Source organism: Vidua chalybeata, chromosome Z (assembly GCF_026979565.1).
Source record: "Vidua chalybeata isolate OUT-0048 chromosome Z, bVidCha1 merged haplotype, whole genome shotgun sequence".
Classification (NCBI taxonomy): domain Eukaryota; kingdom Metazoa; phylum Chordata; class Aves; order Passeriformes; family Viduidae; genus Vidua; species Vidua chalybeata.
In genome coordinates, this window is record NC_071570.1 from 9,653,188 (window position 1) to 9,797,228 (window position 144,041).

At 39.9% G+C, this 144,041-nt stretch overlaps 2 protein-coding genes and 1 long non-coding RNA gene across 21 annotated transcripts; all 3 read right to left on the reverse strand.

Annotated features, from left to right (window-relative positions):
* Window positions 1-31,521: 31,521 nt before the first annotated feature.
* Window positions 31,522-37,830, reverse strand: NXNL2 (nucleoredoxin like 2). Its single transcript, XM_053932431.1, has 2 exons — window positions 37,522-37,830; window positions 31,522-31,966 (listed from the first exon to the last, which is right to left on the reverse strand). Exons 1-2 carry the CDS (start codon window positions 37,821-37,823, stop codon window positions 31,798-31,800), a joined length of 471 nt encoding a protein of 156 aa, XP_053788406.1. The 5' UTR covers window positions 37,824-37,830; the 3' UTR covers window positions 31,522-31,797.
* An 8,528-nt stretch (window positions 37,831-46,358) lies between these two features.
* Window positions 46,359-48,152, reverse strand: LOC128781991 (uncharacterized). The gene is made up of 2 exons (XR_008428605.1): window positions 48,094-48,152; window positions 46,359-47,226 (listed from the first exon to the last, which is right to left on the reverse strand). It is a non-coding gene; the product is annotated as an uncharacterized LOC128781991 (long non-coding RNA).
* An 11,177-nt stretch (window positions 48,153-59,329) lies between these two features.
* On the reverse strand, window positions 59,330-120,700 carry SPIN1 (spindlin 1). 19 transcript variants are annotated; one of them, XM_053968978.1, is made up of 10 exons: window positions 103,139-103,218; window positions 94,927-95,069; window positions 90,968-91,084; window positions 81,545-81,773; window positions 75,398-75,490; window positions 75,196-75,276; window positions 72,742-72,790; window positions 67,315-67,568; window positions 66,093-66,326; window positions 59,330-63,520 (listed from the first exon to the last, which is right to left on the reverse strand). In XM_053968978.1, exons 7-10 carry the CDS (start codon window positions 72,765-72,767, stop codon window positions 63,321-63,323), a joined length of 714 nt encoding a protein of 237 aa, XP_053824953.1. In that variant the 5' UTR covers window positions 72,768-72,790; window positions 75,196-75,276; window positions 75,398-75,490; window positions 81,545-81,773; window positions 90,968-91,084; window positions 94,927-95,069; window positions 103,139-103,218; the 3' UTR covers window positions 59,330-63,320. The 19 variants fall into 19 exon arrangements, with proteins under 19 accessions (XP_053824953.1, XP_053824955.1, XP_053824952.1 ...); XM_053968980.1 differs by lacking the exon at window positions 75,398-75,490 and adding an exon at window positions 76,465-76,579; XM_053968977.1 differs by lacking the exon at window positions 75,398-75,490.
* Between the last annotated feature and the right edge of the window lie 23,341 nt (window positions 120,701-144,041).

Below are 144,041 nucleotides of genomic sequence, written 5' to 3' on the forward strand. Positions count from 1 at the left end.
TTTTCATAGATTGCAACTTTTCTGTTGCTTGTCAATGAACTAAAGTGTCTAATAAAAATTGTAGGGTTATAATGATTTCAAGTGGATGAATCATATTCTAAGTTAGAAATAATGGCAGAAATTGTTCATGAAAATTATACTAAAATAGAGGAAAAAAAAAAAAACCTGTGTTCCCACGTTCAGATAGTTTTGTAGCTCAGTGACTATAGATCTGCCTCAATCACTTAAAAAATACCTGATTATATTTTCTGAATATATAGAGTTTATTCCTGTATTTTCAAAATTCACTTTTCTGCTGTCTCTTGGTTTTACCCTAAAGAAACAAATCACTTTCACGCATTTCTTAGGAAATGAAAAAGATTAATGAAAATCCCTGAGGCTGGGATGAGCATGCAGTGCAGCTTTCCTGATGCTGAATGTGCTCCCGCCACTACAGGAGTGAATGAATGGTATGAGTTTAAAGTACATTTAAAGTCCCACAAAGTACCTTTGTATTTCTCCCATATTTCTGACAAAGTTGTAATAGTTTATTGATAATGTTGAATGCTGTGACTATTTTCTTTTATTTTTTAATGTACTTTTTCTAGTGGAAAATATTCACATTTGTAATGGTCTCCAAAAGTGCACAGGTGACACAGATTTTTAAAATTATATCTGCTTGTGAATTTTAAGAAAGGCCATCTTTTCTCCCTAAACACTTCACTATACCCTTCAGAGACTTTAAATCATAAAGCTGTGGTGCTAAAAAGCATCGACTTTTTTTGAACTCGTATGATTTAACTTTGTCATAAATAATATCACATGGTTTACATAAGGCAAAGTGGTTTTGTATCTTTATTATACTGGTTTATTTTGTTCTTCAGGCCAGATTCTAAAGGACAGCATCATTGGGGAGAGTTACAGGAAGTGCAGAAAAAGACCTAATTGGCTGATTTTTTCGAAGTTAATACCACATCATAACAACTTCACCTCTTTCAGATGTGAAACTTGAAGTGCTAATTGAAAGATTTAGTCAATTTTTTTGCTCTTAAAATAGTCATAACAATTACCCTTTAAACAATCTCAACCCAAATCTTTTTCTTAGTTGCTTTTACAAATTAAGCATGCATTATAATAATCTCCCTGCCTACAGTGTTGACTTTTGTAGCACATATTATTTGGGAAATGCTTCATCTTTGACAGAGATATTTTAGGAACTGGTAGAAAACTCACAGGGGAAGCACTGAGAATTAAATTTTCTGATGGTATTCATCTGACTAAACTAAATGGAAATGTCTCAAGATTAGAGTTCTGCTTTATATAGAGGAATATAAGAACTCACTGAATATGATTCCTCTCATCTTCAAGCAGACTCTAAAGTACTACTGATAGTCATGTTCTGCTTTCCCCTGACTGGTGTGATTTGGTAGATGTTTATATTAAAAATGTTTATAATTAGGTGGGACAAAACCTAGCAACTGCCTTTACAGATAAATCCCACAGGACTGAGCCACAGTTCACCAAAGTCCATGCAAGGCTGTTTATTCAATTCTCTGGGTCAGAGATCATTCTTTTCTTAATGAAAGATATAATGAAATAAAGAAAAAGTGTTGTATTTCTTGAGCTCAGCTGCCAGAATTTTCTCAGAATTCTGGCACAGCTATGGAAATGCATTAGGGATATAAGAAAGTATTTTCTCACATTAGTCATTGGATGTACATTTGGGTATTTGCCAGTTTCATTTCAAAACTTGATTTAGCAAGAGAAAACCAACTAAATCAATTCTCTTTTATTTATTTAATAAGGGAAGGCACTGTTTTAACATATGGAAGCCTTGGAAACATTCCAGGAAAAGAAAAGGTCTGACTGAAGATAGGCATATACAGACTACACTTCCGAAGTATGGCCTGGGTAGGGATGTGCGACTCTGACTGCTCAAAAAAATGTGCCAATGCATGTGAAAAGGCAGTACTCACTTGTGTTATCAGCAGTGTTACAAATGATTCTGTGTAAACATTATACATACGGCTCTTGGGTCACACAGAGCACAGAAGGCCAAGGTTTCCACAGACAGAAACAGATGTTCTGTGTCACCAAGAAAGTTCTCAGAGCATGGCATGGCCAGGGCTCTATGAAGAGATCAGGAAAATACAAGCTAGTACCAGCCAAAAAAAAAAAATCCTCTGTTTCAAACCAGCCTGCATTTTGAATGGTTAAATGTTATTTCCACAAAGCAAATTGCTGCAGATTTCTGTACATTTCAACTGCAGGTAGTTGAAACCACCAACTGCAAGAAATATTACAAACCTGAAGACTCTTGAGGGATTACTATCCTCAAGTAGGCTAGGTCGCAATTCTAGCTGCTGTTTCAGCATTTAATTACCCAAGCATCTTGATCTGGATTGGAGAAGTGAGAGAAGGTTGTTCATACAGAACTTTTATTTCATCTTGGTATTGCTTTATCCTTCTGAGACCTCCAGGTCACGTGTCTTTGAAGAGGTTCTTTTCATGTTAGTTACAGATTTGTTTTGAGTTCCAGTCAGGGATGACATTGCACTAATACTGGTTGTAAGATATCTCTAGAGCCTTTAAATTGAGATACGATGGCTGATAGGAAAAAATAACAAAACCTGTCTTATTTTGTTAACAGAATATATACTTGATAGAATAGCTATCAGTTGTAAATAAATCTCTTTGTGCAATTTTCCATATCTGATGATAGCTCTCATCACTTTTGTTTCAAGATCACTATACCCCATATGTATCAATAGACTACTGTCTCTATATGAATAGTTATTTCTTATTAGTGAATGCCATAATTTTCAGCAACCTAACTAGAATTTGTAAGCATTTGGCACCAATTTTAGTAAAAATTCATGGAGACTGTACAGAAGTTCTGTTGCTCATGTTTTTATTAGATAATGTTGCTGCAGTGTTGAGAGAATATTTATGTGGAACGATATGACAAACGTCATCTATCAGCTACAAATATAGACTAATAAATCATGAGGTTTCTTAGCTGTGGGATCAGTAACACTGGAGAATCTCAACATGAAAATTAAGATCTCATAACTAAAAAATGTTAATAGTAGGAAAAAAGCAGTAGATGTATACTTTCCAGGAATAGCCTGGAATAGCCTAAAACAAGTTCAATAGAGTAGCAGAGTAGCCTGCTTTTCTTGCTTTCTTGCTTTTTGAGATCAACAGTGCATCCAAAACATGAGACATGAGGTGAACTGCTCTGCTGAAGCTCTTTTGACTTTCACCTAAAAATTCAAATGTCTGCATACAAAGTGAACATTTGAAAGACCCAACAACAATAATGAAAACCCAGGAAAAAAATGTGTGAATTTTAAAGAAATACTAATATTTGTATCTTTATAGCCTTAATTAAGTCTTTTTGTGTTTTCTATTCTTTATGAAGAGTAATGTACTGCAGTCACAATCAGGCAAACAATTTTACAGGTAAATTTCTATTTCTAGATCATTAAACAACAGAATAATTTGAAGCTTCCTAAATATCCAGTAATGCTATGGTCTTACAAAATCCAGTACAGTTTAACCATAACCACAAAAAATGCAGTATAGTTTACATTGTCAAAGAAACAATGTAAATTTTTCCTCAAAACTGACAGTGACTGAATTTTAACATAATTTTTACAAGTTCCTAAACCAGTACAAACTGAACGGAAGTAAGCTGCAAATAATAATGAGGGTTACCCCTTTTGATGTAGCTGAGTTAAAACCCTGAGTCTTGTGGATTATTCTGGTTAGGAGGAAACATAAATGATGAGTATCTTAGACAAAAATCTGTCTGTATGCAAGAATATTTACCTGAGGATGTGTTAAAAACCACAGTTCCTATTCTTGACTCTCCAGAGGTCTCTCAGTCATCAGGGAGCCCAAGAGGAGAAAATATCAGCTATATCAAGCCCTCTGCCAAAAACCAGAACTCACTTCAGCTGGGACTAAGATTTTGCTTGAAGAGGAGATCTGTAGAAGCGCTGATATATTAACCTCTTGATGATCTGAATGGCTCAAAGTAACACGTTTCCTTGTTCAAAAGACAAGTGAAATGTAGTTTGTAAAAAAATCAATTAAAATGACCTAACAGATGGTCATTATCTTCTTAATAATGTTCAATTATTCATGCAAATATACCATCAGCATTATGTGTTGGTCACAGGAACCAAGGCCATGATTTAAATAAGCAAGTAAGAGTTCGGAGTGTCTCTACTTCTGTGTACAGAGCCTGAGAAGCATCTCAGAACATTGCTGTCACAGGAAATGTGTTCAGACCTTTCTGAACATCATGCATTGTTGGGGAAGATGAAACAGCAAAGCCTTATAAATAGGATTTCCTGGCAAAAGATTTTGAGAATATAGAAACTGTAAGCGATATTGAAATGAAAGCAATCTTTGAGATACCAAACCTTAGTTACTGAACAACCGGAAAACAATGGTATGGCCGGCTGAAGGTAATCTCCTTTTGATTAAACAATACCTTCTGCTTGCAGACAGGTCCAAGGGCCAGAGCAGACCCTACTAGCTTGGCAGAAGGGGTCCAAAGAGTAGTTTTTAGGGTTTAAAATGTAACACAGTATGGTAATGTCATGATTCTTATCAGCTGTATGTAAATGCTACAGGATTTGTATCTTGTACTAGATTGGTTAGTGAAATTTAGAGTATTCAGCACAGAAGAAGATTTATTGTACTGTAACCGGAACTTCACTCTCTTACTCTTGCTCTTACTCTTACTCTTACTCCTGCCCTCTCTTACTCTTACTCTTACTTTTACTCTTACTCTTACTCTTGCCCTCTCTTGCTCTTGCCTCTCTCTCTCTCTTGCTCTTTCAGGCCTGCTCCGAGCTGCGGCTAGCAGCTCTAAGCAGGGCCCCTGCACCCATGCCCTTTGTAATAAACTTCACAGATCTCTCATCTCCATCTGTCCTGACTGTCCCACCAACCAACGCTCCGACAGTGCATGACCAGAGCTTGGCAGCTGTCTGTCCGAGCTCTGTTCCCTCTCTGTGATCAACAGTCTTGGCTATTTAGGTCAGTAGTTTCTTTTCCAGGGAATCTGACATGGAATTTTAGCTCCTCTGCTGGACAGAGTTACACTGTGAGTTATGTTGAGCAGTATTTGTTAGCTTATTATCTTTTCCAAGCTGGTCGCTTTATGTGGCAAAAAGAGAGAATGAAACTCATGTGAATTTATATTAGAAACACTGGAGAGCAGTGAGAGCCCACATATAACACTTCTCGACATCCTGTTTAAATTTCTGTATGGAACATGAAACTCCTTGGACAGTTAGGGCATTTCTGGTCTCAAACCAATAATACCTCCAGCTGAGGCACAGGAAATCCAAATTGCTCTTCAAATTAAATCACGGGAAACCTTGACTCCTTGCTTGTCTCAAGCAAACTTAATGGGAAACAGACACATTCCTGTCAAAACACAAAGTTGTATATTTATCTACTGCTGGCAAATCTTTCAGTGTACTGGGCTAAAATTATAATATTCACTTCCTCCTCCCTTAGTATTTCATTTGGTTAGTACGCTTTTGAAAAATACTAATGAAAATAAATTATCAATTTGTATTAATACAAAATAACTGATAACTGATCATTACTGGAAAATATGGAACATTAATTTCATCCAAAATGAAATTTGTGTGCTCTGGGAAACACAGTGGCAAAAGTACCATTCATAATCTAAATTGATGCAAAACTATGAAAATCATAATCATCTGATGTAACAAAGTATTCAATGTAGAGTCAAATAAAATATTTGGGTTTGACTCCAACTAACAACATTTTGGTAAAAGAAATCTCCTCCTGATACAAAAAGAAGACATATCTATGTTTTTAACAATGTGCCTGCTCTCCATTCCACCCCAACATGAAACTATGCTATGCATCCATTGAAACAGTCATTCCAGTTGCAATGAAAGAGGCTTCTGGGTATCCTTTATCAGAACTCTTAAGATATGTTTTAGGTTCAGCAGTTAGGTGATTATATGCTGTACATGTGAGCAGCTGCCAGTGGCAATATCAGGAAAAAGTGCTACTTTCAAGCTGGTCTGAGTCCATGTGCCCACTCCTTGTTTTTCTTCTTTGCATTTCACAGCACTATGGTGGACAAAATTAACATCTTTCTCTTCCCTCTGAAAAGGGGTAAAAAAAAATGTTTAAAAAATACTCTTGCGATGTTAAAAGCATTTTGTAAGTTTCATTGATTGTTCTCCTTAGTGTTTACTAGAGTCAGCAATCATCAGACACGTGCCATAGAGGAAATCTGGAATGGCAAAACCAGTGCTGTCTCAGTGCTGTCCTTATATGTGTTTTTAATGTGATACAAAAAGCCAGGTTTAAAATCTGTCACTTCTATAAACCTGACATTCAACAAGCTGTGTCAATCCACAGCATGTTGGCTTGTGCTTCTCCTCTCAGTACTCCCCCCACTGTGTCTCCCACATCCTCAGTGCACTTGGGGTTAGTGAGTTTACAGTTTACCTGTCAGCTGCCACTGAAGAAGTGCCTTGGCAAATGGTCAACCCTACCTTCCTGCTTTGAAAGGGATATGCTCATTCTCCAGTCCTTGCTACTTCCTAAAAATCTATGACATTTTAGAAGAACAGTGCTGGCCTGGAGCACATATGCTGGTCTCAGCAGAGTCCAGCTCATGGTCACACTTGTATTCTCCCATGCTTTGACTGAGGTTACTCTGAGTTTATACCCATTTCACTTCTTTGCATCTTAAAAACATTGGCTTAGTCATCCCTGGAGACCTCGGGCTTTGCTGGATGTGGAGGAGGAAATGGACTAGTAGAGCTAATAGCTCCCTTGGAAGGGTAGAAATTTCTCCATGATCTTGATGAGGAAGGAATGAAAACAAACAGCGAAACAAGGAATATTTTTGCAGTGCTGTCTGCCTCTCAACTACCAGCATGCACAGGCTCACTGTGAGCTCCCTGAGAAAACCTCCTCGCCCTTCCCAAGGGCTACCTAACTTGCCCTTGGCTGACTTCCTTCTTTGTGACTCTGTACCATGGACTTTGAGGCAGTGACAGCATTAAAAACTGAACATACTCTTTTACTATTGTTCATATATTATTCTTTCCCTATCTTCTTCCAGAATGTATTTTTATAATCTTCCGCTGTAATAGCCTGGCTTGCTAAATGAAGTTTTTTGCTTTCAGCTACAAAGTTACAAATTTTGCATTTAAGGAAATGAAATAGAAACTGCTAAGTTTCATATCTTCATTGCCTTACTGGCAGTAGGCCAAATGTAGCAAGTGAAACGCTTGTCATTAGGAAATGCCACGACAGAGGCTTAAGACAATCCTTTGCACATTGTGCCACTGAGGGTAAGGACAGAAGAGGACTGCAGTCACATCCTGTCATTAAATGCTTGTCCTCAGAGAGAAAAAGCATCACATCAGCACAGGCCTCCTGCCATTAGAAGCGCAGCGGTTCAAACCATGCTGGAAATGTAGGGAGACAAAGAGGCAGGCAGTGATCAAAGTGATATAAGTGCCAGCAGTCCTCATTTGGGAAGGAATAGAAGTGCCAGGGATGCACAGCATGGGCAGTCAGAAATGCTAGCAGGAAACTGGAGCAAGCTTGTTTGAGCAAAGGGGAGAGAAAGTGGGGCCAGTTTTGATTGTATTTGTATTCATGTCCTGTGCAGAGCACCTGCAAGCACTTTAGGCTGATGACAGATGAGGGCTATTTTTTAAGATGGATATATCTTGCCAAAGGAATGTTTCTGGTACAGCAAAGCATACATACCAGTCTTCGGACATTCCATGTGATATAAAACCATGCATAGAGTGACTTAAATTTTATTTAGACGCCTTTTCTTAAGTATTTGAGCATTGTCAGGGAGCAAACCTTTGGTGTTTTGTTGAGGTAAGGTAAGAACATATTATCCTATGAGGCACAGACAGGCTGTCATGACTAACTCCCAAGCAGGCATGCAAATTACCAGCCCATATTATCCCTGATTCCCTGTACCTTGATGTTGCTGGCCACTGAATAAAGCTATGATCTGGGCTAATAGCTGCTGAAAGCAGTAACCTCGTGGTTAATTTACATTAAACAAGTGCTTCTGGGTTAATTCAGCACCACTAAGTCTCAGCACGTTAAGCTGCATTTCTTACTGTGCAGTCTTGTCCTGTCCTTGCAAGCATCATTTTCTAGCTTGTGCCTGAGGGCCAGGTCCTGCTCCCAGATACTGCTGGGTAGATCTGCTACCACGGAATTACTCAGTCTGCCTTTTCCTCCCTTGACTAGGCCTTAATTACACATCTGGTTGTGTATTTTGTACACTGACATCCATTTTATCCTTTTTCTTTTACTTTCAGACTTTACAAAAAGATGTCTTTTGAAAATGCAAATGCAAAAACAATTCTTTTCCTTTCTGTAGACACACTGTTGGTCTGATATAACTCTAACATGATTTCTTCTTGACTAGTTCTTAATTAAATTAAGGTCAGAATAAAATCATTTCAAGTAGTGTGTGTGCTACAGCAACACACTGAGACAAGTTTATGTATTTTTTATGCCACAACAATCTCTTAACATCTTGTACAAATGGCTCATTGCACTTTCAGCAGGTTATTCCTTTCCTGAAATACTAGTAAATTCAGTCTCTCTTTCTCACTTGTTGCACACTACCCTAAATTTCTGTCTCTTTCCAATCAGTATAGAAAAATTAAAGGAGTAATGCTCATAGAAGCAGGAGTGCTTTCTCACATCTAATACCACCCTGCTCCCTCATTGTCCTTTTTTGGTAATGTTTGGGCTAGGTTCTGGATGTGAAACAAGTTGTCTGACAGAAAAGTGCCTTGATGTTTGCATTGGTGGAAAATTCCAATTCTTCATTAGTTTATTTACTGTGTTTTACTGGGGTCTAATTGTGCATTTAAATGTTGTGGTTATTTTTAATTATATTAGTAAGAAAAGGTCCAGCTGCTTGGAAATTATTGAATTTTTTTCAGAAATAAAAAGTACTTTGAAATATCCAAATGAAAGCCTTAACAGTAAACTAGTCATAAATTGACCGTCTGCTTTTCTCAGAAGTGCTTCAAGGAGTGATTTACTCCTGATGTCACAACATCTCTTGCAATTCTTGCTGGAGACCGAATTTTGCTGACACAGACTCACTATGGGAAACACAAAACACTGTCTTAATTTAAGTGTGTTTTGAACCAGGCCCAAAGGAAAGAGAAAAAATGACGCAGGGAAGAGGATTACCATTCCAGCTGTGCAATTGAAAACAATCTGACTATGCAGAGGAAGGGAAAGAACAGAAAAGAATAGCTTCCACTCTCCCAGGGTGCCCTGAGAGTGAAAAGGAGAGGGGTGGGAGTGTAAACTGAGGTTCTGCTTTACATATCAAATTGGTTTCCTTTTGCTTATGTTGAAATTTTATGTGATTCTCTTTTTTCACTTTAATTTTGAGAGCTGCTAGGAGTTTTTACCATTTTCCTTTCCAAATTTAAAAGGCCAGCCAGGCTGAGATAGGAGTGGGGTTATAAGATTGCTCAGTGCCTGTAAGAAATGTAGTCAAGATGAAGAGGACACTCAGGTGAGGCTGAGTTACTTGAAGAAACAAAGAGCAGTCAGGTAAAAGTGTTTTAAATCCCCTGTTAAAGCTCTTATGAAGAACAAAATAATAAGACAGAGAGCTATCTTTGCCTCTAGGTTTCTTATTGAGCATGAAAATGCAGGTTTCTATCCTTACAGCTAATTTAAAAAAAATTTTAAAAAAAATTTTGAATAAAAAGAGAACCCAGGGATTGTCTAATACACATTACACATAGCAGCAGTTGACACCCAGGGTGTTTTACAACATGTATCCCCCTGGACATGGGGGGCCACCCAAAACCCCACAGTCTGTGACACTGTGACAGGCTCTCCTTCTCTCCACAGTGACAAGGAGCAGGGACTATCATCCAGTGTGGTCCTTGCAGAGGAGTGTAGCAGGGTCCCCAGGCAGGTCTGCAGGAGGAGATGGCTGCCCATCTGCTCGGCTCCCCGCAGATGTGGGCAGGTCCAGACATGCCTGCAGAGATGCACAAGTGTCTGCAGGATGTCTTTTTCTGGTATGTGACTGCCATAGGACTGCAGGCACCTCTAGGAGTGAGCTGGTAACAAACAGCAGCAATCCTGCTCCAGGTGCTGCATTTGGCCAAGAAACCCTGGGTGCCTTAGCTTTTATAACAGCCGTTGACTGGCGCGACAACTTTCTGTGACTGTGATCAAAGGGCTTGAGTCTGCTGCATCCACACAGCTTGTATGAGCAGAGACCCTGCTTTAAACCGGGTTTGCCTTTTACTGTAGTTCTCCTGCTTTGGGCTTCATTGTGGGGAGCTAATTAGTGAGGATAGAAGGGGCTTGGGGCATCAGTGCAGGATGGATCCTTAACTGACAAGACAGCAGTTCTCAGAAGTAATATAGAATCAAGTAGGCTTCCTTTTCCAGCTGTTTACCGGTTTCTGTTGCCTATCAGACTGGGAGCTTGGTGGCAGAGACTAGTTCTTAATATAGATTTCTATTTTTTCTCTCTGAAATAAAGTACAATACACATCATAGGGGCAGAAATTAAGGCATTCAATTCTTACTTTTGCAACAAACTTATCTGGAGGTAGATTACACCTGGTGGAGCAAATGTGCACTGAAGTCAATGCCACCCTGCCTTAGCTGCTCTGAAGTCAAGCTGCATTGATTTGTAATGCTTGCACATGGTGCAGTTATTCCTTCCACTCAGAGCAGGGCATGACCTGTATCCCTTTATCTTATTACAGAATATTGCTTCATTATTATGCTATCATGACTGTTTCTTCATCGTTCTTAATAGCTGATTAAGTAGTTTTATTTTTACGTGCTCTGGCAAGTCCGGTTTAGCAGGGCTGGGTATTAGCTAATCCTGATGTAGCTGCTTGGGTATAAATTTTTTAATGAGAATGAAAGACATTTGTTATATGGAGATAGTAAATCACTTTAGAAGTTCCAGTAGAAGATAAGACCCACCTACACTGTTGGCCTGTATCTATCAGGCAGCCATAGCTTGCTGTGCAATCAGTTTTTGCCTCAGTACTGAACTGCTTGAAGATTTGTGGCTAAATACAAACTTGATCATAGAGTTTACATTCCACAAGTGGCTCAAGCAATTTAAAATGAACTCGACCTGACATTTTAACCTCCTTACCAAGTTATGCAGACTGTTTATACTGGCAGGGGGATCTAATAAATGGGGTAAAAAAAGGGAATGGGGAGTCAATTATCTTATCTCAGCTGAATCACTGATTCACAGTGTGACCTATGCAAAGCCCTGGGTATCTATTGCCTTACAGATTTTTTTAAACAAGAGTACTCTGGGACCCAAATATACCACTTGAGATGTGATTTTCTTGTTAAATTTGTGCCTGCTTTCAGAAAAATTGTCTAAGCATGGAACATTTTGTACAATGTTAAAAACAACACAGAAATATTAGACATAAGTTATTTGCCAACTGTGAGCCTTGCAAAACATAAAGCGGGCTATTAGTTCACAAACCTTACATTTAGAGCTGCCAACAATTCTTGAAAGTCACTACAGCTTGCATGGGTTTAGTCATGACTTTTATTTTTCTCAGAATTACTTGAATTTTCAAGGACTAAGACTTTCAGCCAGTTAATCGCAATTTAATATCTCTTCCTAAAAGCTGAACCATAAAAGTTTAGAAACTTGGGACACTTTGAGAGTACCATCATCTGGCCATTCAACACAGACATGTCCAGCCCAGTACCACTTGCCTTTCTGATACTAGTCTGTCTGTCTCGAGAGTCACAGTTTGAAGAAAATGATTGAATCATACTCTGTATGGTAGAGGCAGTGTCATGGAGATATAAACGATTTGTAAGTTCTTCAAACTCTTTCAAACAGCAGCTGCCATTATGTGTGCTGTTTCACACCCAGAACATAAGGGAAAAATTTACTACTCTAGTGTTCTTTACAATAGCTCGTTCTTATCCTTGAATTGACATTGAGGTCAAACACATTGCAAATGAAAAGACTGCCACCTAATCTCTTGGTCCTGATTATGCCACAAGCCTAGGGCATTCCCTTAGGCAGTTGTTCGATATATATGCCACATTTATTTTAGTCAGACTACATTCTTGAAAGTGTGGTCCACATCTTGCCATTGGGTTGGAAAAGAAAACACACCATGGATATTATCAATATATCATGATAAGGCACTTACAAGAAAATAATTGTTGCAATATCAAGCATCACAAATGAAATAATTCTTTCATTCTCCTTTAAAAATAGCAAGAAACAGTGTTTTACCCACTTTTTCTTCTAGAACAATGCCATATGGTGCGTAGAAAGGAGCAAGGAAGAAAAATTCTTTTGCTTTCTTCATGTCAGTAGCAGTTGGGTACCTGTGGAGATATGGAGATGGTCTGAAGTCATACCTTCCATTAAGGATGCTGGCTTTTCAGTTGTCTGAGGGTTTCTAGGGGAAGATTGTCTGTATGTGCAGCTCCACTCTACCTCACACAATACAGACCAGGTTGCCCTTACCAGGGAGGGACTGACTGTAGAAAATTGTAGCCTGGATAAGGGAAGGGGGAATACTACTGTGGAGCAAAATAGCTCCTCCCAACAGACTTCCCAACAAAGGAAGAAAGCTCTGCAACCTCTGGTCAGGTAGAAAGAAAAAACAGGAATGTGTTACTTCAGACTCTGTACTTTATTGAGCCACAGATTTCTCTTTTAGAGTGTATTCACTTTGCTGGAATTCAGAAAAGAACAAAATGAAGCAGCTTGGAAGTCAGGTAAGTAGAAGTGAAAAGGTTGGTCCCACGAGCATGGTACAAGCTTCTTTACAGCTGCTCAGAGGATACTTAAACCTGCTTGCACAGTATGAGCGGAGTTAATCTCTATTCATTCTGTATATGTAAGATCTGACAGACCTTAGGGCATCATGAGATCTCCTGAGAGCTTTTAACATGGGACACAACACAGATATTTACTGGCAGCTGTCATTGTTCAAATCAGCTGCAGGAGGGGGCCTGATCCGTTGTCACCTCTTCATGGAGCAGATAAATCATTGACTGGACAAGTCTGTTCTTGCTGTGGCTGGCAGTCCAGGAGGCTTCCACCAGCACCTAACTATCTAAATCAATGAAAGCAGAAGGGGAGGGGTGGTGTCAATGTCACACCAGCCATAAGCAGCAATCAGGACCATCTCCTTGCCATAGAGAATAACTTCTACAGGACCCAAGGAACAAGAGTAGAGCACAAAGCCCTCTCTCTACTTTGCTGCAAGAAAATAATATTTATAAGTGTTGGCATCACACAGTCTGGCTATGGCTGATGAAAGAATCCATCTCTAAGAAAATGTTAACTGTCCAGGCTCATCCTCATTAGTTTCCAGCTAGAGAGAAGGCAAAGGGGTCCAGATATTATTGCATGCATTTTGAAACTGGGGTGATTTTTTGTAGCTTTCTTGTTTTAAACTGTGGTACTATGCCACATCTATGCCAGAGGCTTCAAAATAGGTCTGGGGGAGTGAGAAGGATAAAAGGGGTTAAAATCTGAGAAATAAAAAGAAGGAAACTCCTCACAGCACTATTGTAGTCTTAGTCATCTTAAACTATGGGGAATGATAAGGCCTACATCTACAATAGTAGGTAGTGACCTGACCACAAACAGGTCACCTTTCTAAGATGATTTCCATGGATTTTGGTATCCTCTCATTACAAAGCATTTTTCAATTAAAAAAATATTGTCTGTGTTTAATTCATTGTAACCAGCAGCTGTAAGATTTGTTCAAGATCACAGAGCAAATGAATTTTGGAAACCGGAAAGAAAATAAAACTAGTATAACTGTGAGTATCTTTCCCTCCTCACTGGTTCATGCAGCTTTCCCTTAGGAGACAATGACTTTCACTGTCTCTTCAGTCATAGGACATATCATAGTCATATCATACATATAAAGGAATTTTATATGTATTTATTATGTGCACCTTATATCTATATCTATATCTATATCTATATCTATATCTATATCTATATCTATATCTATATCTATATCTATATCTATATCTATATCTAATGCATAATGGAAACAGTTTTCTGTTTCATCCCACTTCAGCCACAGCTTTTAAACCTGAGAGTGTAACCCACACTGCAGAACATACAGGATGATGACCTCACTACTTTCTGTAAAAACTCCCCAAGAAAGAACAACAACACAATATTGCTATAAGTAAGGGTCATGACACAGCTTTCTTATATTCACACTGTATTTTTTAAGTGCTTGCACAGCACAGATCACAAAAATAACAAATCTCCATAAGAATGTGAAGGCTTCATCTTGCAGGCCATTTATCTTGTTAAGGTACTCTAATTAGTCACAATAATCAGAATCAGCTGTTGATTTTAACTGTTAAGTGCAATCCATCTGATCCATATTCCATAGGCTAGCAAAGAAATTTGGATAGTTCATCATATTGCATTTGCTGCTGCAAGCTCTAAGCAGAGAAGTGATCCTTGGTGCACAAAACACAACAAAGAATTTTCCTCTCCCAAACTTTGATTTTTTTAAAGAATTCTCCTACACCTTGCATGACGAAGGGTTCTTGAGTGCACTCCTGGATGCTAACCCTACTGCATGGATGTCCTCATCAAAAAAGCACTAAAGGCCAGAGCTCCTTTACCATGATTAATGTTGCTGGGCTTTCTTTTCCCCGGGAACCTGATGCCTGCTCCCACCTTCATCCCTCAAGCTCTGATTTCTCTGTAGGGGAATTGCTCTGTTACGCTTCACCAGAAGAAGTATTCACCAAGTAGAGAACAGAAGCAGCCTATTCTCATGGTTCAAGTAATGCTCCAGCAAATGGTAGAAACTCATAGGGGCCAAGCCACTGAAATGAAACATCTGGCAGCACGTGACAGAAAACTATTCCTCTGATGACCAAGCACCTCCTTTTTTACTGTCAATACAACAAGTAATTGAAAATTGCTTTCTAATTTGAACTAATAGGCACTGTCTGTTGTGCTCTACCCATTTTTGCCCGGTGGTGCACTGTGGCTTACCATCTTGAGGATTACAGCTGTCACCTTCTTCATCTGAAAGCTGGTAGAAAGGGAATATGCTAACTCACACAATTCCAGCTCCCGGACACTGACATGTCTTCTGCATCGCTCCAGAGGTAACCACTTACCAGTTATGAATGGCAAAGAGCCTCACAAACCCATCCTGTAGCACAGCCAAACACACCAGCTGTAAGGAGAGGAAGAGGGTAGTGGGTAAAAAAATGGGAAGAAGCCATCAGTGATGCTTTAGGAGTGCACATGATAAACAAGAGACAGGCAGGACTGGGGTTTGGCGAGAAACAGACTTGTCTCCCGTGTCACCCAGTTTTCTCATAGGATAACAGTGAATTATGTCATTTATCATAAGGCTGTAATCTTTTGGTATGTTGCTTTTGAAGGATAATGACACCATTTTTAGGGATCATTGCACAAGTAACAATCAACAGCTAATCACTGCAGGCTGAATATCTGTTGTACAGATCTTTTGGGGTATTTTACTGCAAATGTGCTGAAAAAAACAAAACTTCTATCATGTTCTCTCATTCTGTGCATGGGTTTTCTCTTTTAAACCCTTAGAGAAATACTGATGTAATTAAAAGGAACAAAAATAAAATTCAGAGACTTCATAAACTTAGAACTATAACAATGTAAAGCATTTGCAGACTTATCCAGTGCATTTGTGTTTTTGATATATATACCTCTTTTTAAATCATAATTTTCAAGCTATTTCCCAAGTTCTCTGCTTAAAGAAAAGAACAAAGTGCACATTTTAATTCTTCTGCTGAAATCTGTGAAAGATAAAATGAAAACATGTCAGTTTCTATCAGCTAAATGCAAATAAGAGTGACTGACACTTTTACCTGGATTTCTTTCCCAGCAACCAAGAGGTTAATAATCACAGGCTCCAATTTAAAAAATAAATCACTTGATTCCAACTGCCAGAGTGCATTTAGGGTTCATTTCAAAAGGTTCTGTTTCAAAGCATACCCACATAGTCTAGAAAAATGACAGTGGCTTAAAAATCATTCAACTAAACCACACTGTCATTATTTGGAGTGTTCAGCTGCCTTGTTTAAATATTTTTACAGTAGTATGACTTGCCAAATCTAGCTGAGAGGCTCTCATAATCATATATGTCATGATCTATATTTTTATGACACAGGCAATGTAATCTAGTTTTATTAAAACAGAATCCCCCATGTGTAAAACAAAATCTATTTCCACTATATCACACATCCCAAATCTCTGAATTAGGGTCCCCAAACCTAGAATACATGCTTGTGGAAACAACATGCTTTAATCCCCAAACACACACTTTAAAGCTTCAAGACTGCAAGGGATGGAAAGTAAGTTAGCTAAGTTGTGTTAGAGACATGGTTTATTTCATGTGGACAGAGAAAGCTTTTAAATGTACCTCTTATTCCTTCCCATCAATCTTATTCCAAATCCAAGCTGTGAGGGTCAGTGAACACACGTGAACACACGCATTTGTGCCAAAGGTGCCCTGCTGCTGCACAGCTGTGTGCCATGCAGCACAGTTAAGCTCAGCCCAGTTGCCAGGGCACTGCCTGCCTCAATTTGGCAGTATTCCATAGGTGTAACTGCTGAGAGACTGTTCAGCTTGTTCAGTTAGAATTGCATTTAACTGCTACTTTTTTAAGTACCTAGACAAAACATGAAACTAACAAACAACTGAGGAGCTTCACTTAAGTAGCAAAAAATAACCTTTGCATTTTTTTAATACATGTAATGCCAAAACAAAACCCAAAAAACCAAAACCCCAGCAAAGAAAAAACCACCACAAAAAAAAAAAAAACAAAAAAACAAAAAAAAAAAAAAAAAACCCACTACACAAAGGGGAAAGAAGGAGAAAAAAATGTTTCTGTGATTGTGTTCAGTCTCTTTTACCATACTGGAGAAGATGAATGGCAATTGTAACATGAACTGTGTGGATGTTTATGATCCTCTTCTAATCCTTTTACACCATTCAGGTAGCAGAAGAGACTTTGGATGAGTCTGGAAGGATGTTCAGACAATGGAAACCACAAAGCTGCCAAGAGAGTCCACGGTGTATCTCTTGCTCATAGTAGGCAGCAGTGTTCCTTTTCCATCACACATCTCCATCAGCAACTGAAGGCTCCAGAGAGCATCACCACTGCAGCACACGAATAATGACACCAGCCAAGACTGCGCTGAATGAACATGATCTACAGTGGCGGGAGGAATGCAAAAAAGGCATCTGTGGGAACATTTTCAAAACATCAATGGTTTGAATTTTTTCATCCCTGAAATACCAAACTGAAAATGTATCTCAAAGAAAAATAAAATAGTCCAATTTTATTATTTTCTTTGCTTCGGACAGAAGGTTTTGGCTATTAAAAAAAGTCATTAATCAATTAGAATAATGAGAATGTTGCAACTCAAACTGGAATGGCTTCCCCCCCTTGATATTAGGGGCTTAAAATTTGCAGCATGCACGTTTTGAGTAAAGGAAAGTATTTATGTAAGCTACATCAGTTGCAATTCTGAAAACTTACAGGTTTCTACTGTTACCTTTTGAAAGAGTTGTGCCAAAACAGAAGGCCTGCAGCCAAGAACCTTTGATACCTAGCCCTGGACATGACACACACTCACTTGGGTAATTCATGTAGACTCAATCCAGAAAGATATTAAAGGCTTCCTGAGAGATGCAGAGATGTAGCACTGGCATGGATTTCTGCTGAGATGTTTCTTCTGGAATACCATTTATCTTTCCTGCTGCTGTGGTGAAGAGAGAATGATGGGAAGGAGTTGGATGTTGCAATATTGTGCTTGCACTGCTGACAGGCCAGATGGCAAAACAGCTGATATCACTGGGATGGACGGTTCTGCTAGTTTGTCCTGCCTGCCTGTAAAGGCAAAAAGAACAAAAACCAGATATAAAAACTGCACTTTTTAAACAGACAGGTGAAGTGGGAAGGGGTAGGGTATGATTGGCTCACCTTGGGTTTGAAACAACAAACACATAGTTTGCCCCTGATATATATGAAGAGCTCTTATAGCAGATTATTGACACATGAGGTTGACTTACAGGACAACTTTGGCGCTGATGATTTGCCAAATCACTGAACAGTAATTACCCTCTTCTTCCTCAGAACTTTTCTGCCCACAGCTCCCTTTCAGTAACAGTTACACAAAAACACAACTCCCATTCATCTGCTTGCTAATCGTATTGTTTAAGGATAGCCAGCCAGCACTAATGTCTGAAGCTGCTTTCCTCGTATAAATCTATAGAGAAAGTAAATTACAATATTTCAAAGGAGCACGCAAATTCAGGGCTCACACAAAGACAGATAACTTTGGAGCTAACAGTGACTTTGCCAGCAAACAGTCTCCCAGTTACTAGTATTTCCTTTGCCAGCAAATGGTAGACCAGTTATGGACGATTAATAGCTACAATCCTAAATAGATCCATTTATATAAGAACAACGTAGCAAACTGAGTGTGGATCGGTCAGCAGAGGGGGCAATGTGTAGGCTGGCAAAGCTCTGGAGTGTTCCGCTACTGAAGGGTGAAAAACAGGGATGACATTGCCCTCTCGTGGGAAAACGCTGAAGTGGAACGCGGCAAAGCTGCAGCCGGCTGATGCCGGCAAGGTTTGTTAATCCTGCGGGTCTCGTTACAGCAGGCGCTTAAACTTCCTGACATTTTCGTTCCGTATGCTCAGATCATTCAGAGTTGAGAATGTGTGGCATCTACAGGACCAGGATTAAATCTTTATTAAAAAATTCGGAGTGTTGGCTATGGCTCAGAAGCACCCCCTTGAAGGCCAGGTATTTTGAGGTCAGGATTCTCTTTTCAGAAAGAACAGAGTGAAAAGCTAAAAAAAAAAAAAAAAAAGAAAAAAGTGTTTTAGCCTAAGAGCCATGACACAGAGCTGTGCCACTGAGAGTCAAATCCTGCTAAGACTGCTTTGCTATAAAAATATTCCCTCTGTTCTGTCAACAAGCAGTTCAGTTCATATCTCCTAAAATATAATTCATACTGTACAGAGTGCTGGGGTGGAGGTGATTTAGGGTTAATTTCAGAGGATTTCTAAATTATTATGGACTTTATTGAAAAACATATTGTAGAGTGCGTTACTGTCCAGCCATGATAGTTGTGGACATTTAAAATGGGCTGTCCTGAGGAGTTACATTTTATAAAGAAAGTTGATTTTGATTTTTGCTCAGATCTCTTCAGAGAATCTTGTAAAAGATGAACTATTCAAATGGTAAACTCAAGATGAAGAAGAATGAGCAAAAGCAAGAAGGAGGAGACAGGTTGAGGACAGGAAGGCTGAGAACAACTTAGCTTGGTTTTACCTTAAAGAAAGCAGCATATTACTGGTGCCCAGGTATGTTTCTGACGTCCACATGGTTGCAATGACAAAAATGCAGGACAGTCTCAGGATATGTTTATGAAGGAGGCACACAGGCCTACAGGTGGGTCACTGTTAACAGCATATACAGGATTGTTGTAGTAAGCATGGCTGCCAGAATATTAGCCATTAATAAACATTTTATTCTCAACACAAGAAAAATATTCCCAGCATTTGTCATCCACTGTGGGGAGCAGCTGTTAAGAACCATGCCAAAACTACAGAGGAATAAATTAAACTAGATATGTTCTGAGTTTACAATGGCTGGGTTTTCTTCTATTCAACATATACATATATATATATATATGTATATGCATACATGTATGTATGTATGCATGTACAAATGTAGGTAGGAACTGCAGTGACTAAGTAAAATCTTAGTCTCTCAAAGTCTTTGTTTAAACTGTCTCAATTTCAAGTTATTTGGGATGGAGGACACATGATGAGAGAACAAGCCATACCTTGTTCATACACCAGGTAGTGTTTTGAGGATTGAACTGGCTGGTTGTGAAGGTGAGATGGGCAATAAGAGGACTCTAACTGACCTGTGCACACAGAAAGAAACTACTCAGACAGTTTTTGTCTTTCAGAATAACACAATAGAGAAGAAGGCAAGCACTTTTTTTTAAAAAAAAAAAAAAGCTAATTTACAGTGTTTCGCCAATAAAGTGTTTAAAGTGAGAAAAATGTTAGCAATAATGATAGACAGCCCAGCTAGATAACGCCAGCTGTGTTAAAGGTAGGAGCAAGAGGAAGTGTTTCATGTCCACTTCTATTCAATTGCCAGAACTCAGCTAGAGGAAAGACGTGGTGCTGCAGTGTGCAGAGCAGAGTGCTGCAGTGTGCCTGGGTTTGGTGTGGTGCTAACCGCAGCCCAAAGGCGCGGTTCTGTACCCCAGCCCCCGCCCACTCTCGCCCCACCGCCGCAGAGCGGTGGTCAGAGCAGATCGGCTCCAGCTGCCGAAACAGAGCGGCCCCGCAAACTCTCTAGTGACCGCCACAGTCTCTTCTGAGTCCTCAGGGTCCATTCACAACATGGCAAACAGCCAGAAAAATACCCTCTGTGTGCTCAGTGGCTGTTACCTGGTGCAGCAATTACCTTGTGGCTCCTTCTGATATATCTCCTGGAGATAGAACAAGGTTCCAGTTTCAAAAGAGAAAAGAAGGCAGTACCTTGCCTCCCAGCTTTAACGGGTGTTTTGTCAAGTCTCTAGCCCACAGACCTTAGAATGCCTAGTTATCTGAGCCAATGGAGTGGAGCAGCTGTTCCAGGGTGGCCCCATCCCTCCTAGACCCTCAGGTGACATGCAGTCCCCAGCCCCTTCTGCTCAAGTCTTGTCTTATCCTTAGACTCCCAGGGTATCCCAACTCAGAATTATATGGCTGCAAGAAAAAAATTCTATTCCTCCTGCTCTGGATGATCCATTCCTATCACATGTCTCACTAAATTCCTCACCATAAACTGGCCATTTTCCCTTGTCTTCTCACCCCAGCCTAAGGTCTCTGCCCAGAAGCCAGTTGGTGCCTGTTCAGCTTCTCCTGCTCTGCTGACACAGGTACTGCTGCTCTCCCTCCCACACAACTACTCTGGCTCCTTCTTTCACAGAGGTTAAAAACCACAGGCATGAGCTGCTTTTACCATAAATATGCCTGGGCAAGACATTGAGAGCAGGAGAGGAGAACATGTCCTGGAAAAATGGACACAGTAGCCACAGAACAAGAGGATTTAAGTAAGTCTTTAAGAAAACCAGCCAGTGTTCCTGTCTCTTTAAATGGGTTTAGAAGGTAACTCTAGTGACTATGCATCCTTCCTGGGTCCTACATTATGTCTGGTGTCATGTCTGCTCTGCAACTTCGCCGTATTTCTTGGAGTAAATGTTCTTTTCCTATACTGCAATTGCATAGCTTTTCTTGGAAGAAAGTATTTTCTCTTTTTTTCTTTTTTAGGATATACATACATTTGTTGGTGTAAGCATGTAACACAACTTGTTATGATGGCGTTTTTCATTCATACTTCTCTGAAGAGAAAAATACAGATGCATAAAGGCTCAAGCTTATTTAGCAATTAAAGCTACAGGCCTTTTGGCTATATTTTTCACAGTCACAGGAAAATGTGATTTTTTCCAAATATTTCAGACCAAGAGAGCATAACTTCTCACAGTTTCTTACAATCAAATTTTCTAACTGAAAAGGCAGTATGATTTTGTGAATTATCTGTAGACTCTTTACCACAATTGTGCAACAAGTCCCTAGCTGTAGTTTGGTAACTGTTGCATCCTGGGCTGGGTTTTAGTTAGGGGTTCTGATATATGTTAGTTAGCTGGTTCTGTGTACCCCTGTGTACCCCCACGTTCCCCCCGCGGTGGTCCGCTCTGGGTCACTTACCATTGGAGTATCCCCATGCCAGTCCTGTAACCACCCCGCTGTTCACTCCTGAGAGTTCTGTGTCAGTTACCCTATCCCTGTGTTCCTGTTCATCCCAGAACCCTGTACACACCCCTGTCGTGTCCCCATTGGCACCGCAGTCCACGTCACTCCCCGTTGCCTGTCCCCACTGGGTGGGGGGGCTTCCGCCCCCGTCGGCCCACCCCTTATAAAACCCCACACGCCCTTTGTTCACTGCCATTTTGTCCACGCGGTGCTAGGGAGCGGCCGCTGTTCTCCATCGCGGCTCCACGCGACAATAAACCCTCTCCAGCCGACCGCAAGGACAGGGTGCGCCTCCTTCGCCTCTTTGCCTCATCCCAGCGCCGGTTACAGAGCGCGGCCAGCCCCACGCCGGTGGCTGAACGCCAGAGCGCCCGGGCCATGCGGCAGCCCTGCCAAGAAGCAGCGCCTTAGCCGGGCTCTCCAGAGCTGCCAGGGACCGGGGAAAACAACGCAACGCGGCAGTAACCACTGGCTTAGGAATCAAATCACACCACAATTTGTGTTCAGGTCCTGGCATTGCTACAAAATTCACAGGAAACTTTTCCAGACACTTTCATTATGTCTTGTTTTCTCTCTCAGTAAAATGAATATAGATCACATCAGCTGCTTCCCAGGACTGTTAGGATGACTGGTGTTTTGATAATGGTGAAATCTGGGTGGATGTGACCAGAGAGGCACAGAGTGCCATTATTAGATTTTGCCATTAAATAAACCCTTCCAGAGTAAGATTTCAGCAGAATTTAAGGAAAGAAGATTAGGAAATATAAAAAAACCAACCAATAACGGAAGAACTAAGAATGCTCATCATCTTTCATTAAGCAAAGTGTTTTAAAAAAATTACCTAACAGTTGCAGAAAAACAGCAGATTTACCTACGTAAGAAGAAAGTCAAAGCAGTTATGCAGAAGAAAATAATTCTGCCTTTAGCTGCTGTCTTGTTTTCCATGAAGCTGGTTAATGACAGAGTCTGTCGAAATGTTTTAAAAAGCATAATGCTTTAACCACTTTTGCTTGTGAAATTTTAAGCATCTCCCTGCCTAGTTTAGAGCTTTTCAGACTCTAATATTTGGAAGGAAAGGCTTGTTTTACTAAGACTAAATTAAAACATTGATTGCTTCATTGTTTCTCATAAAAGATAATTTTTCCTAGTGGGCAAATCCTGTTGTTTATTTGGAAAATGAACCTTAACAATCTGACCTGCAGTCTGCTATTTTTCTTGTGCTTAATAGTTTCTATTTGTGAATCTATTTCCTGCTTTTGTACTAAAACCTTCCATTTATTTTTGCAGTTATGAGTCCTAAAAGAAAAAGCATTCTGCTTCTTATCATTGCTACTTCCATCAATTTGCCTTTTCTGTTATTTTTGTATATAGCAACACAGCTCATAATTTTCACTTGGTGCAAAATAATGCAAGAATATTGCTGTTCCACACTTGCAATATCCAGTTAAAAGAATCATAATTTCTGAACATGTAGATCAAAATGCTGATACTAGTACATTTTACATGGGAAATAATAGTTTCTTTGCAACACTATAAGACCTATTTTAAAATGTATTTTCTCCTAAAACTATGGTTAATGTTTATGTAAATTGTAGAAATGTTCTCAAAGAGAAACAGGGCATAGCTGAGAAAATGGTGTCCCTGGAGATCAGTGTAATGATTGTGGTCAGATCAGTGCCAGGGAGAAATATAAATTTCTGTGCTGTTGTGAAAATCTTTCTTCAATTATTTAAATCTCCCTTAAATCCTATTTTTAGAACTAAATTTAATTTAAATGGGGCAGTGGACCTTGTTCAAGCAAAAGGGAGAATTTTTCTTCAAGAATCTGTCTGGTCTCATTTGGACATTTGTGCATTGCGGAGATTTGTATGAATGTGATTTAGTTTTTCTCTGGAGACAATCACCTGCCTGTGACAGTGGTGATGAATGAACCTTCAGAATACTCTCTACAGTTTCAGATACACCTGTAACTAATAATGTGTTATCTCATCCTCTGAACTAGAAAGAAAAGGGGGAAGTGAATAAAAAACATTAAATGTTAAATTAATTTTAAATAGAAGCACTGTTTTACTGTTGTCTTGGTTTTACACACAGAAACATTTCCTGCTATGATAAACTAGAAGGATGAGAAACCTTAAGTATTCACACTGGGATCAGACAGTTATGTCATAGGGCATCATGTCAGTGACATATTGCTTAAATATTTTTCATCCAGAGACATAAATTAAAGACTGACAAGCAATTCTCAAGTTTATCATCAGTTTTAGGCAAGTCAAAGAAATTTGGAGCTGAATGCAACCTCATGGTGGTAGTACCATATTTCTTTAAAGAAGTGGTATTTTATCATGGGTGATCACTGTTAGGGAAAAAAGCCTTTGTGTTTCAAGGCTATTAAAAACCTAGCAACATGTTTTTTCTGCCTTTTTCAAATTTCAGAAAGCCACAATAAGGTGCAAGCTGTGTGAGTCCGTATTATCTTTTCAATAAAATAGATTATTAAGTAAGAGGTTAATTTTTCAAGACAAGCTCAAAGATAGAGGGATTCTTAGTGTGGTGTGTGTCAGGAATAAAACCAGTAAGAGTGGAACTTTGCTAAAAAAAACCTGATAAACCTAGTAATAAATGAGTCACGAAAGCAGCATGAGAGACAGATGACCAATTTTTAACTTTTTTAAGTCTTGTATTTGTTAGCTTCTATTCCATCCTGGGTAACTGATATGAACTAGAAATGCTTACCTGTCTGATCAACATGCCTCTTTGCTTTCTTAGTTCTCAATTATTTATGGCCAATCATCAATTGTTTCACATCTATTTCTGAGGTCCTATAAAAGCAATTTAAGTCTAAAAGTAGTATACTGTTGGATAATTTAGTTTTTGTTTGCTTTAAGATGATCTCCTTCTGGGGAGGTCACTTGGTATCAAGTGATATAAATCTTTCAGTTCTGCCTATTTAAATCAGATACTTACATAGGTATTGAATTTTTAACTTAATTTTCCATCCTGATTTCCCAATTGTAACTCGCTGGTCTAACTTTATATGTTAAGTTTTTATAAGGGAGTCCATTTTTTCTTTTAACATGCATTGTAACTTTGTGAATACAACTAAAAGTCTGCTAGATTTTCTCTTACTATGCACGAAACTTTAGGAGATAATGTACTTCAGTTTAAAAGGGTAAGTAGAATAGTGATAAATATGGATGACAAAAACTGGAGAAACAAGTGGAAAAATAAAGATTTTATGCTGAAAACTGGCAGGTTTCAGCATAGAACTACTAGGCCAGGAATAACCCCTGCATTAACTGACCCTGTGTTTAGCAAACTGGTGAGATTAAAAAAGCCTTTTCCTGAGTCTTCAGGAACAGACAATCTCTTCTCTAGATAAAGCATTTAGGTGTTCAGAGAGGAATCAGAGCATCTTAGAGAAGCTGAACAGGTAGGATTTCCTAAGTGGGCCTTAGCACAGAGTAAGGAGAAGGAGGGTGTAACAAATACAGTTTACAATCTTTTTGCTCCTTAGCCTTTCCCAGAAAAGGACTAACCCTATCTCTTAGTTACTATTTGACAAGGACTCAAGTTTGGATTCTGTTGCTGGATTTCGGCTTCTCTGTTCCATACAGAAAGCAGAGCCAATACAGAAGGGTAGACCTGGTCCCTCCATTCTTCACCCCTGCTTGTAGTTTGAGCTACTCTTGGTCTTTGGTCTGCAGCAACAGATAGCAGCCTGAAGGCCAGGTTAATGGCAACTCCAGGTTAATGCATGTTCCCCTCCTCTGCTCTCCCTCCTAGTCAGGAGCAGATGCAGATGGCTGTGCCTATTGCTAGCTTGCATAACTCTCAAACACCCACTCCCTTACTATTTTAAGTAGAAGAGACCCACCCATGTTCCACTTCAATAATCACCTGAGTTATATCCAGCATGATAATTACACCACCCTCCTGAAGACAGAAGAATGCTTCTGGAAGCCCAGCAATATTGGATTACCTTCATGAAATGCATCTGGACTGTAGCAACAAATTATTTGTCAATAAGTACAGTTTATCATCAAGTACAGCTGAAAATAAACTGTGGCATAACCAGACTGCACCTGAAGGTCCCATCAAGTTCTCTTCTTTAAGCTCTTACAGATGAAACAAATAATTTCTAACACAGCTTCAAGAGCCCTCTCTCCTATACTGCATATTGTGTTTTGGCATCTGACCACTAGACAAGAATGCTCTAGGTTGAGACTGAAAATAAATACCTCAAACTAATGTCTTCTTTCAAAGGTCAAGCGCATCATGACTTTTTAAAACACATCTGGTAAGCAGATTACAAACCAGAGCTCAATTTGTGAGTAAGAAACACTCTGCATGGACTCACAGAGTTGAACTCATGTGGTCAGAAATTTCCAAGCTTAAAGTGCAACAGAACATAAATCGCTAAGCGGTGGCCTATTAGAGCCTAAGAGACTACTGCACTTTTGTGCATTCTTACACAAAATACTTCAAACAGAGTCTACTTTACAGATTCTGGTCAGGCAGGAGGTTATTTCAACAGCTATAGGACAGAAAGGAGAAAGGCTCAGTCTTCTATCAGTACAAACCATGACATACCACAACTCTACTAGAGTTTACATACATTTACAGCAGATACAAACCACTCTGTGAAGGGGATTGATACATCAAAGCAACAGCATCTGTATAGAAGGGAACGGTGTTTCAGCAGATGTACCCATTTCTTCCTGTTAACCCAGAAACTGCATCCATGTGAGCTCACAGCCCTCTGTCCAGCTTCTCCATCTCTCACTTGTGCTGCTGCTATGTCCTTGATACAATTTTGACCACACCAAGGGCTGTTTCCACATACCAGCCAGAAAGTAGTTTAGTTTTGGACATTGATAGAAGATTCAGGCAAAGTTGGCACTTTGTCTCTCCATTTGAGCAGGAAGTCAAAGGTTTGAAGTTTTGAAATTTATTACCATCTAATTGTAGGGTTTGAAAGGGGGCTTCTTTTAGTCAATCTTGTTCATTTTTAAAGAAAGTCATGCCATCTTGAATGCAGGATGACTGAAACAAATATAGTAGTAGAATTTTACCATCACAACCCCACAATTGTTCCAGCCAAGTTTCACCAACTGCAAACTCCTTTCATGGTGTTAGAACTACTTCAGTCTGAAGCAGTTAGTTCTGTCTTTCTTCTTTTCACATGTTTGGACACTTCTGCCTTGGTCTCTGCAGCTGATCTCTCCCTCTGCAACACACACAATAAAATCCTCCACATACTCAAATTCTTGCATGGCCTTAAATGTGGAATTGTTTTAATTTCTCTTGGAGGAGGTGATAATGTGTCAAGTTCAAATATAAATGGAGATACATGTTAATGTGAATACTCTTGTAATGATAGGTGTTAATTAAGGTATCATTAAAAGCAGCACTCTTCATAAGCACAACTAGCTGCAGCATGTAGTGGATTGTGTAGTGTAGTGGATTGTGAATCCAGTGTAGTGGATTCAGGGAACAGAGTATGTACTGTTCAGTGTTGATAAGCAAAGCCAGGACTGGGACCCCAGGATTCAGTCAAGATCTTAACTCATCCCCCCTGCCTGCCCTTCATTCTCTGCTCTCTTCACCAGACAGGACTATATGTGATTGCAGCTTTGTGAAGTTGTAGAGAGGAGGTATCTAGATGTAGATCACAGAATTTTGCTTTGGTGATGCCAAAAAGATACAGCTGCATTCTAATTTATGTAGACTGTACTGAGTCACAACTGTGTATGCATTGGCATTGCATCAGCATACCTGGAGCTTCAGAGCACCCTTCAAACATCTCTGTCTTCAGAGATGTATTATACTGGGAGAAGCCAGGGGCAGAGAGGCAGAGTCATTTGCGCAATTAAATAGATATTATAAACCCCAATGTACCATTTGAGGCTAGCAATATTGCTATTAATTTCCAAGTAAGAAATAAGCATAATCAGTAGATGGCTACATTAATGAAAAATTATTAAAAACATCCTCTTCTATGCTTAAACAGGCTAGTTATCTGTTGAAGAGAACTTAAGATTTTGACAGTCCTGCTAGAAACCTGAATGCTTTTCAAAACCAAACTGAAGCTACTGCCAAAGAGAATCTCAGTAAATGGCCTTGTTCTGGGACAAAGTCCCACTTATTTACATCAAAAAGCTACCTTTGAAAATAATTTTGATCCAAGCATAACAGTATTAGTAAATTTTATGCTTGCATGGGAAATGTGCCCTCATGTTATACTTGGGAAAACAGTAACCTCTGAAAAATATGTCCTTTGATGTTCTGTGCATGCACTTAAGATTATTAGTACAAGAAGGATTGGGGAGGTTTGGCTACTGCCTGTGCAAAATGGTTGTTTATTATTCTAAGAATCTATTGATTTGTCAATGTCCTATAAATCCAAGTAGGTAGAGTTACTGGAACAGCCAGTACAAACACTTCCAGAACAGTGCTTGTATCTATTTACAACCTGCTTACAACTTTTGTTTATCTGTTTGATAAGGGCTTTATATGTTTGTTAGGGTTCCTATTTCAGTTCCTGCCCAGAGAGAAAACTACATAAGAACACTCCTGTGCCAAGTTTCTTCAACTTCTCTTTGAAGTATTTCTTTGGGACTGTACCACTATGCTTAAATGCAGGGGTTTTTTTTGTTAGAAATAGCACTTTCCATAGCAACTTCTTCACCTGACACTGACAGCATTAATTAATATCGGAGAGTCATGAGATTGATCATTAAACCTCATCTACTAGAGAAATTTAAATGACATTGAGGCAGTAGAAGGCTTAAAAGTGTTTCTATTCGGTATTGGTCATTTATCTGTCCATCTTCACAGAAACTGACAGAAAAAAATGTAGGGTTGCCCTTTTATAAATATTGCCTACAGAGAGAACACATAAGTGTTAAACTTTTTATCAGTGTCTGGTTTTAACAAAAAACTCAGCTGTAGAAAAGGCAAAACCAGGCTGTGCACAGGGTGGAAATGAAATGAAATGAAATGAAATGAAATGAAATGAAATGAAATGAAATGAAATGAAATGAAATGAAATGAAATGAAATGCAAAAAAACCCTGCCATGTATATACCAACTACTACTTGTGTTCCGCAGAACATGTGTTTGCAGTCTAGATTTAACTCATATTGCAGGAAGAGCTACTGATATTTTTTATGTACTCTCAGCTGAGAAGAAAAGTGAAAGATTAAGCTGGTATTAAAAATGCATATCAAGATATCATGACAGCATTTCAAGGAATTTTCAAATATCTACTTTAGGTTTTTTCCTTCAGCCCAAAATATCATAATTTGGGTGATAAGAGCTTAGGTGAATAAACAGAGATTAAACACCCCACCCCCTTTCTATGCACATATATATATTTAAACATATCATAATGGTATTAAAGTTTGACAACAGCAGCTCTGGAGGAGGAGAAAGAAACGTTTTTTCAGGAGCACAGTTAAGGAATAAAAGGGATAAAAGATTAACAAAGAGAGAGATGTTAATTGCCTTTTTGATGTTTATTTCATGTCTGAATCTGCCACCAGTCTGCTTTGCCTTTTCCTAAAGTAAGAGTCACAGGACAGCCTGCAGCATTCACCTTCGGCAAGGCTCTACAAGATTCAGGCTATTTGTAAATTCACAAAGTATCATCTTATGATCCTTGCCATTTTTCATAGTAAAGTAATTGTCCATAAAGTCTACAACAAATTTAGCATCATTGGATCTTATGCAATCTTAGCATATATTGATCCATAAATGATTTACTAATAATGGACAATGTCTTGTCCAGTGGAATTAGGAAGAATGATCCTCCTCTTAACTTTATGGGTTTTTTTAGTTGGCTCCTTTAAAAAGGTGCAGCATCAACCAGTGTCACTATGCTACTGTCTATTGTTGTATTTTAAAAATGAGGGTTTTTTCCCCATTCCACTGAAGATTCACTAATATTCAAGGTGATCATAACTAAAATAGAGTGTAAAAAGTCATCAATGATAGTCCATCTCTGTTATAAAATACTGAGTTCTTTCATATATGTGCATATAGACAAACAATGAATCAAGATATCTTGGATGAAGTCATGCCTGACACCTGATAATAGGGTGCAGTGGATACCTTTGCTATATAAATTATTCCACATTCAGGTAACCTATCTTAAAACTTTTGGGAAAATTTCAATTAATTTTTTCTCATTTTATATTCAAAATATATCTATTAGGTAGTTTCAGACCAGCAGGCAGAACTCACATCTCACTTGCCCAAAAAATTTACTAGGAGCTTAGCATTCATTAGGAAAGACCATGAATACTATTTATATGGTGAGATGGCAAAAATTAGAAATTGTCTGTGGTGTACCCAGATGTAATTTTAAAAACAGCTTAAAGGTGCTCAGAACTCACAGCTCTGCTGAACACTTTCTAGAGTTATTATTTTTCATTTAAAAATCAGTTTCTCTGGTGTACTTGCTTCTTACCTACTCACACACATTAAATTTCGGACCCTCTTTGTTAAGTTTTCTCATGGTAAGGCAAATGTAGCTCAACAAACAATAGAGACAGTCGTGGGTGGGGTCAGTAAGCCAATAACTGCAGATGGGACATCACAATCAACAAAACAAGGCTGAAGTGGCAACCCTTCAAGCACAGGCATGCAAAGAACTGTCTGCAGGACAACCACACTCTGAGGCATCAGCACTCTCGGGTGACTCACTGAAATGCCTCTACACTAATGCACATAGCCCAGGGGATGGACAGGAGATCAGAATCCTCAGGGCAGTTAGGGGACTATGCCCCCCTTCGGGTCACAGAGATTCGCTGGGACGCTACACACAACTGGAGGGCTACAATTGATGGATACAGGCTCTCTTGCTCCAAATTGAGTCAACCAGACTTCAAGCTTAGTAACTGAAGTGCTTGTAATGGAAACAATAACAACTGTGTTAAAGTCTTTAAATTCTAATCAACAAACACTTGTCTTGCATGGGGAAGTGGGTTTTTTTGGCTCATTAATTGCATGAATGTCTGGGTTGGGACCTCAACCATGAAGAGACAGCAAATCAAGCTGTCCTTTAGTTACAACACAAGCATGCATCAGAGAGACCTGGCATAATTTTTGATGTTTCCTTCTACATATTTTTGCAAAAGAAAACCTGACCTGATGTTAACTTGGGAGCTAACATCATATAACCATAGGCTTATGTTGGAAAGGACCTCAAAGATCATCTAATTTTAATCCTTTACTTAGCTTATAGGGCAACATTTTAAAATATAGGGGTAAGGAAAACTGAGCAGAATTATAAATAAATATAAATAAATATAATAAATATAAATAAATCCCATAAAAATAAAATAAAGTAGAAGAATATTTCTTCAGTACTGACAAATGTGTTCTATTTAAAATTCATGACATTTTCTGATTATTCTTGTTAAGATAGGTAAGGAAATACATGAGACATATTTCATAAACAATAATTTATTAAAGTTAATTAAACAGTTTAATTTTCTTAATAAAATGTGCTAATTGCCTGGAAAAAAAGCTCATCAATAAATAGGTTTTTTGCATTTATTTTTACTGTGCTGACTTTGCAAAGTAAGTGCTTGCATAGATTTCACAGGTTTCTATTATTACTGTCCAAACAGCCCATTCTTCTGAAATTCTTCAGTATTATCTGGAACACTCTGGTTCATATTAAATACCACAGATTTAACAATACAAAATAATTGCATTTTTTTTGATACTGGAATAACTGGTCCTCAAGTCAAACCCAATATTTGTTTACAAGCAAAGATAAATATATAAGTCTTAACCTTGTCATTCTGAACAAAGCAAGAGTCTTTTCAGAGCTCTACCAACTTTTCCACAATGCTTTTTCTTGTTTTTATTTGTCAACATTTTAGCCAGAAAAATTCTGAAAGATATCTGCAGCCTCAAGCCAGTTCCGGAAACAGGATAGCCCTTTGTCTCTGATCTGTTTTCTCCCCTTGTCAGTAATGACTTCTCCAGTTTGTTTCACAATCACCAGTTTAGGAATTGCTGTGATGTTGTATTTCTTCTTCAGATCCCTGTGGGAAAAAATTAAAAATAAAACACACCATTAGGAGCATTTTAAGAAAACTCCTAGTGTCTTTACAAATGCTACTCTGTCCAGGACACATGGAAGAGCAGAAGTGATAAGTGCCTGGGCTTCCTCAGAGTTTGAGGCAGAGCACTGGGTACTGTAAGGAGATGAACATGGCTATAGCTGGAAGCCTACACAGTCAAATATAGCTCTGAGAGTTCAGAGAGCTGCAGCATCCTTCCTGTAAATGCTCATCACTGCTGCCTGCAGTTTCCACAGGAGCAGAGGCTCTTGGAGGTGTAAAAGATGTCCATAGAAGCAAAGTTTGATATACTCTTCCACCTTTTTTTTACTGGCCCAAAACAGATGGGCCCTTTTTACAGGACAGGAGAAGGATCTCACTTAGATTAGCATTTGATATTCATTCCCCTACAAATACACTCGAGTGTCCCATAGTGCTACTTTCTGCAATCACCATTAAAGAAAGCATGATGCATAATCTTTTTGTGTAAATGGAAGAGACTGAAGATGTTCTTTAAATTCCCTCAGTGAAACGAGCCTTCTACATACAGAAAAGCGAGCAATCAAAATATTTGGAATAAGAGTCACCCATCTGTGTTGTCAAAGAAAAAAATTTCAACTTCTCCTCTGCACCTTTAGAAGAACCAGAGACAAACACATACAAGGCAATAACAGAATAGCCAAATTCCAAAACACTAACAACATCTCTCTCAAAACATACTTAAAATATTAAATTGAAGTATGCTGCCCAAGCGCCATCACCACAAGCAAGAACATTTGCTGTATGAGGTTCAAAAGCCAAAGAAATTTGAGTAGAAAAAAAATGTAGACATTGTTAAAAAATGCTTGACACAAATACATAGACATTCTCAATGATTTCCTGGGATGAAAAAAAAAAAACTAAAATATAAGACTTAAGTGAAATACTGAGCCAGATAAGGCATTCCTGAAACATGCCTTCCCTTCTGTATTTTTCCTTAAGAGAAGAAAATCAACAGGTGAAGGACACTGCTCTGCCCTTATGTTGGCTGAGCAATAATGCAGGAAATACTACAGAAGCAGCAGTAATGGGTATGGACCAGGTTTGCTTTCTCAGTGAATTGTGACATACAAGCAATCAACCAACAATCCCCATAGACCTTTCCAAAATCTGCTAAAACAGTTGAAAAAAACCACATTCCAAAGCAAGTATGCATAGAAACCATGTAAAACTACTACCACCTCATACCACCTGAATGACAAACAAGATGGTGGAAGACGTGTTTTATTGGTTCAGTGAATGATAAACACGACTGTAGTAATCAGAGACAGAGCACTAGGAGACTGAAGGTAATTTGGTATGGAGACTAGAATCTCACACTTTACTTTCCTAGGGGAATGCATATATCCAGCCCAGCATGGCACCCTGTTCACACAGCCTTAGGGCAGAAGGTTGCTTGCATCAAACCAGACTGAAGCATGCACAGATTTCCATTACATTTGTGTGGAGCTTTCAAGATCGATGGACCTGAACAAGGCTCAGAAAGAGTTCTGCAGACAATTCTTCTTAATCACTGTGTACATAGGTGTATGTGCTCACAAAAATGGCTTCTTAAAACTTATTAAGATCATTGTCTCCAACAAGGACCTAAAATCCCATGACTCACCTGCACAAATCACATATGTGCCATGGGACTAACTCCAATGGCAACTCATGGTATCATTAAACCATAAATAGAAATAAAAACCAGTGACATTAAGACTGAGGCAAACTGGAAGTCACAGCCATTAGTCAGATCTTTTTATTCTTATGAGAAGGCTGGATGAAAGTTTCTGAGAGCACAGATTTTTTATTTCTGATAAATTATTTCAGATAATACTGACATTGGCTGGGATCTAATTTTCTTCACAGCAGCTCACATACCAAAACAGCACTGATACCACACCAGTGTTTATAGCTATTGCTGAACATATGCTTATGCAGCATCAGGGACTTTTCTGTTTCTCCTGCTACCATGCCAGTGAGGAGGCACCACTGGGACAGCTGATCTCAAATGCTCAAAGAATGTTCCATACCACATAACACGATAATTAGCTGTAAAAGCTGAAGAAAGAAGGGGGAAGGGACCAACATTCAGAGCCAGGAGATGTATCTTCCCATGCAATCATTACAGGATGAGGCTCCCCTGTGCTGGAAACTGTTAAAAATCTGTCAATGAATGGGAATTAGTGAATGAATTTCATATCTTGCTTTCCTTGTGTATTTTGACTTTTGCTTTATCTATTAAACTGTCTTGATTTCAACCCCTAAGTGTTCTCATTTTCACCCTCCACATTCTCTCCCCTATTCCACGGGGGCAGGGAGTGACCCAGCAGCTGTCTGGGGCCTGACTGCCTACCCAGGCTGAGACACAACACAAGTATCTTTATATAAGGGTTGAACATCTGTGTGCAAGAGCATTCTTGAGATGAAGACAACACGGGGCAGATATAATATAATCTTGGGAAAATAAATGGTAAATTTTATACACATGTGTAATGTGATATCTGACAACATTTATATAACAGCTTCATTATAACAGCTTTATAATAATTATAACAGCTTTCACTTGGAAGTGCTGTCATGTAAAAATGATGGGCATCTTTCTCATCTGCTTCTAGCAGTATGCCCTACAATACACAGCTGTAAGTATTTTCTTTTAGCTGTGAAATTCCTGCATTGTTAAATCTTAGTCATAAGCATGCACATCATATGCTTGGGATTCAATTTTAAAGTGTCTGCTGAGATTTTGCAATAGCAGTCTAAAAAAGTCTAATAACTAAGCAATCACTCTTAACTGCTCAGATACTTAACATTATTCTACCTTTGCTTTTTAACACCCCATCCTCCCCAGTGTTTCTGCAGCTGCCAATCCACCCTCATACATAAAGCTTCCTAATATAAACTGTACATACAAACTTTTATTTTCCTTTTATGGGCATTTTCCATGATTCTAATTTTTACTGAGCTGTATAGGCCAACTCAGTAAATACCTGCCTACCTGGAAGCCTGCAAGAACTACTGTACACACCAGGCACCCTCACAAAAACTGATGCCTTTCACCACAGGGTTCAGTACAAACACAGCAGTATGTCTTTGTGGGCCATTATCAAAACATCAGTCCTTTCTAACAGTCTTTGTTGTTGACATGTTCTGTCCAACACCTGCTTTTCCTCTCTACTGCCCTCTTTCTCTTCCAAGACCTACCAGACTGTCTTCACACTCTGCTTCAAGAATCAAAATACTGTGCCTCAGGCAACAAAAAAAAAAAATACATTAACCTGCAGACAGTAAAAGGATCAGGAACAGTATTTCCTATTAGTCATGCCACAGACACCATGAAGTAGTAAAGGTGCAGTCACACCTCTGGAAAATAGTCATGACTGACATCATGGAAGAGTCTGGATATCCTGCTTTGAATTCAGTATTTTGCTTCTCTGAAGGTAGGCTTGCCACTGCAGTGTTAGGCTCTACACACTGTAAGTATGAATGCTGGCTATTTCTTAAGACAAAATTCACCACCAATGCTTCTACTGTTGAAAAGTATTTTGGATTGCATACTTAAAATTGACTCTGTTGTGTCTACAAGAGACATCAGTCTATGCTGCAATTATGTACCTTAAACACTGAAGCAAACAACCAGGATATTTTAACCTCACTGAATGCCTTCTTTACACAGTCAAAAAACAATAGCCAATTCAATTAATTGCTATGGAACTTTTTAAATATTAATAAATTTTAAAATATTAATAAAACAATTATCTTACCCATTTATAAAAAATTACATTTTTAATTAGAACTAGTATCTATCCAGAATTATAGTTTGGATTAGTGACTACACATCTGCTCTAAGTCTACAATGATTCACCAATACCCCTGATACCAAACTACTAGTTAATCCAACCCAAGCACCCTGAACAGCTCCACACAGTCCTTTATTGTTACACGCAAGAAACACAACTTCAAAAACATCACTTCATTACTTGTTCATATCCCTCTCCTCAGTAAGCCACTGCAATCTCACAGTCATCTGGCAGGAGAAGCCATGCTTCTCTACAGAACTGTGAAGGACATTACAGGATGCCACAGAAAAGCCAATTAAACTATCTGTTTGCCTCCACTCTGCATGACTTGAACAAGAGCAGTCAGAAATAGTCCTCTAATCCACAGAGGATGAAGCTGTAAGCACATTCCCATGGGCCATGCTGAACAGCATGCCGGGTGCGGGGACTTCAAGTGCTACATTTCCATCAGGAAATTTGCCTGCGTTCTATTATGATTAGTAGATATCAAATACAATTTCTGCCTGGAAAGACTGTAGAGAACTATGGAAAACAATATTTAAGCCAGTGGGGAAAAGGTCTAACATAAATTGGCAGTGGGCATCCAGAAATGACCCAGGTAGCACACTGGGATGGATCTAGAATTAAAAGGAAAGATAGAAGTTAGTAGAAGCACTAGAAAAGAGTTCTTTCTTAGAAGAATTAATTTGGCTGCAAGTTTTATTAACCAATCTACATTTAAAAGTCATATTACTTCCTGACTTTGGTACCACCTGGAAAAAAATTTCCACAATCGACTCATTTAAAGAGTGGGGAAAAAATCCCTTTATCAATAATTACATGTATTTCAAGTCTCCAGTTACAGCCATTTCAGTAACCCAGAACATCTTATTTGTCCTCCTATAATCCCAGTCTATACTTATAGGAGCTAAATCAGATTTCTGAAAGTCATCCAAATGAGTCTCCATCCTTGACTTAGGTCCTCAAAACACTTCTTGGTATCATCCTTTACCCCGTTACTTACACACAGTCATGCCCTTTCCTTTTGCTGTTTTCGTGAACAAGCTGCCTACAGGGACGTCATTTTGGAAACTGAACAGCACAGGAATTTTACACCCCAGTTACCAGGTGCAGTATGCCACAGCTAAACTCCAGCTGATACTGTATCTGTCTGAAACTCTTCACAGTTTGCTCTACTTCAAGTAGTTCAGTTACAAGTTTTGCTGCATCTTCATTTTCCTTTTCCCGGAGCACTAACATAGACAATGCAGACCAGCCTTAGTAACAATTACCGCCGTGATGAAAAGCAGTTACTTGATCCATTGATCACTTGCCATTAATTTGTCTTTACCTCACTCATCTCTTTAACACATGGGGTCTTTACTAACTCTTGTTCAAAGATCTTTTAGTTTCCAAACGAGGTGCACAAAGCCGCGCTCTTAACGTATGGAACGGGCTAAAACCAAGCGAGCAAGCAGTGTGACAGCCAGCGGCAGCCGCGGCTCGGGGCGGGGGCACGGCCGGAGGACGCTGCAACCTGGGTTCCAGGGACTTCAGCGGGAATGCAGGCGCGGGCTGACGGGGCAGAGGTAGAGGTTCCCGGGAGCTGCTGTATTACGGCTGTTCAAGTGCCCCCCGCCTGCCCCCTCCCAGCCCTCGGTCAGGGGCGCTGGCCGTGCGCTCCCGGCAGGGCCAGACCGCCCTGGGCGGCGGGCGGGGGTGGCCTCCGGTACTCACTGCTTGTAGGGGTCATGGAAGGGCAGGGCCAGCCAGTCTCCGTGCATGGCGCGCATGTAGCCCGCCATCTCCTCGGCGCTGTGGTCGGAGGAGATGAAGACGACCTCGAAGGGGGCGGGAGGTTCGGTCTCCTCCAGCAGCTCCGTGTAGAAGTCACAGAGGACGGGGGTGAAGTCGCGGCACGGCGAGCACCAGCCGGCGGAGAAGTACAATCCCACGACTTTGTTCTGCAGAGCCTCTTCGGGGTCCACGCTGCGGCCATCCTTGCTGACCAGGAGCCTCCCGCTGAACACATCCACCATGCTGGCACCGCCGGACCCGCGACGGGCACCGCGGCGGCCGCGAGCCCGAGCGCTGCCGGGGCGCGCTCCCCGGGACGCACCCTCCTTCCCCAGCGCCACACCGCCCGGACACGCCGCGACACCGCCACCCTCCCGTGGCACCGCCGCCGCTGCTTTATAGCGCCCGCCACCGCCCGCGCCCGCCCACCGCCCGGCGCAGCCAAGGAGACGCGGCCCCTTCCCCCTGCTCCTCTGGGCGCCGAGGCGGCTTTCAGAGGAGCTAAGTACGGCTCAAGGCTTGCTGCAGATGCCGAACTTGCAATAAATTTAAACAATAATCGCGCGCGCCGGGCCCCTTCAGCTTGCCATGGAGCTCACTGCCTCTCTCCTGGAGGTCTCATCACAAGGCTGAGTCAGTTTTGGCAATAAAAAAAAACTTTCCTTTTTATTATCAGACGTCCAGCACTTTTTTTTTGTTTTTATTCCCCAGCATGAAGAATTATCTGAATTCTGGATGTAAAAGGGGCTGTTTATTCTCTGTCCCGGTAGATAAGAGGAATTCTCATTTTATTCCATTGAAACTTATCATGTGTTCAGGTTGAATTATGTTTTTTTCCTCCAGCTGACATTGAGTTAGAAATTAATAAAAATTGTATTACAAATATGCATTTTTTTTCTGCCTAAAGCAACCTGCAAAAATGGAAATGAAAGATGATTTGGTCGTAGAGGTATTAAATTACTGTTTAATTAAAGGATCATGATAAGGTGATAATCAAACCTCGTACATTCTGTCCTTTCCATTAACTGTGCAAAACCCAATTAAAGAGAATTTATCTTAAAAAAAAAAAAAATCAGTATTCCCCAAAATAAACTCTAATCTTTATAGTGGATACTTCAAGTATTTAATGAAGCTAGCTTAAAAATATTCCACATTAAAAGTGTGTGTACAAGTGCATTCTAGGATTTTACTCTTCAGTTTTCCTCGTTTTAATCTGCAGTCTCTCAAAAATCTGTCCATTTTACTTACAGAAAAGACAAAATTGTAACAAGTATATATTATGATTCAAATACTGAACACTAGAATGGAATGAATGTTAATTATGACGAGTGCTAGGTTGGGTAAGTCGCAACCAAGTTTATAGTGAAATTAAAGTCCAATTTCTACATCTGATCATCTTCTGACCATATAGTATGAACATTGAGAACAGCAATACTTCAAGTCAGAATTCCAGTTTAAATTTGTATTGGAATACACTGAGCACAAGTATTCTCCCCTACATTTATTTCCTTTTGAGGTCTTTTTGAAATGTGCTTTTCTTCCATTGACTTGCCAGAAAATTTTGTTTGTCTATGTTCTGTCCCAGGTGAAAAAGAACATGGTATGATTTAAAATAGTTGAACATGTGAGAGAAAGCACAAAGATGAACCTCAGAAGTAGCACAGCAATCTTGGGTTTTTTTAAGTAGGCTCATCAAAACTGGTTGTAGGGTCAGTTTGAATTGGGAGCTGCATTCCTGCCATTTCTCTTACCCCATTTGCCCTTTATTATGAAGATATACTGCTAATTAAAAGACTGTTTCTTTTGCAAAAATTCACACATTTAAAAAAAAAATAGTTCTTTCATCCTTTTCTAAGAGATTCTTTTACATTAATCTTTACAAAGCAGGCCTTTTTATTTATTTCCAAGTATATCTGGACTAATATGTTACTTCAATTCTGATATTCTACTGGAAAACCAAAAAGAATTGCTTAGATTTTTAAAAAGTAGCTTTTATTCAAATACTGTATTTCTCCATTTTTCATGGAGAGTTAAACTACATTGTTTTCAAACCCAGATACTCATCTGCTTCCAATACAGAAGTGCCATTTAAAACAATGTAGTCCTCCCATCTGTCACATCTCCTATCAGTCCTTTCTCCAACTTTTGAGTGCTGTTTCATGCAGTTCCCCAGTTCAGAATCTGGAGGCAGATATCAAAAGTAGAAGACAAAAGAAGCTATGAAGGTTACCTGTTCTTAAAATAGCACAGGTGAGAAATTAGGTTTACTTGAGTTTTTGATTTGCCATATTGTCTGCCTTTGTGAGACCATTGTGAAACAGGATGGAGTCAAAGCATACGGAGCCTGTAGAATCACCAAAAAATGGAAAGAAGTTTCCATACAAGTTCAGGCTACCATGGGTACATTCTTGATATTCCTACCAATTTCTCCTTCCATTGGTGGCGAAAGTGTATGTATTTTCTCAGGTATTATGAGTGGAAGCAATGACCCAAGGAAACGCCAGCTGTTCCATCTGTACAGATTAGAAGCTGGTTAGCCAGAAAAAGGGCTGTGCCATGAGAAAAGAACATACTGAGATTGTCTTTGAGACCTGTAGGCATGGAGAAAAAAGTTGATAACTACATACATCTCCTTGGAGAGAAGAGCTGGACGTACATGACCTTGATATTAAACTTCTTGAAGCTCTTTGAGGAGCAGCTGCTAGGCATGAGGAACCAGATACTTTCCCTCAGGAAGCTTAAGGTGGTCAACTCTCTAAACATATCAAAGATTAACTGAAAATGCTGCATAACATGGAAAATCTTGTCTTGCGCCTGCCTTTGATTTTGAATGCAGAGACATTTCTCCATGACACTAACATGGACCAATAAGAAATGCCTCACTTTATGATTCATACCAGAGAGACATAAAACCTGTTTCAGTCAGAAATGTCTTCTAGGATTGTTTTGTTAGAGGTGTTAACACTATGGTGATTTAGTCAATCCCCTATCTCCACTTGGACTGAAAATAATGGAGCTTCTTTACACAGAACCTGTGGTCCTGTCTCAAGGTACTGTGTTAGCTGTGATGTGACACTATCAGAAAATCTGCACACAATACTCATTCAGTGGAAGCCTCTGGAGAATTCCAGGATAAAATTAAATGAAAACTCCCTACCACAAAAAAATTGCATTTATGATTTTGCTAGAAAAGAGCTTTTTATTATTGAAATTACTTTACTATTTCAAGGTAACAGTATTTAGTCCTGTCTTTAATCTAAGTCCAAGACTTTTTGTTTATTTGTGCTTGCATTGCAAAGATTATTCTACTTTCCTTGTGAATTTTGCTTCAATTAACACTGAAGTTAATTACATATCCAGATTTTGACACACAATTGAGAATTTAAAAAAGAAAACATGAAAAGCCTGAATCATAATCCCTTGCTTTTAATTATCTAGGGCAGCATGCTGAGAAAGAGCTGTAGAAGAAATGAACTGGAAGTAAAAAATGTTCAGACTTGATGACTCCTAAATAATACAAGAAAATACAATATGTGCTGAAAGCAAAGTAATTCCACATACCTATTGTGGCAGAGTTAATGTCTCTATAAGCTATATATGAGATAAAGTGTGAGAAGGTTCTGAAAGCCTGTCTAGGTCTCCATGGAGCATACCCATTGCTGTCTCCTTCATGTACCTTCTTCATAGCTGGCATGGGTCTGAGTAGTAAAGAATTTGTTCCAATAACATTTGCAATAAAGAGTCTCTTAAAACTTGTGTTATATGCATGATGCTGGATTTTTAAGTGAAAATGTATAGAACACCAAGTTTCAATCTGCTTATAAGCATTCTGTAGGAAATGCATACCATCATGGCACAGTTGATGTTGGCAGGCTGTATATCCATCCAGTGAGAAGCTGTAAGGCAAAGGCTGACTAAATTCACTCAAAGGAGAGTGTGACCTGCATGAGGGCTTGTTAGCTCTGTGTTCAATCATTAGCACACCATCTACTTAATTATACCCTGATGAAAACATGTAAGTGACAAAACAAATGAAGATAAACTCTGGTTGGGCAGTACTGTATGTAGTGCAATCCCTGAAGAAGTCATATTAGCAACCGGCCTTGGTGACTCCCGTTATGTGTCAATACTAGCCAGACAGAAAATCAGACCCTAAAGGAGATCAGAACACACAGAATAAAGGAAACACATCAGTGGATTGAAGAGTTAAATTTGTAGCAACCATCGATAAAATTTTGTAAAATAGCTGGTTATTAATTTTCATAATACATAAAAATGTGCTTTGCAAGAGAGAGTTATAATCTGAGTTATTGGTGAGAAAGCAGGCAAAGTTACTCACCACAGTGTATACAGTAAAAAAAAGGAATAGCAAATTTCTTGATCTCAACCCAACACATTAACCCGCCTCTACCCTCAATGTCAATCTCCCTGAAACTGCTTAGTCATTCCCCTGTTCCCCCCTTGGTGCCTTGTCCATCACTCCGCTCCCCATCCCTCTCTTCCAGATTCTTCTACCTTGGGTTCGAATGATTGGACGAGGGCCAGGAGCCCCTCCTTTAAGCTTCCCCCATTGGTTTTGTACCCGTCTATCCCCTTATCCTCCGCTCCCTCAAATCCCCCCATTGGTTAGTGGGCGTTCCCCTCCCCCTGTTACCACCCCCATATTTAAACTGTTTGCCGGCATGCAGAGAGCGCTCTTGGATCATCTGGTGTTTGGAGCTCCTCGGAGCCTGAATTTAACCAAGTTTGCTTCCCCAGCCTTGAGTCGGCTCCTTTCTTCTCTCCTTGGATGCTGTGTCTCCTCCATACCGGACTGACAGCGAAGCACTCAGTCCAAGCCGCTCCCCGACTCTCCCAGAGATACAGGGGAGTGTCCCCTGCAGCTGTCTGTGCCACAGCTGGGCAGGTGAAGACAGGGGGCTTCAGGTGGGCACGGCAGCAGCAATCTCCTTTTCTTTTGTTTTCCTTTTTTGGGGCAACAGATTGTTAGCAATAAGAGGCAATAATTATCAGAGAGCTCTGTGGTGGTGAGGCCTCACTTTGGGTCCTGTGTGCAGTTTTGGGTGCCACAATATAAATAAGACATTAAGCTATTAGAAAGCATCCAAAAGAGGGTAACAAGGATGGTGAAGGGCCTTGAGGGGAAGCTGTATGATGAGTGGCTGACATCACTTGGTCTGTTCAGCCTGGAAGAGACTGAGAGGAGACCTCATTGCAGGAATGGCTTGAAATTGTGTCAGGGAAGATTTAGGTTGGGTATTACGAAAAGGTTCTTATCTCAGGGGTTGCTGGGCACTGGAACAGGCTCCACAGGGAAGTGGTCACAGCACCAGTCTTACAGAGTTCATGAAGCCTTTGGACAATGCTCTCAGGCACAGGACGGGGTGTCCTGTGCAGGGCCAGGAGATAGACTCAATTATCCTTGTGGGTCCCTTCCAAATTAGGATATTCTGTGGTTCTACAATAACTATTTTTTAAGTAAAAATTTGCAACATTAAATCAGGGTCCCAGTTTAATAAGCATTATTGGTGTAAATAAATAGCACATATGGAAAGGGTGAAAGAACACTCTTACAAATATTTAAAAATTAGCTGGATTTGAGAGTTTGCAAGGAATATTTTTTTCTTTTAATCAGGAAATACTGCAGCCTATTAACAGATTCCTACTATGCAAAAAGTCTGTTATGGGAAGTACAGCAGTTATGGGTATATTCTTTCCATTTTACAGATTTCGAATTTAGCAAAGGTGTATGAACTTCTCCTTGCACTACAAAAAGTCTGATTCAATGATCCTGTGCATCTAACTTTATCCTGAGTAGTGTATCTCAAATTACCAAGTGCTAGATAGCCTAAATATCAGTGCTGTAACTTTTCTGACTTCCAAACAGGTATGCCAAGGAAACAATGCAGTGTCATCTAATATAGCAGCAGCTGCATGGCAAAAAAGAACAACATTTGCACCTGCAGAAATGGAAAAATACTGTGGTAAAATTCTGCTCTGGTTCATTTGAGTTCAGACACACTTTTCACTTCACTCTAGCCTTTCGGCAGTTTCATGTAGCAAAGCAGACATTTAGGGTTTTAGGTTGGGTTTTTCTTTTGCCTGAAGAGACTTCTGACTAGGTGCATTCCTTTCAGGGTCAGAGTCATTCAGTATTAGATCCTGCATTTATGTGCCTTATGAGAATTATAGAGCTGCTTTTGAGTCTTTCTGCAGAATCTAGCTCAGTCCTCCACAGCTGAAGCAACTATGGTCTTTCTACTTTTTTCGTCAGAGTTTTTGATGGAAAGTTCAGATTGTCAGAAGTGTTGCGAACAGGCTTAGAAAGAAACTTTAAAGTAACAAAAAGGAGGAAGGTTAATTAAAAAAACTAAGCCTGTTTATTACAAAACAAACAACTGGAAGCAAAAGCCTCGGCTAATGCGGAGACTGTTTCAACAACTTAGTAATTGTAACCTAGGGGTGTTTCCAGAGAAACCGGCTGGAGGAAAGACCCGGGTGTCAGACACCCCAGGCTTTTTAAAGTCTCTCTCTCGTCTCCTGACCGGGGCTATGACAGGTCTATTTCTCCGTGGCTGATTGCCTTATAAATTGGTGCAGTCTTGGCCAATCATTTTGGAATTCTCACCTCCCATTGGCTGGTCTCTTCCAATCTTGATTTAAGTTGTGGTTGTGTTCTATGATGCAATACTCCTGGAAGTTTCTCTGCCCCTCCACAAAGATTGGCACCCCATCTCCTCCCCGGTTCCACTCCCCCTTTATGCATGAACAACAGTACTGAGTTTTAATATAACTAATCACAATTTGTTACTTGTATTAACAACATTTAACTTGTATTAACAACATTTAACTTTGTAACAACATTTAACCATTGTTAACTACGTTTCCCAAAGGTTTAAATTTTATTTTTTGTTCATAACAAGAAGCATTCTGCTACAAGGAGGGACTCCAGAATTTTAATAGGAGTTTCAGTTGCTTTGAGTAATTTGATAGCTGTATACAAAAGTAATTGGCATCTGCACAGCCTCTTCTGACAATACTTGAATAGTCTTCAGTTGTGAAAGTGACAGCCTGCATCTACTCCTGCCCACCTTGTTAGCAGTCTCTCTTCTAGCTAGATTGACTGAATGATTTCATTAAACCATGTATTTCAGGTGATCATTTATTAGCAAAAAAAGGACCGGGTCCTAGAGAAGCCGGTTTAAGTTTAAGTTTTATAGTGCTGAAGCTAGAATATTTCTGCCAATAATGAAGCTGCCAATGCATCTATGCTGCAGCTGATAGCAGGAGTAAAACTGCTAATAAGAGTTTTGGCAGAGCACATTGACCTGTGAAAAATGCCAATCACTTGGTTTTTAAAATTTTTAAAGTTTAATAATAATAAAATTGTTATAAAAATAGTAATACAATTAGAGTAATAAAAATTTAGAGTTAGGACAATTACAAGACAATAAAAAGCAAAGAATTACGGACGTCTGGATGCTCTCGGGCACTTAAGCCGTGACAAGCATGTCTTGTGAACAAAGAAATAACCTTAAAAGCAATAGCCTGTTGCATATACAAAACACTTCATGATTATGCATATATTTTATTTAAAACAAGAAATTCATCTGGTACTTGTCAAAAAGTTTCTGTTAATTCCCAGGCACCTTCGAGTCTAAGTCAGGCTTGAAGAAGTTCATTTCTGTTGATAAGGAAAGCCATAAATTCCTCTCCTCTGGAAAATTTAGGGATTTCTGTAATTGTTATCTTTGTGCGAAGAATTGCTTGATTATTTCATCTCTTTCTTGAGCTAGTTAAAAAGTATCTTACATAGTATAGTTTCTATTTTAACATTATGTTATAACCTAAAAATACATTCAACACACTACTTGAGAGAATTAATACAGCATAACTTTCCAACATTACACATATAATACTCATTGTAACTATTGCAAAAAGCCAATCATAAAATATGCATTTTTCACAGACCTCACTGCAGTCACCTGTCTCACAGGTTTGCAGATAGCTTCTTAAGAGTTTTCTGTCTCCTTTTCATCAGAAATGCTGAAAAGCATGGTCCTTTTCATAAGAAATCTCTGGTTTTGCTGTTTGTATTAAGGGAATATTCTTTTAAGGCTGGGATTCACTGCCATTCATATTGTACATGTTTTATCTAGCCACTATAAAATCCCAAAGACCTTCCCCTTGCACAGACATACTTAGAGTATATAACATTCTGTAGCCTGTAGTATCATGTGCTCTGATTTTAAAATCATTAGAAACACAGAAATAATTGAGAAAGCAATGTCATTAAATAGGCTGAAGACTCCACTACAAAATCCCCCCAAAAGTAGCCTAAGAAGGTAAGACCTATTTCTTTTGTTGACCACAAGTTAAAAAAAAAACAGTGATTGTACTTTAGAGCTCTGAAATGACGACTTCAAAGAATGACAGATGTCAAAGACTCAGGTTTCATATGCTAGCTTCTGTGCTTCATGAACACTGACTTACATATAATTTTCATGGGCATCCCTGCCCAAGGTGGGGATTTGGAATTAGGTGAACTTACAGGCTCTTCCAGTCCAAGACATTTTATGATTCTATCATTTTCAGTTACATAGAAAATCATCTTGGGCAAGGAAAAGAGAAATCATATATAATGTTTTGAGTAAAATAAATCCTTATACTATTGTGGTGAGTTAACCTTGCATGACTGTCAGAAGCCCACCCAGTTGCTCTCTCAGTCCCCCTCCTCAACAGAGCTGTGTGAGAAAAATATTGAAAAAGTTCATCAGTCAAGATGAAAACACAAACAGTGTTTACTAAGTGCCATTGAAGGTAGGACAGACTTAACCAAGGGAAAATATTTTTTTTTGCTAATTAAAAATAGGAGTAGGATGGTAACAAAGAAAGGCCAAACCAAAAATATCTTCCTCCTTCCTCTTTTTCCCTAGCTCAACTTCACTCCTGAATTTTCTACCTGCTCCTCCTGCTCAGCTGATGCAAGGAACTGGAAAATAGGGGTTGTGATCTGTTCATAATACTCCATCTCTGCTGCTCCTTCATGTAATCACAAAACTGTTAGAGTTGGAAGAGACCTCTGGAGATCATCCAGTCCAAAGCCCCTGCCAAGGCCAGTCAGCTAGAGCAGGTGAGGCAGGAATGCATCCATGTGGGTTCAGAATGTCTCCAGAGAGGGAGACTCCATGATGTTCCTGGGCAGCCTGTGCCAATGCTCTGCCATCCTCAACATAAAGTTAGTCCTCTTGTTGAAGTGGAGCTTCTTGTGTTTTAGTTGATGGCCATTGCTCCTCATTCCTCCTCACGCTTTTTCACTTTTCCCTGCCTCTCCAGTGTAAGTCCATTCCATGGGCTGCAGTCCTTCAGGAACAGATTGCACCAGTATTGGGTCCTTATTGGGCTGCAGTTACTGCCAGAAAAACTGCCCCAGTCTGGGCTCCTTTCCACAGTGCCATGTGTACTGCCTGGAGTCAGCTTCAGGATGGACTTTCCACAGACCACAGCTTCCTTCAGGGCATTCCCATCTGCTGCGGTACCAGGTCTCGAGTGACTACAGTGTGGATATCTGTTCTTCAGTGGTACTCCATGGGCTGTGGGGGCACAGCTGCCTCACCATGGACTGGACCACAGGCTTGTCAGAAACTGAAATATTATAGTTTATGACTTAAACATCTTCATGAAGGACTTTTGCCTGTTATAGCATAATATGGATATTCTCAGTTCAGTCAGAGAGAAAGAGAGAGGTTTTTCTAACCAGGTGAGAGCCTGGGAAACAGTTGGGAAAGAATGTAAATAATTCTCTAATCTCTCTTGCTGTTCACATTGTTTATAGATATGTTCTGCCACCGTGTGTCATTCACTGTGCACCAATGGTGTGAAATATTTTTACTTTAAGACCAATGAAATTAGTCTGCACGATGTTCTCTATATATAGAGCGGTGCATTTGAAATAAATCAGAGTTCATTCTCTTTGCCTTCTAACTTGGAGTCATTCTGTTCCCATCCTGCTCAACAGCAACAGCATAACTGTATTACAAAAGTTGCAGAGAATACCACCACACCCTGAGTGGGGCCCTGACTGAGGCCCTACACCACTCACTGATGAAGACAAGTAAAGTAACAACTCAGGGCTGGGGGAGAAGAATAAATTCACAGAGCACAAGCTCAACACCTTGGGAGCGAGGCCGCAGCCCCGGGGCTTCCAGCTGCCGGGCCTGCACAGGCCTCACACACAGGTGGGGGCAGAGGCTCTGGGGTGTGGGGAAAAGGCCTCTGGTGAGAGGCAGTGACCGCCCATCCTGCGCTGTGCACAGGGCTCAGCTGAGCGGGCCCTTGGCCCGGAGGAGCTGAAACACACGGAGACACAGGGGGGCCATGGCCTGCCACAGGATCCCCCAAGGGGCCCTGACCCCGCAGCAGGGCACGGCGGCACAGCGCAACAGACCCGCAGTGCTGCGAGGGACAGCGTCAAACTGGGTCCCTGCAAGGGAGGCACCTGGGCGTTCCCACCTGCCCGAAGGTATCTTCATCCACGGGATGCGATACATTTCCGTGTGGTGTGGTGGCACAGTGTGGCATTTATCTGCTATGACCTCAGGCAGCTGGGAAGCCCAGCTAGTGCTGCCTTTTGTGAGACCACAGCTGCCACGTGAACAGGTGCTCCAGGGCTGTGGTGTTTGCCTCCCTGCTAGTGCTGAGCGCTCTGGCATGGGTACGCAGCTTTGGTACCTTCAAGCTGAGAGGAAGCAAAGGGATGAGAGAGGCACACTGCAGCTTTTGTTCTTCTCTCCAGTTTCGGGCAGCTGGGAAGCCCAGCTAGCGCTGCCCTTTGTGAGACCATGGCTGCTGCGTGCCCAGGCGCTCTAGAGCCGAGCGCTCCGGCGTGGGTAATGCAGCTTTCGCAGCCGTACGCTGAGAGGAAGCAAAGGGACGAGAGAAGGCACACCTTGCCTGCGTGGCTGAGAATGTTTATTTCCTGCGTGGCCGCTGCGGTGGCTGGAGTGGCTGTTCCCAGGTAGCACGCAAGGACAAAATGGTGATTGAACAATGAAGGCATCAGGTTAAATAGTGGGTGGAAATCCCCCTCGCCTAACGGGGAGAGACAACAGGGGAGTGACGCGGATTACAGCAACCTACGGGAACATAACAGAGGTGGGTACAGGGTTCCAGGACAAATAGGAATACAAGGTTGGGGTGACTGACACAGAACTTTCAGGAATAAACAGGGGGTGGCTATAAGATGGACATGTAAAAACTCCTATGGTAAGTGACTTGGAGCAGACCATTGTGAGGGAAAAATGGGGGTACAGAGAACCGACTAACTGACATTTATTAAAACCCCTAACTGAACCAACCCCGCATGCAACATCTCCCTGTTTTTTATTATATAAAAAAGACAGCTGTTTAAACTTCGTGTTGCTTGTGCAGTCACCTCCTCACTCAGTCTTCTGCTGTGACTGCAATGACTGCCTTTGCAGATGGAGAGGGCTTGAAGATGGTGCTGAAATTGCTTCTTCTCTGAGTGTTTGGGGATAAGGAAACTAGGAAAACAACTTTTTTGCTAACAAATGGATTGGGAACACAAACGGACTGAGGTAGCTGAGAGGATTTTTTCTTTGGCTTTGGGAAAATTTTTAAAAGAGATGTAGACTCCCCCTCTTCCTTGCAGCGCCTGCGGTTGGATGCAACTCCCTGGTTAGTGGGATCATTTGTTGCACCCCCAGGCACCTTATCATCCCGACTCACTAGTTGTCCTGGGGTGTATGGTTTAACATGTCTCCTGGGGATCCACTTGACTCCTGAAGGCGTGGATACGCAGGCATATCCCTGTCCCCAAGTCAAAAGTGGGAATGGACCCTGGATTTCTTTAGAATCCGGATCCCTCACTAGCACTGGTGGTCACCCTTCTGGCCGAAGCTCTTGATTCTGCTTGAAATGCCTCAGGGCTGGCGGTTCTGGCCTGTCAAAAGAACACTTTAGGAAATGGATGGTAAACAATGCCTTGCAGAGCCTCTCGTGTGGTGACAGCACTCGCACATCTCCCCGCTGCTTCTGGAGGACCTGTTTTAACGTCTGATGAGTCCTTTCTATTATGGCCTGACTGGTGGGGGAGTGAGGAATCCTGGTCTTATGTTGGACCCCCCATTCCTGCAGGAAGTTACTGAACACTCTGGAAGTATAGGCTGGACCACTGTCAGTTTTAATTGTGGCTGGGACCCCCAAGGTTGCAAACCTATGTATGAGGAGTTTTCTCATGTCTGCAGCCCTCTCACCTATGTGGGCTGAGGCAAAAACTGCCCCCGAGAAGGTATCCATGGATATATGGAGATTTCTGAGTTTCCCAAATTCGGGGACCTTTGTGACATCCATTTGCCATACCTCACAACTGCGGAGGCCTCTGGGATTCACACCTGCTCCCAGTGTTGATAAAGCCGTCTCCTGACAGCTGGGGCATGAGGCCGCAATTTCCCTGGCTTGGTCACGCTGCAGATGGAACTGGTGTACCAGACCCAGGGCATTTTGATAGAACTGCTGATGGCTGAGCTTGGCCTGCTCGACTGTGTTTGGCTGGCCTCCCAGCTGTACTGGAGCTGCCAAGGTGTCTGCTCTGCGGTTCCCCTCAGCAATGAAGCCTGGGAGATTGGTGTGTGATCTCATGTGCATCACGTAAAAGGGAAGCTCGCAGTGGGAAATTACGTGTATTAGCTTTGCGAGCAAGCCAAAGATGACCTGGTTTGAGACCTCCTTTAAGACAGCATGTTCAGCTCTTGGCACTGCTCCTGCGACATATGCTGAGTCTGTTACCAGATTAAAAGGTTGGCTAAATCTCTCAAAAGCCCTCACCACGGCATCTGACTCAGCCACTTGTGAAGAACCTTCCACTATTTTAACATCTGTTTCCCACAGCTGAGTCTCTGGGTCCTTCCAAGTCACACAGGAAGTGTGGGACTTCCCTGTGTCGGTAAACACTGTCTGGGCTCTGAGTGGTCTTTTATTCTGTACTTCTTTTTGGTAACAATTTGAACTCGGTGTTGAACAAATGATGACCAGGATGTCCAATCTGAATTTGGCCTGAGTAGCTATCTAGAGCGAACTGCAAATTTTCATTTTGTCTTAAAAGGTGCTCAAAAGTCTCTTTGGTCATCTTCCTTGTAGATGTTTTGATGGGAAGGTGGATACATGTGAAATCACAGCCTGCTAACACTTGCAGATGAGCCCAGACCCGCATGATGAGCTGCACCATCAGCTCCTGAGGCCTGGTGATACTTTTGGACTGTCTGTGGCCAAGGAACACCCACTCTGTTATTAAGAGAGGATCCCATTGACCCTTGTCCCACTGAAATATCATTCCGTATAGATGGGGTAACTCACCTAGAACAATGAAGCGGAAGGGGGGATAACAAGTCAAAAAGGGGGGATAGATCCCTCATGGTGAGCCCCAGCCAAGGCCTGATCCAATTTAAGGATCCACACAGGCGCTGGAGGTCATTTAGTGTCTTTGGGTTGTTATCTATTTGAATCTGTTGAGGCCTAACTGTCCTGTTGTTGATTTCAAGGCCCAGATACTTCCAGGGTGGCAGTAACTGTACCTTTTCCTTTTGTAGCTCAAATCCTGCCACCAACAAAGCCTTAATAGTGTCCTCTAATGCTTCTTGTAGGACTTCACTGTCAGGGGCACAGATCAACACATCATCCATGTAGTGATAGAAAATACAGGATGCCCACTTGGCACGCATCAGGGACAGAACCCTGGCGACATACCACTGGCATATAGTGGGAGAACATTTGAGACCCTGTGGTAATACCGTCCAGTGTTTCACTGGGGCTTCTCTGTTGATGGAGGGCACAGAGAAGTCAAAGTGAGGAGCGTTGTCCGGATGGAGAGGAATTTGGAAAAAACAGTCCTTGATATCAATCACAGACAGACTGTAATTTTGGGGTAGCATAGATGGAGATGGCATACCCGGTTGGAGGGAGCCTATGTCCTCAATAACATCATTGATTTTTCTCAAGTTGTGGAGGAGTCGCCACCTGTCCTTTCCAGGTTTTTTAATTACAAACACCGGAGAGTTCCAGGGGCTATTTGTCTCTACAATGTGGCCTTTTGCCAATTCCTCCTCTACAAGCTTTGTGAGCGCCTGCAGTTTCTGCTTACTCAGTGGCCACTGCTCCACCCAGATTGGCCTATCTGTAAGCCATGTCAGTTTCTGTGTGGGGCGCTCCTCAGTGGCCGCACCTAAAAATTCCAGGGGGCCAGAAATTCCAATTTGGCTTCCCACTGGGACATGGCGTCTCTCCCCCACAAGGTAATTTTGCTGTCGATCACGAACGGACGTACTGAGGCTATCAGCCCATTCAGACCTTTAATTTGGATGAAGTTTTTGGATTGTCTTGCAGCCTGAGGCCCACCTAGTCCTAAGACTGGTGTGGCCACGCTTTGCAACCCCCATTGTGACAGCCACTTGTATGGTGGGATGACCATCACGTCTGCTCCTGTATCCATCATCCCCTGAAGATGTATTGAATGCCCCTTGCACTTAAGTTCGCACCATACAAGGGGTTTTTCCTCCCCCAGCTTCCCAGCATAAAAGACTGAGAGTTCCAGATCATTACACAGAGCATGAGGAATAGGAATTGCCTGTGCAATAACCTGGCCCTTCGGTAGGAAGAGGCGGGGGTGGACACAGTGTGCCGCGAAATAGAAGAGCCTCGGGTTAAGGGTGGAAATGACCGGAGGAACCTCTATCTCCAGTGGTGTGTGTTCGTGTTTTGTGTCCCCAAAACGAGGTACCTGCAGTTCAAGAGGTCTTCTTTCCATCTGGTTTCACAGTGGCAGATGTGCAACAGAAGCTCTGCATCTGCTATGAAGAACTGCCAGTCCTGAGAACAGAAATGGACAGGGTTAGTGAGTCAGAGCCGATAAGGCTCCCTTTTGTCTGTCATCGAGAGACAGGCGCTCACTGATGGAACTATATGGTGAATCGCAGCTCCTCTTGTGGCACTGCGACTTGCCTCATTTTTGTCTGCATGCGAGGCAAGTCCGTGCTCCCCCTTTAGTTTTTTGGAAAGGTGGGGTTCCCCTCCCCCCACCCCACTCCTGCTGCCCCTGGTGGTGCACTCCCTAAAAATGGACATTGAGCAAGAAAATGTCCCCCGATGGCAGTGGAAGCACTGGCGCTTGGATGGAAACTGCTTTGGAGCAGAGTGTTTTGGAGGCACAGCAGCTGAGGCGACCACTTTCTCTTGAGGCTTTTTCAGGATCTCTTCTATCTCAAGCTGTGTTTTGGCGTTCATGGGTACTACTTCTAGGACAAACTTGTCCTGGAGTTCTGATCCCTCTACATGCCTCTCAACTGCCCCTTGGACCCGATCCACAAAATCTGAGAAAGGCTCAGTAACAGATAAAAACGGCTGCCCGATTTCGCAGCCCTGTTCCTGCCCCCCCTCCCCCCGCCCCTGGATCCCCAGGGACTGGGAGAACGCGGAGGCGGGGTGCAGGGAACCAGACGGGAGCTATTCCTGAGACAGCGGGGCGGAGACGACAGAGCTCTCCCTAGAGGGAGAATATGCAAAGGGAGGAACAAGGAGGAACAGGGGGAGGGGGAGCAACCCAATCTCTCTAGGGGGTGGCACCCACGCCCACAGGGAAGCAGGAGGGGTTTGGGTCAATGGCGGGAACAAAGGGAACAATGGGGACAAAGGGATTGTGGGAAGAAGAAGCACATGCAGGCACCTGCCATCCATTTTGTGAAGACAAAGGCGCTGCAGTTTCCCGCCATGTGGTCGGCGGGACTTCCTCAGGGGAACAAAGAAAAGGTTTTAGGGAGACAGAACTGCGCGGGGTCGCACTAAAACTGGGATTTTCAACTGGGAAAAAGGGATTAGAATGAGGGTTTGGGGTCAGGTCCTCAGTGGCATGGCCAATGCCGCTAAGGCGGGGATGCTGGGGGGGCTTGGGGGAGCCAGGAACATGGTCCATGTTTTGGGAGCTGTCCTGCGCCTCTGACTGGCAGTGTACTCCCCACTTCCCACCCGGTTTAGGGGAAGGAGGGGAAGGAAAGGAGGGTAGGAGAAGGGGTTCAGGGCTAACTGGGGTTTTGTTCGGCGGCTTTTCCCCCCTCTCCAGTTCACGTCTCGCGCCCTTTCCATTCTTATAACTTCCCAAATTAGCAAATGCATCTTAGTAAAGCTATTTTTGATGGAGGAATCCCTGTGTTCGATTCTCTCCACTAATTTTATGCCCACACGTTCCCAAAATTCCTTTTTTCTAACATCTTCCACAGAGACACTGGGGAAAGCATGGGACAACCACCGAACAAAATTTTTAACAGAACTTTTGGAAAAACCACCACCCTTTACCTTTAGAAGTTGTTTAATTTGGATATAAAATTCCCTCTGGTGGGAGGTTAGCATGGCCCCAATGCTTCCTGCCCACGTGATCACACCCTCAGCTGCAGGAAAAGTGGAAAAAAAAATAAAAAAAGGCAAAGTCTGCCAGCAGCTGCCCCTTGTGCCATGCATCACGTATCCCTGCCCTTGGGATTGTGGCTAACCCACCCCAGTGAAGGTGGTTTTCAGCCGGGTCCATTCCTGCCACTGAATACTCACCAAACCGGCATCTTCAGAAACAAAAACTGCAGCCGAGGTCCTCGCTCTCAGAAGCAGCTCCCCTTCGTTGCTCTTGACTGTGGGAAGTTCCACTTCCCTCCCTCGCAGGGACAGCAGGACAGAATTCTGCATGCTCTCCTTCGAGGGTGATGCAGTTTTCACTGACTTAATTCGTGGAGCCATGCTTCAGTTTTCAGTCTGGCGTTAAGTGCTCTCCCGCACGGAGATGGCGCTCGGCTCAGGGCTCAGTGGCAGTGCAGCTCCCGCGTGGCTCCGGAGCGCCCAGCGGTGAGCTTCACCTGTGTCGGATATATTGCTGGTCACCCCATGGCGGGTGCCAATTGCGGCTTTTGTTCTTCTTGTCCCAGTCTCGGGCAGCTGGGGCGCCCGGCTAGGCACTGCCTTTTGGTGAGACCGGAGCTGCCGTGTGCCCGGGCACTCTAGGGCTGAGTGCTCTGGCGTGGGTAATGCAGCTTTCGCAGCCGTACGCTGAGAGGAAGCAAAGGGATGAGAGAAGGCACACCTTGCCTGCATGGCTGAGAATGTTTATTTCCTGTGTGGCCGCTGCAGTGGCTGGAGCGGCTGTTCCCAGGTGCGCACATGGACAAAATGGAAATTGAACAAAGGAACCATTGGGTTAAATGGGGGGTGGGCAGACAGGGGTGGAAATCCCCCTCGCCCAATGGGGACAGACAACAGGGGAGTGACGCGGATCACGGCAACCTATGGGAACACAACAGAGGTGGGTGCAGTGTTCTGGGACAAATGGGATTGCAAAGGTGGGGTGATTGATACAGAACTTTCAAGAAAAATCAGGGAGTGGCTACAAGATTGACGTGTAAGAGCTCCTGTGGTAAACAACTTGGAGCAAACCATTGTGAGGGAAAATAGGGGTACAGAGAACCAACCTAACTAACATTAATAAAATCCTAACTGAACCAACCCAACATACAATAGCACAGAAGCCGCAGGGGACTCTCACCACCAAGAAGTCCAGATGGAGGGGAGCAACAAGATGTCTCTTTTCTAGTAGGGTGATATGCGTCCACCTAACCCCTGTCACTCTCTCCCTGTCGCCCCACATATGCTCCCCTCCCCTCCCCTTAACTATTAAATAATTTTTTTTACACCAACATCTAACCTCATTTGGTTTTAATCACGTTTTTGGGTGTATTTCCAATTTTCAAAGTTCTTTCCACTTTATACACAGAGACTTAATTTTCTTTGCTCTTCTGGATTTAAACCGATTGCAACAGGGCTCCAGGAGAACTTCTGCTCCAATGACTGGAGCACCTTCTTCCCCTTCTTTTGCCCTGACCTTGGTGTCAGCAGGGCTGTTGCTCTCACATAATCTCACTTTTCTCTCACAGCTGTCTTGCAGTATTTTGTACCCTTTCTCTAATATGCTTTTCAGAGGCAGCACTAATAGCTTGGTTAATGTGATCCGCAGTGTCCTGCAGTGGGACTGTTCAGGCTGGCTGTGTCCTACACAAGGGCAGCACCAGCTGTTTTCTCACAAAGGCCACCCCTACAAGTTCTCTACTGCCCACACTTGATATGTACACCCAATACTCCTATATTACACTCTTGCATCCCAGTAAATTCAACCCAAAACTTCTATAGTTGAAACAATTCAGAAGATTGAACACAATCATCTTAATATTCAAGAAATTGTTAAGGCTGATAACTCTGAAAAATTCTGGGGATCACAGGAACAGATCACAGCAAACAGGACATGGTGAAGATGCAGAAAGTTGGGTCCAGGATGCAAGGACCTCAATGCTGTTTATGTCATCTGCCACTAGAAGGCTAGATTTGTTGTCTAAATAAACAGAAAGTATTAAAGCTTCAAAGCAGATATCTTCCATGTTCACAGTAAAACCACATTTAATCCTGCACCTCCAAGTGGTTCTGACAGAAATTCGTCCTGTGAGATGGCTCTGGATCTTGAATAGAAGTAACAGACTTAGAGTCAGATAGGACTTCCCCAGTACCAGATCATCAAGACAGAACCTTCCTTATGTTGTTAATCCCATTGCAAAGAGAGCACTAGAGCATGGGTCAGGACCAACCTTAAGCTGGTCCAGTCAAGAAAGGATTATTGCTTCAGAACTAAGTATTTAGACCCTTACAGCTCTAGTCCAAAGGTCAGTAAAAAGCAGGTTAATTTGCTGCCGTACCTTGCAGGAGCCTCCTACTCCAGTGCCATCCCAAAGGCAGTTCAGGATTTCTGTCAGTTGGACAGGCCATTTTTCACTCCATAGCACGATTTTCTCTGGTGCTTACTCTGCACCTTTACTCTGCCGCTCAAGAGTATTGACTAATCCCAGTAAAAAAACAAAAACAAACATTGAAATTGCATTCATTATTTCCAAAATGTTTTTAGTGATATAATCAGGTAGTTTACACAAAAGCAGATGTCTGAAGAACTCAAATTTCTGCCTCTGGCAGCACAGTGCATACTTCATTTTTTAATTAATTGACTCAAAAGGATACAGTTATCAGCAACTCTTATCTTTGCAATCCTGAACCTATATTGAGTGTAAAAAAATGTTTATACTCCACAGAAGAGCATCTCAAAACAAAGCATGAAATGCATCACAGGCTTTTTGCAGTAAGGATTTTAGCACTCTTCAGATATTTTCTTCCTTCTACACACAAGTGGAAAATTTGAAGCAATTCAGATCTCTGTTTCATGTTTTTGTATTATCTGGAGGAGTACGATTAGAGAGTATAAATTAGTAGTAATTTTAGGTAGCTGTAGTTTTGTTATCTGCTAGTGGTATTTGTTGAACAAAAAATTCAGAATTTGGAGAAATATAGTGTTACTTTGGGCCATTTACCTGCATAATTTGATTATATTTTAAATATGTCAATGGACATCTAAGTTAGACATCTGCCTCTGTAAGCTAAAAATATTGAGGAGATAGTGAACACTGTTGTAAAATCAAATAAATTAGTGACTGCTTTTATCCCGTGGTAAAGGTCTTTATGAAGATAATTTAATCAGTCATTCCCCAGTCCATTTCAAAGCTGAATATATCATGTGTAGCTAGTTAGTGCCACAGGACTAAAATTAATCAGCCCAAAACTAAGATGAGTGCTGCCCTAACCACTGAGCAATCTTCCCTAGAAGGGAAAAATAAGACCAATCTCTCCTCAGTGGCTGTTTACAAGGATTCACTTTGATCAACAAGAATGTGTGTTTAAAGTAGTCTAAAGTTGGGTTTTTGTTTTTAATTTAAAAAAATTGCCTCTCATCTGTTGGATCTGTGTGGAACATCCTTAGGAAGTAACAAGATTATCCAAATCAAAGTAAATGTGAAGATGTCCATGTTCATTACTAAAGTCAGCTTTGAACAGATCAGTCCATAGACCTGAGAAACAATGGCATCAAAATACTAAAAAAAGAACCTGTAGAAATAATAAAATGGGCCTGTTTATATTCAATATCCATTGAATATAAACAAATTTAAGAATTAACTGCAGGGGGGTGGGTGGAACCAGTGTCAAAACATAGAGGTATTTAAACTGTGAGGTTGCAAAACCATTCACCCAAGTTGCATACAAATGAAGTTAAGCAAATCATAACTGATTTCAGAAGAAAAATGTACAGAGATCTGTAATGAACACCTATGTAGAATAGGGAAGTGTTGACACCACCTCACTTACACTGCTGAGATCTTAGCTGCTTCCTGTTATATATACACAGGTGTACATTGTGCATATGCAGCTCTGCACCCTGTTTGAAATCAAGAAACTCACAAGGCAGTGGGAAGAACAGAGCTTAAGAAAAATGCTAAGTAGCTTGATAACTTCCCCAGGCTGTAAACCCTGAAATGAATTAAACTGATAAAATACTGATACTGGTAAAGAGGTTAAGTAACGTAACATGGTATGGCAGGAACTTACTGAAAGAAAAACGAGTCAGATTGAAAATAATGCTTTAAAGTTTGTAAAACAGTAAAAATCTTTTATTACATAGTGCTTGAGGATGAAAGAACATACCTATAATTTCCTTGACCTATTTTTACTTCTCCTTTTGTACCCTAATGATCTTAAATTGCAGCAGCCCAACCTCCTCCAAAATATCCTTACTGAACTTTATCTTTTCCAAAAAGCAGTAGAGTCCACTGAAGTCATCAATGGCTCCACTGCTTACAGCATGAATATAAAAAAAATTGTGTCAAAATAAGTAACTCACTGAGCAAAGAGCAGCTTTGTTTTCTTTCCCTGAAAATATAACCTGTTCGTATTGACAAGGAGGAACCTGACAGATGTGAAAATACAGAACAGTAGCATTAAAACAATAGCTCTGAGTAGGACCCCTTTGACCCTCTTAAATCTGAGGGACATTACTATCTACACAGCACTGACATTTAAGATACTTGTAAGTAACCAACTCTCAGCAGCGAGTTCACTACTGCAGTAATAGACAACAAAAATATCTTTGCTTTTATAAGCATTCTCTTTTTCTCTATACAGGGGAAGATGTCACCAAACTGAGGGTGGTTTATTAGTGGTAATACAGAACAGGTTCAGGCATTAGTCACAACGTGTTAGTGTCTCTATTTTTAACTACAATTTAACAGACTGGTCACAGAGATAAACACCTACTTTTTGCAGGTGGCACTCCTGCTACAGCAAAGGCTTAGATTTTCCTTAATCACAGACGTATACAATATAAATCTTCACTGGGAGCAGTGTCAGGGGCAACAGGATACAACAAACTGCATGATGAACTAAGGGAAAAGGCTTGAGTACGCATGCTGGCAGACTCCATATTCTTCAGTATATGACAAAATAAGCTTGGTGCCAAAAACATGTTTTAGAATCACAGAATCATTTAGGTTGGAAGAGATCCTTCAGATTATTGAGTCCAACTGTTAACCTAACACTAGAAAGTCCACCACTATACCACATCCTTTAAGTGCCATGCACTCTTTATTATCAGAAAAGAGGTAGTAATAAAAAAAATCTGTTCAACATGGAAAGCCTGCCTTAGTAATTTAACCACATAAAGTCTTCAAAACAACTTAGAAGACTTTAGAAAATCCACATGGTGATGTTATCTTCTTTCCTCATCACCCCCAATTTGCATCAACTTTGTTTTTTATCACCAGTCAAACACACTTCATTAAATTTTAAATTGTTTTAATTCAAAACAAATTAACGTATCGCCAAAACACTGCCAAATGTTTCTGCAGTTCCCCACTACCAAGATATTTTGTATGCTCTGGAAATAGAGACTGCTTCACAGACCTGCACAGCCCCTGGGGGGAGGGAAGTTTTCTGTGTTTAGTTAAATACAATTTAACAGTATGCTGTTCTTTAGGCAAGTTCCATCTTACTAACACACTTACTTGGAAAAAAGAATAAAGATTTGGCTCTGCAAGCAAACATATTTCATAGAGCAAGTATTATACCAGCGTACATGGGTCAATATTAAAGTAATAAATCCTATCAATCAGAAAAATGAAGAAACTGCTTCTTCATAATCTGAAATCACATCTCTGTGTTTTGCTCATGAGAACAAAGTTTACAGGCATAAGTTGCACATAAAGGGTTTATTTTAAATGTTTTAAGGATAGAGTTACATCATAATTATAAAAATTACTTACAGAATTAAGTAACAATTTAAAGTGTTTATACTTCTAAATGCAGAGAACAGGGAACTGTCTACATTGTTCAAAATAAAATAAAAATAAAGAAACCAAGCTCTAAAGATGAATTCAATATCTAATTTAAAAATGTGAACACGAAGACCTCTGAACTATACACATACCAAGAACCATCCAAATTGCACTAATGATGTAAAATACAAAAAGCACAGCATTTTCAAGGAACCAGAAACTGTTTTTACCATAATTCTTTTTCCTGATGCAACTAGACAATTCTCTCTGAAGACAAAGCCCCTATGTTTAAACAATCCATTTAAAGAATGCTTCTACCTATTCCAACAAAAAGGGTTTTCCCCATCTCTACTCCAACATAGTTTAGGGTTTGGCACTCAAAGGAAAGAAGAAGAATGTAGTGTTCTGCTATTCAACTGAAATTTTATTTTTTTCTTCAACAGAATACATGGTCCCTTCAAATGCTGTATGACACATACAACTGGAAAATTACCTTCCGTTGGCACTATGCTCGTCTCACCGGTGCATTTAATCCTACTAACAACCATTAAAACAGCACAATAAGCAAATTCACAAAAAACTGAACACAAAATAAAAACAGAACAAAACAAAAACCTAAACATTTTAACATGCAACTTTAATTTGTTACATTGAATGTTCTAACCCTCTAAGCATGCAAAAAAGGATGGTCTGCATTTAAGTTTGTTTTTTTTTTTCCCTTTTAAGTTTTACATGGCAGCCTGACATCACACACACGCACACACACAATATACAACAATACTACAGCAGGTAAATGTGAAAGGTGAATAACTTTTATACAAAGATCCATGGCTTGTGCCATCACAAGCCCTATGTGATTTTGGAAAGTAATGTTGAACCCCTATAACAAGGAACCAACATTTAGTTACCGGGGTAACGCAAGCACTGCATGCAGATCTGAAACATGAGCCTAAAACAAAGCCCAAAGCAGATGGGCAGGGAGTGGAATTAGTCTCAAGCCTCAAAACTGTGGTTTAAGCTATCAAAAAAACCAAACCCAAAAAACCAAAACAAAACAAAAAACAAAACAAAACAAAAATCCCCAAAAAACCCCCAAGTGAAAATATCCACGCAATACACAAATGGGGACATCCAAAAACAAGAGTGAAATTTACAGTTTGTAGATGATATTCTAATTGTCAGAATACATAGTGTATTGTATTCAATAGGCTTGCAGAAAACCCACAAATGCAAGCCTAATGCTAAAAGTGTTCCAGTAGACCTAAACCTCAGATGTTTCAAGACAAACCTCTTATTCTTCAGATATATAGCCCCAAGCTCAGTGTACTAGGTAATCCATGTATCTTATGTGTAATTAATACACTCACTCATTCCTGTGCCACAAATATTGACTTGGGCTCATGGAGCCAGGCTCAGCTTTGAGATTTACATGCAGGACTCTTAAGAGTCAATAGAAAACACAACAGATCTGCAGGATGAAAACACTGTGTTGCAAATCTGCTCACTTTGTTCAAACACAAGAAACATTTACGACTCAGGTACTTACTGCATAAGGACTGCATGGAGAAGCTATTCACTGAAAGACAATAGCCTGCCTTTGGTTGCCCATGATGAAATACTGGACATAATGCAATATAGTAGCAATGGACAAAGAATTAAGGTATCATATTTATACGGAGAGTATTTATTACCATTCAACAGCATAATAATGAGGCACAAGCCTTAAGGCTAAAATATGAAATCAGGCAAAAAAATGGACAGAAAGGGGCTTAAACCACTGAGTCTTCAATATCAAGAATACCCACAACAGAGGTCATCTGCACCTCTGTCCTCTGATTAACAGCTCCTGCATTCTTCAACTAATGGCACACAGTTGGATATCAGGGTATTTGTTCCTTCCATCAACAGTGTTAACTGTCTTCACGTTCTGTACTTCTGTGAAGCAGTTCTTTGAAACTTGCAGAGCTCTGCCTTATTGTAACATGACAACCTTGTTGCTGTGCTGCATTGTTGTTCCAATTCCATATTTTAAAAGCTGCCACACTTAAGGAAACCCTAATTTTCATTTACAACTATCTTGCAAGATTATAACCATGAAAAGATTTTGCAGTTGTGGGCTGCTATTTACATCCACAATCTAATGCAGATGACTGAACCACTGAGACTGCCTTATAGCTTCCATTAGATAGTACACCACTGGCATGCAGAACTCTAGTGTTCATAGAATGAAATTCATGTTAACAGCATACCTCAAAGCAAGTACAATGTACACCACAAAAGGCAACAACAGGTTTAAACTGTAGATTTGTCCAGACACTCCTTAAGTGGAAAAGTCAGAAAAAGAATAAACTGGGAAGATGCCTTCTTGAACCAAAATTATTAAAAGCAAACCAAAACAAAGGAATGCAACAGACTGAGCAGAAGGCAACAAATGCTTCTCCTTCTCTAAAGTTATATCTTCACTGTAAAAGGATACCCCCTCCCACTCCCCTGGTGTGAGACTGTATTTACCATGTAAAATATTAACTACTGTTAGGCTTCTAAGTCCACACACAAACATTCAGGTTGCTAGGTTTTGATTTTAAATGAGAGACTACTGATGCCAATGCGTAGTCTAAAGTCTTCTGAAGTAGCATATATACTGTTAAAGAGTTGTGGCACCAAGCACTTGGGTTTTGCTAAGAAGTGTGTATAACAAACAAAGAAAGAAATACAACATTTAGGATTGAAGGCAGCCTTGTTGCATCTATTTTACTGGTTCCTACAACTTGTAAATATGGGCCATTAACCTGCATATTCTAATTAAGTGGTTATACAGATTAAATTTAATTTTATAGTGTAAAGCCTTTTCACTGATAGGTGAGTAATCCAAACACTTGATATCTTACTGCCCTGTGACTAGTAAAAAATGCACAAGCATTTCCACGCACTGCAAGTTCTTAAAAAGCTAAATTTGAAATAAAGTGTAGAAACACAGCAGATTGATGTTACTTGGGTTAGGCACTCCTTGATACTGCACAAACTGTTTAAACCTTTCAGAAAAGTCACCTCTGTCCCAACCCTGAAAACAAGGACTGCCAGTATCCAAGAAATTAAATTTAATGTTACAAAAGAAGGCATATCAAAATATCAAACTACACTTGCATGTGGCAGTTGAACAAGTGAGTGCAAGATTGAAGAAATAGTCAAAATCTATGAAAAAATTTAGATTAATGATTACAATACTAGATCAACTTTACACAGCTTGAATTTGCAGCTGTTCTTTGCTTTTAACTCCCTCCTGCCCAAACATACTGACTTCCTTCAAGAAAAGGAGTTCTCTTACACAAAATGTGTCATGTTTGTATTACTCAGAACAAAACAGTTTTGCTGGCAGAGATTGTGGGTTCGCAGGGACATTTAAGCTTTCATTAAACTGGAAAGCAGTCAAGTCTTTGTGTCTACAAATTTTACATTTAATAGTTCCACAAATTTGGCAGAAGTTCATGACGATGTCTAGGATGTCTTCACCAAATCGTAGACATAAATATGGAAATCATCATCAAACTTGATGAAATAGACAGATGGTTTGGCTTCAACTTGATGAATGACCATGCCAGTCCTTTTCGAGCCATCTTCTTTGGCATATTCCACTTGTTTGCCTACCAGGCTGTCCACAACTTCACCTGGTTCCCGTTCTGCAGGAGGCGAATCATCTGTAACATAAACCCAGTATGCTTTAGTAGATATTAATAAAATTTTGCACTATGGAAGACAACTGCACAGTTGTCTTTAAAACTCATACGAAACAATTAAAAGTTGTAAACAGATTAATTAATTTCATTTAGACAACCTAACAATTGCCATGCTTGTAGAAAGTAGTTGCAGAAAAAAATTTTAAGCAATACTGTCTTCAGTTGTATTAAGACAAGAATAGCACTTTGGTAAGAGAAGTAAAACTTTGACAGGAAGGTGTATACACAAGTTGCAGCAAATGGCTGTAGACAGCTGAATTTAAGCCATGAGCAGAAAAAGGCATTGGTCCTAGTTACCAGAAAGGTACCCAAACTTCCCTCTTCCCACATACATTATTCAAAGGTTCAATGCGTGCATTTGACTACAAAAGAAGCATCTCTTCTGAAATGGCAGTAGGTGTCAACTCCTTATTAAAAGGGACTTTTGACTCCATATTTGAGTAATTTTGGTAAAGTTTGACTGCATTATTTTCCTCTCTGGCAAAACCTAACCAGACAATCCCTATGCTAAATCTGGATTATGAAAGGTGTGATTTGTAACATGCCAAGTGATTGGCTACAAGCCAACCACAGAACATGATAAAGGGTAAAAAGTACTGTATGGAGAATTGGAAGCTAACCACATCTTCCTTCGCAGCTCCTCTTTGATTCCTAGTTCAGATACACTTGTAGTTTGTATTCCACTGGAAAACTTTCTAAAGCAATTGTATTATCTGATGTGGCTTTTATTCTGGAAATCATAAGCTTTTAAATTAATAACTTAGTTACAAGTTTGTATTAAGAATCCTTTAATTCTAAAAAAGATTCTACCCCTTTTATTTTGAGTTTTGAGAGCTGTGAAAGAACTCTCAAAGGAGAAAAAAAAACAACAGGGAATGAATAGACTGGCTTGCATTTGCACTTAGAAATTCTTGCAAACAGAAGTTTCTTTTTTGTGTTTCAGTTCCTCTATAAATGCATTGTCACACATAGTTATTATCCTCTTAGTATGAATTTTATAGGAAGAGTCTTTCTTGGCAAAGATGCAAGTTCAACTCCTACATTTTCACTTAGAAGTGTAGGCCAAGTTTTAGTATCAGATCCAGCAATATATTTTCCCTTTACAAAAAGAAAAAAGGTTAAAACAAATTATCTATTATTTGGTCTCCTCCTATGTGCAGAACCAATAAGGGACAGTACCCTAGAAATTTTGTTTATAATATTATGGCAAGTTCCACCGCATTTACAGAACTATTTGCAGATATTCTAAAATCTGATTTTGAATAATACTATTCCAAAATACTAACATCCAATTGTTGACTCAAGGACATGATTCAAAATATCTGGAAAACATTCACATTCAGGAAAAGAAACAAATACTTAGAAGTGTTTAGAAAATCAGTAAGCAATAATCTTTTGGCAAGCACAGAGTGTAAAGTGCACTAAAAGCAAGTAAGATTTAAATGGAAAGAAAGCATATAAACTTTCCCTACTCTCAAGGTGGAAGAAAGCAAAGTAGACTTAAAATACATTCCTAGTCCATTTTGATGGTTAATACATATAAGTTATTTTAACATTTAAGTCTGAAAGAGCTTGCTTTATTTCTTTAAGAAGAACAGATTGTTAGCAGAGAGATTATGCAAATAAGTGCCCCTTTTTTATTCTGCCAGTAGATCATTACCAGTGGTGCATCTGAAACAAGATGATCTCAAACTCAACAAATTACGAATTAGGTAACTGTAGTGGTTGACTACATAGCTCTTTGCATATGTATTAGTTACAATTAATTTTCTTTAAATCCCAGATGGCTTCTATCAGAAAGGGTTTTGTTACACAGGAGAAGTAAACCCATAGTATTCTTTATAACCTCTTTCTTTGAACTGACTATCTAAATCTCTAGAATAATACTGATTCTGTGAAAATCCTCCTAAACTAATAGAAGTCCTGAAGAAGACTACTTCATCCAAAATGAGAGGAAAAATACTAAGAGGAAATATTTTTCTTACTGGTGTTAGAAAATGTGAGAGAAAAATTAATTTTCAAAAAACAAGTACTTTCCCACATGCAACTACTCAAGAAGTTTTCAACACTGAAGACACATAGCTCAGTGAAACTGTTCTTACTATATCAGTTTGACCCAAAATATTCATTCCCACAAGAACTGCTTCAGAGATACAAATCAAGAGCCAACTGCACACAACATGATACTTCTGTAAGAAAACAGCAGTGGAAGACTTTTGGCTTGTCAATTTCCACTAAAAAACCAAAACGTAAAATCTTTCATGGTAGTACACCCATATTTTCAGCAGAATTAAGATTAATTATGAAAAGTATTACCCTTATATGTCACTGCTAAGAAAAGTTTAATATTTCAGCAGTTAACACAGATGTTCTTTGTTGTATTACCACATTTGTTAGCTGTGATACTTTAAAAAAAATTAAATGGAATATCAAATATGATGCTTGTTTGTCAGTTCTCTTGACCATAAATAAATCATAGCTAAACGTTTAATACAAAAAGCTGCCAGAAGAAATCAGTAACTGGCCTACTTACTTGAATCTGGCATAATGCGAAGGTCACCTTCTTTATAATCATCTAAGAGCTGGTACATGTACAAGACGGGATCTTTCTCATATGTAATATAAAACCACGTGTTCATAATAGGAGCTCGAGCCAAAACCATCCCCCTCCATTCATCTTTTGAGCCATCCTCTGTCTCAAACATATGTTCCACAGCTTTACCAATCATTGTGTCTGCCAGGTGGGCATCACTAATTCGAGACGAAGCTGAAATGAGACAGTATTTCAGAAATTCATTCAACATCACAGATATGTATCTTTGTAAAAATAATCTTTATGCTGATTAATGCACAAATCTGATAGACAGTAAATTCATACACAAAACAAATAGTGTCCATTCCAGAGAGTTTAGTGCTGCAGAACGAAGAACTTCAGAATGTTGTTAAAATAACAATAAATTCTTGTACTCCCTGTGATTAAACAATCACAATGGAAGCTAATAAGAGATCAATCGAGCAACAAAGACTCTGAACTTTAGACACTGGACAGGGAGAGGTAGAAACAAAAGGCCTATCTCACGGCAGTTCTACAATGTTATTAATTCAACTTTGGGGTTTGGTTCCTCATAATGCAACCCTACAGACTGTAACCAATTCCTTTGCAGTTAAAAGAAGCTTTTTCAATTTACAAACTAGTGTTTACTTGAGTAGATATCAAACTTGGTGAATTGAAAAACCTACAGTTTAACAATTCAAATGCATTATAATTCTGAAGAACAAAAAGCATTATTACTAATCAGGTTAATTCATTTAGAAAATGTCTTCCAGCCATTATTATAAGTACACAGTGGTAGTACAAGAAAAAATGCAACCTTATTACTGTTAGACACACAAAACAGACAACATAGTCTAGATGGCTTAAGAGTTGAAATTTTAACAGAAATATCAGTGTTAATCTGATACTACAGAAATGTACAGAAACTACATGTTAATCTGAAACTACAGAATGTACTATATACTACTTAAAAGACAGAAGACGGCAACTGCACTCACTAGCATCATCAAAATTTTGTGGAATACAAAAAAACTCAAAGCATTTAGATTACCTGCCATGAGACAAAAATTAAATTGACCAGTAACATTTAAGTGGTCATGGGTTATTCTGGGGGAAGTCTGGAGGGATTAGTGGATAACATTTAGTGATAAATGTCGGCCAATATGTATATTTATTTAGGAGAAAAACCCCAAACACTTACCAACTCTGTCTGGAAGAACTTCAAGTGCTGAAACTCTTTCATCTTTGTGAAGTTCTAGTCCGTACACACAATCAAATCCATCATACTTTATGAGATAGAGCGAGGGATTTACAGGAACTTGATCAAGAACTGTGCCCTTCCATTGTGTTACAGGTCCACTTCCTTCTTTCCATCCGTGCTGTATCCTGCAGCCTACAATATTTCTTCGTGGCTGAGAAATAGGTTTGCTTGGTCCCACATTGTTTCTATGCTTTCTGTACACAGATACAAACATTAATATTAAACAAGTACATACATATTCTACTTCAGAAAATAGCTGTATGCTTTTACATGAAAATATAAATATAAAATATAAAATATATTTTATAGCTTAGCACACCTTATTCAAATTAGGTCATAAAGCTTATCACACTTTATTGGAAAAAAGAAAAACATAGAAGTAGTGACACATTTTTGACATGCTGTATAAGGTCAGTTTCCTAGCAATAAATTATAAATGTAGTTTGCTCAAGCCAAAATAACTATTCTATCCCTTGCTACATTGATTGTCAAAAGTGAAACTCACCTCAACAAATCTCAAAGCACAAGGTTAGATGGCAGTATTACAACTTTACTACCTTATTACCCTCTGCAGAACAGTAAACAACTTCCCAGAAGGAAGAAGTCAGTGCAAGCATTATGTGGCTGACTGAAATTCTTTCAAAATGTTTGTTTTCCCTAAAACAGATCTGTTTTCACCTAAAGAAAAAATTGGCTCTTTCATTTGCAAGTAATTTTGACTCCAAGTAGCTTCAAAGACACATGACAGCAACAACACTTCCGTATTTAGTATGGAAAATGAAGAACTGCATGTAATGTAAATGGCCATAGATGGGACACTCCTTTATGTGGAAAACAGATCAAGTAACTTTTTTGTCCTTCTGATATTTTCATGGAATTGGCATGAAAATTCCCTCTGTTACTATCAGTTACTATTCTGATGAACTGTAAGGTAAGCTATTTGACAGCTCCAAATCACTGAAAAGTGTCACACAAGTTTTATCCAGCTATTAAAAACACAGTTTTGAACACAAATGGAAGAAACTAAGGGGCATTATGACAATATACAAAATTGTCCTGGATATCAACTAGTTGTAAAAAAAAATTTTTTTGGGCTATTACTTGTAGCACACATCATTTCAATGGCAGTAATATATGCACACAACTAGCTTAAAAGTAACATCTAAAAGACAATCAGTTGCAGAAGGCAGTATTTTTCCTTAAGAGTAGAGACAGTGATCAAAGAAAAAGGTCTCCAGATATGATTAATGCTCTCATAGAAGTCCCTTTATGATCAAAAAAATAAAGATAACAATCATACCACTGAAATCCTCAAAGCAGGATTTCCGAATAATACACTCACAATATGATATTGGAATGTTTAACGCTGTACCATAACTGTAATCATAACTATTAAAAACAAGATACACAATTAACTTCAGTACTTGTCCCACCTCCAGACTTTATTTCACCATGAAGATCTTAGCATGGGTGTTCTCAAATTTCACTTTTGTTATCATTTGAGGTTTTCAAAGATCAGATTGCAGTTTTGCATTCCTAACCTTGACAGCACAGATAACTGGAACAGGTTGGAGTTCCTGTAAAGAGAAACTCTCCCACAAAGCTGGTTCTAATTTTTATGCAAAAACTAGAATGTATTTTTAAATTCTAGCTCTGCTCAAGTATATATATGTGTTTCTAACTGTAGTAAGTATCAGTAATAGCTCACTATTACAAAGTAAGTTCAGAGATCTAGTTCTCAGCACAAAATTGAGTTTGTTTTGTATACAATTCATTTAATTAGTGCTAATGGAACACTGCTTCATTCTGAAGGGAATAAAAACTACTAGAAATAAAAGAAGTTTAAACTGACATTGCTTTGTCTAGTTTAAGCAGTTTATGTAGCTCATCATTTCATCTTTGAAAAATATTATAATGCTATTGGATATTCAACCTCAACTTTAAAGTCAAATTTACTTTACAACTTTACAAAGCATAATCCACTTTAATATTTAATTTGGAACAATAAAGTAAAAAGCTTTACACTCATTCTAAAAAAGATGGAAGAAGACAACATAATTGAGTACAAACAGGTTTAAAGAGCAAAGAGCATTAGGAATTTAATTACAAATCAAGTACCCGCTAGGTGTACTTGCAGTTCAAATTTTTGTTTGAAGGTTGCATTACTGAACAGCTGCTCATTTCTCATTTGAAGTTGTTTATACTATAAGAAATTAGATATTCAAACTAGTATATTACCAAGGAAAACCTACTTCTTGCATCTGAACATGGTAAGAAAGCAAGCAAGTTTCTAACTATTAATAAGTAAGTTATGAATGTATTTCCAAGTAAGACAACCAAGTAACCAAACTCTCCTTTCCTCAACAGTGTGCCATTTTTGTAATAAATCAAGTTCCACAGATAACCTTCTATGATGTTCTATCCAGAAGGTCCAAAAAATTTTTCTTTGTCTTTAAAATTTCCACAGACATTTGCTCTTCAATATTTGAAAACAATTAGACATGTAAGAAATGAAGTCAGGATAAACAGAAAATAGCAAGTCCTGGAAGTAGTTCTTGACACATCAGACACATCCTCATTGTAAATGGCCCTTCGATTCCCAAAAGTTTCTGATCCTCTTCTTTATCTTGCAGGCTGTAAGCTGTTAAGTAAAACCTAATGCGAAAAAGTTTTATTATCAGAACCAGATACTTTGGAAACATTCTAAAGACTACACAGCCAGAAGGAAATCTGCCTGATGTTAAAGCTGTGTTCATATGGTCCTTACACAAACTTTAATTTGGCTACTGCTACCTGGGAAACCAACATATTTCAGAACTGCAGAGGACTGGTAGCAGAAAAATCAGCCATTACCAGAGGGTTGTGTTTAAAACACAAACTAGCATTTATAAAAACAGGAATGGCAATGCCCAGTAACCTATAAAGTTACCCATTTAGGTTCAGTTGTTGATTGTTTTTTACCCTGATCATGTCATCTCAGAAAAACACCACAAGGAGAAAAAAAAACCCCAGAAGGATGAAAGAAAACCACATCTCTCAGATATGCAAAACATGGAAAGCTGTGAAAAACTGGAATGAAAATTATAAAACATTATAGAAGCAGTACAGTAGCAGTAGTCAGTATGCTTTCAAATCTCTCATGGTACAAAACAGAAAAGTTTTTGAAAATAGGATACAAAACTTCATACAACTGATCTTATTAACGTCTACGACTAATAACATAATGGAATTATGAGAATTGTTATTAACTACTTTTCACAATATTCAGGTTATGAGGCACATTAAGACAGAACTTTTAAAGTACATTCTATACTCCATACTCCCTCAAATGCAAAAAAAAGTCGTTCAGTTGTGAATTTCAGCTCTAGATGCTGCAGAAGCCAAGAGCATGTTACCTTAAAGTCGTATCAAAGTTTCAAAATGTTTAATTTGTAGTTAAATTGAAATTATAAGCTACACCTCCAAGTCTCTGAATTGCTGACTACAAGAAATCTGGAGAGCCTATGAAGAAAGGATTGTTTCATATCTGTGCTAGATCTTGCACCTTATACACTAAGGGTGGAAAGAATGACATCTGTGACTTTATTGATTGATCTGATGCCAGTGAGGTCAGCTTCATATTGGCAGAGATCACCACTACACACTGACAGAGCACTTGGAAGAACTGTCTTATATAACCACTGGAACCATCTCCAAAAGGCTCAACAGTTAATTACCATTTAAAGAGCTCAGAAGGCTCATCCACACTGCTCATTCTATCACAACCTCACTTACTGAGTCATGCTTTGCTCTTTCCTCTGCCACAAACCTTCTGAAACAAACCTTTAAAATCTCAATGGCCTTTGAGTACCAGTAGGCTTCTTCTTCTTTTTCCTTAAATGAGGACGTAACTAAATAAATAGCTAAATCAGCGACAAAGTATACATTACTAACTCACAGTCTATCATGTTGGCTCAGAGTAGTATCAGCATATAATATTACATCATATTCATATCCTACTAATTTATGGTAAACTATAAACAATGTTCTACTACTCTACCTCATTCTCAGACAAGTCAGTAAGCAGCAAACAAGAAGTCACCTTGGCTTGGTACAAAAAAACCTAAACTAAATAATAAAAAATTGCACTAGGCTAAATGAGCATAAAACTAAGCTGGATGCTTAAGTTAAATATCTCAAAATTATGTCACTTAGGATCAAAACTTCTTATATCCCACAAAAGCTTTGATGCTAACAAATTTACAGCCTATTTAGTTATTTAAATAAGTGTATATTAACACAGCAATAAAGACAAATCTAGCCACCCTCAAGTACAAAAGGCAACCCACCTCTGATAGTCTTCCCATCATACACTCCTTTCTCTGAGCGGTTGAAAGAGAACAAGAGAAATTAAAGTTTAACCAACTCTACCTGCCCCTAGACAAAAAAATGTTTCTCTTTGCCTTCTATGAAGATAGACAAGAATGGATAATGATGAGCTGGTGGAAGGCATCAGAGTAGTTTAACACAAGGTGTTGTCTCTGGGAAATAGTTAACACTGTTAATAGTGATTAACTAGATTAATTGTGGAAAATACACCTGCCAAACAAATTGCTTATGATTGATACACACTATATGACTTTACACTTACAAACAGCTAGTAACATTTTAAGTTTCCCACTTACCCAGCTTAGATTTCTCTCACCAGATACAGCCAGATATGGTATCTTGCTGCATGACACTAAGACCAATTATATCCAGAACGTTAACTCTACTTTCACACAGCTACTCACCAGTGTTCAGCTGCCACTATTTAAAATGTTGAAGATGGAAAAATACATGCCATGTAAGTGTAGCAAAAGCAGGTATCCTTCCTTAACATACTAATAGCAGCTTCCTTACAAATGTATTTCAGTACGTTCTTTATTTTTAAAAAATGAAAAATATTTTCCAACACTACAGTTATAGTGCATACATGATTAGATATATCTGAGATTCCTTCCCAACTGGGTTCTTTGTAAGCATGATTTGCAGGTTTTTTTTGACCTGGTGACTGCACAAACTCTGTGCCAGACAACAGATGTCCTACAGTAGATGTGGCTAAGCTTAGGCTTGAAAATCCTTCTCTACAGATTCCAGAAAGAATTTCAAAATTATATTAAAAAAAAATATTATGTTAACAGTCAAAACAAAGTTTAAAACTTCATCTGTGGGGCTTTCTTTCCTACTACTCTCCTGAAAGGACTAGAAGTCTGACTCTACACACATATACAGACTGAATATTATTCCACAATTTTCAAGAACAGAGTGGAACAATACAGATATATTTCTTGAACAGTACTTCCAGTTACTGAGAGCTATTCTTTAGTAAATATATTAACAACTTACTTGTGGGATGTTCTTTTCTTCATCATGCTGGCAGACACTCCTGCATGACCTACAATATAAAAGATGTTGGAATTACTGAGAACTAAGTTCAAAACTTACATAAAAGCCATCATATTAAATGTCAAATCCAAACACTTCATGTTATGACTGATCAGTGACCTGCTAAAATGGGAAAAGGCTCTAGAGAGGTAGACATTGGCTATCTATACATGAAGCTGTGGTATGCTGACCTTGGCTAGATGCCTGGTAAACACCAAAGCTGCTCTACCTCTTCTCTCAGGTGGACAAGTGAGAGAAAATACAACCAAACATTCCTTGGTCAAGAGAGGGACAGAGAGGCATCATTCACCAATTAGCATCACAGGCAAACCAGGCTTTACTCAGGGAATATTCATTTATTACCAAGTAAGCCAGAGTAAGATAATGAGAAATAAAGCCAAATCTTAAAAATACCTTCCTCGGAGCTCTCCCTTCTTCCTGGGCCTAACTTCACTCCCATTTTTTTTCTACCTCCTGTCTTCCAGGTAGCACAAGTGGACAGGGAATGAAGGTGCACTCAGTGAATCACTTTTTGTCTCTGCTGCTTCTTTCTTTCTCCTCAGGGTTAGGGTTAGTTCTCCCTCGTCAGGGGAAGGACTCATCTTACTTTTTCCCCACTGCAGTGTGGGGACCCTCTCACAGGAGCTACAGGCTGCTCTGCAGTGAGCCCCACATGGGCTCACATGTCCTGCCAACAGACCTGCTCCTCTCTCCTCTCATGGGGCCACACAGTCCTGCCAGGAAACTTGCTCCAGTGCAGACTTCCTGCAGGCTCATAGACTCCTTCAATCACATCCACCTGCCCCAGTGTAGGGTCCTCTATGCACTGCAGGGGCACAGCTGCTTCACCATAATCTTCACCAGAGTTTGCACTGGACCCTCTGCTCCAGTGCCTGAAGCACCTCCTCCCTCTCCTTCTGCAGTGACCTTGCACATAGTTTCACTCCTCTCCTACTACAATTGCAATTGCTGTAGGGCAGGATCTTTCCCCTGTTCTTAAATACAATATCCCAGTGGCACTACCACCATCACTGACAGGCTCAGCTTTGGCCAGTGGCAGGTCCATCTTGGAGCCAGCTGGCATTGGCTCTCTTGGACACAAGAGAAACTTCTAGCTGTTCTCAAAGAAGTCACCCTTGCACCCTCCTGGTATCTTGCCATGCAAACCCAACACAGAAACTCAGTGATGAATATAACGAGTGACAGCAACTATTAAAATGGAAGCTGAACTAAACACAACAGAGACAGTAGTTGCAATGGTCAATCAACAACAACAGTGAAAATATGCAAGAACAAAATGACAGAAAAACACTTTCAGAAGAATGCTGTACATAAAAGGTAATGTGCACAGGTAGAAAAATCAAGATTAATTATCAGAATGAAAACTGCAGCCTCAGATCACAGTCAAAGGCCACCTGCATATGGATCATTTACTGGAGTTGACTGAAATAGCCCCTGGTAAAGTGATGGCTGATGGTGACTACATGGCCAGAAGATATCTGGCTTCATCCTGATTCTCCTTGTCTTCCTCACTATACTGCTTTTTAATAGTATGGAGTTAAAATTTCTTCACAGTAGCTTGTTTTGGACTGCTTTGGATTTTTTGCTTCTTGGTTGCCATATCTAAAACAACTTGGTCACAGTGACGGACTGAACCATGTATAACTCTAACGCCTCATGTTTATGTATAAACATGCCTACAATTATAACTAGGAATGCTTGAATTAACACTTGCAGAAAAGTGCTTTAATTTCTCTATAGGCCTAAACAAACCAATTCTTTTAAATTTACACTATGTGCATGTTCCAAGCATATCTAGAATTATATACATATTGAAGAGAATCACACAGGAGTTAAACATTGACAGTACCAGTAATCTTCAAAGTCTTCATAAGTATCTTAATTTTTGTATGCAAAATTTAGGAGGGCATACACAAAGTTACAGAAATGGCAAAATTAATATAATTAATTAGTAATTAAAATAATCTTATGTTTAGTATATTCTAACTTGCATCAGATCTTCAGGAATCTGCATTTCCAACAGTAATTTTTCTGAAATGTTCCTAATTTTTAAAAATTAGGCCTTGTCTGTCAATTACTACAGTAAAGATCCTACTTGCAATTTTTGACTGTTACAAACCCAAATAATTACATTGAGTATTTGTAAGAACTTAGCTGAAAAAACAAAAACCACATCACAAAAAGTTTGATTAGAAACCCAAAGACTTTAGGACTTTATTACAACCTGTAAAAAAAAAACTTTCTAAGCATAATTTCAGTTACCTCTCTGTATATAAGGCTGTGTTCTACTAATATATAATATAATACAACACATTATATTAAAAATATGGTGATGCTTTATTTAAAAAAAAAAAATCAGCTAATCAGAGAAAAGTAAGATTTTGGCTAAAGTACCTCAAGTAAAAACACAGCAAAACAACAGAATAGTGCAGCACAAAAATTTGCTTTCTGTCCACCTCTCAAGGACTCTGTAACCTGTAAGAAGGGAGGTATAAATGATTTATCTTTCAAAGTCAAGAACAGAAACACTAGATTGACAGAGAAGGAAGATTTACTACAACACTTGCAATAAATACAGAAGAGAAGTTATGCCGACCTCTGGGAATGGGATTTTGCTGTTTGCTAAGTTCTCACTTTGGGATCTTCAAATTTTTCATAAGATACAACTTGTTCACTGATGTAATGAGCTCTATACCAAAGACAACACAGAGAACTAAGTACTACTCATCATCTTATGTCAGTCTCTTAAGAGAACTCCCAGTTTAATACATGAAGTAATGGCATTTGGATGTTTAATAAATATATCAATAGCAAGTATTTGAAGATCCTCAGTTACACACGCTCTTGTACTAACCAGATGCTGATTTGCCACAATTTGCCATCCTAATTTGCACATTCTGAATTCAGATAGGTCTCATAGAGATGTAAACTCCTTTTAAGGATATATCAGGTTACACTATTGAACTGCTTGGCTACTGTAGTGGGCCTAATGCTGGCCAAACACTAGTGCACCCACTAGAATTACTTACTCATTTTCTGCTGTGAGATAAGGATTAGGAGGAGAGCAAAGCAGGCTCAAACTTTTAAAGGGTATAAAGAAAACTTTATTAACAGAATTAAAATAAAACTAAGAAGAAATCAGAAAAATCCTTCAGAACACTTCTCCTCCCACCACACCCTATTTTCTTTTCCACTAACAACATAAAGAGACAAAGCCTGGGACTTTCAGTCAGTTTATCACCTCTAAAATAGTCTTTCTTCAGTTCTCTTAGGGAGAGGAGCCTCTCTTGCCATGCCATGGAGACTTCTTCATAAGAAGCCGCTCCCTCCCTCATGGCTTTAATTTTCACAAATAGCAGCTGCCTGGAAATCTGCAATCATGAAGTCCCTCCACGTTTTGGTATATATATATATATATATATATACTGGTGAGAAACATTCTTATAAAATATTTTTAGTGCACAAGTCAGTGTCGGGGATTGCATCACAGTGTCGAAACCACCTGGACAGGAGGAAGGAGAACCTCATTTGCAATCGAATGAAAGTAGCCAGCCTAGAGATGGATCGTTCCTCCAGGTGATCCAAGGAACGTCTGGATGATGATACATGATAAATATCTAAGATTGAGATAGCTGGAGCCATTAGAGAGATACATCTCAATACCTGATTCCAGGAACACAATCATGGATGTACATCACTCCTGTTCAGTTCGTTCAGTTCATTGCAGAGAAAGAACTCCACATGAATATGTGCAGTCCTGAAAGGAAGAAAAGGCACTCTGCCTCGGGCAGAATAAACTGAATAAAAATCACTTGGACAGCACAGCTGGTATGAAACATAGAGGACCCTCTGTGGTAGCGGTCAGACCTGTGTCTCACCCAGCACTGATACCCGGGCTTGGCACTGACCATTTTTGATTGGATTGTGGCTATCTCAGACCGAATTTCAGTCACGTAATAAAAATCTATTTTTATTAAATATTAAATTTGGCTCAATTAATTTTTACTTATAACAAGAAGAACAGAGCAGCTGGACAAAATGACCCAGCCATGGGCGCTCCCAGCCCAGAAAGCCAAATGTGTGCTGGGCTGCATCCAAAGCAGCGTGGGCAGCAGGGGAGGGAGGGGATTCTGCCTCTCTGCTCTGCTCTGGTGAGAGCACACCTGGAACCCTGCATCCAGGGCTCCTAGCAATGAAGAGACCTGCTGGAATCAGGTCATAGGAAGGCCACGCAGATGACTGGAGGGCTGGAGCACCTCCTGTATGAAGAAAGGTGAGAGTTGGAATTGTTTGGCCTGGAAAAGAGAAGGCTCTGAAGAGACCTTATTGAACCTTCCAGTATGTGAAGGAGGCCTGTAAGAAATATGGAGACAGACTTTTTAGTAGGACCTGTTGCGACAGGACACAGGGTAATAATTTTAAAATGGGGAAGATTAGATATAAGAAGTCTTTTTACATTGAGTGTGGTGAAATACTAGCACAGGTTGGTGGTTGCCCCATCCCTGAAAGTATCCAAGTCTTCAGTACAACTTCAGTATCCTTGTGTCTGGACCTCCAGACTGTTTTTTGCTACCCATTGGTTCAGAGAGCATAGTGAATCACTTTATTAAGTGCTAGCAAATGAATTGTGACTTTAAAAGGATTATGAATAAATTTTCTGTCTCCAAAGCATGATTTCAAATTTGGGGCATAGTAATGATTGGAGATATTCTATTTAAAAAAAATCTGATTTAGTTGAAGATGTCCCTGCTAATTGCAGGAGTTGGACAAGACGACCTTTAAAAGGTCCCTTTCATATCAAACTATTTCCTTTTTTTATGACTAAAGGCACAGAAACATTTTTTGTAATAGAAAGTGACCACAACCTCCAGCTTCCAGACAAGAGCAACAGATTTAGGAATTCAACTGCCATATGGTGTTTTGTCATACTTATGTTTGCTGAGGCTCATTAATTCTACCCCTTACATTAAACTCTTAAAATTCAACAGCAAAACTAGAAATCATGTTTCTGAACTTTACTCCAGACAAAGATAAAGAAACAGGGTATGACAAGACTAAAAAAAATAACTGTTCAGGATGCTGGCTTCAAGGGAAATATACATGTCATTTCAGCTGGGGCTATAAGAGAATAGGAAGAAGGATGGGACAAAGCTACTGGCAATTTTCTGCTATTGTGACATGAGCTGGTAATCTCCATGCAACCCATGAAAATCAGACAGGCTCTTCAGAAAACAGCAACCATATTTTATTTATCTAAGTATCTCCTATATTAACAACAGGCAGCAAAACCTAGATGTTTTAAAGTTGTATTCCAGAATCATCTGTGTGAACAGCAGTAATTCCACTCTGTATCTGGAGACTATTTCAGAATTACTTTCAGGGACCTAAGAAACACTTCAGTGTGCTGATTCACACCTAGTATTGCTCAACCTCAACTCAAAAGAGTTTGAAGAAAGGAGGTCTTTTAACTGAAATAGGTCAGAAGTACAGACATAAACCAAATTCTAACTCTACACAAAAGATTTCACTGCAATTCTAAGCAATTCACATCCATGATCTCTTTTCTTAGTTAATAAAGACAATACTAAAACAATTTAACAACTAAAACTTGCTTTTATGAGTGAAAAAACTTCAAATTCTCATATATGACTCAATCGTTATATGCTCATAAATGTGTTAAAAGTTTTCTTTACTAAGAGAGTACTTTTATGTTTTCAAACCATCCAGTAAAGTCTTTACAACTGCTCCTGACCATCATGCAGTTCAGTAGGATTCTGTATCTCTAGGAGAACTCTGTTAAGAAAGACTCCAAAGGACCATGCCTTTCAATTAGACAGCATTATACAAGTGATCATTAGATTTAGAAGGATCAATTGTGTTAACGCAAGGTAATCACATCTTACTTTACAATCAAATATACTGCATATTAATTTTTTAAACGGCTGTATTTCTCCTATATTTGGGACAGCATTGCACTAATTAGAGAGACAGGCAGGCACACTGCCAAGAGCACCTGTCTGATTCATGAAAACGATATCATGGAAAGCAACTCTATACTTTGACAAACTCATAGTCTGTAGCCGTGTAATCTACTGTTGTGTAAAAATTAAACGTCGACCTTGCCTACTTTTCTCCACCTTCAATCCTACCCTTTGCTTCTCAAAAAGGAACTATATACAAAGTATGTTTCCCAGAGAGATTTTAAAAGTCTAGATAATATAAATCACATACACCTCTTCCTTTACACCTACTTTACAACATATATAAAAGCATTTCCTTCCTAAGCACCTACTTTACAACATAAAAAAGCATTTCCTTCCTAAGCAGACAGACAGGACAGCTGAAAACTGGCTTTGTCAAAGATACTACCAACCTGTAGTGCTAGATCGATAAGTCTCTACAACAGGATGAAATTAAAGTCAGTTGAAAAATGTTTTGTTAATGCATCAAATTTTGCCCTATATGAATACCTGACACTAACACTGGACCTCCAGACTGTTTTTTTGCTACCCATACATGATCCAGAAGTCTCCTAGAATCCAACAATTTTGTTATTTTATATTATTAACATATCAAATATAAAATACATAGACTATTTCCACTCTTTTACTGTATCTTTTTCTTTTATTAATTTTTCCTCCTGATAAAGATCATATTACTGCTTTATTATTCAATCCCAGATGACAGCAATTTTATAGGCAAGACTTAAAATCCTAATTTCTACTTAAAATGTAGCTATTCTGGAACCCTACGTGCTGTTTGTAAACTTTCTTGGCAAGTGGCAACTACCATTAAAAATGGAAGGCAGTAAATAAGATATTTGTATCCATAATGCTGTAAAGCTCAACAGATCTGATTTAAAAGTTACTTCTTTAAGTACAACTTTTTTCTTTTTTTACAGCTGTTCTAGGTAATCTCACAGATTCTCTTAAGGTTACCTCATTTAGCCCTATGATGGGGGAAGGCACTTTTCACTAGATCAAGTTGCTTAATATCCCTTTGAACATAACCGTAAACATTTTCAATGAGGAGTCACTCACATTTGGGTAACCTGTTCCTGTATTTCACCATACATACTCATAGTAAAAAAATTCTTCTGTATACTCAAACCTAACTGTACTCTCTGTTTAAAACAATTACCCCATGCACTGTCACTGAAGGCTTTGGCAAATAGCTTTTCTCTGTCTTCCTCGTAAGTCTCACTTAAAAATGAAAAGGCTGCACTCCCTGGAGCCTCCTCTTTTCCTGGCTGAACAACTGCAACTCTCAGCCTTTTCTCATGAGAGGAGCTCCAGCCTTTTAGTCACTCATGGCCATCCTTTGGATCTACCATCTTTCAGTTTGAAGCCATTTCCTCTTTTCCTGTCATTACAAGAGCTTCTAAATAGCTTCTCTTCAGCTTTCTTTTAAGTCCCCTTCAGATACCGGCGGACCATAATTAGGTCACCTTGGAGCCTTCTCTCCCCAGGCTGAACAACTACAGCTCCTGAAATCTGTCCTTGTGGGAGAGGTGTTCCAGGTCTCAGATTATCTTCATGGCTCTCCTCTGTACTCACTCCAACTGATCCACATCATTCTTACTTTAGGGGCCCCGGAGCTGGATGCAGTACTCCAGGTGGTGTCTCATTGGAGTGGACTAGAAAGGCAGTAACACCTCCCTCAACCTGCTGGTCATGCTGCTTTTGATGCAGCCCAGGATGTGAGAGGCCACTGGGGCTGTGAGTATACCCTGACGGGTCATGTTGAGCTTCGTATTTGCCAACACCCCCAAGTCCTTCTTGTCAAGGCTGCCCTCAGTCCATTCTCTGTCCAGGATCTATTTGTGCTTGGAATTGCCCCAACGCAGATGCAGCACCTGGCACTTGGCTTTGTTGAATATCACAAAGCATAGAGGGCCCACTTCTCAATCCTGTCCAGGTTCTTCCAGATAGCATTCCTTCCCTCCAGCATGCTGACTGTAACACACAGCTTGGAGTCATCAGCAAACCTGCTGAGACTGCATCCAATCCCACCATCCCTACCACTGAGTAAGATGTTAAACAATGCTGCTCACAATACTGACACCTGAGGAGCTCCACTCATCACTGTCTCCATTTGGTCACTGAACCAAGCATTTAAGACTGTGCACTGGATCTCTCCTTTGAAACCTCTACCTCTCACTTGAAAGGTAATTGTATTACTTTTGGAATCAGTACATGTTTCAAATAAGTGACAGCAAATTTTAACACAGTCTCAGGTAAAATACAAGTTTGAAAGTCTCCAAAGGGTTACTGGGAAATCCTCCAGTACCAGTTCCAGTATTCAATGAATCAAACGTGTATTTGGAAGCACCCAAATGGTCTGTTGCTTATGAATTTTAAAAGTTAACTGAGTTTTCCCAATTACACTTGCCAGTTGGTTCTTGAGAGTTTCATAAAAGCTACAATTCACAAAGTTTGGTAATAAAAAATATGTTGCTTTCCCCACACAGGTCACTGATTAATAACTTTTGACACAACACAAAATAGAAAGGTCAGATCTATACTGCTAAATTTACATTTAAATTTACTACATAATTTTTTAGCTTGTCTTTTCAAGCCATGATCTTCTAGAATAAAAGCAAAATTTCTTTTAAAACAGGAATTATGACATCTGTAATTATTAACCTCTGCAGAAAATCATTCATACATTTAAAAAGTCAGTAAAGTAAGAATGCTTTTCATCCATTAAAAGCAAAGAAAACCATCCAAAAAGAACACCTCACCTGCATCAGCTCTGGACCGCTGACCTGGTGATTTTCCAAATGGGGTCTTCATTCATCTGTGTTTAAGTGAGCAGCAAAGCTGCTTGACTAGGGTGAAAATCCAGTTCTTTCCAACTTCCAGGATATTTTCTTTTTAGTCTTAGGATGAGACCACCACTTATTAATCCACCATTCAATCAACGACTTGTCCTTCTTCAAATGTAGAAGATGCTCTTTCAATTACAGTACTCTGAAAAACAAAACAGGTGAAGTTTGTAAGTGGCTTGATTTTGAAACAAAAATATTCTATCCTAACCAATGCTTCACTTTAATGCTTGTTTTCATATGTAATAGGATATTCCTTCACCTTCTGTTATTCTGAAAATATTCAGCAACACAGGACACATATGGCCAAAAAAAATACAAGGGCTGCTACTTTTATCTCTTCATCACAGTAAATTTCCAGTTACAAAGAGAAATGAAAGCTTCTTAAAAACCATTGAGCTTAACACAGGGAAGTATGACTACTAACTTAGAGAAACTGTACTACCTTTACCGGGTTAAAGCACCAATCAAACAATCTAATCAATCTATTTGGTTAGAAATATCATGCTCTCACATAGTAGAATAACTTTGCTTCACAGAAGTTAAAATAAGACTGTTGAAAAAAATGCAACACAAAAGCATTTAAAAACATTGATTTCACTGCAACGACTGCTCATACCAGCAATTTGTGGAGTACGTCAACAGTTCATAGATCTGATGATTCATAGATCTCTTTAAGTTTCTGGCACTTCTTTCTACCTAAGATCATTGAATTCCTAAAGCATTTAGTCATCACATTCCTCTAGATAAGGGAGGTAACTGAGGACAACTTTTTGATATCCTTTTCAGGATTTAATAACAGAAAATTTTGACCATGTGAAAAAAAATCAAAGCATTACAGGTTAATTTATTTCAGAGTAACATTTCTGGGCTAGAAACATTTACGTATAAGAATTCACTACTTCAGTGTTGCTCACAAAAGAGGCAAGTGAAATCAGATCACTTCCTTAAGAAATGTCACTGTTAATCTGTGAGAGACAGGGCCTGGCTAATCTGTGAGTCAGCACTGTATTCCTTCTTTTACTTCGGTTTTGGAAACTGTTGTCAATTTTCATACAGGATGCCCCTAACTAGTGATCCAGACAAGGGAAAAAACATAGCTTAAGCTAGTGCCTTACTGAATAAGGGAACATAAAGGTGATATACCTTGAGGTATGGTAAAACTGTAACACAGAAAAATGCATTTACATCTAACACTTGACAATTCTTTCATGAATTTTACCCATTAACTTCTTGGAACAATACAGCAACAAAGAGCAATATACCTAGGAAAAATTGGTAAGGAGTAATCTGCAGTAATCTTTCTTTTTAGAAAGAACTAAAGCAATTTACAGTCAGGAATTCATAAGAATTTGTGAAATTAAAAAAAATATTTACAGAAACTTATTAGTTTCCCATATTTCATCTCATCCTGAAATCTACCAGTGTATAGCCAACAATGCTAAATTATACCATGGCAACAATATTCCAATAGGAAGTAAGTCGTTTGCTTAACTATTTTACTAGAAATACAGCATAAGGATTATTTTTTTTACTGAACTCAGTTTTATTCTCCTATGGACCAAAACACATTAACATAGAAGCATCACAGATTATGAAAAACCAACTCTAAGTTTGTAGCACTGCTGTGATATACTGCCATACTCAGTCTCATAGGTATGACATAAAAATAAAGACTGTTCTCCTCCAGAGAATATTATTATTAGTTGAGAAGTAACTGTAATCTTGTATTATATCTTCTGATCTACAAATCCCCACAAAACTAGAAGAACAATCCCTCCAAAACATAAACCAAATCACCATCACCACCTCCACAAATCCACAAAACATGAAAGTTCTTCGGATTTAGAAAATAATACACCCCTTTACAGTAAGCTGTTGAACTGTTGTCCTAGGGAAGTATTTTGTAACACCTGTAATATACACTTTTCCCTCACAATATTTCCAATTCATAGTAAAAATATAACGTACTAGATATTTTGATTGCACTGCTTATGCAGTTATGTATAGAAAAATAACTAAACCACCATGAAAGATATGGTTTTCTACTAGTTAAGTATTTTTTTTAATAGAGTATCCCCAATCATTACTATGCCCCAAATTTGAAATCATGCTTTAGAGACAGAAAATTTATTCCTAATCCTTTTAGGAACAATAAAATTTGCTAGCACTTAATAAAGTGCTTCACTATGCTCTCTAAACCAATGTATGGACACAAGGTTAAGTTAAAACCAGATCCAGCTGTTTAAACTGATTTTCTAGAAACTAAGCCAGTAATTGTTACCAGTTCAAAGCCTTACTGAAGATGACACTAATATTCTGAATTCAATTTACATTTTAGTTGCATAATGACAGTTCTGAAGTTACTAGCAAGGAGGCATAAAACCTCATTTTCTGAAAACAAACTGGTGCACTTTAAGAACACCTTGAATTTTATGAATATATAAGTTAAGTCTTACTTATTTGATTACAAATACACAAAACCCTGTACAACTTAAGGTTCTTAAAAGTGATAAATGACAAAATATCACTTAATGCCAACATGCAAATATCTTGATCTCCTAATATGGAAAATCAAGAAGAGAAGATTATTAACTCACAAAATGAAAAATATTTTACTGCAAGTCTCAAGAAATGTCCTACTTCACATAAAGGTGGGAAAAACAAAACCAAAACACACTTCTGATGCACTCAGTCACAATAATCTGTTCTGTGTAGAAAGAGCAGATATTCCTTGTTTGGCAATGTGTATGACCTATGAAACAGCCAACTTTTTAAAGTCATTCTGTTGATAGTGGCAGATACACTAAAGCAAATCCAACATAAGTAGGGATTTTTTGGATACAAAGTGACATACCCAAAGCGACTTTACAGACTGCCAGTAACTTTTGGAAGAGAAGTGCCACTGCCTACTTGTCAGACACCCATTTCCCCAACATCCAACAGCACAGGTCATGATCAGTGCAGCTGCAGGTTTCACTTAAAAGACAGACATTGTTTTGACTTGTGAGCTGCTTCTCACCAGCCTAGGTGTGTTGTTCATCTGTTTTTACAAGCCTTTCTACACAAAAGCATACTTTAGAAAAAAGTGTGGAAATTAGATGACTATTTAATCTGATAGTAGTCTAATTACTGCACAGTGTTTCAGAGGCTATTAAGTGTTAGATTAAAAACACTAGCATTACAGATTGTCCATCATACCAGTTCTATTTGAGAATAGTGGAATCATACTATCAAAATAGGCAGAAAGACATAACATAAAGACAGAAAAAATAAAACTCATGAAAAATTTTTTTTGCAGTATAAAGGGAAATTGTGGAAAAAACAACATGCACAGACTTCAGTTCTTACTGTGAAATATCTCATCCCTTTTCTATAAACTTAATTGTTTACAAACATTAAAATGTTTATATGAGCATTTAACTCCATGAAAATAAGTGTAACCACCTAAAATAATTCTCTAGCTTAGATTTTACTTAACATTCATGTCTGTATTTCCATAAAATTGCATACATTTCACTGCAACACATGGCACAATGCTGTTTACAGCATTTTTGTGAAAGCTTCATGGCTCTGCTATCCAGTGAAGAGAGATGTTAGCAGACAAAACCAGTGATAATTAATGCTGAAACCAAGCTCACAATTTTAAGTGCCTCACTCCTAACCACCATAGTTAAATTTTACCATCATGAACACATAAGGAAGTATTTGGTGAAGTATTTGCTTTAGGGGTAGAGAAGTTTGAAAGGTGAGGAAGGGTAATAGCATGCGTTGCTTGCATTTAGATGATACAATTTCAGCCAAAAGTGGCAGGCTTGCACCTTCTCAGGTCTGTTCCAGCTGTCAGAGCCACCACTAATCAGGCCTTCTGGCACCACCTGGTGGGCTTCAATATTTTTACTTCGCTGTCTAAAAGACTTCTGTATACAACTCGCCGGGAACTTCCACTGCTAGCTGCTCAGGAGCTACATTTTTGTGCTACTTCACAAAAATGTTCTGGGGAAGGAGTCATTCTAAACTGAAATGCATCAACTAAATTCCTTGGTAAGCAATTGTGACTTCCATAAATTAGCTCAGAGATACTGCTACATGTTTCAGATGAAGAAGTAGTATAGTTTATTCCAGCAATAACAAGTTGGATGAAGTATGTTATTCAAACTCCCTAATCATTATTATATGAGCAGAAAGGATCATTCTATGCAAGGCTTCTGCACCTGCCTTCCAAAAGGCAATCTTACTGTTAAGATATCTCCTAAATAATGGTTGCAATAAAAATATGCTGGTTTTAGTTTGTTACTGTTGGGTTTCTTTCTTCGTTACCTAATAAAAAAATCCCAAACACTTTCCTGTGGTACAAGAATTCAGCAACTCAAATGACAAATTTTTGAAATATCCTACCAGCTGAATCAGTATATTAGTTATTAGGAACTTCTTTTATTCTATACTAGGAATTTGTGTAGGTAGTAAGATCTGATGTCTGAGAAGAAAGTACTGTTACAGTACATGAAGTCTGAAGATAAACGTGATTTACAGCTGACAACTATGGAAATAATACTTTTCAGAAACATGTTTATGAACTGAAAGAAAAATCAAGTCAAATCAAGTATGACTGCCTCTCCACTATCATGGCCTCTGCAGTTTGACCTCTACCCAGAGAGGTGCTGTCCACAATTGTACAAGAAAAAAGCAGCACTGGTGTGGAACTGTGTGTGCATATACACAAACACACCCACACCACTGCACTGGGACTGGCTGTATGGGGCTTTGACCTGGTCTAGGGAAGAAGTTCCTGCCAATGGCAGGGCAATTAGACTAGATGTTCTTTAAATGTCCCTTCCAGCACAAACTACTCTCATGACACAAAATTCAAAGTTAACTCCACATTGCAATGCCATAGTGATGAAACTGCAGATTACTCAGCAGAAGACTAGAAGAATCTGAAATTCATGCACACTGTCTTTTGTTAACAAGGTGTCTTTAAAATTCGAGAGCACACTGCAATTTCTAATTATTTACTAAAAAATTTAGCATAAACAAATGGGAAAGTTATTTACCATAATGAAAAACAATATAAAAAGGCTAGCTAATAAGTTCTTGCGGTTGTAGGGAGGGGGTGGAGCTCAGAACTGCATGGGCGTGGCTTATATTGCTATTCTCTACCATCTACATGAGCACTACAGGGCACAGCTGCTGGGGAAAGAAAAAGGGAGTACCCTGCAGAAATGATGCAACTTTGTTTACCTCTTCCTCTGAGAGGTTGCTGGAATCAGCTGAGTGGACCATGCCCTCTCTCGCCACTCCTCATCCATTCCTGTCCCTCAGGAGAGTGCAGCTCTAGGTGGCGAACAAAGCTGAGCCCAGCAGAACAGTTAAAAGCCCTGGTGATGCTGGGAACCGAGCCCTAGCAGAGTGAAAAGGGCAAAAGTAGAGGCGCTGGGGTGGGAATCAGCCATGGGGAACAAAGCAGTGGCACAGCACAATATGAGTGATCTTGCTTTCAGGGGTTTGTCATTGTTTTTTCCATTGTCTCAGGCCTGCAGGACAGGGAGTGTCTGCCATCTTGTCTTTGTCCCAGCTGCCACAGACAACTACATGGAGGTGGTGAACACCCATTTTTGTCTACAATGCACCTTCTCTTCTTGTATACTTTTGTTATTAATACTGCTGCTATTACTGTGCATTTCTTATTCCACTGCTACTCGCTTTCACTAAATTGTGATCTCAACCCATAGTCTCTGCCTTTGTCGGAAGAAGGAGAGAGGCTTATTTGGAGTTTAATTTGTGGATGGGGTCAAATCACTACATTCATTGGTGCCCACTGTGAGCCACAAAAGGGTAGGGATAACTTTGATCTAAGAATCTGTGTATTAGGTACAGAACTCCCTAGTTACAGCTGCTCTATTTGTTCATGGAGGTGTGATATTTAACCCTGCATATATTCCTATACATGCTCCCCATGATGCTATTTTTTCAGAGTAGGGAGAAGGATCAGGATTGCTTTGTTGCTGTACTGTGTGGTATCAGTTTATGACGGGATAACATCAATGGCAATAAAGGTCATCTGGGATATGTGTTCAGTGCTGTTCACCTGTCCTGGCCTTGGCTTCTACCTCTGAGGATTCATTAATAATAGGACCCAGCCTGTAGAGGGGTCAGAGGACAATGATTTTTCTCAACCTTTCACCTCTTTTTCCTCCTTTGGACCTGCTACAACAGTTTTTGAGAATCTTAAATTCCATTTGGATGCTAAAGAAAGCATATTCTAATTGCAATGTCTGCCAAGTTTCTTCAGTGCAGTCTAGAATAAATGAAATTTAGAATAAGTTAAGTCTACACAATGTTTTGAGTAAGCATAGACACATCTAGGGAAGTTGTTCAGTTAACTGCCCTGGAGCTGAACAGTCATGAGTAGCATGGAATAGCAGAGAAAATAAGCCAGCTTTTAAACGAGTATGCTGCTCCAGTTGTTTTGAAGTTCACCCCTGAAAAATATAGGACCGTGATAAAAAGTGGCAAAATATTTGAAAGAAAAATGCTGTGACAACTCCAGAGAGGCGCAAAGTTATGCAACTTGCTGACACTTGTCAGACACTGCTTGTGTGTCTGACAGCACTCTCAGGGGAAGGAAAGGAAAGCAGAGCAACAGGCAGCGAGGTGACTCAAACTGCAGCTGAACCAGAGGAACAACCCATGTCAGCTGCAGCTGACCCTGTTCAGAAGAAAAAATTCAAGACCAAATCAATTCGCATTGTGAGGATGAGGACCCTCAAAACCAGAGGGAGAGACAGGGCTGATCACCTGATCCCTATCCATGGGTGAGCTCTGACATACACAAAAAGATAACAGCCACCAGCCTGGTGAGCCCTACTGACCTGGCTGCTTGATGCTGGGATACCGTGGCAAATGGTGCAACACTAGACGGCAACGAAGGCAAGCAGTTAGGATCCCTGTCCTGGAATGCAGGCATTGACCAGGGGATTTTGAAAAGATCAGAAACTCTCAGTCTCTGGAAGTACCTCCTGTCAAGTCTAATGCAGAGATGCACAGATGACCTTTTAGTGCACCAACACAAGTGGAAATATGATGGAGGTAACGGATCCAGTACCTGAGAGAATTAGTTGTAATGGAGGTAATCTATAAAGATTCAATTCAAATAACAAGCAGTCCCCTATAAATACAGATGGCATCCAATGTACATATACAAAACATGTGGTGAAGCTCCTACAGAGTCTGCCAGTGTCACGTGCCAACTCACTGGCAGAGAAGTCATAGAGGGAAGGAGAAAGAAAAGTGAACAATTTGGCTACCAAAGTCCAGCTATATAAAGAAACTATCTCCATCCCAATACAGGACTGCATCTCATCTGTGAAATGACTGACCAAGGACTTACAACAATTCAATGGGGAAATTAAAGAGGACCGACAACAATTTTAAAAAGACTACCAAAAATTTAGGGAGGAAATGTCCCATGCCCTGCCAGTACAGATCAGAGTTCCTGCTATTAGGCAGCAGGTGCTCTGCAGCTATAGAGAGAGGGTACACACCACAAGGTAATCTGTGGTTCTACATACATGACCACCGAGAATACTTGAGGAAGTGGGACAGAAAACCCACCTCTGCTCTAGCAGCACCTCTGTTGAGACGAAGGATAAATATACCACATTAAACTCTTTGATAATAAATGCAGCTCCTGTTTTCCTTGGGCAAGACCGTAGAGAGATTAAAAAGGCTGATGTTATTTCTGATCGCCCTGAAGGTCATATTTACAAGAAGTAACAAGTACTATGACCAGACCAAGAGATGCCCTGCCTCTAAAACAGAAGGGGGAAAGGAATAATCAGGTCTACTGGAATGTGGATCTGATACCCTGGCACATTAGACCTGTAAGGAGGCTTTAGTTGGCACCAACACACCATGTTCCCTGCCATCAAGGTATGTAGGGATAGAATCCATCTATATTTCTGGGCTGACGGGGGGATCCCAACAGCTGACTCTACTGAAAGCTGAAGTAAGCATGACTGGAAACGAATGACAAGAACATTCCCTCAGGAAACTGTGTGTCTGGGTGCCAAGCACAGCAGAGTCCAGAGGAGTTGAATGGAGATGTCCAAAGTAGTGTCACTGGTTCAAGAAGCCACCAGGAATGATACAGTGGTGCAGTGTGATGGATGGTCTTGATTTTGGGGGTTTGTCTGTTACTGTTTTCTGTTGTCTTGGGCTTGGGGACAGGGAGAGCTGGTTGTGAAGAGTACCTGCCATCTTGTCTTTGTCTGGGGAAACCACATGGTACTGAGTGCAGGAACAGCCACCATCTTGTCTTTACCTTGGTCACCAGGCAAAGCTAAGTCATGGTGGTGAATACCTGTTTTTGTGTGTAAAGCCTTCTCATTTTCTATAGTTTTGTTATGAGCATTGCTACTATTACTGTGTGTTTCTTATTCCACTCCTCTTTGCTTTCAGTAATTGTTATGTCAACCCATAGTGTCTGCCTTTCCCTCATCTCTTACTAGAAGGGCAGGGAGAAGAGATGTGGCTTATTTGGAATATCGTTTCCAGCTGGTGTTAAACCACCACACTTAAGAAGACAAGAGTGAAACCAGGGAAGTTGACATAACTTAGGAATCCTAACAACATTTGGTAAAACTATAGTAGAACAATAACTATCAATGGTAATTATGCTGAAGAACTATCCCAAAGGTTTAGAATTAGATGGGTAGCTTTAAAAAGGATACTATTCTTTCAGAAGGTTGCTATCTCAGGCAACGGTTTTAACAAGTTTCATTAAACCTATAATCTTTTAACACATGTCCTTACCATCGCTCTCTTAAAGTTAGGAACAGTGATCAAGGTGAAAGGTGGATTTATTTTGTTTTAGTTTGTTAACTTGAAACATTAGTATAGTCTTACAAGATCCCATGTAGATAGGAACCAGTGAATACTGCATTCAAAAGTTCTTACACACATGAAAAATAAAGATGAATGGAAAGAACAGCCAGAGAGAAATCCTAAAACTGCAATTTCCATTGTTATCTATCCAGGCTTGTTTTTTATTTTCTGAATTAGCAAAATGTAGCTATTAGAGAACCCAGTATAGTTTGTGCTTTACTTCCATTTCATTTCCTTCATGTTATATATCATTAAATCAGCCTATCTCACTTAATCCAATTCAGCATTACAACAGATGAAATGAACTCTGACAGTGTATATTTGGGTTAATTTGTAAGGGCAGCAGTAAAAACTTCACTAGAGCTGTTACTATAAAACAATACTTTACACAAACTTACTTATCTTACTTAATTTCAGAGACTTAATAACATCTTTACAGGATCAGAGTATTACCTTGCAAGACTAATTTTCAGCACTCCCTCACTACACTTCTAAATTGCAATAAAAGCACCAGTGAAGAGGTCAGGAGGGCACAGGATTCGCAGTCCACACGTTAGAATGCAGCTAGTTCTGATTTAAGAAAAAAGTGTTATTGGCTGAATGATAAAAAGGTGTTGTTTTCTCCAAGCTTATAAGTAATTTTTAGTGGCTACATTTACATGTATTTTAGCATACCCTTATGTTTACATATATTTGTATGCACATGTATTTGTAATATCCTTTATCATTGTCGGAGATTCAAGACACTAAAAATAAAGAGCCTTCTTATCTGCATTAGAGCACCCATCTATCAATAGCATCAAAAACCAAAAAAAACCAAGGAAATAGGACCTTTCACTGTCTACTGAGAAACACCAAACAAACATTCAAAACAGAGAGCAATCATGTTAGCTTCTACCATGCAGGAGAACTGCTGAAAATTACAGGAAGAACACATTGTGTCACATTTGATGGCAGGAGTGGGTGTTCCTTGAAAATTCCTGGATTCTTGGGAGAAAAATCAATTTCAGAATTCTAAGCACTATGTAAAGAAGGATATGGTGTTTGTCTTAAAATATTCACATATAAATATGTTTTGTAGTTTAAAATGTGTAAAATCCATAGGTGAAAAAGTATCTGTGAAATGTGAAATTTCCCAAATGTTTTCTAGCCCAAGCTAAGAGTCAACAGACCTAACTAGTGCCACATCACTGACATTGATTATTGAAGTTCAACTTTACGAGTCAAGGTCTTCCAGACAGCAAGAAGTACTTTCCTGAAAGTTTAGGTATCTAGAATCCAATGCCTACTCTTCTGAAATATACCAAGGGGTGACTTTCTAAAGAGTGTATAAATCCTACTGCATACAAAGAATTATTTCAGACTTTCTGGGCAACTACAAATCAAGATTATGTCATCTTGATTCTCCTCTGACTGGCTTGATATTTTATGCCACCCCTCAGGATATAGTAGAACATGAGTGTGGAATTCTGGCCTCTGGCTACCATTTTCACTTGCCATTTGGGTACTCCTTAAAAAGATCATAGGGCTTGCTTCCTTTGTGGGTCCTTCTGTGTGGAAGGTAACATTTTCAACATACTTGAACACAAACCAAAATAATAAGTATGTATGACCACGAAAGAACTACTTTTTAGCTTCAGGGTTACAAAGGCCCAGGCTGTACCACCTAGGGTTTTGGGGTTCTTTCCTTTTGTTTGTTTTTTGTTCTTTTATAATGGGGAAGGAAAGAAAAAACCTTACTAGAAATTGCCTAAAGAATATCAGCAAACAAAACCAGAGGTTGAAGCCTGATCCATTAGAGATCTGGAATTATCAGTTCCTTGCACATGGGTAAGGATCTCAACATAACCTGTGAAAAACTCTATTATTAACTTGCCACTATCTGTCCATGTACTTGAAGAAATCACTACGTAGGAAACTTTAATATGCAGTTATTGTAAGGAAACTCTACTCTGGAGGTTCACAGAACTGTGAGCTCCATGCACAGAAATTCTTCTCATAAAAAGATTCCTTTTTAAGGGCTCTTGTAACTCAAACCCAGATGGAAATTAAGCTCCAAACTGCCACTTCCTTTCTTCCAACTGCTCCACTGAGAAAGGGACAAAAAGGCAGAGATTATGGATTGAGACAACAATGCACTAGAAAAACAGCAATGACCTAAGGAGCACAAACAGTAGTAGCAACAATACTAATAACAACAGCGAATAAAAGAGGGTGATCACATGCAAAAAATGCTTATAGAAGTCCAACTGACCCAGAGTTACTTGTGTCCAGTGATACACAGATTCCTGAGACAAAGGAGAATATTGCAGACAATTACAACAGCCACCATCTTCTTCCCTGAGCCCGAGACAATGAAAAATAATGGCAGACAAATTGTCTTGGGAAGTTTAGGAAGGACACTTAGAAACTTGAATGCACCAGAGGAGAGCAACAAGGCTGGTGAAGAGCTTGGAACACAAGCCCTATGAAAAACAGCTGAAGGAGCTGTGGGTATTTGGCCTGGAGAAAAGGAGGCTCAGTGGTGACCTTATCACTCCCCACAACTTCCTAAAAGGTGGTTGGAGCTAGATGGGGGGTCGGTCTCTTCTCTCACAAGAACATGAAGACACAGTCTTAAGCTGCACAAGGGGAAGTTTAGGTTAGACATTAGAAAAAAATTCTTCCCTGAAAGAGTGATTGGGCACTGGAATCATCTGCCCAGAGAAGTGGTGGAGTCACCATCCATGGACATATTTTAAAAAAGACTGATGTGGCACTCTGTGCCATGGTTTAGTTGATGAGGAGGTGTTAGGTCATAGGTTGGACTTGATTTCAAAAGGTCTTTTCTAGCCCAGTTCATTCTGTGATTCTGTCTCCATCCATGCTCCTTCCCCAGGCCTGAGGCAAAAAACACATGTACAAATTCTCCAGCTGGACTGCACACACACTACTCTATTGGCTGCTTTGCTGTCCTGGAAAAACAGAACAAAATAATGGCTGTTCTGCATAATTCCCTTTTTCTCCAATTTAAAGCCATGCCCTCTAATAATGATGGAGCTATAAAGTAACCTGGCCCTGCCCACACAGCTACAGGCTCCATCTCCCTCCTGGCAACTGTGATGAAATTAACTGTCCTAGCCAAAATTAGGACAAGTGTGAAATTAAGATCATAGAATAAGGATGAAGAATTACAGATCAGAAGTTTAACTGTTAACAAGGGAGGGAAGTGAGGGAGAATACAGATAATTCTGTATTGGCATGCTGTAGAGAAATTTCTCGTGGAACAAGGACATGCTATCCTTGATGCTATTCCTTTGCAGGAACTGGACAACCCTGGCCTGCAGATTATAGAGTTACTTTAGTTACTTTAAAGTATTTAGGACATCCTTGAAAAGACAATAAGTGTTGGGGAAGATGAAACAAGAAAGCCTTATAGGTACGATTGCCTAGTGGGGGATTGGGAAAGTGCAGAGAATGCGAGCCAGATTGAGATGAAAACGAGCTTTGAGATGACAGACCTTGGTTGCTAAGTAGCTAGTGGGCAGTGGTGTAGCCGGTGGAAGATAACTCCCTTTTTTGACCCACAGACAAAGCAAAGGGTCAGATAAAGTGTTCTGTCTCATTCCTCAAAAATGTAGAGTATCTTGCATTTATAACCCTCCCCTGAAGTATGATGTATCTGTAATCCCATTGGTCCAAAGTCCTTTTCCGCACCCACCTTCAAGCCCCCTTGATAAGGTGTAGCCGAGAAGCTGGGGCCATCTTCTTTTTCTTCTTCTTCTCTTCTATTTCTTTTTCTTCTTGCTCTTTTGCCTCCCTCTTGGACCCTCTCGCTATCTTGCCCTGCCTCCACTCCTTGGGGCCTGCTTTGAGCTGCACCTGGCAGGTCCAAGCAGGGCCCCCACAATAAACCGTATATCCTAAGACCGGGCTCTAGAGATCTCTCGTCTCCATCTGTCCTGACTGTCCTGGACCAGCGCTCACCACAAATAAGCTTTGTACAAACACAATAGTCAATGCTGGATGCTGAGTAGTATATGAAACCTGTCACGTACTATAACCTGATCAGACTCTTATAGTATAACAGCCAATAAGTAAGTGACTTCTATGTGTAATTATATCACGTTAACCAAATGAATGTTATGTAAGGTGATAAAGTTATAAAACATGAAAAAATTAGACTTTAAGAGGATGACATCTAGCCATATTGGTTTGAGTGTCATTATTCCAGCTGGCTCTCCGTGGGACCCTCTTCAGCATGCTCTTTCTTTTACTGATGATATGTATATGAGCAGCTGCTTCCCATACACTTTACTACAGTAGGAATTTTCATCCTGATGTATTAACCAGGATGTGCTAACCGAGTTTTGCCTCTGACGGGCACAGAATTAGCACTTTCCTGTTGCAAATTCTTCCCTTCTGTCACTGACCTCAGGTTTCCATTGTGATGCCTTATCTTACAGGCAAGTACCTTCTGTGTGGCCTTGACAGTCTGAGACAGGAAACTCTGCTCTTTAAGTCCTTACACCACCCCGTGGCTCAAATACTGCCCTCCAGGGACTTTGTTCTTCAGCTCATGGGTTGGCCACAAGGGTGATGTATATGAAGCAACAGAAGGAGAAAAGACAGAAGCAGTAACATGAGCAACTGTACAATATAAAATAGCTAACCAAATCATTAAAAATGCAAATCCAATGGCAGTCATCAACCCAAGTCTCATTAACCATTTCCCCTACCCTCTGAGTCCCAAGGATCAAAGTACTGACATAATCCAGGAATTGGGGCTAAGTCCTAGAAAACTGTCTTGGGCTTGGAGTGATGGGTAGCAATTTCTTCAATTCTGCCTTGGGCTTCTTCCATCAGTGCCACAGCATTGTGAACAGTGATACAGTTTTATTCAGTTTTATTATGATTTAACATTCCACATACCCCTTGCTCCCTTAATAATAACATATCTACAGCGCTTTTTGACACTTTTTTTGGACTTGCAAGGTAAGGTCTCTGAACTCATACCTGATCCAGTCACTGAGAGTATGTATCTTGAACATAAAAAGTTCTCATGCAAAATAGAAACCAGCTATCATACAAAAGGTTCTCATGCAAACACATCAGTCCATTGGGCCCATACTCTATTTCTCCAGGGACAGAGTACAGCTCTGGAGAGGGTGGGAGGAAGACAGGGAAAAGGATTCACTGGTGTCCCCTGGGTCCTTCCTCACTCTGGGCTTCTTGATGGTGGGCATCCCCAAGTCATTCTTCCACAGCTACTAGCTATACAGTCCAAATTCACACACAGAATCAGACAGAATCACTAGGTTGAAAAAGACCTTTAAGATCACAGGGTCCAACCCATGTCCTAACACCTCAACTAGACCAGGGCACTGAGCGCCACATCCAGTCATTTTTTAAACACATCCAGGGATGGTGACTCCATCATCTCCCCAGCCAGATGATTCCAGTACTTTATCAGACTTTCTGTAAACTTTTTCCTAATTCCCAACCTATATTTCCCTTGGCCTAGCTTGAGACTGTGTCCTCTGGTTCTGTCAGTTCCTGCCTGGAGAAAGAGGCCAACCCCCACCTGACTACAACCACCTTACAAGGAAGTTGTAGAGAGTGATAAGGTCACCTCTGGGTCTCCTTTTCTCCAGGCTAAACACTCCCAGCTCCCTCAGTCATTCCTCATAGCGCTCATGTTCCAAGCCCCTCACCAACCTTGTTGCCCTCCTCTGGACATGCTCAAGCATCTCAACATCCTTCCCAAACTGAGGGCCCAGAACTGGACACAGCACTCAAGGTGCAGCCTCACCAGTGCCAAGTACAGGGGGAGAATGACCTCCCTGGGCCTGCTGGCCACACCATTCCTGATACAGGACAGGATGCCCTTGGCCTTCTTGGCCACCAGGGCACACTGCTGGCTCACGTTCAGCCGGCTGTCAGCCACGACCCCCAGGTCCCTTTCTGCCTGGGCACTGTCCAGCCACACTGTCCCCAGCCTATAGCACAGCAGGGGTGATTGTGGCCAAAATGCAGGACTCGGCACTTGGACTTCCTAAATGCCATCTTATTGGACTCTGCCCATCCATCCAACTGTTCCAGGTCTCTCTGCAGAGCCCTCCTACCCTCCAACAGATCAACACATGCTCCCAGCTTTGTTTGCATATTTACTAGTGTTTGCATATTTACTATGAAAGACTCAACACCCTCATCCATGTTGTCAATAAAAATATTGAACAGAACTGGCACAGAGCCCTGAGGGACACCATTGGTGACTGGCCACCAGCTGGATGCAGCACTGCTCACCACCACTCTCTGGGCCCAGCCATCCAGCCAGTTCCTAACCCAGCAAAGAGTGCTCCTGTCCAAGCCGTGGGCTGCCAGCTTGTCCAGCAGTGTGCTGCGGGAGACAGCGTCAAAGGCCTTGCTGAAGTCCAGGCACACAACATCCACAGCCCTTCCTGCATCCACCAGGGAGGTCACCTGGTCATAAAAGGAGACCAGGTTGGTCAGGCAGGACCTGCCCCTCCTAAACCCCTGCTGGCTGGGTCTGATACCCTGGCCATCCTGTAAGGGCTGCGTGATGACACCCAATATAAACTGCTCCACTACCTTACCACTGAGGTCAGGCTAACTGGCTTAAAATTACCAGGATCCTCCTTCCCACCCTGTTGCATCCCGGGTTGCATTCAGATTAGAGTTTTATAATGTTAGTTAGCCGGTTCTGTGTACCCCCGTGTTTCTGCCATTGGAGCTTCCCCATGTCACTCCAGTAACCACGCCCTGTTCATTCCTGAAACTTCCGTGTCAGTTACCCCATCCCCACGTCCCCGTTTGTCCCAGAGCCCTGTATCTGCCCCCATCACGTTCCCGTTGGTCACCGTGGTCCACGTCACCGCCATGTTGCCTGTCCCCATTGGGCGGGAGGGCTTCCGCCCTCGTCTGCCCGCCCCCTATAAAACCCCACGCGCCCTCGGGTCTCAGCGACATTTTGTCCACGTGGCGCTGGGAGCGAGCCGCGGTTCTCCATCGCAGCTCCACGCGACAACAAAAGCTCTCCAGCCGACCGCACGGACAGACTGGACATTCCTTCGCCTCTTTGTCTTGCCCTAGCGCCGGCCACAGAGCGCGGCCAGCCCCACGCCGGTGCGCTGAACGCCAGAGCGCCCGGGCCGCGCAGCAGCCCTGGTCCTGCCGAGAAGCAGCGGCCTAGCTGGGCTCTCCAGAGCTGCCCGGGTCCAGGGAAAACAACGCAAAGCCGCACCACCTTTTTTGTGAATGGGCGTCACATTGGTCAGGTTCCAGCCATCTGGAACCTCCCCAGTGAGCCAGGGCAGTTGGTAAATTATGGAGAGAGACTTTGCAAGCTCGTCTGCCAGCTCCCTCTTCACCCTGGGATTGATCCTATCTGGTCCCATGGATTTATGAACATCGAAGCAGCTCAGCAGCTCTCTGACTGCCTCCTCTTGGATAACAGGGGGACCATTCTGCTTCCTGACACCATCTCCCAACCCAGGAGGACAGCTGTCCTGAGGGCAAGCTGTCTTCCCACTAAAGAAAAGAGGCAAAGAAGGCGTTAAGTACCTCTGCCTTCTCCTCATCTCAAGTTATTAAGCTCCCTCCTGCATCCAATAGAGAACAAAGGTTGGTCTTACCCTTCCCTTTTATCATTAATATATTTGTAAAAACATTTTTTATTATCTTTTACAAAAATTGCCAAATTAAGTTCACACTGAGCTTTGGCCTCCCTAATTTTCTTCCTACATGCACTAGCAAGCCCCTTAAATACTTCCTGAGAAACCTGACCCTCCTTCCAAAGATGATACATCCTCTTTTTATTCCAGAGTTCCTTCAAAACGTCATTGCCCATGCAGGCTGGACATCTGCCTCATCAACTCACCTTTTGGCACACAGGGACAGTCTGTTCCTGTGCCCTCAAGATCTCTGTTTGAAGCACTCCCACCTTTCCTGGACTCCTTTGTTTTTAAGGGCTCCTTCCCAAGGAACTCTCTGAATAAGTCTCCTAAATAGGCCAAAGTCTGCCCTCCTCTGAAGTCCAGTGTAAAAGTTGCATGTATGCATGGCAGCATACCCCCTTGAGATCTGTGTTTCACCAATGATAACTGTATGAGCAGTTGCCTCCTTTCATACACTTTGCTACAGTAGGAATCTTTGGATGCATTAACCAGGATGTACTAAAAAGGTTTTGCCTCCTCCAGGCCTCGAATTAGCATCTTCCTGTTCCAACTTCCTCTGTTTCCTGCTATCTAAAGTAGCTGCTGTGCAAGCTTATCTTATGGCAAGTTCTTTCTGAGGCCTGGACAGGCAACTGTGCTCTTTGAGTCCTTACCTCTGGGTTATATCAGAATCATTTTTTACATTAAAAATTACCTAAAGTTGTGACTTTGGAGTCTCTTAAGAAAGTAAGGGCTGTTAAATGGAAGTAGAAACCCAATAGTATGTTTTTCATCAAGTAACACATAAAGAATCTCATTTCGTGACATGTATGTTAAAACTATGAGACAGTTTTCCCTGATCTTATTTCAGCTCACTCTGTGCTAAGAACACTGTAAATAAAACACAGCCCACGATCAAACATCAGATCTGAAACAGGAACTGCTGCTGCCCAAGCTGTTGAAACTCCAAGACAGCAATGTTTTGATTTTAGATTTCCTATTTCAGAGCAATACATAAAATTGCTCAAAGAATACAAAAACTAAACACAAAAAGCAGCAGTGTACAATACAGCATATCCTAAAAACAATCTGAAATACCTGAACCTGATCTAAAGATTACATTTGAGAAAAATACAATTCCAAGATGAAATCCCTATAAACAGTAAAACTCAAGCTTTTGCCTACTGACCCCTGATTGATAAGTTAAAGAAGGCTTCTAAGTTACTTTTACATTTTAAAAGACTTTTTCGATAGAACTCAAGGAAATCTTTCTGCTTCTCCAAAACATGTAAGTCAGCATCAGCACTTTCCTAAAAGAATCTTTTAAACTTGCTGTGATGAATCGCCATTTAATAAGAGTTCAACAACTATTAAAGGCAAAGTTGAGCAACTCTTACACTTGCTTCATTGTAATTGCATAGCTTTCTTTATAAAAGCACAGTTCATTATTTCCATGTTCATTTCAGCTCTGCTCCTCTCACATTCACAACATTTTAAGTACACACATAATGACCATTTAAGAGATGAGGTAGCCTTAATAAGCACACAACAGCAGTTGCTAGTGATACCAGATATGCGCATTCAAATGTTTCTACTGAGTGTATCAAGTTAACAAGTCTGTGGTACTAGCAGCACTTAGGCTTGCCTGGCTGCCCACATTATACATTGGTTACCCTTCCAGACTGGCAGGGTCTCTTTACCTCTCAAAATCACTTGTCACTCTACAGTTTCTAAAGCTATCTGCCACTATGAAATATTGAACTAAAATAAGCCACGAATTCTCTCACTTCTTTTAAAACACCTTACTCCTCAACCACTGCCTAACACTCTTTCTTTATCCCTCTCCCTGACTTCAGCCTTTGGTCATTCTTGCATTTAAGTCATTCTACCATTGCTTCATAGAAAAAGCATGGTCATTTGACCATGACCAATTTAATCAGTCGCTCAACTTTTTTTACATAGTTCCTCATACCAATAATCTTGGGATTCCTGCAGTATTTTTTTCTATCCTAGGCTAACACAATACACACTTCTCTGTGGCTTCTGGTTTCTCACTGAGGGCTACTTGTCACAAATAAAACTCATAGCCATCACCTCTGAAAAACTATATTTCAGTCAACATCAAAACCATTAAAAAAGCATAAGCAGATCACAGAACACAACCAAAACAGTCTCAGTGGTTGTCTTCAACAGTGCAAGAAGTAATAGTACAAATTACAGATGCAATCCTATCCAGCCCACACAATGCTGCATAGAAAACATGGATTTACCAAGTTCTGTTGCAGAGGGTCTTTGGTTAAGTACACATAAACAAGAATTGTTCAGTGCTCATTTCTTTGAGTTGAAGTGATCCATTAGCAGTTCACTGATTTTTTTCCACTTATAAAAACCCATGCCCTTAAAGATATATTATTTATACTCATCAATTTCACATCTTTGATACAAAGTTTGACATACTTAATCAAGGACAACAGTTTATTTCTGAAGAAAAAGTTTTTCCTAACTATATAATCACGAAGAAACTTAAGAAATTTTGACTGAAGTTTCATTATAAATTTTCTTTAAAGATTTTGAAGCATACATCCAGACTAAGAAGTACTAATGACAACCACAAGCAGTCAAGAGGAACTTCAAATAAGCAGTACTACAAAATTCTTAAATGTCTGCTTACAAGCACTCCCCAGATACACTCATCTTACTAGTTCAAAATGCAATAAAAGGAAGCCATTTTAATCCCTCTATTTACACCATGTTCTGACCAGCTACACACTGCTCTTTTCACCATTTTGCTAGTAGAGTGATGTTTCACTATACAGTCTTAGAACCAATGAACCCTTTCTGCCTTTCACCCAAGGATGTTAGATTTATAATTAATTAGGCCATCCAAATTAATAAAAGGGCTATAGCAAATATTCACTTCATCAGCTAATAATGAAAAAACCCCACAGAATCATTAAGGTCAGAAAAGATCTCCAAAATTAATTGTCCTTTGACAGAACACTATCTTGTTTGTCAACAAGACCGCAGCACTAAGTGCTACGGTCATTTCCTTCATAATTCCCTGGGCAACCTGTAACTATACTTCCAAAAATATTTGTAGCTTAGTTCACAAACGCACATCATAGTGAAGTACTGAATCAAACGTGTTTGCCAGAAAATTGGTGTCTGACAGGTCATGTCATACATCATTTTCACTTATGTATTCAGAAGTTTTAGCCAGTCAACAGCAACATGCAGGGCACACATAAGCCTGCACACTGCAATTTCTTGAAATCTAAAAGAGAAAATGTGTTTTAGATATTATTTGAAGTAAGTATTACTTAAGCTGTTTTATTGCTTTTGTACTTTATATGAAAACAGTATTTTCCACTACTGTACATTAAACTCAACTGATTACACACTTGCTCTTATATTACTATGCACAACTTTTAGAACAAAAGAGGCAGTAGAGGACTTAGAAGCCTTTTTTAAATTTCCTTGCAGTCATCATCCATCAGGAATACAGCTAATTAAAACTAATACTGGTCAGAATGTAATGCAAGGACATGCATCCATGCAAGAAAAAGAAATGCACACTGATTAATTCAAGTGATCTCTTCATTTGATGGCTTTCAAAGGCAGAACAACTCTAAGCCCAGAGAAACTTGTCTACTATAGCATACCCCAACATGCAATTATCACATGTCAAAAATTATACACTTTGCATACATTAAGCAAAAGACAGTCTGAAGGTACACAGAATTAGTAAGATAACAAATATTTCTAGATAAAGAGCATTAAGTTATTTTGCCAGCAGAATAATTAAAGAGGATTATGAGCTTTAGATATACAGGAGATCCATTTCTTTCCTATGTAAACAGAGAACAGTTTCCCTTTTACAGGAAGCAATAATGTAAAATTCTTCTTTCTGACTTGCTTACTGTGGTGGTGCGTAGTTATGCAAAGGGCAAAAAGCTTTGTGAATCTGAAGTTAGAGTTTCGTTTCTGTATTTTTCTGTATATTCATCCCTCCCCCTGAAGCTATTCCCATTGGATTTGACTTGTGATGTATTTAGACTGGACACTGTCTCTATTGGTTTTACCTTATCACCTATGTTCCCCTATAAAAGCTGTAACCAAACCCCTGCCCAGCGTCACTTGTCCCTGCGGCGTTCGAGCAATACAACTTTCTTTGAACTGCACACGGGTGTCCTCTCTGGGTCTCTTTACCTCGGTCCTAGTAGCGCTCTCAGAACAGTGCAGCCCGTATGGCAGCGACCCAACTGCTACCTGGGAATCTCGGCGTAGACCCGGGAGCAGCGGCGTGTGTTGCCTAGCAACCCCCCCCCCCCACCACGGCGAACCCCCGGCCAGCGCCGGGTGGGAACAAAAGGAGACAGCTTACTACTCATTGCTTTACTGAAATATAGTCACGTATCTATACTACAGCTACTAACTACACAGGAGTTTCTTTGCTGCTTTTTTGCAGGTAAAGTTTTCAGAGCAGAAAGAGAATATTTTATCACAGTTAAACCAAGAGTTTTTCTACTCTGTAGAGCATGTGATCTGTGACAATAAAATCTACTGATATTAGAAATGCTTCAGGCATTTTCAGTATCATTTGAGAGGCAAATATTCCAGCTCTGAATAATGCATTGCACATTTAGCCCAGTTTTCCAGCAACTTCAGCATCTTCCTGCTATTTTTCTGTATTCTTAAGAGCTGAAGATTTAGCAGATGTCTCTGCTCTAAGAGAAAGACGAGGTTGAAAAGAAACCTGAATTCTCTTCCTCTAATTTCCCAGGACACTGGCTATTAAATTACAGCTTCCCTGACAAGCTGGTGAATTTTACTTCCTCTATTACATTCTGTGCTAGGTTTGGCTGGGGTAGAGTTAATTTTCTGGCTGGTATGGGGCTGTATTTTGGATTTCTGCTGAACACAAGGTTGATAACACAGCTATGGTTTTGTTATTATTGAGCAGACTTACACAGGGCCAGCACCTTTTATGCTTTCTGTACTGCCATGTTGCTGAGGAAATTGGGGGTGCATGGGAGGTTGGGATGGGACACAGCCAGGAGAGGTGACCCCAACTGACCGAAAGGATGTTCCGTACCCTGTGACATCATGCTCAGGATGTAAAGGTGGGGGGAAGAAGGAAGGGTTGGGGGATACTGGAGCCATGTCATTTATCTTCCCAAGTAACCATTATGTGTCATGTGACCCTACTCTCCTGGGGAAGGCTGAGAACCAACCTCCCCATCGGAAACAGTAATTCCTTGTGCTTGTTTGCATGGCTTTTGCTTTCCCTATAAAACTGCTTTTCTCTCAACCCATGAGTTTTCTGGTTTTTACCCTTCCAGTTCTCTCCCTGACCCTGCTGGTGTGGGAGTGAGCAAGTGGCTGCATGGGGTTTGGTTGCCAGCTAGATTTAACCATAACACAAGCCTTAACACTTAGTTCTACTGAAGTGCAAGGTAGTCCAGTGACCCAACACAGGAAAATAATCCTGGTCCTCAAAGCAAGATGAATTTATCACACCATAATGAGTTTATCACTTCATAATGTCCAATTCTCTTCAACATTTTTATTGATGGCTGAAGAAAAATATTATACTGGCTTTTCTGAGTAATAGTAGAGGAACATCTTCAGTTCAACAGTGGACAATAACCAAGGGCAAAATCACGACTGACAAATCGTGGCCTTCTATAGTGGTGCATGAAGAAAGAGTGACTAACATCATCTACCTGGATTTCTGCAAAATATTAGATACTGTCCTGCACAATATTCTTGTCTCTAAACTCAAGAGACATGATTTGACAGATTAGACAGCTTAATGAGTAAGAAATTGGCTGGAAGGCTGCACTCAAAAATGTTGTGGCAAACAGCTGAATATCCAAGAGGAGAGCAGCGACGAGTGGTGTCCTCAGGGGTCAGTACTGGGATCTGAATTGTTTGTCATCTTTGTCATCAACACAGGCAGTGGGATCAAATGCACCCTCATCAAATTTTCTGAAGACACCAAACTGTGTGTGGCAGACCACATGCTGGAGGGAAGTGCTGCCATCCAGAGGGACCTGGACAGGCATAAGAGCTGGGTCCGTGGGAAACTTATGAAGCTCAAGAGGGCCAAGTACAAGGTGCTGTACTTGGATTGAGGCAATCCCAAGCATGAATATAGACATTGGGCAGACAATCAGTTGAAGAGCAGACACAGAGAGAAAGATTTGGGATGAGCCACAGAGAGAAAGACTTGTTGGGGGCATGTTGGGGGCGTGTTGGTCAGATAAACATGCCTTGGTAATGTGTGTCTGCAGTCAAGAAAACCAATCACATCCTGGGCTGCATCAAAAGTAGCATGACCAGCAAGTCTGGGAAGGTGGTATTACCTCTTTAGCCCACTCTCAAAAGACCACACCTGGAATACTACATCAGATCTCTGCCTCCCAGCAGAGACAAAAAGACAGACATGAACCTATTGGAAGAAGTCCCAAGGAGGGCTACTAAGCTGCAAGATAAGGCTGAGAGAGTTGGGGCTGTCCTGCCTGGAAAAAGAAGGCTTTGGAGTAACTTTACAGCAGCCTTTCAGTACCTGAAGAGGACCAACAAGTAGCCCAGAGAAAGACTCTTTATCAAGGCAAGTAGCAACAGGACATGAGGGAGTGGCTTCAAAGTAAGAGAGAAAAGTTTTAGATTAGGTATCAGGAAGAAATTCTTTACTGTGCAGGTGATGAGGCACTGGAACAAGCTGCTCAGAAAAGTTGTGGAGGCTCTTATTTTTGAAAGTGTTCAAGGCCAGGCTGTATGATGCTTTGAGCATCCTGGTCTAGTGGAAGGTATCTCTGCCCAAGGCAGGGGGGTTGGAACAAGATGATCTTTAGGATCCCTTCAAATCCTGCGATTTTTAAGGTCCATACAGCCTTATACCATAAAAAACCTGCTACGCCAAAAACTCCTAATCAAACCCCTCTAAACTAACTAAACTCAATTCTCAGCTTAGTTCTCTTCAATATCTTCATTAAAAACCTGAATGCATGACTCAAATGGATACTAAAGAAGTTTGACAAGGACACTAAATTAGGGGATGTTGATTCCCTCAAGGACTGAGAGATATCTTGACAATTAGAGAGGTAGGTGTTCACCAATCCCATTAAGTTTAACAAGGGCAAGTGCTGACTTCTGCACCTGGGACAACCATGGACATGACTACAGACTGAGGAACAAGAGTTTGGAGAGCAGCACTGTGGAAAGGGACCTGGGGGCACTGGTCAAAAGAAGTTGAATATAAGTCAGCAGTGCCCTAGCAGCCAGGAGGGCCAACCTGGGGTGCATCAGGCCCAGCACTGCCAACAGAGGAAGAGGATTGCCCCACTCCGCTCTGCACTGCACTGTGTCAGCCTCACCTTGAGTGCTGTGTGTAGTTTTGGGTGCCACAATATTAGAAAAAGACATTAAGCTATTAGAGAGCATCCAGACGAGCGCCACAAAGATGGTGAAGGGTCTGAAGGGGAAGCCTTATGATGAGTGGCTGATGTCACTTCGTCTGTTCAGCCTGGAGGAGATTTCACTGTGGTCTACAACTTCAGCATGAGGTGAAGTGGAGGGGAAGGTACCAACCTCTTCACTCTCATGACCAGTGACAGACCTTGAGCAAATGGCATGAAGCTCAGTCAGGGGAGGCTTAGGATGGACGGGGATCAGGAAAAGGTTTTTCACTCAGAAGGTGACTGGGCAGTGGAACAGGCTCCCCAGACATGTTTTCATCTGAAGAAGTTTAGCTGACTGATGAAAACAGTATCTTTTCTGACACAGCACTCTTACAGTACTTTACTGTATTTAAGAAAGAAACTTCTAAGACATTAAGAGTTTTGTCTTCAGTTACAGATGCTCATGAAGCATCTCAGCTCTTATCACACAGCACACCTGTACTGGTAAACTGAATCGCCCTGGGATTTAGGAAGTAATTACAAATTGGCCTGAAGGTGAAAATTTTGGTCTCACGGATGAAGAACAAGAACCAGTGACGCGGGCTGAAGAAGCTCCAGCATACAACCAACTGCCAGCAGAGGAAACGCGCAACATTTTTTTCACTGATGGTTCCTATAGCACCATAGGGATGAATCGGAAGTGGAAAGCAGCCATATGGAGCCCCACATGACAGGTCGTAGAGGCCACTGAAGGAGAAGGTGGATCAAGCCAACTTGTGAAACTCAAAGCTGTTCAACTGGCCCTGGACATCGCAGAAAGAGAGAAATGGCCAAAGCTCTACCTCTACAGGGAGAGTTATTGGGTCCACGATGCCTCAGGCCATCAGGGTAGAGATACCACCTATAAGTGGGCACGAGACCAAGGGGTGGATTTAACCATGGACAGTATTTCTCAGGTTATCCATGACTGTGAGACATGTGCTGCCATCAAACAGGCCAAGCGAGTGAAGCCCCTGTGCTGTGGTGGGCGGGGATCCAAGTACAGGTATGGGGAGGCCTGGCAGATTGACTACATCACACTGCCCCGGGCACACCAAGGCAAGTGCTACGTGCTCACAATGGTAGAAGCCACCACGGGATGGTTGGAAACCTACCCTGTGTCTCATGCTACAGCCTGTAACACCATCTTGGGCCTTGAAAAGCAGGTCCTTTGGAGGCATGGTACCCCTGAGAGGACTGAGTCAGACAATGGGACTCATTTTAAGAACAGCCTTATCAACTCCTGGGCTAGGGAACATGGCATTGAGTGGGTGTACCATATCTCCTACCATGCACCAGCTGCAGGCAAGGTGGAGAGGTACAATGGACTGTTAAAAACCACCTTGAAACCATTGGGTGGAGGATTGTGCAAAAATTGGGAGCAGCATTTAGCAAAGGCCACCTGGTTAGTTAACACCTGAGGTTCCACCACCTGAGCAGGTTGAAGAAAAAAACCTGCTGAAGAAAAAAGGACCAACAGGTTGGTCCTTTTTCCCGAACAGGTTGGGGGGAGGAGCTGTGTGGGTTGGCTTTCTGGAGGGGCCCCTTCTGGATGTTTTCTCCCAAATCAGGACACAGGGTAAAGGAAAACTGCAGAACTGCCACTTTAAACATTCATAAATAAATAACCCAGAAAACAAAGGAAGTTCTGCAGAAATTAATTTCAGAAAACCTCATAGGCTTAGTCTGGCTTTTTACAAGGTATCAAGAGTGAAGCTGTGTGTAAGTAGAGCATTTTACTAACATTAAACTGATTAAAATGTAATAGTTTCTTATTTGATCTGCTTCCCACATAGGCAATATTACAACTAGATTAAATATTTGGGTAAGGACTCACTGACATCTTGACATGTTTGCCCTTTGAAGAATTCCTTGCTTCTCTCTTGGTTCAAAAAATAAATTCCAAAAATTGAACACAAAAATGCAAAAAAAAAAAAATCATAGATCTGGTATTAAAACACATACATTTTGGCTGTTCTACTGACTAGGAATGAAGCTAATGCAGGGATAAGAGAATTGATTCATGCCAAATGAGCTTACAAGAGTTTCCTTAAAAATACAAACAAAAAACCCAACAAACGAAATATGCTCAACACAGACTTTCAAATTCCACACTAAATCATGCAGTGGTTTTTAAATAAAGAAGTTTCTAGTCTATTTTCTTTCTAATGTTCTTTCTAAGAACAAATATATCTGTTTTCCTATACATACAGATGGCAGAGCAAAACTAATTTTGAAAAAAAAATTCCCACTACTGCAACATTATGCACACTTTAGTACAAGAACAATAAAGACACACAGAGCGCATTTTAAAAGACTTTTCTTATAGTTCTTGTCTACTCTTCTTTCAGGCAGCATGGACAAGCACAACCTCTTTTATTACTGAATTATTTGCCTATGCTAAACAGAACACAGGGTTCAATTTCAGTACTATTCTGTCCTTCTACTATGGAATGAATTATCATCAACTATCAAAGTTTAGCCGAACTTTAAAAGCCGAGCTTTAAAAACAGTGACAATGTTTACAATATACTTAGTAACACAAAAGTATTATTTATTTTCACTATATTGCTACAATTCTTCCCTATGACTGTGCACAATATACCAAGACACTGAAGTACAATGATTTCTTTTTAAAGCATCCTCTTACAGGCAGTGCAAAAATACTTGCTGCTTTAACCTTGTGTATATCCTAACCTACAGCCTGATCATTTGATACTTACATGGTCCTCCATGCTTAAAGAAGTCTTACAAGATAAGGCTTTTTAAAAAAAATATAAAGAAGAGATCTATCTAGTACTTATACAAAGTCATGATAACTTCCCTTACATCACTTTATCCAAAGGTAAATTTTAACCCACTCCTAATTGTTCAGTCTACTACAAATAACTTTGCATTTAACCACAGGGCAAGAACCTGCACCAACGGCACAACAAGAAGCTGTCAGAGGCTTGTGTAACCATCCAAAGCAGCACACTTTTGCATCATGGCAAATACGAACTGGGCTAGCTTCTCAGTTGATGATCACAGGGCTGGAGCACGTATCTACAACATCAGGTTGAGAGCTGGGGTTGCCCTGCCTGGAAAGAGAAGGCTTTGGAGTAACTTTTACAGCAGCCTTTCAGTACCTGAAGAGGACCTACAAGAAGGCTGGAGAAAGACTTTTTATCAGGGCTAGCAGTAACAGGACATGAGGGAGTGGCTTCAAAGTAAGAGTGAATAGGTTTAAATTAGGTATCAGGAAGAAATTCTTTACTGTGCAGATGGTGAGGCACTGGAGCAGGCTGCTCAGAGAAGCTATGCATGCCTCCTCTCTGGAAGCATAAAGTCTGCCTGAATAAGCCCTTGAGCATCCTTGTCTAGTGGAAGGTGTATCTGTCCAGGGCAGAGGAGTCAGAACTAGATGATCTTTAAGATCCATTCCAAACCAAACCACTCTGTAGTTCTAGAACTTTCTTTCCTTGTAGGTAACTATCCTCCCCTCCCTCGAATTAAAAAAAACCAAAAACCCATGCACAAAAATAACAGATGCCCAGGATATGACAGCAGCACTGCACCATCACTGTGCTTGCTCTCACTACATGGTGAATGCAAGTGAACTCTAAGTTTTACAATGCACTTGTTTTGTTCTCAGTCACGCTCTTACAGACAGAAGTGACCCAAACGATTTTTTACAACTCTAAGCAAGTTTACTCAATTTGTTTTGGAAATATTTACAACAGGTCTCTGGAAACCATGGAGGAAAATGTCTATCTAAAAAAGTAAGGCACTTTTCTGCTCTCTGCTCGTGTCTCCTCAAGTCGGCTTTTGTCAGAAGACTAGGTTTAATTTCTATTGCACTAGTCAGAGAAGGATTGCTCCAAAGTCAAAAGGATCACTCCAACATTCTGGAAGAGCAAGCCTAGGGCAAACATACCTACCCTTCTGTTAGAAATAATAGAGTGGTAAGTTACTGCCCTTACAAGTCTGTTAGGTTGAGTAATCATGGCAAATCAAACTCCTGCATTTACAGCTCTTGAGAAGGCTGGCTGATCTTTCAGAGTGTCATTTTAAGTACATCACAACCACTTCTTCACAACCCAGTGATGATACACACACTTTCAAACATGGGGGGAATACAAGCAGCATATAGTTTTTAGGGGCAGGGGGATGATCTCCATTAGATGGACCACTTGCAAGCTTTTTAGTCTAAGCCTCATAAGTACCAAATTATTCTTTGATGTGTTTGAGTATCCTGAAGATGCTCCTGCAGAACTAAATTAAACCTAGGCATAGTAAAAGAAAAATCCTAAACGAAAGATAAGAATTTGTGACACAAATACTTGTAAGAAAAAAATACCTGTGCAACACAAGAACCACCTACGAACTTTTAATGCAAACAAAGTGCATAAACATTCTTATAAGGACAAGCTATTATTCACAGTATTGCACAGAATGTCAAAATTTAATTGTTATGAACTCCAACCTAAGTAACCAGTGAGGATATTGACATGTAAGTGGTAATTCAGCACTTAAAAAGAAAAAAAAAAGCAGGACCACAAATTATTGAAAAGAGAAAAGGGATAAGGTTAGAAAATATATACCTACATTAGCTTTCTGTACACCCAAAACTATGACAAGATTTGCCATAAGATCATTTATTCAAAGATTTGAGACACATGTATCCAAACTTCTCCCATAACCAACATCACAGCAGCTAAAACCATAAGAGACAGTTTTTAATAAATCAGATATTAACTTGGATTTCCACTGGACACAAACACTGATTGCCCCTATTCTAATAAAAATGTTGCTCTGCTTCTTAAATCAGCTGACAGCAGGAAGAGGAATAAGAGTGAAAGTATCAATAAACTTTGGCCTCTTCTAGTCAGAAAAAAATGGATACTTTTTTTACTAATTACTGAAATGAAGGAGCAAACAATACCATTTTTGCAAACTGAAGCATGATCACACTGATAGGTACTAAATGCATATTCCAAGCATAGGAAAATTTCTCATTACACACCTGTTTTTTTAAAAAACTTACATAGTTAGACAATTCAAATCAATAGAATTTTTCATCCTATCTTTGCAATGACCAGGGGAAAAAAAAAAAAAAAACAAAAAATCTCAAAACTGAAAAAAAGATTCAGAGAAAATGATCTTTTGGCTTTAATCTACAGTTTGAAAAAGCTGAGCAGTCAGTCTTAAACTGAATTTGTCTTACCTATTTTCTTCACATTCAGCCATTTTAGTTTATATTAAATCAGTTCTCAAGTGCATCCATGTAAGTCTACAGTGGAATCATAAACCACTTAAGTGAAAACACTTGTTGTTAAGCATGGCAGTCTCTTGCTATGGCTACTAATGAAAAATGAGATGTTAGTTTTTCCAGATCAACTGCAGAATGTTCACTCACCGTCTAAAAATCTTGGCCTAAAGAGATTATCACAATTAAATGGTGAATAGTTGCCATAGATGTCAAAGTTGCAATCTGCATAACAGCAAGTCACTGAAAACAAAATTCAGCATTCTATTATATGAGCTCCAATTGCAGCTAACTACACTGGTTTCTGTAAGTCTGGAGGGTCAGTGAAAGAACAAAAAACTTACTTTAAAAGAAGATAAATTAGCTGTAGAAAATTTATATCAAATATTTGCAATATTAATTTAAATACTTCAGTCAGAACTGGATTCATCATCAAAGACAATGGTACCTTATTAAACCACCAATCATACATTCCTCTCTAAGAGGAGAACCATTAGCATTGTGATGTACCATGGAATCTTCTTTGCTTGAGTACTGTTTCACATTTTTGGTGAAAAAACACAACACACTGTGCATATGTGTGCATGTGTGTGTGTGTATGAGTGTGAATGTTAGTAAGGAGCAAGACAACAGAGAGATAAATTCAACTGTGAAACCAGTGACTCTCCCCAAAAGCTGCAGAGACATCGGAACATACCAATCCTCATATCGCTAGTATTTCTTAAAAAGCACAGAAGAAAAAGGCACAAAATATTACTTCTGATGATGGTATCTACATGTTCATGAAACTAATTAGTAGATGTGGAGTATTTAAGCAGATGACAAACTATTTCAAGCTACTCTGGGAAGTTATCTACTGGACTGTGAAAAAATTAAGACAACATCTGCATGCATTTGAGTATAGCTGACTTAAAACGCTATGCTGTCCTCATTTTCTAGTTGTAGAATGGTAACAAAATGATGGCAAGAAGGGAGTCAATGCTTCCAGAATGACAGTCACCTTGGAATTACTTGTTCTTTACTGTACTGCGTCTGACCCACAGTAAACTTGCTATATTTTCTTCAACTTCAGTGGTAAGTTGTATTCAAAACAACTGCTGCTCTGAAACTACTCCACTGTGCATGCAGCACAAATAGAAATTAAATGAGAAAGTAAATTAATTATGATAGAACTTGGAGGTAGAATTCTAGCAACAGCAACAGATAAATGAAGCAACTTTTTTTGCTTTATAATCTCATTTTCTCTTTGTAAAGTTTTATATCTGATCTGAACTAGATTCACTGATAAACAGTTAAATGTATTTCCTGAGATTCTGCATCAACCTAGGCATTGGTAATAACAACAAACAATCCTCCCAAAAAACACACATCCCTCTTCCCTTTTGAAAATGCACACGCTTATTTGAACGGAGGACTAAATTGTCCTGTGGTCCTTGAAACAAAGTTGAGTCTACTCAGCTGGGCAGCAGAGAATGGGAAATACAGAAACTGAAGAAGAGAAAAAGTGAGGTATCTTCCAGCAAACAGGATCTCGGAAGCAGGATATCCTTCTCCATAAAATCAGGTGAGGCCTTCTAGGAGTCTGTCCTGAAGATAATCAAAGCACACACTACAACAACCACACCTCTGCTCTTTTTGCTCATGCCATGTCATATTGCGCCACCCTAACCCAAACACAAACTCTCCTAGAAATGTCATTAGAGGCTTAAGTACAACCAAAACCTGGGATGCCTATTCACACCATCACTCTTCCTTCTTCAATTAAATTATACCTAAGATCAAAAGAAAAAGCCTGCCTCAAACAAATCCATGCAAATTCTGTTCTTCAAGCCTCTAGCCTAAAACTATCTGTAATGCAAAATCTATTTCACTTCTGGTTAGCCACCAAGGTTACAGCATTTGAAAATGTACTTTCATCCACTATTAATACAGCCACATATCCCTGTCTGATCTCTTTCCATACAAGCCACAGGTATAAACACTTAAACACAGTGCTGGGGTTTAAGATTCTTCCTTTTGTTTCTTTCTCTCAGGGAATTTTCTCCCATATGTGTTGCTAGGAGACAGTAACGACTGGGTACTTATGAGAGACAAGAGAAGTGGCCACAGCTCAGAGGAGGGGTCCAGCTGGCTACTCTCTCTGGGTTTCTCTGGGAAGGGCAGAGATGGAGGCTTGTGCTGCAAAAAGAAGGGGCTGGGGTAGCTCCTAGCTCTCTTGCACTTGGCTTTGGAGGAGGATGGTCGAGACTGCTGCTTGGGGGAGGGAATTCACTGCGGCTGCTGGAGCCCAGCTGGGTCCTGCTTCTTCTGTGGTGGGGTCAGCCTCTGCTCGTGAGAGCAGTCACTGAACTGGGACAGCCAACCTTACTAAAAAAGGGACTTTTCACCATCTGCTGGGGTGCCTCGGGAGAAAACCCTGGGATCCCAAGCGCTTTCCCCTCCCAGGGAGCCTTTTCCCTGCCCTGCTCAGAGCCGGGCTGCCACTTCCCCACCGCTGCCATTTTAGTTTTTTTCCGCCACTGCTCCGAGTTTTTGCTACATTGTAGCTGTGCACCCCCTCCACAGCCCAAACTCCCTTTGGTTCCAGCTGCAGCTACAAATTTTCTGATACATCTCATCCACCACTCCCAGACTTAGCTCATCCCTGCCTTACCAGCTAACTGCTCCAATGTCCATTCAACAGCTCCTTTCGCTATCCAGAGGGGGCACAGGAATGGCTGCCCCTGGAGGTTCCTACAGCAAACTAATTCTCCATCCCTTCTTGCCGGCTGCGTCTGCCATTGCCTGCGTGGATAGAGATAGCCGGACCCGCGCCACAGCGCCCCCTGCAGGCACGGAGGAACCACTGCACCTGCCCTGCCCACCGGGAGCCAGCAGCGCCCCTGCCGGCTGTGCCCGGAACTGCACCAATGGGGAAAGTGCTCAAAGAGCGGGAAGCAGAAATCCAGAAATCCAGAAATCCATGGGATTTCTACTCGTGCTTGCTGTCACTGCCACTGTTGTTTGTTTGCCTTGCTATACACACTAGTAAAGAACTGCTATTCCATTTCTCATATCTTTGCCTGAAAGTCCCTTAATTTCAAAATTAAAATAATTCAGAAGGAAAGGCATCATATTTTGCACTCCAAGGGACACTCCTGCCTTCCTCAGCAGACACCAAGACACATAGGTATAACTGAAGGCAGGAGCGAAACTCCCCCTGACTTGAACAGATAGGAAAGTCTGCTTGCCCTCTTGTCTTCTGTCTGGCACCTAACAATACGTATGCTTTACTGATAAAATGGAAGTGCAGAAGACAGAGATGTAATTCACCTGAAACGTATTTCTGTAGTCTAGGAAATTAAGATTTCTGTGCTTATTCACTCCTCCCTTCAGTAGTAGGAACAGATGACCCAGAGGCTAGCTGCTCTGCCCATCAACAAAGAACCTAAGAATATGCAACAATGTGTGGTTTCCAACACATCCCTTAACCTGCACATCCCTTAACCCTAAAAGCACTCAATAAGACATTTCTGTGAAGTCACATGAAAGTCAGAATCTACTGTTAAGCTGCTTTTGAAGGCATACTTGTCAGAGTACAGATTTTGGCCTATCATGTCTCCCAAAATCTCAGCACCACAATATCTCATTCGTAGCTCCACTGACACCTAAACAACCAATTAATGGGTTTGTAGGCCATCTTTTACCAACACGAGAACCTCTGAAGGGGATTTCTAAAGAAAAATGTAATTACATCCATTCAACAAAGCTCTTTGCAACTGGAATATTTCGAGAAAGAAAGAGTAAATTGATCTCTAACTTGTTTGCCCCCATTCTAGCTTCACTGTGATGTTCAGCTCATTGTCTAGAACATACATGGCTATTAAACATGATAGACAAGCAATTGTCCAGAATCACTCAACTCTTTTCCAAGTATAATTTTATGAGTTACACAAACTCCATATATGAAGCATTATTTTCACTAATTTTTATCACTCCTGCAGACACTTTCAAGTGCACAATTAAAACCAGAAATAAATTACAGATATGCAGCACACATAATACTTCTTAGTCCATGGCAGGTACCTAACCTTTGCTTACTAAGAGCTTTGCACAGCTCTAGACTTTAGCAAACACTATATACAGAAAAGTATGGTATATAGGAAAGTTTATCAACAAAACTTTACAGTATTTTCACTGGAGAATTAATCTAGAACATGGTTTTTCTTCTGCTACCTACTCAGCTCACGAAACATTACATCTAGAAGGGTGAAAATTTCCCTATTCAAAAATTTCAATTAAATCACAAGATAACATACTGGACTTGAGCTGCCTAGGTCCCACATAACTAGCTACAACTTCCATTACAGGAAACATAAACACTAAGTCAGAAAAACTGAAACTATTCTGAAGCACATAATTACTTAATTTTAATAAATCAAATAGACCAAAAGTCTGACATCTAATAACTCTTTCTGTCCTTATCCATCTAGGATAAGAAATCATAATCTAGCAAAGTTCCTTCTACATTCAAATTGGATTAAAATATATTCATGGGAAAAGAAGTTGGACAGTTGGGTTTTGCTTGTTCTGTTGTTATTCATGTTTTTGTTTTTGTCTTTTTTTTTAAGTCTGTGTTGGTGACACTTTACAGACCTTAGCAGGATGGCACAGACCAGCTAGAACAGCTTACTATATTACAAAGTAGTAACTAATTGATACAGCTCCATTTTGTTCAAAATACCATATGGAACAGATGGTCTTAAGTTCAGCACCCCTTCTGTGAAAGTCAAGTATTTACTAAATCACTGAAATCCACAGAACTGCTTTTGAAATAAGCACCTACTCTCACCAGTATTTGTAAATGCAGAACTTGAATACTGTATTGGAATATTCCACAATAACATTAAAAGTCACACCAAAAAACCACCAACCAACCAAAAAAAACCCAAACCTAATCCAATCAAAGAGCTAATCAAGTTTTAGACATTTTTAAGTCTTATCAAAAGAGTATAAATTCATCAAAATATTTCAAGAACATCTCAACTAAGGTGCAATAACTGCAAAAATTAAAATATGATTAGGTAACAGTTACAGCTAGTAGACATCACAGGTAAACATTACTGTTTCTATACATTTCATTTTGTGGAACCATTACAATAGTTAAGTTTTCAAGTCAGTCATTCAAGGCCTCATTTAACATAGCTTTACAGCAGTTTTACAACATACATTACAGAAAAAAAAATGTAAAGATATAACCTGGATTTGTGGAACCATCCTCCACAAACTGAAAGCCAAATCCATTCACCTCCTGAATTCTGTATGTCTTTAGCAAATTCACATTTTACTACATAACAGAAAGTTAACTTCAGCCACCGGATGGTGAAAGAAGTTAGTTCAAATTAAATTATTTCACCATTGTTTGAAATGGATCACTGACGAGGCCCTTTTGTCTCTAGAATCAACTGCTCATAGCTAAATATAAACCAGTTAACTGCACTCTTTTAAAGATCTCAATATATATTCACATCAGATGGAAGCAAGTCTATGTGTTCATAAAGGAAAGTCAGATTCCCCATTCTTTTAAGGCAGGTGCACTTGTAGATAGCATCTGGACAGCAAGTGGGATACATCTTGATGTACAGGTCATACTCGTAATGAGAACCAGTGTCAAGAAAGATCATCATAAAATCACTAACCTCTGAAGACAGTAAGAGAAGGAACACAAGAAAAACAACAAACCAAAGAATTCTTTCACACCTGTCATGAGAAACAAGGTATCTAACCACACAACAGGAAACAACTTTCTCTAAGAGCATTCTCTTTTTGTTCAGCTTCAATGAACAGCTTTTGAAGACGGTTTTCTAAACCAGTTTGTTGAATTGGTTTTAGTCACCTATGAAAAAATATTACCATGCCACACCATCAAGAAATCAAAGTTTGATCTTTCGAGTACCAGGCCAAAAAAAGAAGAAAGGAAACAAGAAAAACAAAATGGAATGATGAGAAGTTTGCAGCAAAAGGCTTCATTCTTCAGAAAGGGGAAAAAAAGAGGTTAAAAATGGTGTTTTGCTTCAGTAAATAGAACCCTTCTAAAAATATTTCATTTGTCAAACATTAAGCATTACATTAACACACAGCTCTTGCATCAGCTATTGGTTTACAGATCTGAACATGTCAAAAAGTGCAGTCTGGCAACAGATAGCAAGAAAAGATACTGGGTAAGAAGAGGATGAAAGAATACTCGGACTGAGAAAATCCGAAGTACTGAATAAGAATGTACTAAATCTTTATTACCTTTAGGACTGTATATTTTCCAGTAATTTCATAAATATTTAGAACTACAGCAAGTCATGATTTACTTGATTAAAGATCTACTGAAATGCATGCCTACTTCAAAAAAAAATGTTAATTTCAAACTTCTTCCAGCAAGCTGATCACTGAGACTGCATTTATTGCAGTCTTCCTCAGTCTCATTTGCCAAACAGTTTTTGAAAAGAAGGTTTTACTAGTCTTCAGGTTTTTAATTCAGTGGAATACAGCCTAGCATAATTCACAATGGCAGAAACATTGGAGGATTTTCTCTAAGTGAAGATGCAGAGATGGGCAAGTTCTTCAACTACATCTGCTCCTTTTGGGATTTCAAGGGCCACAATACTGATTTTTAACTAAATCAACACAACCAAGACAGAAAGAAAAACCTTCTGAGTGTCACAAAAAAAGAATACAATGCAAGGTGAAGTAAAGATGCTACAGACAAGAAACTTCACAAAGATGATGAAATAGAGATAAATTTTACAGAATAAAATCTTGCTTTAGCAACAAAACTGCAATGTAACAGATAAACTGTGTTGTGGATGGCTTATTTTTAATTCTATTTTGCTCTTCAGCCCAAGAATTGGCTTAAGTATCTGAAGGCCTATTCTGAGGGAGGAGCTGCCTACTTCACTGCATTTCACATTTTGAAATGTGAAATGCATTATGCAAGGTAAGCATAATTTCAAAATGCAGTAGTTACCACAATAAATGACAAATTAACTACAACTGGTAAACTATTCTAGTTTAGGCAATATTGTCTTCAGACTGAAAAATGAAAAAAAAAAAAAAAAAGAAAAAAAAAGAAAAAATATGGTTGCCTGTTGCAGGAACTAACTGATGTACCAGGCTATAGACTTCTGCTCTTTTCCATCTAGAATTAAAACAGTTGCCCCAGAAGCCATGACGTAGATACACATTCCAAAATGATACTGTAATTTGGATGACTTCTTTTAAGTTTTATGTTGTTGTAAACTCTTTCTATATATTATTTTCTCCATAATCAATGTTTGTTAATCAGTGCTTATTAATGGGGATGGAAAAAGCATTAGAAGCATTCATATACGGTATTTAATATACACAGTATTTAATTCGCATATTTCTATCGCAGTAAAAGCTGCAAGATTGTGCCATTCCTATGCTTCTCCACTAGAAGCTTCTAAAGCAAAGCAGACAAAAGACGACATACCTAGGACATTTGCTACTTAAGAGCAATGCTCAGAAGCTATGGCTATCCATGTGTATAAGTAAAAACCGTATCTTTTAAGTATGATCCTTGAAAAATTAAACACTTGGAATTACAGTAACATGTCTAGAAAGCAAATATAAAGCATTATGTCTTCACACCTTCATTATTCATCCTGAATGCACAAGCTAGAAATAAAACCATTTAATGGCAGATCACTTTAGATATGCTCGAACTACCTTCAAGTGTTTTGGTTTTACGTCACAAGCAGCAAAAAAATAAGCCATATTTATCAAAGCCAGAAGGGGGTGCTCTGAATAACTGAGGTGGAGGGTAGTGAACTAAGCATTTGCCTTGCACTAGTAAAGAGGTCAAAAGCATGCTGTCTTGTTTTCATTTGGGAGCTCACTTAACTGCACGTTACCATGCCTTTTTTTACAAAAAAACCAAACAAGCAATAACAAAAAAAAAAAAAAAAACAAAAACAAAAACAAAAAAAAAAAAACAAAAACCAAAAAAAAAGAAAAAAAAAAAAAAAAACAAAACCAAAAAAATCTGAAAGCACTCCTTTCAGGAAAAAGAAGATGCTTCAGTTTGTACTACTGTCATCACAAGGGCAAATTAATTTGTGACAGAAAGCTAGCAAGACGAAGACCTGATAAGTGTAAATTCCGGTTTTGTATTCCATGTTTTGCAAGCTGTTTAAAATACTAACAAGGAGATACAGGAAAGGCAAAAAAGCCAAAACGCCTATTTTACGGGTTTTATCTACACAATGCCTATTCTGACATAACTAGTTCAGATCTTTTTAATGTGATTGTCCAGAGTTGACCGCTTATACCGAATTGTCCTGAAACGAAATAAAAGGCCCTAGTTCATTTTGCCAAGTGTAACACAGTATTCTCATATCTGCCAGCACTTTGGTGCATCAGCCACCCCCCACCCAACACCACAAAAAGATAACGCACATTCCAATCAAGCCTCTCTCAACGCAGCTCACCCAGTTCCCCCCTCCTTCCCTCCCTTCCTCCCTCGCCCCAGGCCTCGCCAGGTTCCCAAATCACCTCTGATTTTAGGTTTCATTTTGTTGTAAACAGCAAAACGAAAGGAGAAAGCGTCCAAAGCGAGGATCCTTACCCTTGAAATCCCGCCATGCTCGCAAATAAGGAGGGTGAATTGTTTTTCCTCTCCCCTTTTTTTTTTTTTTTCTTTTTTTTTGGATGGGCGATGAAGGGGGAGGGGGGAAGAAACAAAAGCCTACACGGAGGAGCGGCTAAGCAGCGGAGACTGAGGGAGAAGGCGGAGACCCTGGTGGAGGAGCAGGGCGAGCGTCAGCCATGTTGTGTGTGTGTGTGTGGGTGTGTGTGTGTTGGTCCAGTATTTACAAACCTGCAGCTGCAGCAGCGCTTGGAGCCTGGGAGAGAGAGGGGAAGGCAGGGAGGGAGAGGGAAGGGAGGAGGGAGGAAAGGAGCGAGGGAGGAGGGGAAAGCAGCACAGCAGACAAAGGATCGCAGCAGCGCAGAGTGAGCGGGGCGCGCACACACCGCGCCGGCGCTGTCTCCCGCGGCCCCGACTCCCCCACCGCCCTCACGCCCCCCTCGTCCCGCTTTCCCGCCTCCACCTCCCCCGGGAAAGGCTTATCCGCCAGCAGCCCCTCGGCGGGCCCCAGCCCGCACACAATAGCTCCGCAGCGGGGAAAGGGGGAGGGCACCGCTCCCCTACGGGTGGGTGCGGCGCGGGGCCGTGCCGGGGGAGGGCGGCAGAGCCCCGGAGCCCGGAAGGGCGGGGGGGTTGCCAAGCAGCCAGGGAGCTTGCGGGGAAAGGGAGAACAGAGACGACACCTCCAGACCGGAGCCTCCGTGGCCCCGATGCCGCCCGCGGCTTCCGGGCGGGGAGGGCGGGGGATCCACGATGTGAGAGGCCCGAGGGAGGCGAGGCGCGGCCGGCCTGGGAGCGCCGGTCCCCCCACAGCGACTCCCTCCGGCTCTGCCCGGTACTGGGCCGGGCCAGGCCAAGGGCGGCGCGACGGGCTGCGCTACCCCCGTCCCCTCCCTCGCCCCGGTCGCTCACCTGCCGGCGGGGCGGGCGCCCGGGGGTGCCAGGGCTGCCGCTCAGCCCCTCCCAGCCGGGCCCTCAGCTTCTCTGCGGCGGCGGCAGCAGCGGCGGCGGGCACGGCCGCTCCCCTCGTCTCGCTTGTCCCCCTCCGCCGCCGCTGCCTCCAACTCGCCTCTGCCACATTTGGATCCCCCTCTCCCTACGCGAGCTCCGCCACCAGGATAGAGGCCTCCTCACCTTCCTGCCAAATAGTGAGCCGCCTGCATCGCGCCGTTCAAAACACAGGGCCGGGGCCCGCCCTCCTCCCCCGCGCTGCCCCCCCCCCCACCCCGCCGGCGCGCAGGCGCACTGCGCCGCCCCGACTGCGGCCGGCGCGGGGCAGCCCCGCCCGCCCCGGCGTGGGCGGCAGCGCGGCCTGCGGGGCCGCGGCGGCACACGGCGGGTCCCGGACGTGCCCCAGGTCACCCTCCAGCCCTCTGTGTGCACGGAGGATCACCGAGCCATCTCTGAATGTCCTGTGCTGGGAGGGGCCCACAAGGATCGTCGAGTCCAACTCTCAGCCCTGCACGGGACATCCCCAGGAGTCGCACAATGCGCCTAAGAACATTGTCCAAACGCTTCTTGAATTCTGTCAGGTTTGGTGTTGAAGAAGGTCAAGATTGTAGTGCCACTGCCAGAAGGCAGGCTAGCACTTCACCTGAGCAGGGAAAATATTTGCAAATAATACAAGTGAACAACTGCATTTTGTATGAAATTGTCTTCTCATTTCAAGAGAGGCAACATTGCTGGAGAAAGAAGGTGTAGTTCCTTCAAAACCTAAAGGTTTCCCTGAAAACATCTTGATCTATGCAATAATGGCATAAAGAAAGGTAGGGAAGCCTTCAAAAATCCGTGCTGAACAAACAGTAATTACAAATTCTTACCCCCTCTCGAAGGGCTGTCCTGCATGCCCCTGGCAGGCTGAGAGACAGTACTTGACCGAGCAGTAATGGAAAACCTGCAGATAATCAAGAGTTGCTCAGCAACTGACAGACCACAGGTGTCATCTTTTCATTCAATCTTAACTTAGCATTAGATGCCAGGACATCTAGCAGAAAAGTAGTAAGTTTCTTGATCTTAGTGGGGATTATTTTATAATTCATGAAGCGTGCATGATCTAGATGGAGTGGAGCACAAGAAATTTGGTGAGCCATACCAAAAATTTTCAGATGAAACTGTCTAAGGCATTAATTAAAGGGGGAAAATAGTAAAATCGTCTGGAAATGTATTGATGAAAATATGATAGTGTCATCAAATCCTAGTCCGTCACTTTGGTAAATCATTAAAGCACGGACCTCTAAGATCCATTCATACTGTCACGCTGACAGCAAAATGCTGACATCAGTAAGATTGTTACCCTCTGACAAATTTGTCTAATAATGAAAGCAGGTGGATAGCTGATCTGCCATAACAAATCATACTGGTACCTTTTTCTGAAGCAAGGCTTGGCAAGAAATTAGGTCAGTTTGGGAAAGGGAAGATTTGGTTAAAGAATGGACATTTGGGATTTCTTAGTTCAACAGTAGCAAATGCACAGGGTAGTATCCAAGTTCCTAAGTCATGCTTACAGATCACATCATTCATGAATTCTGTGCTTGTGACAGAAAATAAAATACGGGTATGTGAAGGTACAGACATACATAACTTTGCTTAAAATTCTTATTGGCAGAACAGGAGAAGAATCATATTTTTAGATTCTCCTTTGTTGTTTTCACATCTTTTAATTTCATCAAAGGAACTGTGTCCCCAGTAATTCCTATGATAAAAGAGTCCTGAGATTTGGAGGGATTATTCATTTGCAATTTAAAGGAAGAAATTTCTGAGAAAGAGAGTGAGAAACAATGAAGTAGGGGACAAAGATCGGTAAAGATGAGGGTACAAGTTAATAATGTTGTACCATCTGAGTAGGATTGTAAAATCCATAACCAGCTTTGCATATCATTGAGATAAGCAATCATTGGTTAAATTTTCCTGAAATTAAAATAGACTTAGAGTCATAGAATCATGGGGCTAGGAAGGGACCTTCAAAAGTCATGTAGTCCAATGCCCCTTCAATGAGCAGGGACGTCTTCAACTAGAGATTTTTTCAACTCAGGTTGCTCAAAGCCCCCTCCAGTCCGACCCTGAGTGTTTTCAGTAATTAGGGATCTATCACCTCTCTGGGCAACCTGTGCCAGTGTTTCACCACCCTCATTGTAAAAAATTGCTTCCTACCATCTCTAAATCCCCACTCACTTAGTATAAAATCATTGCCTCTTGTTCAGCTGTTACAGCTACTGCTAAAATATCTGTCCCTGTCTTTCTTACAACCTTTGCTTAAGTACTGAAAGGCCCCTGTAGGGCCTCCCTAGTGCCTTCTCTTCCTCAGGGTGAACCATCCTAAATCTTTCAGCCTTCCTTCATAGCAGAGATGTTTCATCCCTTTGATCATATCGGTATCCCTCCTCTGGAGTCAGTCCCACAGGTCCATGTCCTTCCTGTACTGAGACTCCAGAACTGGATGCAGGGTTCCAGGTGGGCTCTCACCAGAGCAGAGCAGAGGGCAGAATCCCCTCCCTCCCCTGCTGCCCACGCTGCTTTGGCTGTAGCCCAGGACACGTTTGGCTTTCTGGGCTGGGAGTGCCCATGGGTGGGTCATGTCCAGCCTCTCACCCACCAGCACCCCCAAATCCTCCCCAGGGCTGCTCTCCATCTGTTCATCCCCCAACCTAGATTGATACTGCAGATTGCCCTGACTGAGGTGCAGCACCTGAAACTTGGTCTTGTTAAACCTCATATTCACATGAGCCCACTTGTTGAGCTTGTCCATATCCTTAAGGATGGTATCTTATCCCTTAGTTGTGTCAGTTGCACCACTCACCTTGGTGTTGTCTGCAGATATGCTGAGGGTGCACTTGATCTCACTGTCTGTGACATTGATGAAGACATTAAACAGTACTTCTCCACCTACAGATCCTTGAGGGACACCACTTGTCACCAACCTCCATCTGGACACTGAGCTGCTGAACACTATTCTGTGGATGCAAGCATCCCACCAGTTCCTCATCTGCTGAACAGTCCACCCATCAAATCATGCATGACTGTTCAGACAGAGAGAATACCTAGATCTGAATATATGGTGTGGGACATACTTCATCATGGAACAATATTAACAGCTAGTTAATATCCTGGCTAGTTAATAAAAAGAAGGATAGTAACAGCTTCTCAGTAGTGGCTGTGGTGCTATTTTTCTGAAAGGATTTAATGGTACTCGGATGTATTTGTTCTTTTGAGCTGTCATTGACTGTAGCAAGATGCTCTGCCTAAGTGGGGGTAAACAGCTCAAACCTTACTCTATTTGTAAAAGTTATCAGTGATAGAGAAGGGGTTCATGCTGCTTTTGGTTTTGAAGAACACTGAAGCCAGCCTGAAGTAAACATTCTGAGAATGTGAAAGACAGTGTTTTGACAGCAACTGGCATTACTGAGGAGGCTCAGACAAAGATCCTGATAAAGAAACCAACAAGTGATTATACTGTAATAGATTTAAAGGTGCTGAGCTAAAGGCTGCTGAGCTGACATAGCTGGCCTAGAAACGTGTATTTTATGGTCAATGACTTTATACTATGAAAGCCCAGTCCCTCTTCTGCCAGGAGGGACTTGCGACACATTCCTTCTAGGAGTGCATTTGGAGATTCCTCCCTTGAGTGCTAATGCCCCTCAGGGTTACTTTGTCCATGGTCATTGGTTTGGATAAGTAGCATCAGTCTCATTTAATAATTATTAAGCTAGCTTCAAAATTATTTATTTAACAAATAGCGCACTCTGCTAGTAGTTACAGTTCTGACTGAAGTCTTTTAGTCACTATCATCAATTAAAATAACTTATTTACTTTCTTCATATAGATGTATTTGGTTTGCCATCCTCTATCTTGCAGGACAAAGTCATATAAAGGTTCAATCACACCTATGCAGTCCTTTAGACATAATCATTGATTAAGTCTGTGACTAGGATTGGTTCCAGTTGCACCCCTAGACTTCTCTCTGAGAAGGAGTTCAGAAAGTTAGGGGGTCTTTCCTGAACCCTCTGTCACAATAGGAAGGTCTCTCTTTTAAACTTGGTCTGAAGCTTCCATTCAGACCACAATGTATAAGAACAAATTTCGGACTTCCTACACTTCATCAGTTCACAGGTTTCTGTAGCGAGGCAGCCAGACCAAAATGTGGATTGCCAATAACTCCAGTTACCATGCCCACCCAGAAGCCTTCACATTGTACCACAGGGCTTGTTCCTCGGTTTATGGACCACAGAACATAAATGGGATTTAAGCTGCTTTTTGAATGAAATAGTGTTTGAGTCCAACGGGGTCTTTTTCCTGAAGTCATCAGACCACATATGAAATCAACAAAGTCCCAGGAGCAAGAACTGAATTCAGTCCTGCACACACTGCTGAGAATGTAGTTTTGTTATGCTGTTGGAGTGGGGAGGAGCAATTTAAAAGGAAAACTGTAACTACTATTAATTCTGAGCTGTGTCAGGGATATAGTTGTTTTCTTCTCTTGGGAACAATGTGAGAGCCATTACCGTGGAAAACCCTCATAGAAAAGGATCCTTAGTGCTATCAACCCATTTCTTGCTTCAGGATCTGAGGTGTGATGATCCCTGAGGCATAGGAGATCGCTTGATTGAGAAGCTCTTGAAACTGACTGCCCATCAAGGCCATTTGTTCTTCCTTCTGATGAATTGCTAAAAGCTCCTGCCTGAAGGTAGGCAGGACAGGGCAAATTGAACTATGTAACCCTTGCAGCTTTGAATCTGACCTTCTGCTTCAGCCAGACTGTGAATCTATGGATTCCTTGGCACAAGCTTGGAGCTCTCGTGTCCATTCAAGTTTTCTGAGGAAATGTTGGAGGTCATGTCTGTACAGAGAAGCCCAAGTTTGGGCAGCTACCTGACAACTAATAAGGCCAGGCAAAGTGTGACCAATACAGGCCCTCAGATGCTGACAAAAGCAATCCCAGATACTATATTTTGTACTAAATAGTCTTCCTTATGGAAGACTCTCAGCACTATTTCTTCAACTATAGGAGGAGTAGTTCCTTCAGAAGTATTCCTTTAAAATTGTTTCCTTCTTGTCATCTGTGAAGCAGGAAAACAAAAAAGAGGGTGGGGGAACATATCAAAAATCCCTGCTAAAAAAAGCATAGGTTGCAAGTTCTTTGCGCAGTCCTGATGGCCTTGGTGAACTGTTGTTTCTGCTCCTAACTTTTTGGTTCCATTCAGCTAGAAAGTCTTCCACTGGAGCATGGCAAGTATAACATGACATAATGTAACTTTTTTGTTACAACATAAACCAAAGAAACTTTAATTCCTGAAGACCCATAAAACACTCTTCATCTGGCTTCCTTAGGAGTACCTTAAGAGGTACTTGAAGAGTTCAATTTGACACCATCACATTGAGAACTCAAGAAGCAGCTTAGTCCAGTTATTAGTATCCTGGGTTTTTACAAAATGTTGTGCAGAAGCTTATTAGAATTTTTAATGCTCTAAATGCTGCCTAGTTTGTCTGGGAACAGAATGGCTGAAATCTCTCACAAGCTTTGAATGCTGTTGGGATGGTCTGGGTAGGAACCAGGTTTCCTCCAGTTCCAGAAACATTTTCTTTTCCAACATCCTCCTAGCCTAGGAAGGATCAGCCTTAAGTCCTGAAGAAACAAATTGATCATTGACTTGACTGTAGAATCAATACTCTTGGAATCTAAGGTGCTTATTGTGAATTTGAAATGCCATTTTGCCTCTGAGCCTGATTTACAATCCACATCCTTAAATACTTGGATCAGTCAGCCTGTTGTTTTAATTTTCTTTAAGGGACTAAGGGGACTTAATTGCTATATTAAAGGGTAGCTTTAATTGACTCTCTGGTAAATTTGTCTGTTCCAAGCTAGTTGTTATAAAGCTGATACAGAAGTTATTTAAAATTAAAGGAAACAGAGGCCTCCTAGTGTGTTTACTGAATGACATAGTTGCAACATTTGTGTATTATCACGTCTATAGGAACCAAGTAACAATTCTAACAAATTAAGTAAAACAACAATAACGTTCAAATATTGGTGATTTATATTAAAACTTATATTTTTAAAAATTAATCTATGTGTGCATCAGAACACGGTGAATAAAGCTCAGCCTAAAGATCCTCCAAATACTACAGAACTGAGGCTCAGGATCTATCAGAGATGTCTATGATGTGCTAACAGAGAGAGTGACTTCTGAGCAATGTGTTTAATTTCTAGGACTGGCTTACAATGAATCTGCTTAGAATTGAAATATATAAAAAGTTAAAAAAATTATAAATGTTCAAAATAAACTAAATTAGAACTTCAGTTTGAAGCAAAATCCAAAAACTAACTGAAATTTTAGAGGTTTGGTAGGGAAGCTTTTGTAGCTAAATTAATTCTTTTTCTTATAGCTCAGTCTCAATTAATGATTACATTTTTCTTAGTATTAACAAACGCCTTCATTTTTACTGGTGTAGTTACATCCCTTTTATAAGTGAATGATCTATCACTAAGTCAAGGAATGATAAACTATTGAAGGGGAAAGAGTCTAATAAATGTGCTTGGAAAGAAGAATCACAGTTATTAAGCCGACATTCTTTTAAAACATAAATATTTCTGTCACATAAGATGAGACCCTGCTTCACAGACTTACTTTGGTCTCAGCAAGAGAGAATGCCAAATGGATCATACTACTACTGCAGAAATTTAAACCCTTCTCCCACTCTTGTATCTTCCCTCCTCACTTTCACACATATATATCCAAAATAAGTAGTTGTCAGCCTTTTGCAGGACAAAGTATAGCATTTTTTCCTCTAATTTCCATATAGGTAGGAGAAATTAATCTCTGTGACAGAAGATACTTACTCCAAAATACACTTTTTCTTCATGATTTCCATTATATGAGCTTTGAAACATGAGAAGTTTGATGAACAACTTATTTTGCAAATATATGACAATCATTTCCATTCTGATAATTTTTATTTTAAAGGAGGTACACAAGCACTTGAGATACATGTGGTCTTTGTGCAATGTTCTTTAAAGCTTTCCAGGACAACCAAACAATAATATGAAAAAAGTACACAGCAGGAAGAAAAAGAAAGAAAACTACTGTGACAAATCTTGGAAAAAAGGCATGTCACCTCAACGTATTAATAACTTTCAAGGAAGATAGGAAGACTGGTCTTTCAAAGATTTAGTACTGAAAGGAGAAAAAAAATTATGAAATACTGTTACATTTTTGAAAAAGGCAAATGTATTTCTATGTAAGACAGAAAATCTGATTTAGATAATCTTCTGTGATTTTCTTCCCAGCAGTGTTGGACTAATTAGGACTTAAAAAGTATTTTCCAGATGCATTCTGTTTCAATTTTTCATAGTATTTATGTAACTTGAACAATGTATTTATGTAATTATTTATGTAACTGAACAATGTATGAACTGAACAATGTATTATTTTCATTTGTTCATTCACTTTTTATGTGTACTATCTTCATTACTTTTTTTTTTTCTTTAATTACAGCCGTGTCACTTCCAGTTCAGATGCGTTTGCTAATTCTTATGCATGGGTTGTATAAAAAGGAAAGTAGGCTTTACTCTGTTCTGTATTGACACTGAAGATGGAGTCTGTACAAAACTTGGTTGGATGCACATTTTAGTGGTCTCAGCTATGATGGTCTAGGGATACAAATTAGTCTGTTTTCATAGTGATACTTATCCAGTAAGCTTTGAATAGGATGATGAACATGAAAAGAAATAGCAACCTGTGGATTACTAGGTGCGCTTACACTCAGACATAACACATCCACCTTCATAAAACCTGCAACCATCTAAAACAGATGCTTGCATGTTATGTGTATTTTGAATAACTCGTGGATATGAGAAATAGACGTATGAAATATGTTATATTAGAAATATTCCTGTAAGTTCTCTTAAGCAGTCATGCCGGGGACGGGGAGGTTGCTTCACAGTATTTCGAATCCGCAGCTGGCAGCAGGGAGAAAAGAACCTAATTTGCAAGCGAATTAACGTGGCTCGCAGGGAGATGGGTGCTTCTGACTCGGAGATGGGTGCTTCTCCAGGGTGATCCGAGGAACACCCAGATGGTGAATGCTCGATAAAAATCTCAGATTGAGACAGCCAGAGCCATCAGGAAGATACAACTCAATGCCGAGTTCGAGTAACTCCATGATCGGCATACATCGCTTCCCGGATGCGTTTTGTTCAGCTCGAAAAGAAACTACGTGAATATGTGAACTGTTGAAAAGAAGAAAAGAAACTCTGCCTTAGGCAGAATAGACAGTATAAGAACTGCTTGGACAGAACAGTCGGGGTGAACATAGGAGACGTTATGCTGTAGAGGTTGGACCAGTTTCTCACCCAGCGCCGATCTCCAGGCTTGGCACTGACCTTTTGATTGTGGCTATCTTAGACCGAATCTCAGCCGCGAAAAAAAAAAAAAATCTATTTTATTAATTATTAAATTCGGCTTGATCATTTTTACTTATAACATTGCATAAAAGCCTCAATTACTTTATACTCAGCTGCACTTGCAACAGAACCTGAAAAGAAATTAACAAAGTAAGAGTAACACAGGAAAAAAGTAGTTTGCGAGGCTCAGCATGGCAAGAAAAAATTAAGAAAAACCTATGAAGAATTAGTACAATATGAAGTGATAATACTCATACAGGTATTTTATATGAGTCTGTTTTCAAAATTCTATAAGAATTCATAAAATATATTTAAAGCAGGAACTCCATTTCCCCACAGCCTTTTGAGACTCATTGGGGTCAAGCTTCCTTGAGACCATACAGCAAATGAAACCAAACCCACCAGAACAATGGATAGAAGGCATACCCGCAAAGCTTCACAGCTATTTCAATAGGCACCTCCCAGCACAGAAATGTCAAAATATAATAATTCTATATATCTATTTAGCAAAATGTGATCCACTCCATTGCATCCATCATGTGTCTTCATGGAAACAATGTGCTGTTGCACTGAACAAGCACTGCTTTTCAGTATTGAACCAGTTGATAAATGATGGAAACATCCATTTTGTAGTAGTAGTATTTTCACAAAATAACTGTCATTTGTGCCTTAATATTTTTCTTCTGGGGAGATTAAAAAAAAATGCCTTCCAAACCACACTTGGGAGCAAACATTTATACAAGGGAACTAAAAGTTCCTAACTGAATTTAGTAAAAATATTGGGATTTTTGGCATAGTGTCAGAATTATTTTGGTTGGAAAAGACTTTTAAAATCAAGTCTATCCACTAGCCTAGCACAGCCAAGTCCACCATTAACTATGTCTCTGTGTCACACCTACATGTCTTCTAAAAACATCTAGTGATTGTGACTCTACCATTTCCCTGGGCAGCCTGTTCCAGAGCCTGACAACCCTTTTAGTGAAGAAATGGTTCCTAATACGTTTCTCTCTATATATGTAATCTAAAATTTCACTTCAAATACTCCCTACTAGCACCTACTTTCCTCTATCACTTGCTATTGTTTGCTAGACTCTTGGTGCAGAGCATTGTTTTTTCTCTAGTTTTTTATGTTGATGTGTACAATTCAGATAAATTTAGCGTAAATGTTCTTAACATGATATGTGCAATTTTTGTTTGATTGCTCAGAAGATCTTAATCTGGTTTGATTTTTCCCACAACTTCCTCTTGCGTTGGTAGATGCAGTAAAAGAAATTTGTATATAAGCACCTGTTAATGGTACTGCGAATGAACATTCTTGTGGGTGCAATTGCCTAGATAAAGATTCTTAAGGCTTCCCTGTGCTTCTAGTGAAATTCTGTAGTCTACATCTAAAAATAATTGTTTCCAATCTGTTTATATTTAATAATATTATGGGAATAGTCAGTCTGAGCACTCTTCCATTTTCTGGAGTCAATGAGTAGCAGTCAGACTACATGTATTTCTAGCACACAGTTAATATGGAGAATAAAGAGCACTTTGTAAATCTTGTGAAGATTTAAGGGAGCTCATTAACTTACAGAGATTCTCAGCACCTTCATTTTAAATATTTTCCTTCCCTCTTAACTCGAAAGGAGACTATTCAAAACTTGACATCTTGGTTAATTCCAGGAAGCAGATAGTTAATGATCACCAAAATCTCCAATGATAGTATTTACTGATGATTATAATTGCAGAACAGTTTTTTCCATCTTTTTTTCCTGTGGCTTACCTGTGCCTTTTAAACATCTTGAATATTTCCAGGTACTATATACATTAGAAATTGAAATTCACGTGAACATCTCACAGGTGAGTAGATCTCTCTAAAATGGATTTTCTTGCAGCCTTCCATGAATACGTGTTTTTGCAAAATGCTGAACAAAGATTGACAAGATTTCACTGTGTTGTTTCAGATCCAGCATATGAATTTGTGATCTGGGAACATATCTCTTGATATCAGAGTTGGTTAGTTTACTCTTCTACTATTTTCTACACCCTGCAGAATCTATAATACAGATGGTTACAAAGCAATCTGTTTTAAACAAACAGAAAGGATTATCATTCAAATATTTCATTGTGGAAAACAACATATTCCTGTCTAACCAGAGTTAGATTTTCACCTCTTTTTTTTTTTTTTTTTTTTTTTTTTTTTTTTTTTTTTTTTTTTTTTTTTTTTTTTATATGAAATCATGCAATCAAATGCCATGGAAATTAAATCAATATTGAAAAATATAAGAAAGTTGCTTCAAACTGTTCTGGCTTGAGGTGTTAATGGATCAAATGGATCTGAAATAAGCTAGCCAGCTTACCAGCAAAAATACTGCAGAAAGAAAATTGTTAAAAAAATACTGAGGTAAAGTTTTCCTGGTTTTGATCTGGAGTGGATTTGCTTTCATTAAGAAAGAAAAGTAATTCATAAGCTTCTGCCATTAGGAGATGTTCAGAGTTAACTCCCAAAAAAGCTTATAATTCAATGACGTCTTAACTGCTTGCAGAAATCATCAATCTTTGCAACAGAATAGTATTAGAATATCTTGGAGTTTAAGACATGATTTTTATGTACTGTAGCAGGATTGAGGAAGGTGATCCTTGAAGTTTGTTTATCTCTGGTTCCAGAGAATCCAAAGATACCCTTTTTGTTCACTTGGGGAGAAAATAAATCTTTGTTACTTGTGTAGACAACTTATGAATCAGAGAAAACAAGTAACATGGATTGTCCAATAGCAGCATCAACATCCATCCTATCTGGGAGGTGGGGATGCCAGCTGGGGATTTAGATTGCAGGTACATGTGTCAGTAGTGGGGCTGAAGCAATTGCTACCTCTGTCTTCATGCTCACTGACATGACAACACAGACAATACAAAGAATAGAAATTTTCTGTTCCCCTTGCAGTTACTAACAAGAGCTTAAAGAGTAACTGGCAAAATAGAAATTTAGAAGTATACACACAGATGCTAAACACATCTGGAACCAGTGGATAGACAGATCATGAGCAATATAGTGCCTTTTGTGGCAAAGGAGGCTTGATAGTCTATGTACCTTGCCCTTTGCATCATCATCTGAATCCTGTAAAGACACCTTGTAGCATGTTAAGTGGCACCTGATGCTTGACAGATGACACAGCTCATGGAAACACACTTACTGAGTGTGCTTGTGAGTGCACAAATATGACAGTGTGGGTGAAACTGATTTTACTTTAAAATAAATAAACCTTTTCTTCTTATGAGGTCTCATCTTGAGTTTGCAGCAAAGGTTGCAATATTATTTCAAATATAGAGATTTATGTAGGAATGGGAATGTTGAAGAAGGAAAGAATATAAGAAGAAATTGAACTGTGAATAAATAAACTGAGGCCTCTTATGTCTCTTAGTTAACTTGACTGAAACACAGCTCCCTTAAGGCTCCTCCATTAAGTCTGAATTGCAGTGAAAGTGTAGTTGAAACACAAATGCATGTTCTAGCATAATAATTAATTAAATTTGTCTAACCAACAGTGGTGTTGTGTAAAATGGAGGTGTTGAATGACCACAAAAGGGATGTTGAGGTTAAAGCCCCTCATCTCACCAGAGACAGATCTCATTATCTATTTCCAGGATACCTATTTACTTAGATAAGGCCTGTGATGAGTTGTCAGATTATTTATGCTAGAGTATACCTACTGCAGTGTAACCACCTTCTTGAAAATTTGCTTTGGTTGTTCATAATGGAAATTGAAAAATGGAAGAACAATTAAATATTGAAGAGTCACTTTTGGCGGGTGAGGTAAATTCAACATGATTTACTGGGAACCTGTTGTTTTCCTTCACAAGTGGAGTCTTTTTTTGCCATAGGTATGTGCTTTGTTTTAATTATGTGATATCTAAACTTGTGCTTGTAAGCAGTTTCTTCAAGGTGATTGGATGTGTTGTAGTTTTAATCACCCAAACACTTCTCAGAGGTACACAGTGAAAGGACAAGAGACAGCAGTCATAAATTAGAGCAGTAAAAATTCTAATTCATTATAAACAACAGCTTGTTTCTGGTAAAGGATCAGAATGAGCTACCCAGAAACTGGAATTTCCATCTTCAGAGATTTTCAAAACTTGACAAGTCCCTGAGCAGCTCTGTCTAAGTCTGAAGTTAACTCTGCTTTGAGTATTTCAGAGGTCCCCTCCCATGTAATTTTCTCTATGAACATATTAAGAATTTGTCCATGATCATGTTAAGAAAATTCTAGTTATTTAATGTCTCCATTCTGCTCCAGGGCTGAACATCCTTCTCTGTGGAGGCAATTCTGAGCTTTCTTAAACAGCTTCTGAAAACTGCTCATATAAATGATTGACGCAAAAACATTATTTTTCTATAAACAAGAATATCAGGGAAGTGTCACCCTACAATTTCCTAATAAACTCAAAACAGTACAGGAAAACAAATATTGTTCAGAAATATTTCAGATCATTAAACTGGAGTCTCCCATAAATTCAAATAAAATGTAACTTTTGCTTTGTAGACAGCTGTTCCTTTCTTCTGCATCTTTCTAGGAAAGTGTTCACAACAGCAGACTCTCAGAGCAAGCAGGAGGAGGCATTAAACTGTAGGCAACCACATTAGGTGAAGAAAAAAAGATGTCTTTCCTTCTGTACCAACTCTTTAATTATACATGTGGGAACGAGTTTCATCCTTCTGCTCTGAGCTGCATGAAACCCAGGGCTTGGGTTCATTACATCTGATCAAGGAACATGAGATGCAGAGGAAAAGAAGAAGTAATGCAGTTAATTAGACATTTTTAAAGGTACAGTGCTGATGCAGTTAATTTGCATATGTTAAGTAATTATTTTGTTACTAGTAGCATATAATTTGAAGTTCCTGCACAAGCTTATTGAAGACACAATGTCTAAATTAGAGTTTGTAATTATTTGTGAATTTCATCCAGAACCTGTTATTAACACTTACAGAATATAAGGAATTACATTTTCCTCAAATCCTTGACTTCAAAAGAATCACAATCCTGTGATAAACAGGTTTAAGTAAATGCTCGAAGTCAATTCTCATGCAGGCCTGAATAATTTCAGACTTTTGTTATGTACCTGTTGCCATCAATGCAGAAAAGTTTAAAAATTTTAAGGTACTTCTATAGTGCTGAAGTGGCCCATTTTGAAAGGGAGAGGCAAAAATAATTTTCCTTTGACTCTTTTTTAACCAAGTGGGTCAGATGATTTGTGAATGGATGCACTCTCCAGAGATCGTAATTTTTCATTAAATTTATAATCAAAATTTTTAATTATAATTTTTGATTAAACTTATAATCAACTTATAGGTTGGTGGTGGGAGGGTGGTGGTGTAGCTTTGTTTATTTATGTGTTGTTTTCTTTTCCTGCTTTTACTAGCTTTTCTCTTAGGAAAATAAAAAGGACATGCATTGTGACTTACAGTAAGTGTCCATAGTATAAGAAGCTCAAGTTATTTGGCAAATATTAATTCAAGGTTTGTTTTAAGAAAGTGTGGAAAATTGACTGGTTTAAATAATACTTAAAGTGATTTCAGGTAAAAAAAACCCAAAAATCTTGTCTCTATCCAATTCAAATTCGTATTATCTGATGATCAAAGATGGGTTCACTGCCATTAATCTAATTGTGAGATTCTATGAAATATGTTGATTGTTCATTTCCCAGTTAGAGTCACATGATGAGTATCATATGTTTGTGCATCAGAAATAAAATTTAAAATTCATGTTTCTTTATAATATCTTTAACTAACTCAAAATAAAGTTTAGCAACTTCTTACTTATTCTTGTACATATGATGAGATCTATGTCAGTTTAAAAAAGCTACTCTACATAAACAAGATGTTACCAGAAACATTTTTTTTCTGGGACTTTAGAGGAACAGTAGGTAAATAAAGATTCATTAACAGCCAAGAAAACATATGAAAGTCACATATAGCAGCAATAGACAGTCTCTTACTGTGTACAATGTGAAATAAATATGTGAATTCAATACTGAAAATGGTACTGTTAAGGATGAGAATTTACCTTGGAATCTCTTCCAGTCTGAATTATTCTATGATTCTATGACAGTGAGTGAGCCTGTTGGGGAGGTAATTTCACTGGGTATACTTAAATTGCAAAAATAAATTCTAGAGAAAACTTGGGCCACTTGCAGATGAATACCTCTGAAGAACAGAGTTTAGTGATAAAGAAACATCATCCCAATACCTTTTATCTGCATATTATTTACATACAAGTACCTAACCTTTAATAGGTATGTGGACATTATTAACAGTGAATTAATAATCTGTGTGACGCAAACTTTTTTTTTTCTTTTTTGCTTTTAAGCTATCTTCTGACTCCTTTCAGAAAACTTCAGCTTATTTCTCAGATACTGTCCCAATGTCTTCTGGTCCTCTTACTTCCAGTTAGCCTAGAAAAGACAAACTATGGCTATATAATATAAAGCTTTGCTGAACTTCTCAGCACATTGGAAATAGATATATTATCTAGTGTGAACTGATACATTTATTAGTATATAATAATTGTATCCTAGCTATTTAATTTACATGTACATAACTAATATACTAATACCTGTGTAATATGCACAGGTGACTTAGTAGATAATTTATGCATTCTAGAAGTTACAACTGTAGCAGGAGAGGTTCAATAAAGTGAAGTGATGGGTCCTGCCTTTGGTTCAGAACAGTCCCAGGCAGTGCTACTGGCTGGATCAGAGTGGCTGGAAAGCAGCTCAGTGGAAAAGGACCTGGGGCTGCTGGTCGACAGTGGCTGAACATGAGCCAGCTGTGCCCAGGTGGCAAACAAGGCCAATGGCATCCTGGCCTGTGGCCAGCTGGACCAGGGAAGAGATTGTCCCCCTGATCTTGGCACTGGTGAGGCCACACGTTGAATCTTGTGTTCAGTTTTGGGCCCCTCAATCCAGGAAAAACACTGAGGTGATGAAGCATGTCCAGAGAAGGGCAATGGACCTGGTGAAGGGTCTTGAGCACAGGTCCTCAGAGGGCAGCTGAGGGAGCTGGGGGTGTTTACGCTGCAGGAAAGGAGACTCAAGGGTGATCTTTCTGCTCTCTGAAAGGAGGTTGTAACTAAATGGGCATTGGTCTCTTCTGTCACATAAATACTAACAAAACAGGAGGAAATGGCCTCAAGTTGTGCCAAGGGATATTTAGATTGGATATTAGGAAAAATTTCTTCATTGAAAGAGCTATCAAGCACTGGTACAGGCTGCCCAGGAAAATGGTTGAGTCACCATCTCTGGAGGTATTTAAAAGACATGTAGATGTGGTGGTTAAGGATGTGCTTTTGTAGTGGACTTGTTAGTGTCACACTGACGGTTGAACTCAATGATCTTAAAGATGTTTTCCGATCTAAATGATTCTATGATTCTAAATTATAGATGAGAGATCATATCTTTTGTAACAGCTTTAAAATCAAAATTTTTTGGAGACATGTCTGTCTCCTAAACCTACCTTCATTTACATATTGTTTGTAATCTATACTATGTAGTAAAGAGGATACTTTATGAGTTAACAGTAGTATCAAATCCCTTCCATTAGCAGCAGATCAAAGCTTCATCTTGCAAAAATTTTTTTAAAAGTAGCACTGGCAGGAGACAGCATCATTATTTGTCTTGTGTAAGAGTACTCACCACAAACACATCCTTATCATCTCATTGTTTCCCAGCTCAAATTGATGCAGAAGTGTCTGGCCAGGTGTATTGGATTTTCACCCCAGCAGTAAGAAGATGTACTATTTCCGTGGCTGACATACTAAACCTCTACACCCTTTTGAAACTAATGTAAATTTTATATCAATGCGTCTTTTAATAATTTATAATTTTCGATCTACAAGCTGAGTAATGTGGCCAACAAATTCATATGTTGCAGGAAAGTAATCTTCTTACCCCTAGAATAGAGAACTCTTATAATTGTGTTAATGAGAAAGAATTGTGTAAGTTCACAGTTAATTTTTGTGCCTTTTTTTTTAAAGTAAAATAACTATAGAGGTAATTGAGGTGGTTTGTTGTTTTACAATTGTTTTCTGTTAATGAGCTTATAATGGTTTATTCCATGTACTCTGTTCTGTTGCTCTAATGGTTTAGCCCTAAGTGGTTTACCTCAACCTTTTCCCTCCAAGCACCTGTCAGTCCCTATGTCAGTCTCCCCAGTCCCTCCTTTGTACCTCCCTTGTCTTCTTATATGGCCAATCCCCAGTTCACTGCCCCCTACCCCTGCCTGTCAAGTTGGACACACCCTGTTTGTTCTGCGAAGTTCTCTGTCTGTTACCCCTTGCACAGTTTCCCATTGGACTGCTAAGCCTGCTCCCTCCCCTGTGCTGCCTTTATTGGATTACAGTTGTGTTCTCCTCCCCTAATGTCTCCCCATTGGATGTGAGTTGTTTCCACCCCTTGTACCTTCCCCTCTTTAAATTGTGATGCCCCCCTCATTCCTGCGCCTTACTTGTCCCTGAACCCTCCTGGGGAATAAAGTACCTTGGAATTCATAAAAGTGGCCCCTTCCTGTTTCTTCACCTCAGCCCTGCGTTTCTGCTTCGGAGCTGTGCTACCCACGCCACAGCAACTCCCTGTGAGCGCTGCCACCCGGGAGGTCTCGGAAGAGTTCTGGGGGCAGCCGTTCCTGTTGCGCCCTCCGGCCATAGGGAGCGCGCTAGCTGGGAGACCTCCGTACTGTGGCCACAACCGGGCAGCAACAGGTAGAGTCCTCCACTATTACTGAACTATGAAGAGTTAATTGCTTGAATTAATCATCAAGACTCAAGTGAGGAATAGCCTATTGATAATATGGAGAGGTCTGAGAAGTTTAGTTTATCTGAAAAACAAGGTCTCAATACTGCTACTTGATTTCATTTTTGTATTCAGCAGTTGCTTGATGATAACATGATAAAGGGCAGTTACAGTTTCAGTAAATTATTCAGTAAATATACATTGAGAAGGGCTGGAGAGGTGTTTGGATTCAACTCATACTCCATTTTCTCAGGAAGGGCCTAAAGGCCTGAAAACTGCTTGCGCAACAACAAAAGTTTATGACCAGTGAAATTGCACAACTTCTACACTCAGAATGTCCACAGACTATTGGTAAATTCAATAAACCTGAGAAGTCTACAGACTGTCACTTTGCTAGGCAGTCAAAAATTAATCCGAACTTGAAAGAAAATAATGAGAGGGAAACATCCTATTCACATCTTTCATTTTCAGAAGATGCTTCAGGACTGGTTCAAATTAAGCTGAAGTACTGCTGTTGCCAACTGGTCCTGCTTTTTTTCACCCTTTTGATGTGCACTCCTCCTTATTAGCCTGTGTTGGATCTAGTGACAGTGAAGTTGTGTGGTGAGTAGGAGCTGCATTTTCACTGAAAACCTATCTGTACAAAATACAAAGTTTTTTATTTGGATCATCATACTGGGAAGGGTGGGGAGGAGATAAGAAGAAAAATAAATGGTTAGACTCTCCTTCTGACAGCAGCTGTGTATCTGGTTCATTTAACTACAAAACTGCATGAAGAGAAGAAGGAAAAAAAATATTTTCAGTCAATATTTTGAATAAATGTGCAGTTACCAATGTGTCTTTTATTACAGTATGCTGAATTTAAAGGAGGGAAAAAATACTTGTATGCCAGAGCAAATATTTGTAACAGCATATAGTACTGCAAAAAAACATGTAAATAACTTGATCTAATTATGATCGCACTCAGGATAAGAAGCCTAAGAGGTGAACCAAGATGGTGAAAAATGAGACATGTTTTTCTTGGATTGGATTAGCCTTGTTTATCTGTAAAGATTTTTTAATTAGCTCTTAAACATTTAGCCTAATTGTCAAGACTGATTTGCACAATTTGCAAATATTTGCTTCAAGGCATAGTCATCTCCACTTAGGTGCAATTACATCTATTTTGGAAATAATGGACAGCCTTACTGTGGAAGTCACTAGTGGTTTTCAATGTCATACATAATAAGATCAAAAAGTATATCTAAAATATAGTTGCTTCAGAGAAGATTCTGAGGAATTACATATTTCTGAATACAAAAATACTTGATTTTGATGTTTTCAACTGTTGAACTTGGAAAAACATAATATAGAGGAAAAGTATGCAATTTTAAAATATTTATTTACTTCAGTATTTAACTTAGCTAGCACATCAATCCACTATGGTCTAATCTAATCTAAATACTATTTCAATTTTGTAATTATATTTAGGTCAACATTCGCATATTTCAAAAATGATAAGTTAAGACCCTACATGCCAAATTACCTGGTCTCACAAAAAGAGTATGGGAATTCAGCAGAAAATGAGACTCCTTAAGTTCCAGGTGGCCTTCAGAGATCGGAGGACCTGGGTGTGGCATGATTATAAGCAATTTAGCACTTTAAGTCCTGTCGATTTCAAAAGAAGAATTTGAAGCATAGGTGCAGTTCACCAGTCCAGCACTATAGGTCAGGCTGCACTCAAAAAGCAATGTTCACAATCCAGACTCACAATAATGAGGTTTTTTGAAGCAACAGAGGAGCATGTTCAGGATTGCCAGTTGATAAATGCACTAAAAATACAGAGTGGTAACGTGTCACATCAGAAAGTTTTGTAAGAGATATTCTAATAGTGGTGTATATATATACTTATATATGTTATAGATGTATATTATATGATTGGCTTTTCACAAATATTAAAATGAATACTATATGTGTTATGTTGGAAAGTTATGTTGTATTAATCTCTTTTAAGTAGTGTCATAAATACAGTTTTTAGGCCATAGCATAATATTAAAATAGAAACTATGTGATGTAAGATACTTTTTGTAACTAACTCAAGGACTGGTTAAGATAACCAAGAGATTCTTCGCATAAACATAACAGCAACAAGACACTAAGATCCCAAGAGAATTATTGCCTCCTTATCGGGAAGACTCAGACTTCGAGGGACCAACACGATTGATTTACAAGATGAGGGAGGGAGTTGAAACTAAGCAGAAGAAATCCTTTGTTTGAAAAGAATTTTTGAATCATGTATGAGATACATGAATATGCAACAGGCTATTGCTTTTAAGGGTTAATCCTTTGTTAGCAAGGTATGCTTTCGTGGCTTAGTGCCCAAGAGCATCCTGAGGTCCTAATTCTTTGCTTTTTATTGTCCTTTATTGTCCTAACTATGATTGTCCAAATCATTATTGAATTTTATTACTATTTTTATAACTATTTAATTATTATCAAACTTTTAAAATTTTAAAACAAGTGATTGGCGTTTTTCACACACACACACACACACACACACATATATATATATGAAAATTAATATTCTCAGGTGTGCTGCAATGCAGTTGGAGGTATAAACCTCACCTAAAGCCATTTCTTCAGGAGAGGAGAAAGAGAAGAGACCTTGTCTATCAGACAGTCCCGAGCAGATAGAGATATTTTTCCTCTCCAGCGATGTTTTCGTCCTCCAGAGGTTTTTTTCCCCCTCCACATGTGTTTTCCCCAGTCCAGCCTTTTTTGCTTTGAAGCCCACCTCTATATTATAAATTTTGGCCCGTGTCTAGGGGAATGGAACAATCACGTTTTGGGGTGGGGTTTGATGGTTTTGGTCACACATGCATTGCACAACACATGTTCTTAATTTGCATCCCAAAGGAAGCCTAAATCAATCTGTTAATGGGGCTTAATGAGAGTCTCAGTTACTTTTACTCAGGATTTATAGTTGACAAAAGAGGTAGAATAAACACTTCGGCGTCCTTCACATACTGAGATTGCAGAAAAGGCTGCCTGACCTTCTTTAGAGGGTCTTTGTGCTCATCCTTATCTTCATAATGAACCAGGGCTTTTTTTTCCTGGTGAAGAGTATGGCCATTGGATGGTACAGCAGTGCCCTATTTTTTCTACGCCTCCCTGCAACAACATGGGGTGGGAGTCTCCACTCCAGACGGGATTCTGTTGTTAAGCCTTGCTTGAGCCAGATCCAAGATAAGCAAATGGCCCAGCTCATGTTTTCCTCAGCCAGCCTCATCAATTCTTTGCCTGTCTTAAAGCAACATTGTACAACTCTGACTATTTACCACACCTGGGAACAGATTTTATAACCACACCAGAAATCTATCAAGATAGTAGGATTTTCATTTACTGCAAGACTCATGTTTATACTTCTTTCAAATTTACTAGTGCTAAAAGTGAATGATTCAAAAACTTGCAAATAAATTTAATTATATTGAATTACCACCATCCTATATTGAAACCTGTCAGGACTGCTTCTAGCGTGTAATTACTTTAATGACCCAGAAAATAAATACCAGTTCAGGTGATGTTATAAGCAAAGTATCAAATCTCTTACTCCTTTATCCCAATGGCACTGTGCTGTATTCAGCATGGTACATTTTTTTCTGTGCAACATTAGTATTAAGAATTACAAATACAATATCTTTTCCAAGTACTGCAGAAAAAGGATAAATGGAATCAAGTGGGAATACATTGTAGTTTGTCTTGTATGACTGCCAGAGGCCCTCTCTGCTGCTCTTCCTCAACAAGACAGCAGGAGGAAATAAGATGAAAAGTTCATTGTCTGAGATAAAGGCCATTTAACCAGAAAAGTTGTACATGGAAACAAAGCAAAAAAGAGGAATTATTCACTACTTCCCGTTGTCAGGCAGATGTCTGTCTATTGCCTTGGAAGTTAGGCCTCAGCTGTAGGGTAGCTTTGAAAGCCAGCGCCATAACACCTCCTGCTTCTCCTTTTCCACAGTTTTATTGCTGAGTAGAGTTCCACACCATTCAGGATATTTCTTCCATCAGTTGGATACTGTTGTCCTTTGAAATTCTTGCCCAGCTGCAGCCTACTCTCCTTTGGTAGTAGTTGAAGGCTGTTGGAGAGATGATCTTGATGCTGTTCAAGCACTGCTCAACAGTAGACCAAACACTCTGGTGTGTTTTCAATACTCTTCTAACCACAAATGCAAAGCTTAGCACTATAAGGGCTATTCTGAGAAAAACAGCTCTGTCTCAGCCAGACATTGTACATTTATACTCTTCCTTTCTCTTCTGTCCTATATTTTAAGTGTCTACTTAGACCAAGTTTGATTTGAAATACGTATTTGCATTCAGTGTATGTAATTTTGTGTAGTGTATTTGAGAAATTATGTGTTTTGAATAGTGCATAAATACTGTTTACAGATGTGCAAAGTTTGACATCTTTTGGGGTTACTGAGAAATGTGTGACATCGAAAGTAAGATGAAAAGCCCAGCTTTATCTAATAAGTTACATTCAGAAGTATAGACAACATAGAAGTCTCAACTTTACCAGCTGAGACTTTTCCAGCTGAAGGGACAATTCTTCTCAAACAATAAAGTTACTTGCCATGTGATTTTATTCTGCATAGGATATGTTTATGTCAGCAAGTTACTTAGGTATCAGTATTGAGAAATTAACTTTGCAATTGTAATATATGTTATAAAATAATTTGTGCTAAATGAAATTAAAAACCACAGCATTTTGTGTACTAAAAATAGTGTCGGGCAACAAGCAAGCTAAGTGATAGAAATTCAAAACACCAGGAAGACACTGTTGCCCCCCCCCCCCCCCCGCCCCCCCCACAAAGATGTATATTCCAGGGGATTTCTCTCGTCGGACAAGACCCCAGCAGGAGGCATTCTGATGGGCATCATCAGAAGCTTATCCTGCAAATTTTCACCTGACAGTTCAGGGAAAACTCGATAATATGCTAAAGAAGACCTCCTTCCAAAGCCCGAGAGACTGTTTAAGAATGGACCCCTTAGAACCTCCGGGGACTTTGGTGTGATAGAGGCCAAGTCCTAAGTCTCCCCGACACTGATCGCCTGGCTTAGAGTTGAATAGCTTGCGGGTGTTTTTGTGTTTTTGTATTTGTTTTGGGGGTTTGTTTTTGTTTTTTGTTTTTGTTTTTTTTTTTTTGGGGGGGGTTGGGTTTTTTTCCCAAATTTATACTTTGATCACTTAATAAATTTCTTTCATTATTAATCCAGAGCATTCATTTATAACAAAATAAAATTTGAATTTATTAAAAGGACTCACAGAAAAAATTATAAATTATGTAATTTCTAGTGTCAGAGAACAGGATGTCCATAAATCCCAACTGATCCTGTGAATGTAATATTCTCTTAGTCAAGGCTAAAACTTGTAATTTTTTTTCCTCCACTGTTATGGCAGATTTCCTCTCCTTGATTATTATTAACGTATTCACCTTTCCATGAAAATTGGTACCTACATCTGAAGATTAACTTGCAAAATTCACCTATTCATATTGCACACTGTTTGTGCCACCTTCTGCTTTTCTTGTCAGAGTCTAACATGTTGTAAGCAAAGTTTTGCTTTATTCCATTTCCACTACTTGAGAAACCAGGTACAAAATCTAGCAAAAACTTACAAGTATAGCTAAGTGCAGCATAGGGTGATGGACACACTTGTGTGTTAATGCTTAAGTAGATATACGAATGCAAATTCCTTCTTGAATGCTCTCACACAGGGCCAAAATGGCCAAGTGCCACTGTGGAAGAAACAAGTAAGAAATCAAGATGTAAATTATTTAGATTGCAGCAGATGAGGATTATTCGGGGAGTATTAAAAACTTGGATGTAGGCGAGCACAGAAATAACTTGATTAAGAAGGTGGGGGAATCACATAAACACTGAAGAAGGTTGCAAAAGAAAAATTTGCCTGCCAAGAACAAGCTAAGTACAGCCTAATGGTTTTTCCCAGACAAATTCTCTACAGTTCAGTGAAAAGTGTTTGGAAAAATAGAAAAAAATTTAATGTAACACAACAGAAAAGTGATGCAAGTGATTTAAACTGCCAAGAAAGTGTTACTGCAGTGTATTTTAGACTGTTCTGAAATGGCATGAATTAAGTAGTAAATGGTAGCTCCAGGGAGAACAGGCTGGTCTCTACTTCAGGTGGTTCTCAAGCAGATTTCCACTGTTAGTCACTGAAGAGAACTTTTGTGAGCTTCCCTGTCACTGAAATTTTCAAGGTAGATTCTGTTCGTCTAATTCTATGACTGCATTCATCATGATTCACTTAAAAATATCTACAGGTATTATGCTTGACAGCAAAAGTATTGATGAAACTTCATGGTGAAGCTTTTCCAG

Coding starts and splice junctions, on each gene's coding strand:
- NXNL2 (XM_053932431.1), bottom strand. CDS start 37,823: ATGGTGGATGTGTTCAGCGGGAGGCTCCTGGTCAGCAAGGATGGCCGC. Junction 31,967..37,521: donor TTCCATGACCCCTACAAGCA/GTGAGTACCGGA, acceptor TTTTTCCCACAG/GGATCTGAAGAAGAAATACA.
- SPIN1 (XM_053968973.1), bottom strand. CDS start 81,596: ATGAAGACCCCATTTGGAAAATCACCAGGTCAGCGGTCCAGAGCTGAT. Junction 72,791..81,544: donor GCGGTCCAGAGCTGATGCAG/GTGAGGTGTTCT, acceptor TTTATATTGTAG/GTCATGCAGGAGTGTCTGCC. Junction 66,327..67,314: donor AGTTCTTCCAGACAGAGTTG/GTAAGTGTTTGG, acceptor GTCTCATTTCAG/CTTCGTCTCGAATTAGTGAT.